Raw genomic sequence first — 144,179 nt, 5'->3', positions numbered from 1 at the left:
TATATGGTCTCAATGGGCATTTGCCGAAGGGCAGCAGGGGTATATGGGTCTTAGGCAAACACCTGAGGGTCCCCTTTTTCTAAGAGTACTAGATTATTCAAAATTGGCTCTAGGGAATCGGAGATATCTGACTTCAATGCAGTGGTCCTGGTCCAAACCTGTTATCCCACCTAGGTATCACAGGAACTGCCTGACTTACAGTATTTCTGAGGGTAAACTTAAATAGCTGGGACTATCCCCTTTCGGTGGACACTGGCAGTTTGTATCTACTATGACCAGAACTAGAGATATCAGTTTTCCAGACATTCCCAGACATGACCAGACATGTCTAGAGATGCCCAGACATGTCCAGACATGCCAAGACATGCCCAGACATGTCCAGACATGTCTAGAGATGCCCAGACATGTCCAGACATGCCAAGACATGCCCAGACATGTCCAGACATGCCCAGAATCACACATAGTCAAACGCAGAGTCAAGCACAGGTAAACCTGGAGTCACATAAAGATATACCCAGGGTCAGACCCAGAGTCATAATTAGAGTCATACCCAGTGTCATACCCAGAGTAATATACAGACACACACACAGAAGCACACACACTTATGCCCAGAATAAATATAGAAATTTTGTCCTTTTAAAATTTTTAAATTTTAGCTAAATTTTAAATGTACAAGCCCTACAGAGTATTTCACATAGCACCATACCATTATAAGGACCTGTGCTTAAACCAGACATTAGAATAAGCTTCTATGAACTCAGGGAAACATTTTATTTAAGTTCCTATAATTTTAAGAAGAAATTCTAATTATTTTGAAATGTTCATTTTCTGCTAACTTTTAAGAGTAGAGAGTCTACAGAATTGCTAATATAAAATAAGAACATTATTAGGTCCATTGCTTAAACCAGGCATCAGAATCCTCTTTATCAACTCAAGTAAATATTTTATTTAAGTTCTTATAATTTTAAGTCTAAATTCTGTATATTTAGAAATTTTCATTTTTACCAGAGTTTAAGAGTAGAGGGTCACCAGAATTGCTAATGTAACATTGTCACATTATTAGGTCCAGTGCTTAAACCAGGCATCAGAATCAGCTTCTATCAACTATGGGGAACATTTTATTAAAGTTCCTATAATTTTAAATCGAAATTTGGAAAATGTTGAAATTTTAATTTACAGCCAAATTTTAAGGGTTCAGGACCTTAAGAATTTTTAATATAACATTATTAGGTCATGTGCTTAAATCAGGCATCAGAACCAGCTTCTATCAACTCAGGGGAACATTTTATTAAAATTCCTATAATTTCAAGAAGAAATTCTTAATATTTAGAAATTTTCATTTTCAGCTACATTTAAAGATTATATTCTCACATCTAGAGTCAAACAAAGTCACATTTAGAGTCATGCCCAGATGTACCCAGAGTCTTGTACAGACATGTTCCTGGTCATAACTAAAGTCATGCCAAGACATGCCCAAATCAGGGCCTTATTTTTGTATGGTCTCAATGGGCATTTGCCTAAGGGCACCAGGGGTATATGGGTCTTAGGCAAACACCTGAGGGTCCCCTTTTTCTAAGAGTACTAGATTATTCAAAATTGGCTCTAGGGAATCGGAGATATCTGACTTCAATGCAGTGGTCCTGGTCCAAACCTGTTATCCCACCTAGGTATCACAGGAACTGCCTGACTTACAGTATTTCTGAGGGTAAACTTAAATAGCTGGGACTCTCCCCTTTCGGTGGACACTGTCAGTTTGTCTCTACTATGACCAGAACTAGAGATATCAGTTTTCCAGTCATTCCCAGACATGACCAGACATGTCTAGAGATGCCCAGACATGTACAGACATGCCAAGATATGCCCAGACATGTCCAGACATGTCTAGAGATGCCCAGACATGTCCAGACATGCCAAGATATGCCCAGACATGTCCAGACATGCCCAGAATCACACATAGTCAAACGCAGAGTCAAGCACAGGTAAACCTGGAGTCACATAAAGATATACCCAGGGTCAGACCCAGAGTCATAATTAGAGTCATACCCAGAGTCATACCCAGAGTAATATACAGACACACACACACAGAAGCACACACACTTATGGCCAGAATAAATATAGAAATTTTGACATTTTTAAAATTTTCATTTTTAGCTAAATTTTAAATGTACAAGGCCTACAGAGTATTTCACATAGCACCATAACAATATAAGGACCTGTGCTTAAACCAGGCATTAGAATAAACTTCTATCAACTCAGGGAAACATTTTATTTAAGTTCCTATAATTTTAAGAAGAAATTCTAAATATTTTGAAATGTTCATTTTCTGCTTAATTTTAAGAGTAGAGAGTCTACAGAATTGCTAATATAAAATAAGAACATTATTAGGTCCAGTGCTTAAACCAGGCATCAGAATCCTCTTTATCAACTCCAGTAAATATTTTATTTAAGTTTTTATAATTTTAAGTCTAAATTCTGTATATTTAGAAATTTTCATTTTTACCAGAGTTTAAGAGTAGAGTGTCACCAGAATTGCTAATGTAACATCATCACATTATTAGGTCCAGTGCTTAAACCAGGCATCAGAATCAGCTTCTATCAACTATGGGGAACATTTTATTAAAGTTCCTATAATTTTAAATCGAAATTTGGAAAATGTTGAAATTTTAATTTACAGCCAAATTTTAAGGGTTCAGGACCTTAAGAATTTTTAATATAACTCTATAACATTATTAGGTCATGTGCTTAAACCAGGCATCAGAACCAGCTTCTATCAACTCAGGGGAACATTTTATTAAAATTCCTATAATTTCAAGAAGAAATTCTTAATATTTAGAAATTTTCATTTTCAGCTACATTTAAAGATTATATTCTCACATCTAGAGTCAAACAAAGTCACATTTAGAGTCATGCCCAGATGTACCCAGAATCTTGTACAGACATGTTCCTGGTCATAACTAAAGTCATGCCAAGACATGCCCAAATCAGGGCCTTATTTTTATATGGTCTCAATGGGCATTTGCCGAAGGGCACCAGGGGTATATGGGTCTTAGGCAAACACCTGAGGGTCCCCTTTTTCTAAGAGTACTAGATTATTCAAAATTGGCTCTAGGGAATCGGAGATATCTGACTTCAATGCAGTGGTCCTGGTCCAAACCTGTTATCCCACCTAGGTATCACAGGAACTGCCTGACTTACAGTATTTCTGAGGGTAAACTTAAATATCTGGGACTCTCCCCTTTCGGTGGACACTGGCAGTTTGTATCTACTATGACCAGAACTAGAGATATCAGTTTTCCAGTCATTCCCAGACATGACCAGACATGTCTAGAGATGCCCAGACATGTCCAGACATGCCAAGACATGCCCAGACATGTCCAGACATGTCTAGAGATGCCCAGACATGTCCAGACATACCAAGACATGTCTAGAGATGCCCAGACATTTCCAGACATGCCCAGAATCACACATAGTCAAACGCAGAGTCAAGCACAGGTAAACCTGGAGTCACATAAAGATATACCCAGGGTCAGACCCAGAGTCATAATTAGAGTCATACCCAGAGTCATACCCAGAGTAATATACAGACACACACACAGAAGCACATACACTTATGCCCAGAATAAATATAGAAATTTTGACATTTTTAAAATTTTCATTTTTAGCTAAATTTTAAATGTACAAGCCCTACAGAGTATTTCACATAGCACCATAACATTATAAGGACCTGTGCTTAAACCAGGCATTAGAATCAGCTTCTATCAACTCAGGGAAACATTTTATTTAAGTTCCTATAATTTTAAGAAGAAATTCTAAATATTTTGAAATGTTCATTTTCTGCTAAATTTTAAGAGTAGAGAGTCTACAGAATAGCTAATATAAAATAAGAACATTATTAGGTCCAGTGCTTATACGAGGCATCAGAATCCTCTTTATCAACTCAAGTAAACATTTTATTTAAGTTCTTATAATTTTAAGTCTAAATTCTGTATATTTAGAAATTTTCATTTTTACCAGAGTTTAAGAGTAGAGGGTCACCAGAATTGCTAATGTAACATCGTCACATTATTAGGTCCAGTGCTTAAACCAGGCATCAGAATCAGCTTCTATCAACTATGGGGAACATTTTATTAAAGTTCCTATAATTTTAAATCGAAATTTGGAAAATGTTGAAATTTTAATTTACAGCCAAATTTTAAGGGTTAAGGACCTTAAGAATTTTTAATATAACTCTATAACATTATTAGGTCATGTGCTTAAACCAGGCATCAGAACCAGCTTCTATCAACTCAGTGTTGGGCGCCGGGGTCCGCTCGTCGGTGCGGCCCGGCGCCTAGCAACCAGGGACGCCGTGCGCGTACAGCCGCCGGCTCCCTGGCAACGCTAGACGCCGGGCGCACGGAGCCGCTCTGACCCTAGCAACGGGGACGCCACGTTCGGGCCGCGTTCCCCGTTGCTGGGTCTGTTCTAATTGTATCATGATGTGCTGATTGTATCATGGTGTGCTGGCCGTGCAGCATGCAAGCTGCACGGCATTAATTGTGATGACCCAGTCTGGCTCCTGATTGGGGAGCTCACACTTATAAGCACCCTTTGGACTTCTCACAGACGCCGGTGATAGCTTCCTGTTTGCCTTTGTCAGTTGCAGAGAGTTTCCAGTCCTGCTCAATCCGGTTGTTCCTGTCCTCAGTGGTCCTGTACTCGGATATTTGTCATCTATTCCTGGAGTCTGACCGAGCACCTTTAACATCCTGTGGTGTTCGTGAGTCGCGGCGCAGCCGTGTGTTGCGGCTTGTCCGCTTACTGTTTATTATTTTGTATATTTGTGTTCTGGAGCTTTTGCGGAGGATTCCGCTCCCACAGATCCACTCTGGTATCCAGCGGTGCTGGATAGGAGTAACGGATCAGTGGATCTTTGGTTGTCCTTTTCCCTGGCGGCTAGTCCGCACATACCTTGGTTTAAGTTAGTTAGCTTGTAACCCCTGGCCTGGTTGCTTAGTCAGAGGGCCCCTTGTTATCACCCTGTCTCGGATTTCCCTTTGTCTCCCATTAAGACCTGAGGGGGCATCGGGGTTGGGCAGACATAATCCGCCCTTCGAACGCGGCTGCCATGGGCTCAAGCAACCATAGTCTCGCAGGGGATTTCTGATAACACGGGCGAGACAACGGAGTTAGGGCGCCAGGGGTTACTAGGCTCTCCTGCTCCCACAACCAGCAAATCTTCCCAGTACTCAGACCTCTGCCATTAGATCTCCTCTGGTCTGGAGTACGGGAATCATAACTTTATCACCGGCCAGACAAAAAAAGAAAATTAAAAGGAGTTAATTTTTTTTCACTTATTCAGTTGGGAGATTTTGTCGGCCTCATGAATCCCACCGGTGTTGGGCCAAATCCTGGCCAACTTCTAGTTAGTCAGATTCAAGAACTTACTCAGATGGTTCAGGATCTGTCCCTCCGGGTGAGGTCACAGGAAGATCTGTTACGGACTTCCCCGAGGGTCATCCCTGAACCAAAAATGCATCTGCCTGACCGTTTTTCTGGGGATAGAAAACAGTTTTTTAATTTTAAAGAGTCTTGTAAACTTTATTTTCGTTTAAGACCAGTCTCCTCAGGTACGGAGGCTCAGCGGGTTGGAATTATTATTTCTCTGCTTCAGGGGGATCCTCAGACCTGGGCTTTTGGTTTAAAGACAGACGATCCGGCCTTATTGTCTGTAGACGCCTTTTTAAAATCTTTAGGGCTATTGTATGACGACCCTGATAGAGAGGCGTCCGCTGAGAGTCAGTGCGTGCTCTCAGACAGGGTAGGAATCCCGCAGAGATTTATTGTACGGAGTTTCGCCGTTGGTCGAACGACTGTGGATGGAATGACCCAGCCTTACGCAGTCAGTTTCGCCTCGGCTTATCTGAATCTATAAAAGACAGTCTCCTTCAGTATCCCGCTCCTGAGACTCTCGATAAACTCATGGAGCTCTCTATTAAGATAGATCGTCGGCTCAGAGAGCGGAGGGCTGAAAAAGGAGCATCTGTCGGATCTACTCCTTGTGTTTTTTCCATTCCTGTGGACATGGAGGAGCCTATGCAGATAGGTCTCTCCAAATTGTCTCCTGAAGAAAGAACCAGGAGGCAAAATTCTGGTCTTTGTTTATACTGTGGAGGTAAGGGACATTTTGCCCGTAGTTGTCCGAACAAGTCGGGAAACTACCCGACCAAGTGAGTTGTGAGGGGGTTCACTTTGGTCTGCAGCTTATCTCCTCAAATAATTCACTGTTAGTTCCTGCTAAAGTTTCCTTTGGCAGCCTCTGTTCCTCGGTCTCTGCTTTTGTGGACAGTGGAGCTGCAGGGAACTTTATGGATTTAACATGGGCCAAGGCCTTAGGTATTCCTCAGTTAACCTTGGGTAGGTGTGTCACCATGCATGGTTTAGATGGGAGTCCCTTGTCCAATGGGGTTATTTCTCTCTGTACACCTCCTGTTTTACTTTCGGTAGGAGCTCTGCATTCTGAAAAGATTAAGTTTTTTCTTACCCATTGTCCAGCAGTTCCTGTGGTTCTGGGTCACCCTTGGCTGGCCTTTCATAATCCCATCATTGATTGGCAGTCGGGGGAGATCTTACAATGGGGTACCATCTGTAATAAAGAATGTATTACGCTTCCTATCCGAGTAGCTGCCGCCGTTCCCGCACCCATTCCTGTGGAATACCAGGATTTTGTTGATGTATTTTCCAAGGGCAATGCGGATATTCTGCCTCCCCATAGGCCTTATGATTGTGCCATTGAGCTAATTCCTGGTGCCACGTTGCCTAAAGGAAGGTTATATGCCTTGTCTGGTCCTGAAACTGTGGCCATGAATGAGTATGTGAAAGAAAGCCTTGGGAAAGGATTTATCAGGCCATCCAAATCCCCTTTAAGTGCAGGTTTCTTCTTCGTAGAGAAGAAGGATGGTTCTCTCAGACCCTGCATTGATTTTAGAGCTTTGAATAAAATCTCAGTAAAGAATACTTACCCTCTGCCGCTGATCTCTGTCCTCTTTGATCAGCTACGTTCGGCTGTGATTTTTTCTAAGATTGACCTGAGAGGAGCATATAACCTCATCAGAATCAAGTCAGGGGATGAGTGGAAAACGGCATTCAGTACTCAGTCAGGCCACTATGAGTATCTGGTCATGCCATTTGGCCTGTCTAACGCTCCGGCAGTCTTCCAGGATCTCATTAACGATGTGCTCCGTGAATTTCTTGGAAGGTTCGTTGTAGTCTACTTAGACGATATTTTGATATATTCTGATTCTGTAGAACAACATGTTACCCAGGTGCGTCAAGTTCTAAAAAAATTACGTGAAAATCACCTGTATGCCAAGCTGGAGAAGTGTGAATTTCATGTTACGGAGGTATCCTTTTTAGGGTACATTATTTCCCCTCGGGGATTCTGTATGGAACCAAAGAAGCTCCAAGCCATCCTTAGTTGGGCGCAACCCACCAACTTAAAAGCAATTCAGCGCTTTTTAGGGTTTGCGAACTACTATAGAAGATTTATTCACTCTTTCTCTGACCTAGTTGCTCCCATTGTGGCACTAACTAAGAAGGGAGCAGATCCTACCAATTGGTCACGTGAAGCTGAGTTATCTTTTCAGGCCTTGAAACAAGCCTTTGTCTCAGCCCCTGTCCTCAGACATCCCAACCCAGAATTGCCTTTCATTGTTGAGGTTGATGCCTCGGAGGTTGGAGTGGGGGCTATCCTATCTCAGAAGGATCCGGATTCCCTTGAATTACATCCTTGTGCCTTTATGTCCAGGAAATTCTCATCTGCAGAATCCAACTACGATGTTGGTAACCGGGAATTGCTGGCTATTAAATGGGCTTTCGAGGAGTGGAGACATTGGCTTGAAGGAGCGACTCATACTATTTCAGTTTTGACTGATCACAAAAATCTTCAATACATTGAATCAGCTAAGCGACTGAATGCCCGGCAGGCTCGTTGGGCTTTATTTTTTACTCGTTTCAAATTCATTATCACCTTCAGGCCAGGTTCCAAGAATACTAAGGCAGATGCCCTGTCACGCAGTTTTCTTCCAGTTCAAGACAACAGTCCTGTTACTCCCATACTGCCGTCTTCAACCATTCGGGCAGGCCTCACACAGGATGTATTTACCCAGTTAAAGCTGCTTCAACATCAAGCTCCTGGAAATACTCCTGCTGGTCGTCTTTTTGTCCCTGAGTTTTTGAGAGCAACTGTTTTGACGGAGTTTCATGACAGCAAAGTTGCCGGGCATCCGGGAATCGCTAAGACTTTGGAATTAGTCTCCCACTCAGTATGGTGGCCTGGTCTTTCCAAAGACATTAAAGAGTTTGTTTTTTCGTGTCAGGTCTGTGCACAGCATAAAGTTCCCCGTTCTTTACCCATCAGTCAACTTATGCCCTTGAATGTTCCTCTTAGGCCATGGTCGCATATCTCCATGGATTTTGTGGTGGACCTCCCTCTGTCAGCCGGATGCCGAGTCATATGGGTGGTAGTGGACCGTTTTAGCAAAATGGCCCATTTCATTGCTCTTCCCCGATTGCCATCTGCCCAGGGATTGGCAGTCTTGTTCCTCCGCCATGTTTTCAGACTCCATGGCTTACCCACTGATATTGTTTCTGATCGGGGTCCACAATTCATTGCACAATTTTGGAAGTCTTTTTGTGCTTCATTAAAGATGAAGTTATCTTTAACATCCGGCTATCATCCCCAATCCAATGGGCAGACTGAGCGAGTTAATCAATCTCTAAAACAATATTTGCGTTTGTACTCGGCCAAACTCCAAAATGACTGGTCGGAGTTTCTTCCATTGGCGGAGTTTGCTTATAATAATGCCTGTCATTCTTCCACCAATGTGTCTCCATTTTTTGCAGTTTTTGGTTTTCACCCCAGAGCTAATTCATTTTTTCAACATTCCTCTGTCTCCTCACTGGCCCTGACCTCTCATCTTAAACTTATTTTGAGAAAAGTGCACCTGGCTCTCAGAAAAGCGGCATTCCGGGAAAAAAGATTTTCTGACAGGCTCCGGCGGCCGTGCACTTTTAAAGTAGGAGATAAGGTGTGGTTGTCGACTCGCAACATTAAACTTCGACAAACCTCAGCCAGATTGGGCCCAAAATTTATTGGACCATTTCACATTATCAAAAAAGTCAATCCAGTTGCTTTCCGGTTACGTTTACCAAAAACTTTACGGATCGGAAATACCTTCCATTGCTCATTGCTGAAACCATGTTTCGTCCAGTAGATTTCCTCGTAAAATATCTCAGGGGAGATCACCTATAAATGTACAGGGTCAGCAGGAGTTCTTGGTGGAGAAGGTTCTCGATTCCAAGTTGTCCCGGGGTCGGCTTTATTTTTTGGTACATTGGAGAGGTTATGGGCCAGAGGAAAGGTCTTGGGTCCTGGATGAGGATCTTCATGCCCCGAGGCTCAAAAGGGCATTTTTTCGAGAATTTCCTCAGAAACCTGGCTTTAGGGGTTCCTTGACCCCTTCTCAAGGGGGGGGTACTGTTAGGCGCCGGGGTCCGCTCGTCGGTGCGGCCCGGCGCCTAGCAACCAAGGACGCCGTGCGCGTACAGCCGCCGGCTCCCTGGCAACGCTAGACGCCGGGCGCACGGAGCCGCTCTGACCCTAGCAACGGGGACGCCACGTTCGGGCCGCGTTCCCCGTTGCTGGGTCTGTTCTAATTGTATCATGATGTGCTGATTGTATCATGGTGTGCTGGCCGTGCAGCATGCAAGCTGCACGGCATTAATTGTGATGACCCAGTCTGGCTCCTGATTGGGGAGCTCACACTTATAAGCACCCTTTGGACTTCTCACAGACGCCGGTGATAGCTTCCTGTTTGCCTTTGTCAGTTGCAGAGAGTTTCCAGTCCTGCTCAATCCGGTTGTTCCTGTCCTCAGTGGTCCTGTACTCGGATATTTGTCATCTATTCCTGGAGTCTGACCGAGCACCTTTAACATCCTGTGGTGTTCGTGAGTCGCGGCGCAGCCGTGTGTTGCGGCTTGTCCGCTTACTGTTTATTATTTTGTATATTTGTGTTCTGGAGCTTTTGCGGAGGATTCCGCTCCCACAGATCCACTCTGGTATCCAGCGGTGCTGGATAGGAGTAACGGATCAGTGGATCTTTGGTTGTCCTTTTCCCTGGCGGCTAGTCCGCACATACCTTGGTTTAAGTTAGTTAGCTTGTAACCCCTGGCCTGGTTGCTTAGTCAGAGGGCCCCTTGTTATCACCCTGTCTCGGATTTCCCTTTGTCTCCCATTAAGACCTGAGGGGGCATCGGGGTTGGGCAGACATAATCCGCCCTTCGAACGCGGCTGCCATGGGCTCAAGCAACCATAGTCTCGCAGGGGATTTCTGATAACACGGGCGAGACAACGGAGTTAGGGTGCCAGGGGTTACTAGGCTCTCCTGCTCCCACAACCAGCAAATCTTCCCAGTACTCAGACCTCTGCCATTAGATCTCCTCTGGTCTGGAGAATGGGAATCATAACACTCAGGGGAACATTTTATTAAAATTCCTATAATTTCAAGAAGAAATTCTTAATATTTAGAAATTTTCATTTTCAGCTACATTTAAAGATTATATTCTCACATCTAGAGTCAAACAAAGTCACATTTAGAGTCATGCCCAGATGTACCCAGAGTCTTGTACAGACATGTTCCTGGTCATAACTAAAGTAATGCCAAGACGTGGCCAAATCAGGGCCTTATTTTTGTATGGTCTCAATGGGCATTTGCCTAAGGGCACCAGGGGTATATGGGTCTTAGGCAAACACCTGAGGGTCCCCTTTTTCTAAGAGTACTAGATTATTCAAAATTGGCTCTAGGGAATCGGAGATATCTGACTTCAATGCAGTGGTCCTGGTCCAAACCTGTTATCCCACCGAGGAATCATAGGAACTGCCTGACTTACAGTATTTCTGAGGGTAAACTTAAATAGCTGGGACTCTCCCCTTTCGGTGGACACTGGCAGTTTGTATCTACTATGACCAGAACTAGAGATATCAGTTTTCGAGTCATTCCCAGACATGACCAGACATGTCTAGAGATGCCCAGACATGTCCAGACATGCCAAGACATGCCCAGACATGTCCAGACATGTCTAGAGATGCCCAGACATGTCCAGACATGCCAAGACATGTCCAGACATGCCCAGAATCACACATAGTCAAACGCAGATTCAAGCACAGGTAAACCTGGAGTCACATAAAGATATACCCAGGGTCAGACCCAGAGTCATAATTAGAGTCATACCCAGAGTCATACCCAGAGTAATATACAGACACACACACAGAAGCACACACACTTATGCCCAGAATAAATATAGAAATTTTGTCCTTTTAAAAATTTTCATTTTTAGCTAAATTTTAAATGTACAAGCCCTACAGAGTATTTCACATAGCACCATAACATTATAAGGACCTGTGCTTAAACCAGGCATTAGAATAAGCTTCTATCAACTCAGGGAAACATTTTATTTAAGTTCCTATAATTTTAAGAAGAAATTCTAAATATTTTGAAATGTTCATTTTCTGCTAAATTTTAAGAGTAGAGAGTCTACAGCATTGCTAATATAAAATAAGAACATTATTAGGTCCAGTGCTTATACGAGGCATCAGAATCCTCTTTATCAACTCAAGTAAACATTTTATTTAAGTTCTTATAATTTTAAGTCTAAATTCTGTATATTTAGAAATTTTCATTTTTACCAGAGTTTAAGAGTAGAGGGTCACCAGAATTGCTAATGTAACATCGTCACATTATTAGGTCCAGTGCTTAAACCAGGCATCAGAATCAGCTTCTATCAACTATGGGGAACATTTTATTAAAGTTCCTATAATTTTAAATCGAAATTTGGAAAATGTTGAAATTTTAATTTACAGCCAAATTTTAAGGGTTAAGGACCTTAAGAATTTTTAATATAACTCTATAACATTATTAGGTCATGTGCTTAAACCAGGCATCAGAACCAGCTTCTATCAACTCAGGGGAACATTTTATTAAAATTCCTATAATTTCAAGAAGAAATTCTTACTATTTAGAAATTTTCATTTTCAGCTACATTTAAAGATTATATTCTCACATCTAGAGTCAAACAAAGTCACATTTAGAGTCATGCCCAGATGTACCCAGAGTCTTGTACAGACATGTTCCTGGTCATAACTAAAGTCATGCCAAGACGTGGCCAAATCAGGGCCTTATTTTTGTATGGTCTCAATGGGCATTTGCCTAAGGGCACCAGGGGTATATGGGTCTTAGGCAAACACCTGAGGGTCCCCTTTTTCTAAGAGTACTAGATTATTCAAAATTGGCTCTAGGGAATCGGAGATATCTGACTTCAATGCAGTGGTCCTGGTCCAAACCTGTTATCCCACCGAGGAATCATAGGAACTGCCTGACTTACAGTATTTCTGAGGGTAAACTTAAATAGCTGGGACTCTCCCCTTTCGGTGGACACTGGCAGTTTGTATCTACTATGACCAGAACTAGAGATATCAGTTTTCCAGTCATTCCCAGACATGACCAGACATGTCTAGAGATGCCCAGACATGTCCAGACATGCCAAGACATGCCCAGACATGTCCAGACATGTCTAGAGATGCCCAGACATGTCCAGACATGCCAAGACATGCCCAGACATGTCCAGACATGCCCAGAATCACACATAGTCAAACGCAGAGTCAAGCACAGGTAAACCTGGAGTCACATAAAGATATACCCAGGGTCAGACCCAGAGTCATAATTAGAGTCATACCCAGTGTCATACCCAGAGTAATATACAGACACACACACACAGAAGCACACACACTTATGCCCAGAATAAATATAGAAATTTTGTCCTTTTAAAAATTTCCATTTTTAGTTAAATTTTAAATGTACAAGCCCTACAGAGTATTTCACATAGCACCATAACATTATAAGGACCTGTGCTTAAACCAGGCATTAGAATAAGCTTCTATCAACTCAGGGAAACATTTTATTTAAGTTCCTATAATTTTAAGAAGAAATTCTAAATATTTTGAAATGTTCATTTTCTGCTAAATTTTAAGAGTAGAGAGTCTACAGAATTGCTAATATAAAATAAGAACATATTAGGTCCAGTGCTTAAACCAGGCATCAGAATCCTCTTTATCAACTCAAGTAAACATTTTATTTAAGTTCTTATAATTTTAAGTCTAAATTCTGTATATTTAGAAATTTTCATTTTTACCAGAGTTTAAGAGTAGAGGGTCACCAGAATTGCTAATGTAACATCGTCACATTATTAGGTCCAGTGCTTAAACCAGGCATCAGAATCAGCTTATATTAACTATGGGGAACACTTTATTAAAGTTCCTATAATTTTAAATCGAAATTTGGAAAATGTTGAAATTTTAATTTACAGCCAAATTTTAAGTGTTCAGGACCTTAAGAATTTTTAATATAACTCTATAACATTATTAGGTCATGAGCTTAAACCAGGCATCAGAACCAACTTCTATCAACTCAGGGGAACATTTTATTAAAATTCCTATAATTTCAAGAAGAAATTATTAATATTTAGAAATTTTCATTTTCAGCTACATTTAAAGATTATATTCTCACATCTAGAGTCAAACAAAGTCACATTTAGAGTCATGCCCAGATGTACCCAGAGTCTTATACAGACATGTTCCTGGTCATAACTAAAGTCATGCCAAGACATGCCCAAATCAGGGCCTTATTTTTGTATGGTCTCAATGGGCATTTGTCTAAGGGCACCAGGGGTATATGGGTCTTAGGCAAACACCTGAGGTTCCCCTTTTTCTAAGAGTACTAGATTATTCAAAATTGGCTCTAGGGAATCGGAGATATCTGACTTCAATGCAGTGGTCCTGGTCCAAACCTGTTATCCTACCTAGGTATCTCAGGAACTGCCTGACTTACAGTATTTCTGAGGGTAAACTTAAATAGCTGGGACTCTCCCCTTTCGGTGGACACTGGCAGTTTGTCTCTACTATGACCAGAACTAGAGATATCAGTTTTCCAGTCATTCCCAGACATGACCAGACATGTCTAGAGATGCCCAGACATGTCCAGACATGCCAAGACATGCCCAGACATGTCCAGACATGTCTAGAGATGCCCAGACATGTCCAGACATGCCAAGACATGTCCAGACATGCCCAGAATCACACATAGTCAAACGCAGATTCAAGCACAGGTAAACCTGGAGTCACATAAAGATATACCCAGGGTCAGACCCAGAGTCATAATTAGAGTCATACCCAGAGTCATACCCAGAGTAATATACAGACACACACACAGAAGCACACACACTTATGCCCAGAATAAATATAGAAATTTTGTCCTTTTAAAAATTTCCATTTTTAGCTAAATTTTAAATGTACAAGCCCTACAGAGTATTTCACATAGCACCATAACATTATAAGGACCTGTGCTTAAACCAGGCATTAGAATAAGCTTCTATCAACTCAGGGAAACATTTTATTTAAGTTCCTATAATTTTAAGAAGAAATTCTAAATATTTTGAAATGTTCATTTTCTGCTAAATTTTAAGAGTAGAGAGTCTACAGCATTGCTAATATAAAATAAGAACATTATTAGGTCCAGTGCTTATACGAGGCATCAGAATCCTCTTTATCAACTCAAGTAAACATTTTATTTAAGTTCTTATAATTTTAAGTCTAAATTCTGTATATTTAGAAATTTTCATTTTTACCAGAGTTTAAGAGTAGAGGGTCACCAGAATTGCTAATGTAACATCGTCACATTATTAGGTCCAGTGCTTAAACCAGGCATCAGAATCAGCTTCTATTAACTATGGGGAACACTTTATTAAAGTTCCTATAATTTTAAATTGAAATTTGGAAAATGTTGAAATTTTAATTTACAGCCAAATTTTAAGTGTTCAGGACCTTAAGAATTTTTAATATAACTCTATAACATTATTAGGTCATGAGCTTAAACCAGGCATCAGAACCAGCTTCTATCAACTCAGGGGAACATTTTATTAAAATTCCTATAATTTTAAGAAGAAATTCTTAATATTTAGAAATTTTCATTTTCAGCTACATTTAAAGATTATATTCTCACATCTAGAGTCAAACAAAGTCACATTTAGAGTCATGCCCAGATGTACCCAGAGTCTTGTACAGACATGTTCCTGGTCATAACTAAAGTCATGCCAAGACATGCCCAAATCAGGGCCTTATTTTTGTATGGTCTCAATGGGCATTTGCCTAAGGGCACTAGGGGTATATGGGTTTTAGGCAAACACCTGAGGTTCCCCTTTTTCTAAGAGTACTAGATTATTCAAAATTGGCTCTAGGGAATCGGAGATATCTGACTTCAATGCAGTGGTCCTGGTCCAAACCTGTTATCCCACCTAGGTATCTTCTCAGGAACTGCCTGACTTACAGTATTTCTGAGGGTAAACTTAAATAGCTGGGACTCTCCCCTTTCGGTGGACACTGGCAGTTTGTCTCTACTATGACCAGAACTAGAGATATCAGTTTTCCAGTCATTCCCAGACATGACCAGACATGTCTAGAGATGCCCAGACATGTCCAGACATGCCAAGACATGCCCAGACATGTCCAGACATGTCTAGAGATGTCCAGACATGTCCAGACATGCCAAGACATGTCCAGACATGCCAAGACATGCCCAGACATGTCCAGACATGCCCAGAATCACACATAGTCAAACGCAGAGTCAAGCACAGGTAAACCTGGAGTCACATAAAGATATACCCAGGGTCAGACCCAGAGTCATAATTAGAGTCATACCCAGAGTCATACCCAGAGTAATATACAGACACACACACACACACACACACACACACACACACACACACACACACACACACACACAGAAGCACACACACTTATGCCCAGAATAAATATAGAAATTTTGACATTTTAAAAATTTTCAATTTTAGCTAAATTTTAACTGTACAAGCCCTACAGAGTATTTCACATAGCACCATAACAGTATAAGGACCTGTGCTTAAACCAGGCATTAGAATAAGCTTCTATCAACTCAGGGAAACATTTTATTTAAGTTCCTATAATTTTAAGAAGAAATTCTAAATATTTTGAAATGTTCATTTTCTGCTAAATTTTAAGAGTAGAGAGTCTACAGAATTGCTAATATAAAATAAGAACATTATTAGGTCCAGTGCTTAAACCAGGCATCAGAATCAGCTTCTATCAAGTATGGGGAACATTTTATTAAAGTTCCTATCATTTTAAATCGAATTTTGGAAAATGTTGAAATTTTAATTTACAGCCAAATTTTAAGGGTTCAGGACCTTAAGAATTTTTAATATAACTCTATAACATTATTAGGTCATGTGCTTAAACCAGGCATCAGAACCAGCTTCTATCAACTCAGGGGAACATTTTATTAAAATTCCTATAATTTCAAGAAGAAATTCTTAATATTTAGAAATTTTCATTTTCAGCTACATTTAAATATTATATTCTCACATCTAGAGTCAAACAAAGTCACATTTAGAGTCATGCCCAGATGTACCCAGAGTCTTGAACAGACATGTTCCTGGTCATAACTAAAGTCATGCCAAGACGTGCCCAAATCAGGGCCTTATTTTTGTATGGTCTCAATGGGCATTTGCCTAAGGGCACCAGGGGTATATGGGTCTTAGGCAAACACCTGAGGGTCCCCTTTTTCTAAGAGTACTAGATTATTCAAAATTGGCTCTAGGGAATCGGAGATATCTGACTTCAATGCAGTGGTCCTGGTCCAAACCTGTTATCCCACCTAGGTATCTCAGGAACTGCCTGACTTACAGTATTTCTGAGGGTAAACTTAAATAGCTGGGACTCTCCCCTTTCGGTGGACACTGGCAGTTTGTATCTACTATGACCAGAACTAGAGATATCAGTTTTCCAGTCATTCCCAGACATGACCAGACATGTCTAGAGATGCCCAGACATGTCCGGACATGCCAAGACATGCCCAGACATGTCCAGACATGTCTAGAGATGCCCAGACATGTCCAGACATGCCAAGACATGTCCAGACATGCCAAGACATGCCCAGACATGTCCAGACATGCCCAGAATCACACATAGTCAAACGCAGAGTCAAGCACAGGTAAACCTGGAGTCACATAAAGATATACCCAGGGTCAGACCCAGAGTCATAATTAGAGTCATACCCAGAGTCATACCCAGAGTAATATACAGACACACACACACACACACACACACACACACACACACACACACACACACACACACACACACACAGAAGCACACACACTTATGCCCAGAATAAATATAGAAATTTTGACATTTTAAAAATTTTCAATTTTAGCTAAATTTTAAATGTACAAGCCCTACAGAGTATTTCACATAGCACCATAACAGTATAAGGACCTGTGCTTAAACCAGGCATTAGAATAAGCTTCTATCAACTCAGGGAAACATTTTATTTAAGTTCCTATAATTTTAAGAAGAAATTCTAAATATTTTGAAATGTTCATTTTCTGCTAAATTTTAAGAGTAGAGAGTCTACAGAATTGCTAATATAAAATAAGAACATTATTAGGTCCAGTGCTTAAACCAGGCATCAGAATCAGCTTCTATCAACTATGGGGAACATTTTATTAAAGTTCCTATCATTTTAAATCGAAATTTGGAAAATGTTGAAATTTTAATTTACAGCCAAATTTTAAGGGTTCAGGACCTTAAGAATTTTTAATATAACTCTATAACATTATTAGGTCATGTGCTTAAACCAGGCATCAGAACCAGCTTCTATCAACTCAGGGGAACATTTTATTAAAATTCCTATAATTTCAAGAAGAAATTCTTAATATTTAGAAATTTTCATTTTCAGCTACATTTAAATATTATATTCTCACATCTAGAGTCAAACAAAGTCACATTTAGAGTCATGCCCAGATGTACCCAGAGTCTTGAACAGACATGTTCCTGGTCATAACTAAAGTCATGCCAAGACGTGCCCAAATCAGGGCCTTATTTTTGTATGGTCTCAATGGGCATTTGCCTAAGGGCACCAGGGGTATATGGGTCTTAGGCAAACACCTGAGGGTCCCCTTTTTCTAAGAGTACTAGATTATTCAAAATTGGCTCTAGGGAATCGGAGATATCTGACTTCAATGCAGTGGTCCTGGTCCAAACCTGTTATCCCACCTAGGTATCTCAGGAACTGCCTGACTTACAGTATTTCTGAGGGTAAACTTAAATAGCTGGGACTCTCCCCTTTCGGTGGACACTGGCAGTTTGTATCTACTATGACCAGAACAGACATGTCCAGACATGTCTAGAGATGCCCAGACATGTCCAGACATGCCAAGACATGCCCAGACATGTCCAGACATGCCCAGAATCACTCATAGTCAAATGCAGATTCAAGCACAGGTAAACCTGTAGTCACATAAAGATATACCCAGGGTCAGACCCAGAGTCATAATTAGAGTCATACCCAGAGTCATACCCAGAGTAATATACAGACACACACACACACACACACACACACACACACACACACACACACACACACACACACACACACACACACACACACACAGAAGCACACACACTTATGCCCAGAATAAATATAGAAATTTTGACATTTTTAAAATTTTCATTTTTAGCTAAATTTTAAATGTACAAGCCCTACAGAGTATTTCACATAGCACCATAACATTATAAGGACCTGTGCTTAAACCAGGCATTAGAATAAGCTTCTATCAACTCAGGGAAACATTTTTTTTAAGTTCCTATAATTTTAAGAAGAAATTCTAAATATTTTGAAATGTTCATTTTCTGCTAACTTTTAAGAGTAGAGAGTCTACAGAATTGCTAATATAAAATAAGAACATTATTAGGTCCAGTGCTTAAACCAGGCATCAGAATCCTCTTTATCAACTCAAGTAAATATTTTATTTAAGTTCTTATAATTTTAAGTCTAAATTCTGTATATTTAGAAATTTTCATTTTTACCAGAGTTTAAGAGTAGAGGGTCACCAGAATTGCTAATGTAACATCGTCACATTATTAGGTCCAGTGCTTAAACCAGGCATCAGAATCAGCTTATATTAACTATGGGGAACACTTTATTAAAGTTCCTATAATTTTAAATCGAAATTTGGAAAATGTTGAAATTTTAATTTACAGCCAAATTTTAAGTGTTCAGGACCTTAAGAATTTTTAATATAACTCTATAACATTATTAGGTCATGAGCTTAAACCAGGCATCAGAACCAACTTCTATCAACTCAGGGGAACATTTTATTAAAATTCCTATAATTTCAAGAAGAAATTCTTAATATTTAGAAATTTTCATTTTCAGCTACATTTAAAGATTATATTCTCACATCTAGAGTCAAACAAAGTCACATTTAGAGTCATGCCCAGATGTACCCAGAGTCTTATACAGACATGTTCCTGGTCATAACTAAAGTCATGCCAAGACATGCCCAAATCAGGGCCTTATTTTTGTATGGTCTCAATGGGCATTTGCCTAAGGGCACCAGGGGTATATGGGTCTTAGGCAAACACCTGAGGTTCCCCTTTTTCTAAGAGTACTAGATTATTCAAAATTGGCTCTAGAGAATCGGAGATATCTGACTTCAATGCAGTGGTCCTGGTCCAAACCTGTTATCCCACCTAGATATCTCAGGAACTGCCTGACTTACAGTATTTCTGAGGGTAAACTTAAATAACTGGGACTCTCCACTTTCGGTGGACTCTGGCAGTTTGTATCTACTATGACCAGAACTAGAGATATCAGTTTTCCAGTCATTCCCAGACATGACCAGACATGTCTAGAGATGCCCAGACATGTCCAGACATGCCAAGACATGCCCAGACATGTCCAGACATGTCTAGAGATGCCCAGACATGTCCAGACATGCCAAGACATGTCCAGACATGCCCAGAATCACACATAGTCAAACGCAGATTCAAGCACAGGTAAACCTGGAGTCACATAAAGATATACCCAGGGTCAGACCCAGAGTCATAATTAGAGTCATACCCAGAGTCATACCCAGAGTAATATACAGACACACACACACACACACACACACACACACACACACACACACACACACACACACACACACACAGAAGCACACACACTTATGCCCAGAATAAATATAGAAATTTTGTCCTTTTAAAAATTTTCATTTTTAGCTAAATTTTAAATGTACAAGCCCTACAGAGTATTTCACATAGCACCATAACATTATAAGGACCTGTGCTTAAACCAGGCATTAGAATAAGCTTCTATCAACTCAGGGAAACATTTTATTTAAGTTCCTATAATTTTAAGAAGAAATTCTAAATATTTTGAAATGTTCATTTTCTGCTAAATTTTAAGAGTAGAGAGTCTACAGCATTGCTAATATAAAATAAGAACATTATTAGGTCCAGTGCTTATACGAGGCATCAGAATCCTCTTTATCAACTCAAGTAAACATTTTATTTAAGTTCTTATAATTTTAAGTCTAAATTCTGTATATTTAGAAATTTTCATTTTTACCAGAGTTTAAGAGTAGAGGGTCACCAGAATTGCTAATGTAACATCGTCACATTATTAGGTCCAGTGCTTAAACCAGGCATCAGAATCAGCTTCTATTAACTATGGGGAACACTTTATTAAAGTTCCTATAATTTTAAATCGAAATTTGGAAAATGTTGAAATTTTAATTTACAGCCAAATTTTAAGTGTTCAGGACCTTAAGAATTTTTAATATAACTCTATAACATTATTAGGTCATGAGCTTAAACCAGGCATCAGAACCAGCTTCTATCAACTCAGGGGAACATTTTATTAAAATTCCTATAATTTTAAGAAGAAATTCTTAATATTTAGAAATTTTCATTTTCAGCTACATTTAAAGAGTATATTCTCACATCTAGAGTCAAACAAAGTCACATTTAGAGTCATGCCCAGATGTACCCAGAGTCTTGTACAGACATGTTCCTGGTCATAACTAAAGTCATGCCAAGACATGCCCAAATCAGGGCCTTATTTTTGTATGGTCTCAATGGGCATTTGCCTAAGGGCACCAGGGGTATATGGGTTTTAGGCAAACACCTGAGGTTCCCCTTTTTCTAAGAGTACTAGATTATTCAAAATTGGCTCTAGGGAATCGGAGATATCTGACTTCAATGCAGTGGTCCTGGTCCAAACCTGTTATCCCACCTAGGTATCTCAGGAACTGCCTGACTTACAGTATTTCTGAGGGTAAACTTAAATAGCTGGGACTCTCCCCTTTCAGTGGACACTGGCAGTTTGTATCTACTATGACCAGAACTAGAGATATCAGTTTTCCAGTCATTCCCAGACATGACCAGACATGTCTAGAGATGCCCAGACATGTCCAGACATGCCAAGACATGCCCAGACATGTCCAGACATGTCTAGAGATGCCCAGACATGTCCAGACATGCCAAGACATGTCCAGACATGCCAAGACATGCCCAGACATGTCCAGACATGCCCAGAATCACACATAGTCAAACGCAGAGTCAAGCACAGGTAAACCTGGAGTCACATAAAGATATACCCAGGGTCAGACCCAGAGTCATAATTAGAGTCATACCCAGAGTCATACCCAGAGTAATATACACACACACACACACACACACACACACACACACACACACACACACACACACACACACACACAGAAGCACACACACTTATGACCAGAATAAATATAGAAATTTTGACATTTTAAAAATTTTCATTTTTAGCTAAATTTTAAATGTACAAGCCCTACAGAGTATTTCACATAGCACCATAACAGTATAAGGACCTGTGCTTAAACCAGGCATTAGAATAAGCTTCTATCAACTCAGGGAAACATTTTATTTAAGTTCCTATAATTTTAAGAAGAAATTCTAAATATTTTGAAATGTTCATTTTCTGCTAAATTTTAAGAGTAGAGAGTCTACAGCATTGCTAATATAAAATAAGAACATTATTAGGTCCAGTGCTTATACGAGGCATCAGAATCCTCTTTATCAACTCAAGTAAACATTTTATTTAAGTTCTTATAATTTTAAGTCTAAATTCTGTATATTTAGATATTTTCATTTTTACCATAGTTTAAGAGTAGAGGGTCACCAGAATTGCTAATGTAACATCGTCACATTATTAGGTCCAGTGCTTAAACCAGGCATCAGAATCAGCTTCTATTAACTATGGGGAACACTTTATTAAAGTTCCTATAATTTTAAATCGAAATTTGGAAAATGTTGAAATTTTAATTTACAGCCAAATTTTAAGTGTTCAGGACCTTAAGAATTTTTAATATAACTCTATAACATTATTAGGTCATGAGCTTAAACCAGGCATCAGAACCAGCTTCTATCAACTCAGGGGAACATTTTATTAAAATTCCTATAATTTTAAGAAGAAATTCTTAATATTTAGAAATTTTCATTTTCAGCTACATTTAAAGATTATATTCTCACATCTAGAGTCAAACAAAGTCACATTTAGAGTCATGCCCAGATGTACCCAGAGTCTTGTACAGACATGTTCCTGGTCATAACTAAAGTCATGCCAAGACATGCCCAAATCAGGGCCTTATTTTTGTATGGTCTCAATGGGCATTTGCCTAAGGGCACCAGGGGTATATGGGTTTTAGGCAAACACCTGAGGTTCCCCTTTTTCTAAGAGTACTAGATTATTCAAAATTGGCTCTAGGGAATCGGAGATATCTGACTTCAATGCAGTGGTCCTGGTCCAAACCTGTTATCCCACCTAGGTATCTCAGGAACTGCCTGACTTACAGTATTTCTGAGGGTAAACTTAAATAGCTGGGACTCTCCCCTTTCAGTGGACACTGGCAGTTTGTATCTACTATGACCAGAACTAGAGATATCAGTTTTCCAGTCATTCCCAGACATGACCAGACATGTCTAGAGATGCCCAGACATGTCCAGACATGCCAAGACATGCCCAGACATGTCCAGACATGTCTAGAGATGCCCAGACATGTCCAGACATGCCAAGACATGTCCAGACATGCCAAGACATGCCCAGACATGTCCAGACATGCCCAGAATCACACATAGTCAAACGCAGAGTCAAGCACAGGTAAACCTGGAGTCACATAAAGATATACCCAGGGTCAGACCCAGAGTCATAGTTAGAGTCATACCCAGAGTCATACCCAGAGTAATATACATACACACACACACACACAGAAGCACACACACTTATGACCAGAATAAATATAGAAATTTTGACATTTTAAAAATTTTCATTTTTAGCTAAATTTTAAATGTACAAGCCCTACAGAGTATTTCACATAGCACCATAACAGTATAAGGACCTGTGCTTAAACCAGGCATTATAATAAGCTTCTATCAACTCAGGGAAACATTTTATTTAAGTTCCTATAATTTTAAGAAGAAATTCTAAATATTTTGAAATGTTCATTTTCTGCTAAATTTTAAGAGTAGAGAGTCTACAGCATTGCTAATATAAAATAAGAACATTATTAGGTCCAGTGCTTATACGAGGCATCAGAATCCTCTTTATCAACTCAAGTAAACATTTTATTTAAGTTCTTATAATTTTAAGTCTAAATTCTGTATATTTAGATATTTTCATTTTTACCAGAGTTTAAGAGTAGAGGGTCACCAGAATTGCTAATGTAACATCGTCACATTATTAGGTCCAGTGCTTAAACCAAGCATCAGAATCAGCTTATATTAACTATGGGGAACACTTTATTAAAGTTCCTATAATTTAAAATCGAAATTTGGAAAATGTTGAAATTTTAATTTACAGCCAAATTTTAAGTGTTCAGGACCTTAAGAATTTTTAATATAACTCTATAACATTATTAGGTCATGAGCTTAAACCAGGCATCAGAACCAACTTCTATCAACTCAGGGGAACATTTTATTAAAATTCCTATAATTTCAAGAAGAAATTCTAAATATTTAGAAATTTTCATTTTCAGCTACATTTAAAGATTATATTCTCACATCTAGAGTCAAACAAAGTCACATTTAGAGTCATGCCCAGATGTACCCAGAGTCTTATACAGACATGTTCCTGGTCATAACTAAAGTCATGCCAAGACATGCCCAAATCAGGGCCTTATTTTTGTATGGTCTCAATGGGCATTTGCCTAAGGGCACCAGGGGTATATGGGTCTTAGGCAAACACCTGAGGTTCCCCTTTTTCTAAGAGTACTAGATTATTCAAAATTGGCTCTAGGGAATCGGAGATATCTGACTTCAATGCAGTGGTCCTGGTCCAAACCTGTTATCCCACCTAGATATCTCAGGAACTGCCTGACTTACAGTATTTCTGAGGGTAAACTTAAATAACTGGGACTCTCCACTTTCGGTGGACACTGGCAGTTTGTATCTACTATGACCAGAACTAGAGATATCAGTTTTCCAGTCATTCCCAGACATGACCAGACATGTCTAGAGATGCCCAGACATGTCCAGACATGCCAAGACATGCCCAGACATGTCCAGACATGTCTAGAGATGCCCAGACATGTCCAGACATGCCAAGACATGCCCAGACATGTCCAGACATGCCCAGAATCACACATAGTCAAACGCAGAGTCAAGCACAGGTAAACCTGGAGTCACATAAAGTTATACCCAGGGTCAGACCCAGAGTCATAAACAGAGTCATACCCAGTGTCATACCCATAGTAATATACAGACACACACACAGAAGCACACACACTTATGCCCAGAATAAATATAGACATTTTGTCCTTTTAAAAATTTTCATTTTTAGCTAAATTTTAAATGTACAAGCCCTACAGAGTATTTCACATAGCACCATAACATTATAAGGACCTGTGCTTAAACCAGGCATTAGAATAAGCTTCTATCAACTCAGGGAAACATTTTATTTAAGTTCCTATAATTTTAAGAAGAAATTCTAAATATTTTGAAATGTTCATTTTCTGCTAAATTTTAAGAGTAGAGAGTCTACAGCATTGCTAATATAAAATAAGAACATTATTAGGTCCAGTGCTTATACGAGGCATCAGAATCCTCTTTATCAACTCAAGTAAACATTTTATTTAAGTTCTTATAATTTTAAGTCTAAATTCTGTATATTTAGAAATTTTCATTTTTACCAGAGTTTAAGAGTAGAGGGTCACCAGAATTGCTAATGTAACATCGTCACATTATTAGGTCCAGTGCTTAAACCAGGCATCAGAATCAGCTTCTATTAACTATGGGGAACACTTTATTAAAGTTCCTATAATTTTAAATCGAAATTTGGAAAATGTTGAAATTTTAATTTACAGCCAAATTTTAAGTGTTCAGGACCTTAAGAATTTTTAATATAACTCTATAACATTATTAGGTCATGAGCTTAAACCAGGCATCAGAACCAGCTTCTATCAACTCAGGGGAACATTTTATTAAAATTCCTATAATTTTAAGAAGAAATTCTTAATATTTAGAAATTTTCATTTTCAGCTACATTTAAAGATTATATTCTCACATCTAGAGTCAAACAAAGTCACATTTAGAGTCATGCCCAGATGTACCCAGAGTCTTGTACAGACATGTTCCTGGTCATAACTAAAGTCATGCCAAGACATGCCCAAATCAGGGCCTTATTTTTGTATGGTCTCAATGGGCATTTGCCTAAGGGCACCAGGGGTATATGGGTTTTAGGCAAACACCTGAGGTTCCCCTTTTTCTAAGAGTACTAGATTATTCAAAATTGGCTCTAGGGAATCGGAGATATCTGACTTCAATGCAGTGGTCCTGGTCCAAACCTGTTATCCCACCTAGGTATCTCAGGAACTGCCTGACTTACAGTATTTCTGAGGGTAAACTTAAATAGCTGGGACTCTCCCCTTTCAGTGGACACTGGCAGTTTGTATCTACTATGACCAGAACTAGAGATATCAGTTTTCCAGTCATTCCCAGACATGACCAGACATGTCTAGAGATGCCCAGACATGTCCAGACATGCCAAGACATGCCCAGACATGTCCAGACATGTCTAGAGATGCCCAGACATGTCCAGACATGCCAAGACATGTCCAGACATGCCAAGACATGCCCAGACATGTCCAGACATGCCCAGAATCACACATAGTCAAACGCAGAGTCAAGCACAGGTAAACCTGGAGTCACATAAAGATATACCCAGGGTCAGACCCAGAGTCATAATTAGAGTCATACCCAGAGTCATACCCAGAGTAATATACAGACACACACACAGAAGCACACACACTTATGCCCAGAATAAATATAGACATTTTGTCCTTTTAAAAATTTTCATTTTTAGCTAAATTTTAAATGTACAAGCCCTACAGAGTATTTCACATAGCACCATAACAGTATAAGGACCTGTGCTTAAACCAGGCATTAGAATAAGCTTCTATCAACTCAGGGAAACATTTTATTTAAGTTCCTATAATTTTAAGAAGAAATTCTAAATATTTTGAAATGTTCATTTTCTGCTAAATTTTAAGAGTAGAGAGTCTACAGCATTGCTAATATAAAATAAGAACATTATTAGGTCCAGTGCTTATACGAGGCATCAGAATCCTCTTTATCAACTCAAGTAAACATTTTATTTAAGTTCTTATAATTTTAAGTCTAAATTCTGTATATTTAGATATTTTCATTTTTACCAGAGTTTAAGAGTAGAGGGTCACCAGAATTGCTAATGTAACATCGTCACATTATTAGGTCCAGTGCTTAAACCAGGCATCAGAATCAGCTTATATTAACTATGGGGAACACTTTATTAAAGTTCCTATAATTTAAAATCGAAATTTGGAAAATGTTGAAATTTTAATTTACAGCCAAATTTTAAGTGTTCAGGACCTTAAGAATTTTTAATATAACTCTATAACATTATTAGGTCATGAGCTTAAACCAGGCATCAGAACCAACTTCTATCAACTCAGGGGAACATTTTATTAAAATTCCTATAATTTCAAGAAGAAATTCTTAATATTTAGAAATTTTCATTTTCAGCTACATTTAAAGATTATATTCTCACATCTAGAGTCAAACAAAGTCACATTTAGAGTCATGCCCAGATGTACCCAGAGTCTTATACAGACATGTTCCTGGTCATAACTAAAGTCATGCCAAGACATGCCCAAATCAGGGCCTTATTTTTGTATGGTCTCAATGGGCATTTGCCTAAGGGCACCAGGGGTATATGGGTCTTAGGCAAACACCTGAGGTTCCCCTTTTTCTAAGAGTACTAGATTATTCAAAATTGGCTCTAGGGAATCGGAGATATCTGACTTCAATGCAGTGGTCCTGGTCCAAACCTGTTATCCCACCTAGATATCTCAGGAACTGCCTGACTTACAGTATTTCTGAGGGTAAACTTAAATAACTGGGACTCTCCACTTTCGGTGGACACTGGCAGTTTGTATCTACTATGACCAGAACTAGAGATATCAGTTTTCCAGTCATTCCCAGACATGACCAGACATGTCTAGAGATGCCCAGACATGTCCAGACATGCCAAGACATGCCCAGACATGTCCAGACATGTCTAGATATGCCCAGACATGTCCAGACATGCCAAGACATGCCCAGACATGTCCAGACATGCCCAGAATCACACATAGTCAAACGCAGAGTCAAGCACAGGTAAACCTGGAGTCACATAAAGATATACCCAGGGTCAGACCCAGAGTCATAAATAGAGTCATACCCAGTGTCATACCCAGAGTAATATACAGACACACACACAGAAGCACACACACTTATGCCCAGAATAAATATAGAAATTTTGACATTTTAAAAATTTTCATTTTTAGCTAAATTTTAAATGTACAAGCCCTACAGAGTATTTCACATAGCACCATAACATTATAAGGACCTGTGCTTAAACCAGGCATTAGAATAAGCTTCTATCAACTCAGGGAAACATTTTATTTAAGTTCCTATAATTTTAAGAAGAAATTCTAAATATTTTGAAATGTTCATTTTCTGCTAAATTTTAAGAGTAGAGAGTCTACAGCATTGCTAATATAAAATAAGAACATTATTAGGTCCAGTGCTTATACGAGGCATCAGAATCCTCTTTATCAACTCAAGTAAACATTTTATTTAAGTTCTTATAATTTTAAGTCTAAATTCTGTATATTTAGAAATTTTCATTTTTACCAGAGTTTAAGAGTAGAGGGTCACCAGAATTGCTAATGTAACATCGTCACATTATTAGGTCCAGTGCTTAAACCAGGCATCAGAATCAGCTTCTATTAACTATGGGGAACACTTTATTAAAGTTCCTATAATTTTAAATCGAAATTTGGAAAATGTTGAAATTTTAATTTACAGCCAAATTTTAAGTGTTCAGGACCTTAAGAATTTTTAATATAACTCTATAACATTATTAGGTCATGAGCTTAAACCAGGCATCAGAACCAGCTTCTATCAACTCAGGGGAACATTTTATTAAAATTCCTATAATTTTAAGAAGAAATTCTTAATATTTAGAAATTTTCATTTTCAGCTACATTTAAAGATTATATTCTCACATCTAGAGTCAAACAAAGTCACATTTAGAGTCATGCCCAGATGTACCCAGAGTCTTGTACAGACATGTTCCTGGTCATAACTAAAGTCATGCCAAGACATGCCCAAATCAGGGCCTTATTGTTGTATGGTCTCAATGGGCATTTGCCTAAGGGCACCAGGGGTATATGGGTTTTAGGCAAACACCTGAGGTTCCCCTTTTTCTAAGAGTACTAGATTATTCAAAATTGGCTCTAGGGAATCGGAGATATCTGACTTCAATGCAGTGGTCCTGGTCCAAACCTGTTATCCCACCTAGGTATCTCAGGAACTGCCTGACTTACAGTATTTCTGAGGGTAAACTTAAATAGCTGGGACTCTCCCCTTTCAGTGGACACTGGCAGTTTGTATCTACTATGACCAGAACTAGAGATATCAGTTTTCCAGTCATTCCCAGACATGACCAGACATGTCTAGAGATGCCCAGACATGTCCAGACATGCCAAGACATGCCCAGACATGTCCAGACATGTCTAGAGATGCCCAGACATGTCCAGACATGCCAAGACATGTCCAGACATGCCAAGACATGCCCAGACATGTCCAGACATGCCCAGAATCACACATAGTCAAACGCAGAGTCAAGCACAGGTAAACCTGGAGTCACATAAAGATATACCCAGGGTCAGACCCAGAGTCATAATTAGAGTCATACCCAGAGTCATACCCAGAGTAATATACATACACACACACACAGAAGCACACACACTTATGACCAGAATAAATATAGAAATTTTGACATTTTAAAAATTTTCATTTTTAGCTAAATTTTAAATGTACAAGCCCTACAGAGTATTTCACATAGCACCATAACAGTATAAGGACCTGTGCTTAAACCAGGCATTAGAATAAGCTTCTATCAACTCAGGGAAACATTTTATTTAAGTTCCTATAATTTTAAGAAGAAATTCTAAATATTTTGAAATGTTCATTTTCTGCTAAATTTTAAGAGTAGAGAGTCTACAGCATTGCTAATATAAAATAAGAACATTATTAGGTCCAGTGCTTATACGAGGCATCAGAATCCTCTTTATCAACTCAAGTAAACATTTTATTTAAGTTCTTATAATTTTAAGTCTAAATTCTGTATATTTAGATATTTTCATTTTTACCAGAGTTTAAGAGTAGAGGGTCACCAGAATTGCTAATGTAACATCGTCACATTATTAGGTCCAGTGCTTAAACCAGGCATCAGAATCAGCTTATATTAACTATGGGGAACACTTTATTAAAGTTCCTATAATTTAAAATCGAAATTTGGAAAATGTTGAAATTTTAATTTACAGCCAAATTTTAAGTGTTCAGGACCTTAAGAATTTTTAATATAACTCTATAACATTATTAGGTCATGAGCTTAAACCAGGCATCAGAACCAACTTCTATCAACTCAGGGGAACATTTTATTAAAATTCCTATAATTTCAAGAAGAAATTCTAAATATTTAGAAATTTTCATTTTCAGCTACATTTAAAGATTATATTCTCACATCTAGAGTCAAACAAAGTCACATTTAGAGTCATGCCCAGATGTACCCAGAGTCTTATACAGACATGTTCCTGGTCATAACTAAAGTCATGCCAAGACATGCCCAAATCAGGGCCTTATTTTTGTATGGTCTCAATGGGCATTTGCCTAAGGGCACCAGGGGTATATGGGTCTTAGGCAAACACCTGAGGTTCCCCTTTTTCTAAGAGTACTAGATTATTCAAAATTGGCTCTAGGGAATCGGAGATATCTGACTTCAATGCAGTGGTCCTGGTCCAAACCTGTTATCCCACCTAGATATCTCAGGAACTGCCTGACTTACAGTATTTCTGAGGGTAAACTTAAATAACTGGGACTCTCCACTTTCGGTGGACACTGGCAGTTTGTATCTACTATGACCAGAACTAGAGATATCAGTTTTCCAGTCATTCCCAGACATGACCAGACATGTCTAGAGATGCCCAGACATGTCCAGACATGCCAAGACATGCCCAGACATGTCCAGACATGTCTAGAGATGCCCAGACATGTCCAGACATGCCAAGACATGCCAAGACATGCCCAGACATGTCCAGACATGCCCAGAATCACACATAGTCAAACGCAGAGTCAAGCACAGGTAAACCTGGAGTCACATAAAGTTATTCCCAGGGTCAGACCCAGAGTCATAAACAGAGTCATACCCAGTGTCATACCCATAGTAATATACAGACACACACACAGAAGCACACACACTTATGCCCAGAATAAATATAGACATTTTGTCCTTTTAAAAATTTTCATTTTTAGCTAAATTTTAAATGTACAAGCCCTACAGAGTATTTCACATAGCACCATAACATTATAAGGACCTGTGCTTAAACCAGGCATTAGAATAAGCTTCTATCAACTCAGGGAAACATTTTATTTAAGTTCCTATAATTTTAAGAAGAAATTCTAAATATTTTGAAATGTTCATTTTCTGCTAAATTTTAAGAGTAGAGAGTCTACAGCATTGCTAATATAAAATAAGAACATTATTAGGTCCAGTGCTTATACGAGGCATCAGAATCCTCTTTATCAACTCAAGTAAACATTTTATTTAAGTTCTTATAATTTTAAGTCTAAATTCTGTATATTTAGAAATTTTCATTTTTACCAGAGTTTAAGAGTAGAGGGTCACCAGAATTGCTAATGTAACATCGTCACATTATTAGGTCCAGTGCTTAAACCAGGCATCAGAATCAGCTTCTATTAACTATGGGGAACACTTTATTAAAGTTCCTATAATTTTAAATCGAAATTTGGAAAATGTTGAAATTTTAATTTACAGCCAAATTTTAAGTGTTCAGGACCTTAAGAATTTTTAATATAACTCTATAACATTATTAGGTCATGAGCTTAAACCAGGCATCAGAACCAGCTTCTATCAACTCAGGGGAACATTTTATTAAAATTCCTATAATTTTAAGAAGACATTCTTAATATTTAGACATTTTCATTTTCAGCTACATTTAAAGATTATATTCTCACATCTAGAGTCAAACAAAGTCACATTTAGAGTCATGCCCAGATGTACCCAGAGTCTTGTACAGACATGTTCCTGGTCATAACTAAAGTCATGCCAAGACATGCCCAAATCAGGGCCTTATTTTTGTATGGTCTCAATGGGCATTTGCCTAAGGGCACCAGGGGTATATGGGTTTTAGGCAAACACCTGAGGTTCCCCTTTTTCTAAGAGTACTAGATTATTCAAAATTGGCTCTAGGGAATCGGAGATATCTGACTTCAATGCAGTGGTCCTGGTCCAAACCTGTTATCCCACCTAGGTATCTCAGGAACTGCCTGACTTACAGTATTTCTGAGGGTAAACTTAAATAGCTGGGACTCTCCCCTTTCAGTGGACACTGGCAGTTTGTATCTACTATGACCAGAACTAGAGATATCAGTTTTCCAGTCATTCCCAGACATGACCAGACATGTCTAGAGATGCCCAGACATGTCCAGACATGCCAAGACATGCCCAGACATGTCCAGACATGTCTAGAGATGCCCAGACATGTCCAGACATGCCAAGACATGTCCAGACATGCCAAGACATGCCCAGACATGTCCAGACATGCCCAGAATCACACATAGTCAAACGCAGAGTCAAGCACAGGTAAACCTGGAGTCACATAAAGATATACCCAGGGTCAGACCCAGAGTCATAATTAGAGTCATACCCAGAGTCATACCCAGAGTAATATACATACACACACACACAGAAGCACACACACTTATGACCAGAATAAATATAGAAATTTTGACATTTTAAAAATTTTCATTTTTAGCTCAATTTTAAATGTACAAGCCCTACAGAGTATTTCACATAGCACCATAACAGTATAAGGACCTGTGCTTAAACCAGGCATTAGAATAAGCTTCTATCAACTCAGGGAAACATTTTATTTAAGTTCCTATAATTTTAAGAAGAAATTCTAAATATTTTGAAATGTTCATTTTCTGCTAAATTTTAAGAGTAGAGAGTCTACAGCATTGCTAATATAAAATAAGAACATTATTAGGTCCAGTGCTTATACGAGGCATCAGAATCCTCTTTATCAACTCAAGTAAACATTTTATTTAAGTTCTTATAATTTTAAGTCTAAATTCTGTATATTTAGATATTTTCATTTTTACCAGAGTTTAAGAGTAGAGGGTCACCAGAATTGCTAATGTAACATCGTCACATTATTAGGTCCAGTGCTTAAACCAGGCATCAGAATCAGCTTATATTAACTATGGGGAACACTTTATTAAAGTTCCTATAATTTAAAATCGAAATTTGGAAAATGTTGAAATTTTAATTTACAGCCAAATTTTAAGTGTTCAGGACCTTAAGAATTTTTAATATAACTCTATAACATTATTAGGTCATGAGCTTAAACCAGGCATCAGAACCAACTTCTATCAACTCAGGGGAACATTTTATTAAAATTCCTATAATTTCAAGAAGAAATTCTTAATATTTAGAAATTTTCATTTTCAGCTACATTTAAAGATTATATTCTCACATCTAGAGTCAAACAAAGTCACATTTAGAGTCATGCCCAGATGTACCCAGAGTCTTATACAGACATGTTCCTGGTCATAACTAAAGTCATGCCAAGACATGCCCAAATCAGGGCCTTATTTTTGTATGGTCTCAATGGGCATTTGCCTAAGGGCACCAGGGGTATATGGGTCTTAGGCAAACACCTGAGGTTCCCCTTTTTCTAAGAGTACTAGATTATTCAAAATTGGCTCTAGGGAATCGGAGATATCTGACTTCAATGCAGTGGTCCTGGTCCAAACCTGTTATCCCACCTAGATATCTCAGGAACTGCCTGACTTACAGTATTTCTGAGGGTAAACTTAAATAACTGGGACTCTCCACTTTCGGTGGACACTGGCAGTTTGTATCTACTATGACCAGAACTAGAGATATCAGTTTTCCAGTCATTCCCAGACATGACCAGACATGTCTAGAGATGCCCAGACATGTCAAGACATGCCAAGACATGCCCAGACATGTCCAGACATGTCTAGATATGCCCAGACATGTCCAGACATGCCAAGACATGCCCAGACATGTCCAGACATGCCCAGAATCACACATAGTCAAACGCAGAGTCAAGCACAGGTAAACCTGGAGTCACATAAAGATATACCCAGGGTCAGACCCAGAGTCATAAATAGAGTCATACCCAGTGTCATACCCAGAGTAATATACAGACACACACACAGAAGCACACACACTTATGCCCAGAATAAATATAGAAATTTTGACATTTTAAAAATTTTCATTTTTAGCTAAATTTTAAATGTACAAGCCCTACAGAGTATTTCACATAGCACCATAACATTATAAGGACCTGTGCTTAAACCAGGCATTAGAATAAGCTTCTATCAACTCAGGGAAACATTTTATTTAAGTTCCTATAATTTTAAGAAGAAATTCTAAATATTTTGAAATGTTCATTTTCTGCTAAATTTTAAGAGTAGAGAGTCTACAGCATTGCTAATATAAAATAAGAACATTATTAGGTCCAGTGCTTATACGAGGCATCAGAATCCTCTTTATCAACTCAAGTAAACATTTTATTTAAGTTCTTATAATTTTAAGTCTAAATTCTGTATATTTAGAAATTTTCATTTTTACCAGAGTTTAAGAGTAGAGGGTCACCAGAATTGCTAATGTAACATCGTCACATTATTAGGTCCAGTGCTTAAACCAGGCATCAGAATCAGCTTCTATTAACTATGGGGAACACTTTATTAAAGTTCCTATAATTTTAAATCGAAATTTGGAAAATGTTGAAATTTTAATTTACAGCCAAATTTTAAGTGTTCAGGACCTTAAGAATTTTTAATATAACTCTATAACATTATTAGGTCATGAGCTTAAACCAGGCATCAGAACCAGCTTCTATCAACTCAGGGGAACATTTTATTAAAATTCCTATAATTTTAAGAAGAAATTCTTAATATTTAGAAATTTTCATTTTCAGCTACATTTAAAGATTATATTCTCACATCTAGAGTCAAACAAAGTCAAATTTAGAGTCATGCCCAGATGTACCCAGAGTCTTGTACAGACATGTTCCTGGTCATAACTAAAGTCATGCCAAGACATGCCCAAATCAGGGCCTTATTTTTGTATGGTCTCAATGGGCATTTGCCTAAGGGCACCAGGGGTATATGGGTTTTAGGCAAACACCTGAGGTTCCCCTTTTTCTAAGAGTACTAGATTATTCAAAATTGGCTCTAGGGAATCGGAGATATCTGACTTCAATGCAGTGGTCCTGGTCCAAACCTGTTATCCCACCTAGGTATCTCAGGAACTGCCTGACTCACAGTATTTCTGAGGGTAAACTTAAATAGCTGGGACTCTCCCCTTTCAGTGGACACTGGCAGTTTGTATCTACTATGACCAGAACTAGAGATATCAGTTTTCCAGTCATTCCCAGACATGACCAGACATGTCTAGAGATGCCCAGACATGTCCAGACATGCCAAGACATGCCCAGACATGTCCAGACATGTCTAGAGATGCCCAGACATGTCCAGACATGCCAAGACATGTCCAGACATGCCAAGACATGCCCAGACATGTCCAGACATGCCCAGAATCACACATAGTCAAACGCAGAGTCAAGCACAGGTAAACCTGGAGTCACATAAAGATATACCCAGGGTCAGACCCAGAGTCATAATTAGAGTCATACCCAGAGTCATACCCAGAGTAATATACATACACACACACACAGAAGCACACACACTTATGACCAGAATAAATATAGAAATTTTGACATTTTAAAAATTTTCATTTTTAGCTAAATTTTAAATGTACAAGCCCTACAGAGTATTTCACATAGCACCATAACAGTATAAGGACCTGTGCTTAAACCAGGCATTAGAATAAGCTTCTATCAACTCAGGGAAACATTTTATTTAAGTTCCTATAATTTTAAGAAGAAATTCTAAATATTTTGAAATGTTCATTTTCTGCTAAATTTTAAGAGTAGAGAGTCTACAGCATTGCTAATATAAAATAAGAACATTATTAGGTCCAGTGCTTATACGAGGCATCAGAATCCTCTTTATCAACTCAAGTAAACATTTTATTTAAGTTCTTATAATTTTAAGTCTAAATTCTGTATATTTAGATATTTTCATTTTTACCAGAGTTTAAGAGTAGAGGGTCACCAGAATTGCTAATGTAACATCGTCACATTATTAGGTCCAGTGCTTAAACCAGGCATCAGAATCAGCTTATATTAACTATGGGGAACACTTTATTAAAGTTCCTATAATTAAAAATCGAAATTTGGAAAATGTTGAAATTTTAATTTACAGCCAAATTTTAAGTGTTCAGGACCTTAAGAATTTTTAATATAACTCTATAACATTATTAGGTCATGAGCTTAAACCAGGCATCAGAACCAACTTCTATCAACTCAGGGGAACATTTTATTAAAATTCCTATAATTTCAAGAAGAAATTCTAAATATTTAGAAATTTTCATTTTCAGCTACATTTAAAGATTATATTCTCACATCTAGAGTCAAACAAAGTCACATTTAGAGTCATGCCCAGATGTACCCAGAGTCTTATACAGACATGTTCCTGGTCATAACTAAAGTCATGCCAAGACATGCCCAAATCAGGGCCTTATTTTTGTATGGTCTCAATGGGCATTTGCCTAAGGGCACCAGGGGTATATGGGTCTTAGGCAAACACCTGAGGTTCCCCTTTTTCTAAGAGTACTAGATTATTCAAAATTGGCTCTAGGGAATCGGAGATATCTGACTTCAATGCAGTGGTCCTGGTCCAAACCTGTTATCCCACCTAGATATCTCAGGAACTGCCTGACTTACAGTATTTCTGAGGGTAAACTTAAATAACTGGGACTCTCCACTTTCGGTGGACACTGGCAGTTTGTATCTACTATGACCAGAACTAGAGATATCAGTTTTCCAGTCATTCCCAGACATGACCAGACATGTCTAGAGATGCCCAGACATGTCCAGACATGCCAAGACATGCCCAGACATGTCCAGACATGTCTAGAGATGCCCAGACATGTCCAGACATGCCAAGACATGCCCAGACATGTCCAGACATGCCCAGAATCACACATAGTCAAACGCAGAGTCAAGCACAGGTAAACCTGGAGTCACATAAAGTTATACCCAGGGTCAGACCCAGAGTCATAAACAGAGTCATACCCAGTGTCATACCCATAGTAATATACAGACACACACACAGAAGCACACACACTTATGCCCAGAATAAATATAGACATTTTGTCCTTTTAAAAATTTTCATTTTTAGCTAAATTTTAAATGTACAAGCCCTACAGAGTATTTCACATAGCACCATAACATTATAAGGACCTGTGCTTAAACCAGGCATTAGAATAAGCTTCTATCAACTCAGGGAAACATTTTATTTAAGTTCCTATAATTTTAAGAAGAAATTCTAAATATTTTGAAATGTTCATTTTCTGCTAAATTTTAAGAGTAGAGAGTCTACAGCATTGCTAATATAAAATAAGAACATTATTAGGTCCAGTGCTTATACGAGGCATCAGAATCCTCTTTATCAACTCAAGTAAACATTTTATTTAAGTTCTTATAATTTTAAGTCTAAATTCTGTATATTTAGAAATTTTCATTTTTACCAGAGTTTAAGAGTAGAGGGTCACCAGAATTGCTAATGTAACATCGTCACATTATTAGGTCCAGTGCTTAAACCAGGCATCAGAATCAGCTTCTATTAACTATGGGGAACACTTTATTAAAGTTCCTATAATTTTAAATCGAAATTTGGAAAATGTTGAAATTTTAATTTACAGCCAAATTTTAAGTGTTCAGGACCTTAAGAATTTTTAATATAACTCTATAACATTATTAGGTCATGAGCTTAAACCAGGCATCAGAACCAGCTTCTATCAACTCAGGGGAACATTTTATTAAAATTCCTATAATTTTAAGAAGAAATTCTTAATATTTAGAAATTTTCATTTTCAGCTACATTTAAAGATTATATTCTCACATCTAGAGTCAAACAAAGTCACATTTAGAGTCATGCCCAGATGTACCCAGAGTCTTGTACAGACATGTTCCTGGTCATAACTAAAGTCATGCCAAGACATGCCCAAATCAGGGCCTTATTTTTGTATGGTCTCAATGGGCATTTGCCTAAGGGCACCAGGGGTATATGGGTTTTAGGCAAACACCTGAGGTTCCCCTTTTTCTAAGAGTACTAGATTATTCAAAATTGGCTCTAGGGAATCGGAGATATCTGACTTCAATGCAGTGGTCCTGGTCCAAACCTGTTATCCCACCTAGGTATCTCAGGAACTGCCTGACTTACAGTATTTCTGAGGGTAAACTTAAATAGCTGGGACTCTCCCCTTTCGGTGGACACTGGCAGTTTGTATCTACTATGACCAGAACTAGAGATATCAGTTTTCCAGTCATTCCCAGACATGACCAGACATGTCTAGAGATGCCCAGACATGTCCAGACATGCCAAGACATGCCCAGACATGTCTAGAGATGCCCAGACATGTCCAGACATGCCAAGACATGTCCAGACATGCCAAGACATGCCCAGACATGTCCAGACATGCCCAGAATCACACATAGTCAAACGCAGAGTCAAGCACAGGTAAACCTGGAGTCACATAAAGATATACCCAGGGTCAGACCCAGAGTCATAATTAGAGTCATACCCAGAGTCATACCCAGAGTAATATACAGACACACACACAGAAGCACACACACTTATGCCCAGAATAAATATAGACATTTTGTCCTTTTAAAAATTTTCATTTTTAGCTAAATTTTAAATGTACAAGCCCTACAGAGTATTTCACATAGCACCATAACATTATAAGGACCTGTGCTTAAACCAGGCATTAGAATAAGCTTCTATCAACTCAGGGAAACATTTTATTTAAGTTCCTATAATTTTAAGAAGAAATTCTAAATATTTTGAAATGTTCATTTTCTGCTAAATTTTAAGAGTAGAGAGTCTACAGAATTGCTTGTATAAAATAAGAACATTATTAGGTCCAGTGCTTAAACCAGGCATCAGAATCCTCTGTATCAACTCAAGTAAATATTTTATTTAAGTTCTTATAATTTTAAGTCTAAATTCTGTATATTTAGAAATTTTCATTTTTACCAGAGTTTAAGAGTAGAGGGTCACCAGAATTGCTAATGTAACATCGTCACATTATTAGGTCCAGTGCTTAAACCAGGCATCAGAATCAGCTTCTATCAACTATGGGGAACATTTTATTAAAGTTCCTATAATTTTAAATCGAAATTTGGAAAATTTTGAAATTTTAATTTACAGCCAAATTTTAAGGGTTCAGGACCTTAAGAATTTTTAATATAACTCTATAACATTATTAGGTCATGTGCTTAAACCAGGCATCAGAACCAGCTTCTATCAACTCAGGGGAACATTTTATTAAAATTCCTATCATTTCAAGAAGAAATTCTTAATATTTAGAAATTTTCATTTTCAGCTACATTTAAAGATGATATTCTCACATCTAGAGTCAAACAAAGTCACATTTAGAGTCATGCCCAGATGTACCCAGAGTCTTGTACAGACATGTTCCTGGTCATAACTAAAGTCATGCCAAGATGTGCCCAAATCAGGGCCTTATTTTTGTATGGTCTCAATGGGCATTTGCCTAAGGGCACCAGGGGTATATGGGACTTAGGCAAACACCTGAGGGTCCCCTTTTTCTAAGAGTACTAGATTATTAAAAATTGGCTCTAGGGAATCGGAGATATCTGACTTCAATGCAGTGGTCCTGGTCCAAACCTGTTATCCCACCTAGGTATCTCAGGAACTGCCTGACTTACAGTATTTCTGAGGGTAAACTTAAATAGCTGGGACTCTCCCCTTTCGGTGGACACTGGCAGTTTGTCTCTACTATGACCAGAACTAGAGATATCAGTTTTCCAGTCATTCCCAGACATGACCAGACATGTCTAGAGATGCCCAGACATGTCCAGACATGCCAAGACATGCCCAGACATGTCCAGACATGTCTAGACATGCCCAGACATGTCCAGACATGCCAAGACATGCCCAGACATGTCCAGACATGCCCAGAATCACACATAGTCAAACGCAGAGTCAAGCACAGGTAAACCTGGAGTCACATAAAGATATACCCAGGGTCAGACCCAGAGTCATAATTAGAGTCATGCCCAGAGTAATATACAGACACACACAGAAGCACACACACTTATGCCCAGAATAAATATAGAAATTTTGACATTTTAAAAATTTTCATTTTTAGCTAAATTTTAAATGTACAAGCTCTACAGAGTATTTCACATAGCACCATAACATTATAAGGACCTGTGCTTAAACCAGGCATTAGAATAAGCTTCTATCAACTCAGGGAAACATTTTATTTAAGTTCCTATAATTTTAAGAAGAAATTCTAAATATTTTGAAATGTTCATTTTCTGCTAAATTTTAAGAGTAGAGAGTCTACAGAATTGCTAATATAAAATAAGAACATTATTAGGTCCAGTGCTTAAACCAGGCATCAGAATCCTCTGTATCAACTCAAGTAAACATTTTATTTAAGTTCTATAATTTTAAGTCTAAATTCTGTATATTTAGAAATTTTCATTTTTACCAGAGTTTAAGATTAGAGGGTCACCAGAATTGCTAATGTAACATCGTCACATTATTAGGTCCAGTGCTTAAACCAGGCATCAGAATCAGCTTCTATGAACTATGGGGAACATTTTATTAAAGTTCCTATAATTTTAAATTGAAATTTGGAAAATGTTGAAATTTTTATTTACAGCCAAATTTTAAGGGTTCAGGAACTTAAGAATTTTTAATATAAATCTATAACATTATTAGGTCATGTGCTTAAACCAGGCATCAGAATCAGCTTCTATCAACTATGGGGAACATTTTATTAAAGTTCCTATAATTTTAAATTGAAATTTGGAAAATGTTGAAATTTTAATTTACAGCCAAATTTTAAGGGTTCAGGACCTTAAGAATTTTTAATATAACTCTATAACATTATTAGGTCATGTGCTTAAACCAGGCATCAGAACCAGCTTCTATCAACTCAGGGGAACATTTTATTAAAATTCCTATCATTTCAAGAAGAAATTCTTAATATTTAGAAATTTTCATTTTCAGCTACATTTAAAGATTATATTCTCACATCTAGAGTCAAACAAAGTCACATTTAGAGTCATGCCCAGATGTACCCAGAGTCTTGTACAGACATGTTCCTGGTCATAACTAAAGTCATGCCAAGATGTGCCCAAATCAGGGCCTTATTTTTGTATGGTCTCAATGGGCATTTGCCTAAGGGCACCACGGGTATATGGGTCTTAGGCAAACACCTGAGGGTCCCCTTTTTCTAAGAGTACTAGATTATTAAAAATTGGCTCTAGGGAATCGGAGATATCTGACTTCAATGCAGTGGTCCTGGTCCAAACCTGTTATCCCACCTAGGTATCTCAGGAACTGCCTGACTTACAGTATTTCTGAGGGTAAACTTAAATAGCTGGGACTCTCCCCTTTCGGTGGACACTGGCAGTTTGTCTCTACTATGACCAGAACTAGAGATATTAGTTTTCCAGTCATTCCCAGACATGACCAGACATGTCTAGACATGCCCAGACATGTCCAGACATGCCAAGACATGCCCAGACTTGTCCAGACATGCCCAGAATCACACATAGTCAAACGCAGAGTCAAGCACAGGTAAACCTGGAGTCACATAAAGATATACCCAGGGTCAGACCCAGAGTCATAATTAGAGTCATACCCAGAGTCATACCCAGAGTAATATACAGACACACACACACAGAAGCACACACACTTATGCCCAGAATAAATATAGAAATTTTGACATTTTTTAAATTTTTATTTTTAGCTAAATTTTAAATGTACAAGCCCTACAGAGTATTTCACATAGCACCATAACATTATAAGGACCTGTGCTTAAACCAGGCATTAGAATAAGCTTCTATCAACTCAGGGAAACATTTTATTTAAGTTCCTATAATTTTAAGAAGAAATTCTAAATATTTTGAAATGTTCATTTTCTGCTAAATTTTAAGAGTAGAGAGTCTACAGAATTGCTTATATAAAATAAGAACATTATTAGGTCCAGTGCTTAAACCAGGCATCAGAATCCTCTTTATCAACTCAAGTAAATATTTTATTTAAGTTCTTATAATTTTAAGTCTAAATTCTGTATATTTAGAAATTTTCATTTTTACCAGAGTTTAAGAGTAGAGGGTCACCAGAATTGCTAATGTAACATCGTCACATTATTAGGTCCAGTGCTTAAACCAGGCACCAGAATCAGCTTCTATCAACTATGGGGAACATTTTATTAAAGTTCCTATAATTTTAAATCGAAATTTGGAAAATGTTGAAATTTTAATTTACAGCCAAATTTTAAGGGTTCAGGACCTTAAGAATTTTTAATATAACTCTATAACATTATTAGGTCATGTGCTTAAACCAGGCATCAGAACTAGCTTCTATCAACTCAGGGGAACATTTTATTAAAATTCCTATCATTTCAAGAAGAAATTCTTAATATTTAGAAATTTTCATTTTCAGCTACATTTAAAGATTATATTCTCACATCTAGAGTCAAACAAAGTCACATTTAGAGTCATGCCCAGATGTACCCAGAGTCTTGTACAGACATGTTCCTGGTCATAACTAAAGTCATGCCAAGATGTGCCCAAATCAGGGCCTTATTTTTGTATGGTCTCAATGGGCATTTGCCTAAGGGCACCAGGGGTATATGGGTCTTAGGCAAACACCAGAGGGTCCCCTTTTTCTAAGAGTACTAGATTATTAAAAATTGGCTCTAGGGAATCGGAGATATCTGACTTCAATGCAGTGGTCCTGGTCCAAACCTTTTATCCCACCTAGGTATCTCAGGAACTGCCTGACTTACAGTATTTCTGAGGGTAAACTTAAATAGCTGGGACTCTCCCCTTTCGGTGGACACTGGCAGTTTGTCTCTACTATGACCAGAACTAGAGATATCTGTTTTCCAGTCATTCCCAGACATGACCAGACATGTCTAGAGATGCCCAGACATGTCCAGACATGCCAAGACATGCCCAGACATGCCAAGACATGCCCAGACATGTCCAGACATGCCCAGAATCACACATAGTCAAAAGCAGAGTCAAGCACAGGTAAACCTGGAGTCACATAAAGATATACCCAGGGTCAGACCCAGAGTCATAATTAGAGTCATACCCAGAGTCATACCCAGAGTAATATACAGACACACACACAGAAGCACACACACTTATGCCCAGAATAAATATAGAAATTTTGACATTTTTAAATTTTTTATTTTTAGCTAAATTTTAAATGTACAAGCCCTACAGAGTATTTCACATAGCACCATAACATTATAAGGACCTGTGCTTAAACCAGGCATTAGAATAAGCTTCTATCAACTCAGGGAAACATTTTATTTAAGTTCCTATAATTTCAAGAAGAAATTCTTAATATTTAGAAATTGTAATATTCAGCTACATTTAAAGATTATATTCTCACATCTAGAGTCAAACAAATTCACATTTAGAGTCATGCCCAGATGTACCCAGAGTCTTGTACAGACATGTTCCTGGTCATAACTAAAGTCATGCCAAGATGTGCCCAAATCAGGGCCTTATTTTTGTATGGTCTCAATGGGCATTTGCCTAAGGGCACCAGGGGTATATGGGTCTTAGGCAAACACCTGAGGGTCCCCTTTTTCTAAGAGTACTAGATTATTAAAAATTGGCTCTAGGGAATCGGAGATATCTGACTTCAATGCAGTGGTCCTGGTCCAAACCTGTTATCCCACCTAGGTATCTCAGGAACTGCCTGACTTACAGTATTTCTGAGGGTAAACTTAAATAGCTGGGACTCTCCCCTTTCGGTGAACACTGGCAGTTTGTCTCTACTATGACCAGAACTAGAGATATCAGTTTTCCAGTCATTCCCAGACATGACCAGACATGTCTAGAGATGCCCAGACATGTCCAGACATGCCAATACATGCCCAGACATGTCCTGACATGTCTAGACATGCCCAGACATGTCCAGACATGCCCAGAATCACACATAGTCAAACGCAGAGTCAAGCACAGGTAAACCTGGAGTCACATAAAGATATACCCAGGGTCAGACCCAGAGTCATAATTAGAGTCATACCCAGAGTAATATACAGACACACACACAGAAGCACACACACTTATGCCCAGAATAAATATAGAAATTTTGACATTTTTAAAATTTTCATTTTTAGCTAAATTTTAAATGTACAAGCCCTACAGAGTATTTCACATAGCACCATAACATTATAAGGACCTGTGCTTAAACCAGGCATTAGAATAAGCTTCTATCAACTCAGGGAAACATTTTATTAAAATTCCTATCATTTCAAGAAGAAATTCTTAATATTTAGAAATTTTCATTTTCAGCTTCATTTAAAGATTATATTCTCACATCTAGAGTCAAACAAAGTCACATTTAGAGTCATGCCCAGATGTACCCAGAGTCTTGTACAGACATGTTCCTGGTCATAACTAAAGTCATGCCAAGATGTGCCCAAATCAGGGCCTTATTTTTGTATGGTCTCAATGGGCATTTGCCTAAGGGCACCAGGGGTATATGGGTCTTAGGCAAACACCTGAGGGTCCCCTTTTTCTAAGAGTACTAGATTATTAAAAATTGGCTCTAGGGAATCGGAGATATCTGACTTCAATGCAGTGGTCCTGGTCCAAACCTTTTATCCCACCTAGGTATCTCAGGAACTGCCTGACTTACAGTATTTCTGAGGGTAAACTTAAATAGCTGGGACTCTCCCCTTTCGGTGGACACTGGCAGTTTGTCTCTACTATGACCAGAACTAGAGATATCTGTTTTCCAGTCATTCCCAGACATGACCAGACATGTCTAGAGATGCCCAGACATGTCCAGACATGCCAATACATGCCCAGACATGTCCAGACATGTCTAGACATGCCCAGACATGTCCAGACATGCCAAGACATGCCCAGACATGTCCAGACATGCCCAGAATCACACATAGTCAAACGCAGAGTCAAGCACAGGTAAACCTGGAGTCACATAAAGATATACCCAGGGTCAGACCCAGAGTCATAATTAGAGTCATACCCAGAGTCATACCCAGAGTAATATACAGACACACACACAGAAGCACACACACTTATGCCCAGAATAAATATAGACATTTTGACATTTTTTAAATTTTTATTTTTAGCTAAATTTTAAATGTACAAGCCCTACAGAGTATTTCACATAGCACCATAACATTATAAGGACCTGTGCTTAAACCAGGCATTAGAATAAGCTTCTATCAACTCAGGGAAACATTTTATTTAAGTTCCTATAATTTTAAGAAGAAATTCTAAATATTTTGAAATGTTCATTTTCTGCTAAATTTTAAGAGTAGAGAGTCTACAGAATTGCTTATATAAAATAAGAACATTATTAGGTCCAGTGCTTAAACCAGGCATCAGAATCCTCTTTATCAACTCAAGTAAATATTTTATTTAAGTTCTTATAATTTTAAGTCTAAATTCTGTATATTTAGAAATTTTCATTTTTACCAGAGTTTAAGAGTAGAGGGTCACCAGAATTGCTAATGTAACATCGTCACATTATTAGGTCCAGTGCTTAAACCAGGCACCAGAATCAGCTTCTATCAACTATGGGGAACATTTTATTAAAGTTCCTATAATTTTAAATCGAAATTTGGAAAATGTTGAAATTTTAATTTACAGACAAATTTTAAGGGTTCAGGACCTTAAGAATTTTTAATATAACTCTATAACATTATTAGGTCATGTGCTTAAACCAGGCATCAGAACTAGCTTCTATCAACTCAGGGGAACATTTTATTAAAATTCCTATCATTTCAAGAAGAAATTCTTAATATTTAGAAATTTTCATTTTCAGCTACATTTAAAGATTATATTCTCACATCTAGAGTCAAACAAAGTCACATTTAGAGTCATGCCCAGATGTACCCAGAGTCTTGTACAGACATGTTCCTGGTCATAACTAAAGTCATGCCAAGATGTGCCCAAATCAGGGCCTTATTTTTGTATGGTCTCAATGGGCATTTGCCTAAGGGCACCAGGGGTATATGGGTCTTAGGCAAACACCTGAGGGTCCCCTTTTTCTAAGAGTACTAGATTATTAAAATTTGGCTCTAGGGAATCGGAGATATCTGACTTCAATGCAGTGGTCCTGGTCCAATCCTTTTATCCCACCTAGGTATCTCAGGAACTGCCTGACTTACAGTATTTCTGAGGGTAAACTTAAATAGCTGGGACTCTCCCCTTTCGGTGGACACTGGCAGTTTGTCTCTACTATGACCAGAACTAGAGATATCTGTTTTCCAGTCATTCCCAGACATGACCAGACATGTCTAGAGATGCCCAGACATGTCCAGACATGCCAAGACATGCCCAGACATGTCCAGACATGTCTAGACATGCCCAGACATGTCCAGACATGCCAAGACTTGCCCAGACATGTCCAGACATGCCCAGAATCACACATAGTCAAACGCAGAGTCAAGCACAGGTAAACCTAGAGTCACATAAAGATATACCCAGGGTCAGACCCAGAGTCATAATTAGAGTCATACCCAGAGTAATATACAGACACACACAGAAGCACACACACTTATGCCCAGAATAAATATAGAAATTTTGACATTTTTAAAATTTTCATTTTTAGCTAAATTTTAAATGTACAAGCCCTACAGAGTATTTCACATAGCACCATAACATTATAAGGACCTGTGCTTAAACCAGGCATTAGAATAAGCTTCTATCAACTCAGGGAAACATTTTATTTAAGTTCCTATAATTTTAAGAAGAAATTCTAAATATTTTGAAATGTTCATTTTCTGCTAAATTTTAAGAGTAGAGTCTACAGAATTGCTTGTATAAAATAAGAACATTATTAGGTCCAGTGCTTAAACCAGGCATCAGAATCCTCTGTATCAACTCAAGTAAATATTTTATTTAAGTTCTTATAATTTTAAGTCTAAATTCTGTATATTTAGAAATTTTCATTTTTACCAGAGTTTAAGAGTAGAGGGTCACCAGAATTGCTAATGTAACATCGTCACATTATTAGGTCCAGTGCTTAAACCAGGCATCAGAATCAGCTTCTATCAACTATGGGGAACATTTTATTAAAGTTCCTATAATTTTAAATCGAAATTTGGAAAATTTTGAAATTTTAATTTACAGCCAAATTTTAAGGGTTCAGGACCTTAAGAATTTTTAATATAACTCTATAACATTATTAGGTCATGTGCTTAAACCAGGCATCAGAACCAGCTTCTATCAACTCAGGGGAACATTTTATTAAAATTCCTATCATTTCAAGAAGAAATTCTTAATATTTAGAAATTTTCATTTTCAGCTACATTTAAAGATTATATTCTCACATCTAGAGTCAAACAAAGTCACATTTAGAGTCATGCCCAGATGTACCCAGAGTCTTGTACAGACATGTTCCTGGTCATAACTAAAGTCATGCCAAGATGTGCCCAAATCAGGGCCTTATTTTTGTATGGTCTCAATGGGCATTTGCCTAAGGGCACCAGGGGTATATGGGTCTTAGGCAAACACCTGAGGGTCCCCTTTTTCTAAGAGTACTAGATTATTAAAAATTGGCTCTAGGGAATCGGAGATATCTGACTTCAATGCAGTGGTCCTGGTCCAAACCTGTTATCCCACCTAGGTATCTCAGGAACTGCCTGACTTACAGTATTTCTGAGGGTAAACTTAAATAGCTGGGACTCTCCCCTTTCGGTGGACACTGGCAGTTTGTCTCTACTATGACCAGAACTAGAGATATCAGTTTTCCAGTCATTCCCAGACATGACCAGACATGTCTAGAGATGCCCAGACATGTCCAGACATGCCAAGACATGCCCAGACATGTCCAGACATGTCTAGACATGCCCAGACATGTCCAGACATGCCAAGACATGCCCAGACATGTCCAGACATGCCCAGAATCACACATAGTCAAACGCAGAGTCAAGCACAGGTAAACCTGGAGTCACATAAAGATATACCCAGGGTCAGACCCAGAGTCATAATTAGAGTCATGCCCAGAGTAATATACAGACACACACAGAAGCACACACACTTATGCCCAGAATAAATATAGAAATTTTGACATTTTAAAAATTTTCATTTTTAGCTAAATTTTAAATGTACAAGCTCTACAGAGTATTTCACATAGCACCATAACATTATAAGGACCTGTGCTTAAACCAGGCATTAGAATAAGCTTCTATCAACTCAGGGAAACATTTTATTTAAGTTCCTATAATTTTAAGAAGAAATTCTAAATATTTTGAAATGTTCATTTTCTGCTAAATTTTAAGAGTAGAGAGTCTACAGAATTGCTAATATAAAATAAGAACATTATTAGGTCCAGTGCTTAAACCAGGCATCAGAATCCTCTGTATCAACTCAAGTAAACATTTTATTTAAGTTCTATAATTTTAAGTCTAAATTCTGTATATTTAGAAATTTTCATTTTTACCAGAGTTTAAGAGTAGAGGGTCACCAGAATTGCTAATGTAACATCGTCACATTATTAGGTCCAGTGCTTAAACCAGGCATCAGAATCAGCTTCTATGAACTATGGGGAACATTTTATTAAAGTTCCTATAATTTTAAATTGAAATTTGGAAAATGTTGAAATTTTTACTTACAGCCAAATTTTAAGGGTTCAGGAACTTAAGAATTTTTAATATAAATCTATAACATTTTTAGGTCATGTGCTTAAACCAGGCATCAGAATCAGCTTCTATCAACTATGGGGAACATTTTATTAAAGTTCCTATAATTTTAAATTGAAATTTGGAAAATGTTGAAATTTTAATTTACAGCCAAATTTTAAGGGTTCAGGACCTTAAGAATTTTTAATATAACTCTATAACATTATTAGGTCATGTGCTTAAACCAGGCATCAGAACCAGCTTCTATCAACTCAGGGGAACATTTTATTAAAATTCCTATCATTTCATGAAGAAATTCTTAATATTTAGAAATTTTCATTTTCAGCTACATTTAAAGATTATATTCTCACATCTAGAGTCAAACAAAGTCACATTTAGAGTCATGCCCAGATGTACCCAGAGTCTTGTACAGACATGTTCCTGGTCATAACTAAAGTCATGCCAAGATGTGCCCAAATCAGGGCCTTATTTTTGTATGGTCTCAATGGGCATTTGCCTAAGGGCACCAGGGGTATATGGGTCTTAGGCAAACACCTGAGGGTCCCCTTTTTCTAAGAGTACTAGATTATAAAAAATTGGCTCTAGGGAATCGGAGATATCTGACTTCAATGCAGTGGTCCTGGTCCAAACCTGTTATCCCACCTAGGTATCTCAGGAACTGCCTGACTTACAGTATTTCTGAGGGTAAACTTAAATAGCTGGGACTCTCCCCTTTCGGTGGACACTGGCAGTTTGTCTCTACTATGACCAGAACTAGAGATATCAGTTTTCCAGTCATTCCCAGACATGACCAGACATGTCTAGAGATGCCCAGACATGTCCAGACATGCCAAGACATGCCCAGACATGTCCAGACATGTCTAGACATGGCCAGACATGTCCAGACATGCCAAGACATGCCCAGACTTGTCCAGACATGCCCAGAATCACACATAGTCAAACGCAGAGTCAAGCACAGGTAAACCTAGAGTCACATAAAGATATACCCAGGGTCAGACCCAGAGTCATAATTAGAGTCATACCCAGAGTAATATACAGACACACACAGAAGCACACACACTTATGCCCAGAATAAATATAGAAATTTTGACATTTTTAAAATTTTCATTTTTAGCTAAATTTTAAATGTACAAGCCCTACAGAGTATTTCACATAGCACCATAACATTATAAGGACCTGTGCTTAAACCAGGCATTAGAATAAGCTTCTATCAACTCAGGGAAACATTTTATTTAAGTTTCTATAATTTTAAGAAGAAATTCTGAATATTTTGAAATGTTCATTTTCTGCTAAATTTTAAGAGTAGAGAGTCTACAGAATTGCTTATATAAAATAAGAACATTATTAGGTCCAGTGCTTAAACCAGGCATCAGAATCCTCTTTATCAAGTAAAGTAAACATTTTAATTAAGTTCTTATAATTTTAAGTCTAAATTCTGTATATTTAGAAATTTTCATTTTTACCAGAGTTTAAGAGTAGAGGGTCACCAGAATTGCTAATGTAACATCGTCACATTATTAGGTCCAGTGCTTAAACCAGGCATCAGAATCAGCTTCTATCAACTATGGGGAACATTTTATTAAAGTTCCTATAATTTTAAATTGAAATTTGAAAAATGTTGAAATTTTAATTTACAGCCAAATTTTAAGGGTTCAGGACCTTAAGAATTTTTAATATAACTCTATAACATTATTAGGTCATGTGCTTAAACCAGGCATCAGAACCAGCTTCTATCAACTCAGGGGAACATTTTATTAAAATTCCTATCATTTCAAGAAGAAATTCTTAATATTTAGAAATTGTAATATTCAGCTACATTTAAAGATTATATTCTCACATCTAGAGTCAAACAAATTCACATTTAGAGTCATGCCCAGATGTACCCAGAGTCTTGTACAGACATGTTCCTGGTCATAACTAAAGTCATGCCAAGATGTGCCCAAATCAGGGCCTTATTTTTGTATGGTCTCAATGGGCATTTGCCTAAGGGCACCAGGGGTATATGGGTCTTAGGCAAACACCTGAGGGTCCCCTTTTTCTAAGAGTACTAGATTATTAAAAATTGGCTCTAGGGAATCGGAGATATCTGACTTCAATGCAGTGGTCCTGGTCCAAACCTGTTATCCCACCTAGGTATCTCAGGAACTGCCTGACTTACAGTATTTCTGAGGGTAAACTTAAATAGCTGGGACTCTCCCCTTTCGGTGAACACTGGCAGTTTGTCTCTACTATGACCAGAACTAGAGATATCAGTTTTCCAGTCATTCCCAGACATGACCAGACATGTCTAGAGATGCCCAGACATGTCCAGACATGCCAATACATGCCCAGACATGTCCTGACATGTCTAGACATGCCCAGACATGTCCAGACATGTCCAGACATGTCCAGACATGTCCAGACATGCCCAGAATCACACATAGTCAAACGCAGAGTCAAGCACAGGTAAACCTGGAGTCACATAAAGATATACCCAGGGTCAGACCCAGAGTCATAATTAGAGTCATACCCAGAGTAATATACAGACACACACACAGAAGCACACACACTTATGCCCAGAATAAATATAGAAATTTTGACATTTTTAAAATTTTCATTTTTAGCTAAATTTTAAATGTACAAGCCCTACAGAGTATTTCACATAGCACCATAACATTATAAGGACCTGTGCTTAAACCAGGCATTAGAATAAGCTTCTATCAACTCAGGGAAACATTTTATTAAAATTCCTATCATTTCAAGAAGAAATTCTTAATATTTAGAAATTTTCATTTTCAGCTACATTTAAAGATTATATTCTCACATCTAGAGTCAAACAAAGTCACATTTAGAGTCATGCCCAGATGTACCCAGAGTCTTGTACAGACATGTTCCTGGTCATAACTAAAGTCATGCCAAGATGTGCCCAAATCAGGGCCTTATTTTTGTATGGTCTCAATGGGCATTTGCCTAAGGGCACCAGGGGTATATGGGTCTTAGGCAAACACCTGAGGGTCCCCTTTTTCTAAGAGTACTAGATTATTAAAAATTGGCTCTAGGGAATCGGAGATATCTGACTTCAATGCAGTGGTCCTGGTCCAAACCTTTTATCCCACCTAGGTATCTCAGGAACTGCCTGACTTACAGTATTTCTGAGGGTAAACTTAAATAGCTGGGACTCTCCCCTTTCGGTGGACACTGGCAGTTTGTCTCTACTATGACCAGAACTAGAGATATCTGTTTTCCAGTCATTCCCAGACATGACCAGACATGTCTAGAGATGCCCAGACATGTCCAGACATGCCAATACATGCCCAGACATGTCCAGACATGTCTAGACATGCCCAGACATGTCCAGACATGCCAAGACATGCCCAGACATGTCCAGACATGCCCAGAATCACACATAGTCAAACGCAGAGTCAAGCACAGGTAAACCTGGAGTCACATAAAGATATACCCAGGGTCAGACCCAGAGTCATAATTAGAGTCATACCCAGAGTCATACCCAGAGTAATATACAGACACACACACACACAGAAGCACACACACTTATGCCCAGAATAAATATAGAAATTTTGACATTTTTTAAATTTTTATTTTTAGCTAAATTTTAAATGTACAAGCCCTACAGAGTATTTCACATAGCACCATAACATTATAAGGACCTGTGCTTAAACCAGGCATTAGAATAAGCTTCTATCAACTCAGGGAAACATTTTATTTAAGTTCCTATAATTTTAAGAAGAAATTCTAAATATTTTGAAATGTTCATTTTCTGCTAAATTTTAAGAGTAGAGAGTCTACAGAATTGCTAATATAAAATAAGAACATTATTAGGTCCAGTGCTTAAACCAGGCATCAGAATCCTCTGTATCAACTCAAGTAAACATTTTATTTAAGTTCTATAATTTTAAGTCTAAATTCTGTATATTTAGAAATTTTCATTTTTACCAGAGTTTAAGAGTAGAGGGTCACCAGAATTGCTAATGTAACATCGTCACATTATTAGGTCCAGTGCTTAAACCAGGCATCAGAATCAGCTTCTATGAACTATGGGGAACATTTTATTAAAGTTCCTATAATTTTAAATTGAAATTTGGAAAATGTTGAAATTTTTACTTACAGCCAAATTTTAAGGGTTCAGGAACTTAAGAATTTTTAATATAAATCTATAACATTTTTAGGTCATGTGCTTAAACCAGGCATCAGAATCAGCTTCTATCAACTATGGGGAACATTTTATTAAAGTTCCTATAATTTTAAATTGAAATTTGGAAAATGTTGAAATTTTAATTTACAGCCAAATTTTAAGGGTTCAGGACCTTAAGAATTTTTAATATAACTCTATAACATTATTAGGTCATGTGCTTAAACCAGGCATCAGAACCAGCTTCTATCAACTCAGGGGAACATTTTATTAAAATTCCTATCATTTCATGAAGAGATTCTTAATATTTAGAAATTTTCATTTTCAGCTACATTTAAAGATTATATTCTCACATCTAGAGTCAAACAAAGTCACATTTAGAGTCATGCCCAGATGTACCCAGAGTCTTGTACAGACATGTTCCTGGTCATAACTAAAGTCATGCCAAGATGTGCCCAAATCAGGGCCTTATTTTTGTATGGTCTCAATGGGCATTTGCCTAAGGGCACCAGGGGTATATGGGTCTTAGGCAAACACCTGAGGGTCCCCTTTTTCTAAGAGTACTAGATTATAAAAAATTGGCTCTAGGGAATCGGAGATATCTGACTTCAATGCAGTGGTCCTGGTCCAAACCTGTTATCCCACCTAGGTATCTCAGGAACTGCCTGACTTACAGTATTTCTGAGGGTAAACTTAAATAGCTGGGACTCTCCCCTTTCGGTGGACACTGGCAGTTTGTCTCTACTATGACCAGAACTAGAGATATCAGTTTTCCAGTCATTCCCAGACATGACCAGACATGTCTAGAGATGCCCAGACATGTCCAGACATGCCAAGACATGCCCAGACATGTCCAGACATGTCTAGACATGGCCAGACATGTCCAGACATGCCAAGACATGCCCAGACTTGTCCAGACATGCCCAGAATCACACATAGTCAAACGCAGAGTCAAGCACAGGTAAACCTAGAGTCACATAAAGATATACCCAGGGTCAGACCCAGAGTCATAATTAGAGTCATACCCAGAGTAATATACAGACACACACAGAAGCACACACACTTATGCCCAGAATAAATATAGAAATTTTGACATTTTTAAAATTTTCATTTTTAGCTAAATTTTAAATGTACAAGCCCTACAGAGTATTTCACATAGCACCATAACATTATAAGGACCTGTGCTTAAACCAGGCATTAGAATAAGCTTCTATCAACTCAGGGAAACATTTTATTTAAGTTTCTATAATTTTAAGAAGAAATTCTGAATATTTTGAAATGTTCATTTTCTGCTAAATTTTAAGAGTAGAGAGTCTACAGAATTGCTTATATAAAATAAGAACATTATTAGGTCCAGTGCTTAAACCAGGCATCAGAATCCTCTTTATCAAGTAAAGTAAACATTTTAATTAAGTTCTTATAATTTTAAGTCTAAATTCTGTATATTTAGAAATTTTCATTTTTACCAGAGTTTAAGAGTAGAGGGTCACCAGAATTGCTAATGTAACATCGTCACATTATTAGGTCCAGTGCTTAAACCAGGCATCAGAATCAGCTTCTATCAACTATGGGGAACATTTTATTAAAGTTCCTATAATTTTAAATTGAAATTTGAAAAATGTTGAAATTTTAATTTACAGCCAAATTTTAAGGGTTCAGGACCTTAAGAATTTTTAATATAACTCTATAACATTATTAGGTCATGTGCTTAAACCAGGCATCAGAACCAGCTTCTATCAACTCAGGGGAACATTTTATTAAAATTCCTATCATTTCAAGAAGAAATTCTTAATATTTAGAAATTGTAATATTCAGCTACATTTAAAGATTATATTCTCACATCTAGAGTCAAACAAATTCACATTTAGAGTCATGCCCAGATGTACCCAGAGTCTTGTACAGACATGTTCCTGGTCATAACTAAAGTCATGCCAAGATGTGCCCAAATCAGGGCCTTATTTTTGTATGGTCTCAATGGGCATTTGCCTAAGGGCACCAGGGGTATATGGGTCTTAGGCAAACACCTGAGGGTCCCCTTTTTCTAAGAGTACTAGATTATTAAAAATTGGCTCTAGGGAATCGGAGATATCTGACTTCAATGCAGTGGTCCTGGTCCAAACCTGTTATCCCACCTAGGTATCTCAGGAACTGCCTGACTTACAGTATTTCTGAGGGTAAACTTAAATAGCTGGGACTCTCCCCTTTCGGTGAACACTGGCAGTTTGTCTCTACTATGACCAGAACTAGAGATATCAGTTTTCCAGTCATTCCCAGACATGACCAGACATGTCTAGAGATGCCCAGACATGTCCAGACATGCCAATACATGCCCAGACATGTCCTGACATGTCTAGACATGCCCAGACATGTCCAGACATGTCCAGACATGCCCAGAATCACACATAGTCAAACGCAGAGTCAAGCACAGGTAAACCTGGAGTCACATAAAGATATACCCAGGGTCAGACCCAGAGTCATAATTAGAGTCATACCCAGAGTAATATACAGACACACACACAGAAGCACACACACTTATGCCCAGAATAAATATAGAAATTTTGACATTTTTAAAATTTTCATTTTTAGCTAAATTTTAAATGTACAAGCCCTACAGAGTATTTCACATAGCACCATAACATTATAAGGACCTGTGCTTAAACCAGGCATTAGAATAAGCTTCTATCAACTCAGGGAAACATTTTATTAAAATTCCTATCATTTCAAGAAGAAATTCTTAATATTTAGAAATTTTCATTTTCAGCTTCATTTAAAGATTATATTCTCACATCTACAGTCAAACAAAGTCACATTTAGAGTCATGCCCAGATGTACCCAGAGTCTTGTACAGACATGTTCCTGGTCATAACTAAAGTCATGCCAAGATGTGCCCAAATCAGGGCCTTATTTTTGTATGGTCTCAATGGGCATTTGCCTAAGGGCACCAGGGGTATATGGGTCTTAGGCAAACACCTGAGGGTCCCCTTTTTCTAAGAGTACTAGATTATTAAAAATTGGCTCTAGGGAATCGGAGATATCTGACTTCAATGCAGTGGTCCTGGTCCAAACCTTTTATCCCACCTAGGTATCTCAGGAACTGCCTGACTTACAGTATTTCTGAGGGTAAACTTAAATAGCTGGGACTCTCCCCTTTCGGTGGACACTGGCAGTTTGTCTCTACTATGACCAGAACTAGAGATATCTGTTTTCCAGTCATTCCCAGACATGACCAGACATGTCTAGAGATGCCCAGACATGTCCAGACATGCCAATACATGCCCAGACATGTCCAGACATGCCAAGACATGCCCAGACATGTCCAGACATGCCCAGAATCACACATAGTCAAACGCAGAGTCAAGCAAGGTAAACCTGGAGTCACATAAAGATATACCCAGGGTCAGACCCAGAGTCATAATTAGAGTCATACCCAGAGTCATACCCAGAGTAATATACAGACACACACACACAGAAGCACACACACTTATGCCCAGAATAAATATAGAAATTTTGACATTTTTTAAATTTTTATTTTTAGCTAAATTTTAAATGTACAAGCCCTACAGAGTATTTCACATAGCACCATAACATTATAAGGACCTGTGCTTAAACCAGGCATTAGAATAAGCTTCTATCAACTCAGGGAAACATTTTATTTAAGTTCCTATAATTTTAAGAAGAAATTCTAAATATTTTGAAATGTTCATTTTCTGCTAAATTTTAAGAGTAGAGAGTCTACAGAATTGCTTATATAAAATAAGAACATTATTAGGTCCAGTGCTTAAACCAGGCATCAGAATCCTCTTTATCAACTCAAGTAAATATTTTATTTAAGTTCTTATAATTTTAAGTCTAAATTCTGTATATTTAGAAATTTTCATTTTTACCAGAGTTTAAGAGTAGAGGGTCACCAGAATTGCTAATGTAACATCGTCACATTATTAGGTCCAGTGCTTAAACCAGGCACCAGAATCAGCTTCTATCAACTATGGGGAACATTTTATTAAAGTTCCTATAATTTTAAATCGAAATTTGGAAAATGTTGAAATTTTAATTTACAGCCAAATTTTAAGGGTTCAGGACCTTAAGAATTTTTAATATAACTCTATAACATTATTAGGTCATGTGCTTAAACCAGGCATCAGAACCAGCTTCTATCAACTCAGGGGAACATTTTATTAAAATTCCTATCATTTCAAGAAGAAATTCTTAATATTTAGAAATTTTCATTTTCAGCTACATTTAAAGATTATATTCTCACATCTAGAGTCAAACAAAGTCACATTTAGAGTCATGCCCAGATGTACCCAGAGTCTTGTACAGACATGTTCCTGGTCATAACTAAAGTCATGCCAAGATGTGCCCAAATCAGGGCCTTATTTTTGTATGGTCTCAATGGGCATTTGCCTAAGGGCACCAGGGGTATATGGGTCTTAGGCAAACACCTGAGGGTCCCCTTTTTCTAAGAGTACTAGATTATTAAAAATTGGCTCTAGGGAATCGGAGATATCTGACTTCAATGCAGTGGTCCTGGTCCAAACCTTTTATCCCACCTAGGTATCTCAGGAACTGCCTGACTTACAGTATTTCTGAGGGTAAACTTAAATAGCTGGGACTCTCCCCTTTCGGTGGACACTGGCAGTTTGTCTCTACTATGACCAGAACTAGAGATATCTGTTTTCCAGTCATTCCCAGACATGACCAGACTTGTCTAGAGATGCCCAGACATGTCCAGACATGCCAAGACATGCCCAGACATGTCCAGACATGTCTAGACATGCCCAGACATGTCCAGACATGCCAAGACATGCCCAGACATGTCCAGACATGCCCAGAATCACACATAGTCAAAAGCAGAGTCAAGCACAGGTAAACCTGGAGTCACATAAAGATATACCCAGGGTCAGACCCAGAGTCATAATTAGAGTCATACCCAGAGTCATACCCAGAGTAATATACAGACACACACACAGAAGCACACACACTTATGCCCAGAATAAATATAGAAATTTTGACATTTTTAAATTTTTTATTTTTAGCTAAATTTTAAATGTACAAGCCCTACAGAGTATTTCACATAGCACCATAACATTATAAGGACCTGTGCTTAAACCAGGCATTAGAATAAGCTTCTATCAACTCAGGGAAACATTTTATTTAAGTTCCTATAATTTTAAGAAGAAATTCTAAATATTTTGAAATGTTCATTTTCTGCTAAATTTTAAGAGTAGAGAGTCTACAGAATTGCTTATATAAAATAAGAACATTATTAGGTCCAGTGCTTAAACCAGGCATCAGAATCCTCTTTATCAACTCAAGTAAATATTTTATTTAAGTTCTTATAATTTTAAGTCTAAATTCTGTATATTTAGAAATTTTCATTTTTACCAGAGTTTAAGAGTAGAGGGTCACCAGAATTGCTAATGTAACATCGTCACATTATTAGGTCCAGTGCTTAAACCAGGCACCAGAATCAGCTTCTATCAACTATGGGGAAGATTTTATTAAAGTTCCTATAATTTTAAATCGAAATTTGGAAAATGTTGAAATTTTAATTTACAGCCAAATTTTAAGGGTTCAGGACCTTAAGAATTTTTAATATAACTCTATAACATTATTAGGTCATGTGCTTAAACCAGGCATCAGAACTAGCTTCTATCAACTCAGGGGAACATTTTATTAAAATTCCTATCATTTCAAGAAGAAATTCTTAATATTTAGAAATTTTCATTTTCAGCTACATTTAAAGATTATATTCTCACATCTAGAGTCAAACAAAGTCACATTTAGAGTCATGCCCAGATGTACCCAGAGTCTTGTACAGACATGTTCCTGGTCATAACTAAAGTCATGCCAAGATGTGCCCAAATCAGGGCCTTATTTTTGTATGGTCTCAATGGGCATTTGCCTAAGGGCACCAGGGGTATATGGGTCTTAGGCAAACACCTGAGGGTCCCCTTTTTCTAAGAGTACTAGATTATTAAAAATTGGCTCTAGGGAATCGGAGATATCTGACTTCAATGCAGTGGTCCTGGTCCAAACCTTTTATTCCACCTAGGTATCTCAGGAACTGCCTGACTTACAGTATTTCTGAGGGTAAACTTAAATAGCTGGGACTCTCCCCTTTCGGTGGACACTGGCAGTTTGTCTCTACTATGACCAGAACTAGAGATATCTGTTTTCCAGTCATTCCCAGACATGACCAGACATGTCTAGAGATGCCCAGACATGTCCAGACATGCCAAGACATGCCCAGACATGTCCAGACATGTCTAGACATGCCCAGACATGTCCAGACATGCCAAGACATGCCCAGACATGTCCAGACATGCCCAGAATCACACATAGTCAAATGCAGAGTCAAGCACAGGTAAACCTGGAGTCACATAAAGATATACCCAGGGTCAGACCCAGAGTCATAATTAGAGTCATACCCAGAGTCATACCCAGAGTAATATACAGACACACACACAGAAGCACACACACTTATGCCCAGAATAAATATAGAAATTTTGACATTTTTAAATTTTTTATTTTTAGCTAAATTTTAAATGTACAAGCCCTACAGAGTATTTCACATAGCACCATAACATTATAAGGACCTGTGCTTAAACCAGGCATTAGAATAAGCTTCTATCAACTCAGGGAAACATTTTATTTAAGTTCCTATAATTTTAAGAAGAAATTCTTAATATTTAGAAATTTTCATTTTCAGCTTCATTTAAAGATTATATTCTCACATCTAGAGTCAAACAAAGTCACATTTAGAGTCATGCCCAGATGTACCCAGAGTCTTGTACAGACATGTTCCTGGTCATAACTAAAGTCATGCCAAGATGTGCCCAAATCAGGGCCTTATTTTTGTATGGTCTCAATGGGCATTTGCCTAAGGGCACCAGGGGTATATGGGTCTTAGGCAAACACCTGAGGGTCCCCTTTTTCTAAGAGTACTAGATTATTAAAAATTGGCTCTAGGGAATCGGAGATATCTGACTTCAATGCAGTGGTCCTGGTCCAAACCTTTTATCCCACCTAGGTATCTCAGGAACTGCCTGACTTACAGTATTTCTGAGGGTAAACTTAAATAGCTGGGACTCTCCCCTTTCGGTGGACACTGGCAGTTTGTCTCTACTATGACCAGAACTAGAGATATCTGTTTTCCAGTCATTCCCAGACATGACCAGACATGTCTAGAGATGCCCAGACATGTCCAGACATGCCAATACATGCCCAGACATGTCCAGACATGTCTAGACATGCCCAGACATGTCCAGACATGCCAAGACATGCCCAGACATGTCCAGACATGCCCAGAATCACACATAGTCAAACGCAGAGTCAAGCACAGGTAAACCTGGAGTCACATAAAGATATACCCAGGGTCAGACCCAGAGTCATAATTAGAGTCATACCCAGAGTCATACCCAGAGTAATATACAGACACACACACAGAAGCACACACACTTATGCCCAGAATAAATATAGAAATTTTGACATTTTTAAAATTTTCATTTTTAGCTAAATTTTAAATGTACAAGCCCTACAGAGTATTTCAAATAGCACCATAACATTATAAGGACCTGTGCTTAAACCAGGCATTAGAATAAGCTTCTATCAACTCAGGGAAACATTTTATTTAAGTTCCTATAATTTTAAGAAGAAATTCTAAATATTTTGAAATGTTCATTTTCTGCTAAATTTTAAGAGTAGAGAGTCTACAGAATTGCTAATATAAAATAAGAACATTATTAGGTCCAGTGCTTAAACCAGGCATCAGAATCCTCTTTATCAACTCAAGTAAACATTTTATTTAAGTTCTTATAATTTTAAGTCTAAATTCTGTATATTTAGAAATTTTCATTTTTATCAGAGTTTAAGAGTAGAGGGTCACCAGAATTGCTAATGTAACATTGTCACATTATTAGGTCCAGTGCTTAAACCAGGCATCAGAATCAGCTTCTATGAACTATGGGGAACATTTTATTAAAGTTCCTATAATTTTAAATTGAAATTTGGAAAATGTTGAAATTTTAATTTACAGCCAAATTTTAAGGGTTCAGGACCTTAAGAATTTTTAATATAACTCTATAACATTATTAGGTCATGTGCTTAAACCAGGCATCAGAACCAGCTTCTATCAACTCAGGGGAACATTTTATTAAAATTCCTATCATTTCAAGAAGAAATTCTTAATATTTAGAATTTTTCATTTTCAGCTACATTTAAAGATTATATTCTCACATCTAGAGTCAAACAAAGTCACATTTAGAGTCATGCCCAGATGTACCCAGAGTCTTGTACAGACATGTTCCTGGTCATAACTAAAGTCATGCCAAGATGTGCCCAAATCAGGGCCTTATTTTTGTATGGTCTCAATGGGCATTTGCCTAAGGGCACCAGGGGTATATGGGTCTTAGGCAAACACCTGAGGGTCCCCTTTTTCTAAGAGTACTAGATTATTAAAAATTGGCTCTAGGGAATCGGAGATATCTGACTTCAATGCAGTGGTCCTGGTCCAAACCTGTTATCCCACCTAGGTATCTCAGGAACTACCTGACTTACAGTATTTCTGAGGGTAAACTTAAATAGCTGGGACTCTCCCCTTTCGGTGGACACTGGCAGTTTGTCTTTACTATGACCAGAACTAGAGATATCAGTTTTCCAGTCATTCCCAGACATGACCAGACATGTCTAGAGATGCCCAGACATGTCCAGACATGCCAAGACATGCCCAGACATGTCCAGACATGCCCAGACATGTCCAGACATGCCAAGACATGCCCAGACATGTCCAGACATGCCCAGAATCACACATAGTCAAACGCAGAGTCAAGCACAGGTAAACCTGGAGTCACATAAAGATATACCCAGGGTCAGACCCAGAGTCATAATTAGAGTCATACCCAGAGTAATATACAGACACACACAGAAGCACACACACTTATGCCCAGAATAAATATAGAAATTTTGACATTTTGTAAATTTTCATTTTTAGCTAAATTTTAAATGTACAAGCCCTACAGAGTATTTCACATAGCACCATAACATTATAAGGACCTGTGCTTAAACCAGGCATTAGAATAAGCTTCTATCAACTCAGGCAAACATTTTATTTAAGTTCCTATAATTTTAAGAAGAAATTCTAAATATTTTGAAATGTTCATTTTCTGCTAAATTTTAAGAGTAGAGAGTCTACAGAATTGCTAATATAAAATAAGAACATTATTAGGTCCAGTGCTTAAACCAGGCATCAGAATCCTCTGTATCAACTCAAGTAAACATTTTATTTAAGTTCTTATAATTTTAAGTCTAAATTCTGTATATTTAGAAATTTTCATTTTTACCAGAGTTTAAGAGTAGAGGGTCACCAGAATTGCTAATGTAACATCGTCACATTATTAGGTCCAGTGCTTAAACCAGGCATCAGAATCAGCTTCTATCAACTATGGGGAACATTTTATTAAAGTTCCTATAATTTTAAATTGAAATTTGGAAAATGTTGAAATTTTAATTTACAGCCAAATTTTAAGGGTTCAGGACCTTAAGAATTTTTAATATAACTCTATAACATTAAAAGGTCATGTGCTTAAACCAGGCATCAGAACCAGCTTCTATCAACTCAGGGGAACATTTTATTAAAATTCCTATCATTTCAAGAAGAAATTCTTAATATTTAGAAATTTTCATTTTCAGTTACATTTAAAGATTATATTATCACATCTAGAGTCAAACTAGGTCACATTTAGAGTCATGCCCAGATGTACCCAGAGTCTTGTACAGACATGTTCCTGGTCATAACTAAAGTCATGCCAAGATGTGCCCAAATCAGGGCCTTATTTTTGTATGGTCTCAATGGGCATTTGCCTAAGGGCACCAGGGGTATATGGGTCTTAGGCAAACACCTGAGGGTCCCCTTTTTCTAAAAGTACTAGATTATTAAAAATTGGCTCTAGGGAATCGGAGATATCTGACTTCAATGCAGTGGTCCTGGTCCAAACCTGTTATCCCACCTAGGTATCTCAGGAACTGCCTGACTTACAGTATTTCTGAGGGTAAACTTAAATAGCTGGGACTCTCCCCTTTCGGTGGACACTGGCAGTTTGTCTCTACTATGACCAGAACTAGAGATATCAGTTTTCCAGTCATTCCCAGACATGACCAGACATGTCTAGAGATGCCCAGACATGTCCAGACATGCCAATACATGCCCAGACATGTCCAGACATGTCTAGACATGCCCAGACATGTCCAGACATGCCCAGACATGTCCAGAATCACACATAGTCAAACGCAGAGTCAAGCACAGGTAAACCTGGAGTCACATAAAGATATACCCAGGGTCAGACCCAGAGTCATAATTAGAGTCATACCCAGAGTCATACCCAGAGTAATATACAGACACACACACACAGAAGCACACACACTTATGCCCAGAATAAATATAGAAATTTTGACATTTTTAAAATTTTTATTTTTAGCTAAATTTTAAATGTACAAGCCCTACAGAGTATTTCACATAGCACCATAACATTATAAGGACCTGTGCTTAAACCAGGCATTAGAATAAGCTTCTATCAACTCAGGGAAACATTTTATTTAAGTTCCTATAATTTTAAGAAGAAATTCTAAATATTTTGAAATGTTCATTTTCTGCTAAATTTTAAGAGTAGAGAGTCTACAGAATTGCTTATATAAAATAAGAACATTATTAGGTCCAGTGCTTAAACCAGGCATCAGAATCCTCTTTATCAACTCAAGTAAATATTTTATTTAAGTTCTTATAATTTTAAGTCTAAATTCTGTATATTTAGAAATTTTCATTTTTACCAGAGTTTAAGAGTAGTGGGTCACCAGAATTGCTAATGTAACATCGTCACATTATTAGGTCCAGTGCTTAAACCAGGCATCAGAATCAGCTTCTATGAACTATGGGGAACATTTTATTAAAGTTCCTATATTTTTAAATCGAAATTTGGAAAATGTTGAAATTTTAATTTACAGCCAAATTTTAAGGGTTCAGGACCTTAAGAATTTTTAATATAACTCTATAACATTATTAGGTCATGTGCTTAAACCAGGCATCAGAACCAGCTTCTATCAACTCAGGGGAACATTTTATTAAAATTCCTATCATTTCAAGAAGAAATTCTTAATATTTAGAAATTTTCATTTTCAGCTACATTTAAAGATTATATTATCACATCTAGAGTCAAACTAAGTCACATTTAGAGTCATGCCCAGATGTACCCAGAGTCTTGTACAGACATGTTCCTGGTCATAACTAAAGTCATGCCAAGATGTGCCCAAATCAGGGCCTTATTTTGTATGGTCTCAATGGGCATTTGCCTAAGGGCACCAGGGGTATATGGGTCTTAGGCAAACACCTGAGGGTCCCCTTTTTCTAAGAGTACTAGATTATTAAAAATTGGCTCTAGGGAATCGGAGATATCTGACTTCAATGCAGTGGTCCTGGTCCAAACCTGTTATCCCACCTAGGTATCTCAGGAACTGCCTGACTTACAGTATTTCTGAGGGTAAACTTAAATAGCTGGGACTCTCCCCTTTCGGTGGACACTGGCAGTTTGTCTCTACTATGACCAGAACTAGAGATATCAGTTTTCCAGTCATTCCCAGACATGACCAGACTTGTCTAGAGATGCCCAGACATGCCCAGACATGTCCAGACATGTCTAGACATGCCCAGACATGTCCAGACATGCCAAGACATGCCCAGACATGTCCAGACATGCCCAGAATCACACATAGTCAAACGCAGAGTCAAGCACAGGTAAACCTGGAGTCACATAAAGATATACCCAGGGTCAGACCCAGAGTCATAATTAGAGTCATACCCAGAGTCATACCCAGAGTAATATACAGACACACACACACAGAAGCACACACACTTATGCCCAGAATAAATATAGAAATTTTGACATTTTAAAATTTTATATTTTTAGCTATATTTTAAATGTACAAGCCCTACAGAGTATTTCACATAGCACCATAACATTATAAGGACCTGTGCTTAAACCAGGCATTAGAATAAGCTTCTATCAACTCAGGGAAACATTTTATTTAAGTTCCTATAATTTTAAGAAGAAATTCTAAATATTTTGAAATGTTCATTTTCTGCTAAATTTTAAGAGTAGAGAGTCTACAGAATTGCTTATATAAAATAAGAACATTATTAGGTCCAGTGCTTAAACCAGACATCAGAATCCTCTTTATCAACTCAAGTAAATATTTTATTTAAGTTCTTATAATTTCAAGTCTAAATTCTGTATATTTAGAAATTTTCATTTTTACCAGAGTTTAAGAGTAGAGGGTCACCAGAATTGCTAATGTAACATCGTCACATTATTAGGTCCAGTGCTTAAACCAGGCATCAGAATCAGCTTCTATCAACTATGGGGAACATTTTATTAAAGTTCCTATAATTTTAAATCGAAATTTGGAAAATGTTGAAATTTTAATTTACAGCCAAATTTTAAGGGTTCAGGACCTTAAGAATTTTTAATATAACTCTATAACATTATTAGGTCATGTGCTTAAACCAGGCATCAGAACCAGCTTCTATCAACTCAGGGGAACATTTTATTAAAATTCCTATCATTTCAAGAAGAAATTCTTAATATTTAGAAATTTTCATTTTCAGCTACATTTAAAGATTATATTCTCACATCTAGAGTCAAACAAAGTCACATTTAGAGTCATGCCCAGATGTACCCAGAGTCTTGTACAGACATGTTCCTGGTCATAACTAAAGTCATGCCAAGATGTGCCCAAATCAGGGCCTTATTTTTGTATGGTCTCAATGGGCATTTGCCTAAGGGCACCAGGGGTATATGGGTCTTAGGCAAACACCTGAGGGTCCCCTTTTTCTAAGAGTACTTGATTATTAAAAATTGGCTCTAGGGAATCGGAGATATCTGACTTCAATGCAGTGGTCCTGGTCCAAACCTGTTATCCCACCTAGGTATCTCAGGAACTGCCTGACTTACAGTATTTCTGAGGGTAAACTTAAATAGCTGGGACTCTCCCCTTTCGGTGGACACTGGCAGTTTGTCTCTACTATGACCAGAACTAGAGATATCAGTTTTCCAGTCATTCCCAGACATGACCAGACATGTCTAGAGATGCCCAGACATGTCCAGACATGCCAATACATGCCCAGACATGTCCAGACATGTCTAGACATGCCCAGACATGTCCAGACATGCCAAGACATGCCCAGACATGTCCAGACATGTCCAGAATCACACATAGTCAAACGCAGAGTCAAGCACAGGTAAACCTGGAGTCACATAAAGATATACCCAGGGTCAGACCCAGAGTCATAATTAGAGTCATACCCAGAGTCATACCCAGAGTAATACACAGACACACACACAGAAGCACACACACTTATGCCCAGAATAAATATAGAAATTTTGACATTTTTAAAATTTTCATTTTTAGCTCAATTTTAAATGTACAAGCCCTACAGAGTATTTCACATAGCACCATAACATTATAAGGACCTGTGCTTAAACCAGGCATTAGAATAAGCTTCTATCAAGTCAGGGAAACATTTTATTTAAGTTCCTATAATTTTAAGAAGAAATTCTAAATATTTTGAAATGTTCATTTTCTACTAAATTTTAAGAGTAGAGAGTCTACAGAATTGCTAATATAAAATAAGAACATTATTAGGTCCAGTGCTTAAACCAGGCATCAGAATCCACTGTATCAACTCAAGTAAACATTTTATTTAAGTTCTTTTAATTTTAAGTCTAAATTCTGTATATTTAGAAATTTTCATTTTTACCAGAGTTTAAGAGTAGAGGGTCACCAGAATTGCTAATGTAACATCGTCACATTATTAGGTCCAGTGCTTAAACCAGGCATCAGAATCAGCTTCTATCAACTATGGGGAACATTTTATTAAAGTTCCTATAATTTTAAATCGAAATTTGGAAAATTTTGAAATTTTAATTTACAGCCAAATTTTAAGGGTTTAGGACCTTAAGAATTTTTAATATAACTCTATAACATTATTAGGTCATGTGCTTAAACCAGGCATCAGAACCAGCTTCTATCAACTCAGGGGAACATTTTATTAAAATTCCTATCATTTCAAGAAGAAATTCTTAATATTTAGAAATTTTCATTTTCAGCTACATTTAAATATTATATTCTCACATCTAGAGTCAAACAAGGTCACATTTAGAGTCATGCCCAGATGTACCCAGAGTCTTGTACAGACATGTTCCTGGTCATAACTAAAGTCATGCCAAGATGTGCCCAAATCAGGGCCTTATTTTTGTATGGTCTCAATGGGCATTTGCCTTAGGGCACCAGGGGTATATGGGTCTTAGGCAAACACCTGAGGGTCCCCTTTTTCTAAGAGTACTAGATTATTAAAAATTGGCTCTAGGGAATCGGAGATATCTGACTTCAATGCAGTGGTCCAGGTCCAAACCTGTTATCCCACCTAGGTATCTCAGGAACTGCCTGACTTACAGTATTTCTGAGGGCAAACTTAAATAGCTGGGACTCTCCCCTTTCGGTGGACACTGGCAGTTTGTCTCTACTATGACCAGAACTAGAGATATCAGTTTTCCAGTCATTCCCAGACATGACCAGACATGTCTAGAGATGCCCAGACATGTCCAGACATGCCAAGACATGCCCAGACATGTCCAGACATGTCTAGAGATGCCCAGACATGTCCAGACATGCCCAGAATCACACATAGTCAAACGCAGAGTCAAGCACAGGTAAACCTGGAGTCACATAAAGATATACCCAGGGTCAGACCAAGAGTCATAATTAGAGTCATACCCAGAGTCATACCCAGAGTAATATACAGACACACACAGAAGCACACACACTTATGCCCAGAATAAATATAGAAATTTTGACATTTTTAAAATTTTCATTTTTAGCTAAATTTTAAATGTACAAGCCCTACAGAGTATTTCACATAGCACCATAACATTATAAGGACCTGTGCTTAAACCAGGCATTAGAATAAGCTTCTATCAACTCAGGGAAACATTTTATTTAAGTTCCTATAATTTTAAGAAGAAATTCTAAATATTTTGAAATGTTCATTTTCTGCTAAATTTTAAGAGTAGAGAGTCTACAGAATTGCTAATATAAAATAAGAACATTATTAGGTCCAGTGCTTAAACCAGGCATCAGAATTCTCTTTATCAACTCAAGTAAACATTTTATTTAAGTTCTTATAATTTTAAGTCTAAATTCTGTATATTTAGAAATTTTCATTTTTACCAGAGTTTAAGAGTAGAGGGTCACCAGAATTGCTAATGTAACATCGTCACATTATTAGGTCCAGTGCTTAAACCAGGCATCAGAATCAGCTTCTATCAACTATGGGGAACATTTTATTAAAGTTCCTATAATTTTAAATTAAAATTTGGAAAATGTTGAAATTTTAATTTACAGCCAAATTTTAATGGTTCAGGACCTTAAGAATTTTTAATATAAATCTATAACATTATTAGGTCATGTGCTTAAACCAGGCATCAGAACCAGCTTCTATCAACTCAGGGGAACATTTTATTAAAATTCCTATCATTTCAAGAAGAAATTCTTAATATTTAGAAATTTTCATTTTCAGCTACATTTAAAGATTATATTCTCACATCTAGAGTCAAACAAAGTCACATTTAGAGTCATGCCAAGATGTACCCAGAGTCTTGTACAGACATGTTCCAGGTCATAACTAAAGTCATGCCAAGATGTGCCCAAATCAGGGCCTTATTTTTGTATGGTCTCAATGGGCATTTGCCTAAGGGCACCAGGGGTATATGGGTCTTAGGCAAACACCTGAGCGTCCCCTTTTTCTAAGAGTACTAGATTATTAAAAATTGGCTCTAGGGAATCGGAGATATCTGACTTCAATGCAGTGGTCCTGGTCCAAACCTGTTATCCCACCTAGGTATCACAGGAACTGCCTGACTTACAGTATTTCTGAGGGTAAACTTAAATAGCTGGGACTCTCCCCTTTCGGTGGACACTGGCAGTTTGTCTCTACTATGACCAGAACTAGAGATATCAGTTTTCCAGTCATTCCCAGACATGACCAGACATGTCTAGAGATGCCCAGACATGTCCAGACATGCCAAGACATGCCCAGACATGTCCAGACATGTCTAGACATGCCCAGACATGTCCAGACATGCCAAGACATGTCCAGACATGCCCAGAATCACACATAGTCAAACGCAGAGTCAAGCACAGGTAAACCTGGAGTCACATAAAGATATACCCAGGGTCAGACCCAGAGTCATAATTAGAGTCATACCCATAGTAATATACAGACACACACAGAAGCACACACACTTATGCCCAGAATAAATATAGAAATTTTGACATTTTTTAAATTTTCATTTTTAGCTAAATTTTAAATGTACAAGCCCTACAGAGTATTTCACATAGCACCATAACATTATAAGGACCTGTGCTTAAACCAGGCATTAGAATAAGCTTCTATCAACTCAGGGAAACATTTTATTTAAGTTCCTATAATTTTAAGAAGAAATTCTAAATATTTTGAAATGTTCATTTTCTGCTAAATTTTAAGAGTAGAGAGTCTACAGAATTGCTAATATAAAATAAGTACATTATTAGGTCCAGTGCTTAAACCAGGCATCAGAATCCTCTGTATCAACTCAAGTAAACATTTTATTTAAGTTCTTATAATTTTAAGTCTAAATTCTGTATATTTAGAAATTTTCATTTTTACCAGAGTTTAAGAGTAGAGGGTCACCAGAATTGCTAATGTAACATCGTCACATTATTAGGTCCAGTGCTTAAACCAGGCATCAGAATCAGCTTCTATCAACTATGGGGAACATTTTATTAAAGTTCCTATAATTTTAAATTGAAATTTGGAAAATGTTGAAATTTTAATTTACAGCCAAATTTTAAGGGTTCAGGACCTTAAGAATTTTTAATATAACTCTATAACATTATTAGGTCATGTGCTTAAACCAGGCATCAGAACCAGCTTCTATCAACTCAGGGGAACATTTTATTAAAATTCCTATCATTTCAAGAAGAAATTCTTAATATTTAGAAATTTTCATTTTCAGCTACATTTAAAGATTATATTCTCACATCTAGAGTCAAACAAAGTCACATTTAGAGTCATGCCCAGATGTACCCAGAGTCTTGTACAGACATGTTCCTGGTCATAACTAAAGTCATGCCAAGATGTGCCCAAATCAGGGCCTTATTTTTGTATGGTCTCAATGGGCATTTGCCTAAGGGCACCAGGGGTATATGGGTCTTAGGCAAACACCTGAGGGTCCCCTTTTTCTAAGAGTACTAGATTATTAAAAATTGGCTCTAGGGAATCGGAGATATCTGACTTCAATGCAGTGGTCCTGGTCCAAACCTGTTATCCCACCTAGGTATCTCAGGAACTGCCTGACTTACAGTATTTCTGAGGGCAAACTTAAATAGCTGGGACTCTCCCCTTTCGGTGGACACTGGCAGTTTGTCTCTACTATGACCAGAACTAGAGATATCAGTTTTCCAGTCATTCCCAGACATGACCAGACATGTCTAGAGATGCCCAGATATGTCCAAACATGCCAATACATGCCCAGACATGTCCAGACATGTCTAGACATGCCCAGACATGTCCAGACATGTCAAGACATCCCCAGACATGTCCAGACATGCCCAGAATCACACATAGTCAAACGCAGAGTCAAGCACAGGTAAACCTGGAGTCACATAAAGATATACCCAGGGTCAGACCCAGAGTCATAATTAGAGTCATACCCAGAGTCATACCCAGAGTAATATACAGACACACACACAGAAGCACACACACTTATGCCCAGAATAAATATAGAAATTTTGACATTTTTAAAATTTTCATTTTTAGCTAAATTTTAAATGTACAAGCCCTACAGAGTATTTCACATAGCACCATAACATTATAAGGACCTGTGCTTAAACCAGGCATTAGAATAAGCTTCTATCAACTCAGGGAAACATTTTATTTAAGTTCCTATAATTTTAAGAAGAAATTCTAAATATTTTGAAATGTTCATTTTCTGCTAAATTTTAAGAGTAGAGAGTCTACAGAATTGCTAATATAAAATAAGAACATTATTAGGTCCAGTGCTTAAACCAGGCATCACAATCCTCTTTATCAACTCAAGTAAACATTTTATTTAAGTTCTTATAATTTTAAGTCTTAATTCTGTATATTTAGAAATTTTCATTTTTATCAGAGTTTAAGAGTAGAGGGTCACCAGAATTGCTAATGTAACATCGTCACATTATTAGGTCCAGTGCTTAAACCAGGCATCAGAATCAGCTTCTAAGAACTATGGGGAACATTTTATTAAAGTTCCTATAATTTTAAATTAAAATTTGGAAAATGTTGAAATTTTAATTTACAGCCAAATTTTAAGGGTTCAGGACCTTAAGAATTTTTAATATAACTCTATAACATTATTAGGTCATGTGCTTAAACCAGGCATCAGAACCAGCTTCTATCAACTCAGGGGAACATTTTATTAAAATTCCTATCATTTCAAGAAGAAATTCTTAATATTTAGAAATTTTCATTTTCAGCTACATTTAAAGATTATATTCTCACATCTAGAGTCAAACAAAGTCACATTTAGAGTCATGCCCAGATGTACCCAGAGTCTTGTACAGACATGTTCCTGGTCATAACTAAAGTCATGCCAAGATGTGCCCAAATCAGGGCCTTATTTTTGTATGGTCTCAATGGGCATTTGCCTAAGGGCACCAGGGTTATATGGGTCTTAGGCAAACACCTGAGGGTCCCCTTTTTCTAAGAGTACTAGATTATTAAAAATTGGCTCTAGGGAATCGGAGATATCTGACTTCAATGCAGTGGTCCTGGTCCAAACCTGTTATCCCACCTAGGTATCTCAGGAACTGCCTGACTTACAGTATTTCTGAGGGTAAACTTAAATAGCTGGGACTCTCCCCTTTCGGTGGACACTGGCAGTTTGTCTCTACTATGACCAGAACTAGAGATATCAGTTTTCCAGTCATTCCCAGACATGACCAGACATGTCTAGAGATGCCCAGACATGTCCAGACATGCCAAGACATGCCCAGACATGTCCAGACATGTCTAGAGATGCCCAGACATTTCCAGACATGCCCAGAATCACACATAGTCAAACGCAGAGTCAAGCACAGGTAAACCTGGAGTCACATAAAGATATACCCAGGGTCAGACCCAGAGTCATAATTAGAGTCATACCCAGAGTCATACCCAGAGTAATATACAGACACACACACAGAAGCACACACACTTATGCCCAGAATAAATATAGAAATTTTGACATTTTTAAAATTTTCATTTTTAGCTAAATTTTAAATGTACAAGCCCTACAGAGTATTTCACATAGCACCATAACATTATAAGGACCTGTGCTTAAACCAGGCATTAGAATAAGCTTCTATCAACTCAGGGAAACATTTTATTTAAGTTCCTATAATTTTAAGAAGAAATTCTAAATATTTTGAAATGTTCATTTTCTGCTAAATTTTAAGAGTAGAGAGTCTACAGAATTGCTAATATAAAATAAGAACATTATTAGGTCCAGTGCTTAAACCAGGCATCAGAATCCTCTTTATCAACTCAAGTAAACATTTTATTTAAGTTCTTATAATTTTAAGTCTAAATTCTGTATATTTAGAAATTTTCATTTTTATCAGAGTTTAAGAGTAGAGGGTCACCAGAATTGCTAATGTAACATCGTCACATTATTAGGTCCAGTGCTTAAACCAGGCATCAGAATCAGCTTCTATGAACTATGGGGAACATTTTATTAAAGTTCCTATAATTTTAAATTAAAATTTGGAAAATGTTGAAATTTTAATTTACAGCCAAATTTTAAGGGTTCAGGACCTTAAGAATTTTTAATATAACTCTATAACATTATTAGGTCATGTGCTTAAACCAGGCATCAGAACCAGCTTCTATCAACTCAGGGGAACATTTTATTAAAATTCCTATCATTTCAAGAATAAATTCTTAATATTTAGAAATTTTCATTTTCAGCTACATTTAAAGATTATATTCTCACATCTAGAGTCAAACAAAGTCACATTTAGAGTCATGCCCAGATGTACCCAGAGTCTTGTACAGACATGTTCCTGGTCATAACTAAAGTCATGCCAAGATGTGCCCAAATCAGGGCCTTATTTTTGTATGGTCTCAATGGGCATTTGCCTAAGGGCACCAGGGGTATATGGGTCTTAGGCAAACACCTGAGGGTCCCCTTTTTCTAAGAGTACTAGATTATTAAAAATTGGCTCTAGGGAATCGGAGATATCTGACTTCAATGCAGTGGTCCTGGTCCAAACCTGTTATCCCACCTAGGTATCTCAGGAACTTCCTGACTTACAGTATTTCTGAGGGTAAACTTAAATAGCTGGGACTCTCCCCTTTCGGTGGACACTGGCAGTTTGTCTCTACTATGACCAGAACTAGAGATATCAGTTTTCCAGTCATTCCCAGACATGACCAGACATGTCTAGAGATGCCCAGAGATGTCCAGACATGCCAATACATGCCCAGACATGTCCAGACATGTCTAGACATGCCCAGACATGTCCAGACATGTCTAGAGATGCCCAGACATGTCCAGACATGCCCAGAATCACACATAGTCAAACGCAGAGTCAAGCACAGGTAAACCTGGAGTCACATAAAGATATACCCAGGGTCAGACCCAGAGTCATAATTAGAGTCATACCCAGAGTCATACCCAGAGTAATATACAGACACACACAGAAGCACACACACTTATGCCCAGAATAAATATAGAAATGTTGACATTTTTTAAATTTTCATTTTTAGCTAAATTTTAAATGTACAAGCCCTACAGAGTATTTCACATAGCACCATAACATTATAAGGACCTGTGCTTAAACCAGGCATTAGAATAAGCTTCTATCAACTCAGGGAAACATTTTATTTAAGTTCCTATAATTTTAAGAAGAAATTCTAAATATTTTGAAATGTTCATTTTCTGCTAAATTTTAAGAGTAGAGAGTCTACAGAATTGCTAATATAAAATAAGAACATTATTAGGTCCAGTGCTTAAACCAGGCATCAGAATCCTCTGTATCAACTCAAGTAAACATTTTATTTAAGTTCTTATAATTTTAAGTCTAAATTCTGTATATTTAGAAATTTTCATTTTTACCAGAGTTTAAGAGTAGAGGGTCACCAGAATTGCTAATGTAACATCGTCACATTATTAGGTCCAGTGCTTAAACCAGGCATCAGAATCAGCTTCTATCAACTATGGGGAACATTTTATTAAAGTTCCTATAATTTTAAATTGAAATTTGGAAAATGTTGAAATTTTAATTTACAGCCAAATTTTAAGGGTTCAGGACCTTAAGAATTTTTAATATAACTCTATAACATTATTAGGTCATGTGCTTAAACCAGGCATCAGAACCAGCTTCTATCAACTCAGGGGAACATTTTATTAAAATTCCTATCATTTCAAGAAGAAATTCTTATTATTTAGAAATTTTCATTTTCAGCTACATTTAAAGATTATATTCTCACATCTAGAGTCAAACAAAGTCACATTTAGAGTCATGCCCAGATGTACCCAGAGTCTTGTACAGACATGTTCCTGGTCATAACTAAAGTCATGCCAAGATGTGCCCAAATCAGGGCCTTATTTTTGTATGGTCTCAATGGGCATTTGCCTAAGGGCACCAGGGGTATATGGGTCTTAGGCAAACACCTGAGGGTCCCCTTTTTCTAAGAGTACTAGATTATTAAAAATTGGCTCTAGGGAATCGGAGATATCTGACTTCAATGCAGTGGTCCTGGTCCAAACCTGTTATCCCACCTAGGTATCTCAGGAACTGCCTGACTTACAGTATTTCTGAGGGCAAACTTAAATAGCTGGGACTCTCCCCTTTCGGTGGACACTGGCAGTTTGTCTCTACTATGACCAGAACTAGAGATATCAGTTTTCCAGTCATTCCCAGACATGACCAGACATGTCTAGAGATGCCCAGACATGTCCAGACATGCCAAGACATGCCCAGACATGTCCAGACATGTCTAGAGATGCCCAGACATGTCAAGACATGCCCAGAATCACACATAGTCAAACGCAGAGTCAAGCACAGGTAAACCTGGAGTCACATAAAGATCTACCCAGGGTCAGACCCAGAGTCATAATTAGAGTCATACCCAGAGTCATACCCAGAGTAATATACAGACACACACAGAAGCACACACACTTATGCCCAGAATAAATATAGAAATTTTGACATTTTTAAAATTTTCATTTTTAGCTAAATTTTAAATGTACAAGCCCTACAGAGTATTTCACATAGCACCATAACATTATAAGGACCTGTGCTTAAACCAGGCATTAGAATAAGCTTCTATCAACTCAGGGAAACATTTTATTTAAGTTCCTATAATTTTAAGAAGAAATTCTAAATATTTTGAAATGTTCATTTTCTGCTAAATTTTAAGAGTAGAGAGTCTACAGAATTGCTAATATAGAATAAGAACATTATTATGTCCAGTGCTTAAACCAGGCATCAGAATCCTCTTTATCAACTCAAGTAAACATTTTATTTAAGTTCTTATAATTTTAAGTCTAAATTCTGTATATTTAGAAATTTTCATTTTTACCAGAGTTTAAGAGTAGAGGGTCACCAGAATTGCTAATGTAACATCGTCACATTATTAGGTACAGTGCTTAAACCAGGCATCAGAATCAGCTTCTATCAACTATGGGGAACATTTTATTAAAGTTCCTATAATTTTAAATTAAAATTTGGAAAATGTTGAAATTTTAATTTACAGCCAAATTTTAAGGGTTCAGGACCTTAAGAATTTTTAATATAACTCTATAACATTATTAGGTCATGTGCTTAAACCAGGCATCAGAACCAGCTTCTATCAACTCAGGGGAACATTTTATTAAAATTCCTATCATTTCAAGAAGAAATTCTTAATATTTAGAAATTTTCATTTTCAGCTACATTTAAAGATTATATTCTCACATCTAGAGTCAAACAAAGTCACATTTAGAGTTATGCCCAGATGTACCCAGAGTCTTGTACAGACATGTTCCTGGTCATAACTAAAGTCATGCCAAGATGTGCCCAAATCAGGGCCTTATTTTTGTATGGTCTCAATGGGCATTTGCCTAAGGGCACCAGGGGTATATGGGTCTTAGGCAAACACCTGAGGGTCCCCTTTTTCTAAGAGTACTAGATTATTAAAAATTGGCTCTAGGGAATCGGAGATATCTGACTTCAATGCAGTGGTCCTGGTCCAAACCTGTTATCCCACCTAGGTATCTCAGGAACTGCCTGACTTACAGTATTTCTGAGGGCAAACTTAAATAGCTGGGACTCTCCCCTTTCGGAGGACACTGGCAGTTTGTCTCTACTGTGACCAGAACTAGAGATATCAGTTTTCCAGTCATTCCCAGACATGACCAGACATGTCTAGAGATGCCCAGACATGTCCAGACATGCCAAGACATGCCCAGACATGTCCAGACATGTCTAGACATGCCCAGACATGTCCAGACATGCCAAGACATGCCCAGACATGTCCAGACATGCCCAGAATCACACATAGTCAAACGCAGAGTCAAGCACAGGTAAACCTGGAGTCACATAAAGATATACCCAGGGTCAGACCCAGAGTCATAATTAGAGTCATACCCTGAGTAATATACAGACACACACAGAAGCACACACACTTATGCCCAGAATAAATATAGAAATTTTGACATTTTTTAAATTTTCATTTTTAGCTAAATTTTAAATGTACAAGCCCTACAGAGTATTTCACATAGCACCATAACATTATAAGGACCTGTGCTTAAACCAGGCATTAGAATAAGCTTCTATCAACTCAGGGAAACATTTTATTTAAGTTCCTATAATTTTAAGAAGAAATTCTAAATATTTTGAAATGTTCATTTTCTGCTAAATTTTAAGAGTAGAGAGTCTACAGAATTGCTAATATAAAATAAGAACATTATTAGGTCCAGTGCTTAAACCAGGCATCAGAATCCTCTGTATCAACTCAAGTAAACATTTTATTTAAGTTCTTATAATTTTAAGTCTAAATTCTGTATATTTAGAAATTTTCATTTTTACCAGAGTTTAAGAGTAGAGGGTCACCAGAATTGCTAATGTAACATCGTCACATTATTAGGTCCAGTGCTTAAACCAGGCATCAGAATCAGCTTCTATCAACTATGGGGAACATTTTATTAAAGTTCCTATAATTTTAAATTGAAATTTGGAAAATGTTGAAATTTTAATTTACAGCCAAATTTTAAGGGTTCAGGACCTTAAGAATTTTTAATATAACTCTATAACATTATTAGGTCATGTGCTTAAACCAGGCATCAGAACCAGCTTCTATCAACTCAGGGGAACATTTTATTAAAATTCCTATCATTTCAAGAAGAAATTCTTAATATTTAGAAAGTTTCATTTTCAGCTACATTTAAAGATTATATTCTCACATCTAGAGTCAAACAAAGTCACATTTAGAGTCATGCCCAGATGTACCCAGAGTCTTGTACAGACATGTTCCTGGTCATAACTAAAGTCATGCCAAGATGTGCCCAAATCAGGGCCTTATTTTTGTATGGTCTCAATGGGCATTTGCCTAAGGGCACCAGGGGTATATGGGTCTTAGGCAAACACCTGAGGGTCCCCTTTTTCTAAGAGTACTAGATTATTAAAAATTGGCTCTAGGGAATCGGAGATATCTGACTTCAATGCAGTGGTCCTGGTCCAAACCTGTTATCCCACCTAGGTATCTCAGGAACTGCCTGACTTACAGTATTTCTGAGGGCAAACTTAAATAGCTGGGACTCTCCCCTTTCGGTGGACACTGGCAGTTTGTCTCTACTATGACCAGAACTAGAGATATCAGTTTTCCAGTCATTCCCAGACATGACCAGACATGTCTAGAGATGCCCAGACATGTCCAGACATGCCAAGACATGCCCAGACATGTCCAGACATGTCTAGAGATGCCCAGACATGTCCAGACATGCCCAGAATCACACATAGTCAAACGCAGAGTCAAGCACAGGTAAACCTGGAGTCACATAAAGATATACCCAGGGTCAGACCCAGAGTCATAATTAGAGTCATACCCAGAGTCATACCCAGAGTAATATACAGACACACACAGAAGCACACACACTTATGCCCAGAATAAATATAGAAATTTTGACATTTTTAAAATTTTCATTTTTAGCTAAATTTTAAATGTACAAGCCCTACAGAGTATTTCACATAGCACCATAACATTATAAGGACCTGTGCTTAAACCAGGCATTAGAATAAGCTTCTATCAACTCAGGGAAACATTTTATTTAAGTTCCTATAATTTTAAGAAGAAATTCTAAATATTTTGAAATGTTCATTTTCTGCTAAATTTTAAGAGTAGAGAGTCTACAGAATTGCTAATATAAAATAAGAACATTATTAGGTCCAGTGCTTAAACCAGGCATCAGAATCCTCTTTATCAACTCAAGTAAACATTTTATTTAAGTTCTTATAATTTTAAGTCTAAATTCTGTATATTTAGAAATTTTCATTTTTACCAGAGTTTAAGAGTAGAGGGTCACCAGAATTGCTAATGTAACATCGTCACATTATTAGGTACAGTGCTTAAACCAGGCATCAGAATCAGCTTCTATCAACTATGGGGAACATTTTATTAAAGTTCCTATAATTTTAAATTAAAATTTGGAAAATGTTGAAATTTTAATTTACAGCCAAATTTTAAGGGTTCAGGACCTTAAGAATTTTTAATATAACTCTATAACATTATTAGGTCATGTGCTTAAACCAGGCATCAGAACCAGCTTCTATCAACTCAGGGGAACATTTTATTAAAATTCCTATCATTTCAAGAAGAAATTCTTAATATTTAGAAATTTTCATTTTCAGCTACATTTAAAGATTATATTCTCACATCTAGAGTCAAACAAAGTCACATTTAGAGTTATGCCCAGATGTACCCAGAGTCTTGTACAGACATGTTCCTGGTCATAACTAAAGTCATGCCAAGATGTGCCCAAATCAGGGCCTTATTTTTGTATGGTCTCAATGGGCATTTGCCTAAGGGCACCAGGGGTATATGGGTCTTAGGCAAACACCTGAGGGTCCCCTTTTTCTAAGAGTACTAGATTATTAAAAATTGGCTCTAGGGAATCGGAGATATCTGACTTCAATGCAGTGGTCCTGGTCCAAACCTGTTATCCCACCTAGGTATCTCAGGAACTGCCTGACTTACAGTATTTCTGAGGGTAAACTTAAATAGCTGGGACTCTCCCCTTTCGGAGGACACTGGCAGTTTGTCTCTACTATGACCAGAACTAGAGATATCAGTTTTCCAGTCATTCCCAGACATGACCAGACATGTCTAGAGATGCCCAGACATGTCCAGACATGCCAAGACATGCCCAGACATGTCCAGACATGTCTAGACATGCCCAGACATGTCCAGACATGCCAAGACATGCCCAGACATGTCCAGACATGCCCAGAATCACACATAGTCAAACGCAGAGTCAAGCACAGGTAAACCTGGAGTCACATAAAGATATACCCAGGGTCAGACCCAGAGTCATAATTAGAGTCATACCCAGAGTAATATACAGACACACACAGAAGCACACACACTTATGCCCAGAATAAATATAGAAATTTTGACATTTTTTAAATTTTCATTTTTAGCTAAATTTTAAATGTACAAGCCCTACAGAGTATTTCACATAGAACCATAACATTATAAGGACCTGTGCTTAAACCAGGCATTAGAATAAGCTTCTATCAACTCAGGGAAACATTTTATTTAAGTTCCTATAATTTTAAGAAGAAATTCTAAATATTTTGAAATGTTCATTTTCTGCTAAATTTTAAGAGTAGAGAGTCTACAGAATTGCTAATATAAAATAAGAACATTATTAGGTCCAGTGCTTAAACCAGGCATCAGAATCCTCTGTATCAACTCAAGTAAACATTTTATTTAAGTTCTTATAATTTTAAGTCTAAATTCTGTATATTTAGAAATTTTCATTTTTACCAGAGTTTAAGAGTAGAGGGTCACCAGAATTGCTAATGTAACATCGTCACATTATTAGGTCCAGTGCTTAAACCAGGCATCAGAATCAGCTTCTATCAACTATGGGGAACATTTTATTAAAGTTCCTATAATTTTAAATTGAAATTTGGAAAATGTTGAAATTTTAATTTACAGCCAAATTTTAAGGGTTCAGGACCTTAAGAATTTTTAATATAACTCTATAACATTATTAGGTCATGTGCTTAAACCAGGCATCAGAACCAGCTTCTATCAACTCAGGGGAACATTTTATTAAAATTCCTATCATTTCAAGAAGAAATTCTTAATATTTAGAAATTTTCATTTTCAGCTACATTTAAAGATTATATTCTCACATCTAGAGTCAAACAAAGTCACATTTAGAGTCATGCCCAGATGTACCCAGAGTCTTGTACAGACATGTTCCTGGTCATAACTAAAGTCATGCCAAGATGTGCCCAAATCAGGGCCTTATTTTTGTATGGTCTCAATGGGCATTTGCCTAAGGGCACCAGGGGTATATGGGTCTTAGGCAAACACCTGAGGGTCCCCTTTTTCTAAGAGTACTAGATTATTAAAAATTGGCTCTAGGGAATCGGAGATATCTGACTTCAATGCAGTGGTCCTGGTCCAAACCTGTTATCCCACCTAGGTATCTCAGGAACTGCCTGACTTACAGTATTTCTGAGGGCAAACTTAAATAGCTGGGACTCTCCCCTTTCGGTGGACACTGGCAGTTTGTCTCTACTATGACCAGAACTAGAGATATCAGTTTTCCAGTCATTCCCAGACATGACCAGACATGTCTAGAGATGCCCAGACATGTCCAGACATGCCAAGACATGCCCAGACATGTCCAGACATGTCTAGAGATGCCCAGACATGTCCAGACATGCCCAGAATCACACATAGTCAAACGCAGAGTCAAGCACAGGTAAACCTGGAGTCACATAAAGATATACCCAGGGTCAGACCCAGAGTCATAATTAGAGTCATACCCAGGGTCATACCCAGAGTAATATACAGACACACACAGAAGCACACACACTTATGCCCAGAATAAATATAGAAATTTTGACATTTTTAAAATTTTCATTTTTAGCTACATTTTAAATGTACAAGCCCTATAGAGTATTTCACATAGCACCATAACATTATAAGGACCTGTGCTTAAACCAGGCATTAGAATAAGCTTCTATCAACTCAGGGAAACATTTTATTTAAGTTCCTATAATTTTAAGAAGAAATTCTAAATATTTTGAAATGTTCATTTTCTGCTAAATTTTAAGAGTAGAGAGTCTACAGAATTGCTAATATAAAATAAGAACATTATTAGGTCCAGTGCTTAAACCAGGCATCACAATCCTCTTTATCAACTCAAGTAAACATTTTATTTAAGTTCTTATAATTTTAAGTCTAAATTCTGTATATTTAGAAATTTTCATTTTTATCAGAGTTTAAGAGTAGAGGGTCACCAGAATTGCTAATGTAACATCGTCACATTATTAGGTCCAGTGCTTAAACCAGGCATCAGAATCAGCTTCTATGAACTATGCGGAACATTTTATTAAAGTTCCTATAATTTTAAATTAAAATTTGGAAAATGTTGAAATTTTAATTTACAGCCAAATTTTAAGGGTTCAGGACCTTAAGAATTTTTAATATAACTCCATAACATTATTAGGTCATGTGCTTAAACCAGGCATCAGAACCAGCTTCTATCAACTCAGGGGAACATTTTATTAAAATTCCTATCATTTCAAGAAGAAATTCTTAATATTTAGAAATTTTCATTTTCAGCTACATTTAAAGATTATATTCTCACATCTAGAGTCAAACAAAGTCACATTTAGAGTCATGCCCAGATGTACCCAGAGTCTTGTACAGACATGTTCCTGGTCATAACTAAAGTCATGCCAAGATGTGCCCAAATCAGGGCCTTATTTTTGTATGGTCTCAATGGGCATTTGCCTAAGGGCACCAGGGGTATATGGGTCTTAGGCAAACACCTGAGGGTCCCCTTTTTCTAAGAGTACTAGATTATTAAAAATTGGCTCTAGGGAATCGGAGATATCTGACTTCAATGCAGTGGTCCTGGTCCAAACCTGTTATCCCACCTAGGTATCTCAGGAACTGCCTGACTTACAGTATTTCTGAGGGTAAACTTAAATAGCTGGGACTCTCCCCTTTCGGTGGACACTGGCAGTTTGTCTCTACTATGACCAGAACTAGAGATATCAGTTTTCCAGTCATTCCCAGACATGACCAGACATGTCTAGAGATGCCCAGACATGTCCAGACATGCCAAGACATGCCCAGACATGTCCAGACATGTCTAGACATGCCCAGACATGTCCAGACATGCCAAGACATGCCCAGACATGTCCAGACATGCCCAGAATCACACATAGTCAAACGCAGAGTCAAGCACAGGTAAACCTGGAGTCACATAAAGATATACCCAGGGTCAGACCCAGAGTCATAATTAGAGTCATACCCAGAGTAATATACAGACACACACAGAAGCACACACACTTATGCCCAGAATAAATATAGAAATTTTGACATTTTTTAAATTTTCATTTTTAGCTAAATTTTAAATGTACAAGCCCTACAGAGTATTTCACATAGCACCATAACATTATAAGGACCTGTGCTTAAACCAGGCATTAGAATAAGCTTCTATCAACTCAGGGAAACATTTTATTTAAGTTCCTATAATTTTAAGAAGAAATTCTAAATATTTTGAAATGTTCATTTTCTGCTAAATTTTAAGAGTAGAGAGTCTACAGAATTGCTAATATAAAATAAGAACATTATTAGGTCCAGTGCTTAAACCAGGCATCAGAATCCTCTGTATCAACTCAAGTAAACATTTTATTTAAGTTCTTATAATTTTAAGTCTAAATTCTGTATATTTAGAAATTTTCATTTTTACCAGAGTTTAAGAGTAGAGGGTCACCAGAATTGCTAATGTAACATCGTCACATTATTAGGTCCAGTGCTTAAACCAGGCATCAGAATCAGCTTCTATCAACTATGGGGAACATTTTATTAAAGTTCCTATAATTTTAAATTGAAATTTGGAAAATGTTGAAATTTTAATTTACAGCCAAATTTTAAGGGTTCAGGACCTTAAGAATTTTTAATATAACTCTATAACATTATTAGGTCATGTGCTTAAACCAGGCATCAGAACCAGCTTCTATCAACTCAGGGGAACATTTTATTAAAATTCCTATCATTTCAAGAAGAAATTCTTAATATTTAGAAATTTTCATTTTCAGCTACATTTAAAGATTATATTCTCACATCTAGAGTCAAACAAAGTCACATTTAGAGTCATGCCCAGATGTACCCAGAGTCTTGTACAGACATGTTCCTGGTCATAACTAAAGTCATGCCAAGATGTGCCCAAATCAGGGCCTTATTTTTGTATGGTCTCAATGGGCATTTGCCTAAGGGCACCAGGGGTATATGGGTCTTAGGCAAACACCTGAGGGTCCCCTTTTTCTAAGAGTACTAGATTATTAAAAATTGGCTCTAGGGAATCGGAGATATCTGACTTCAATGCAGTGGTCCTGGTCCAAACCTGTTATCCCACCTAGGTATCTCAGGAACTGCCTGACTTACAGTATTTCTGAGGGCAAACTTAAATAGCTGGGACTCTCCCCTTTCGGTGGACACTGGCAGTTTGTCTCTACTATGACCAGAACTAGAGATATCAGTTTTCCAGTCATTCCCAGACATGACCAGACATGTCTAGAGATGCCCAGACATGTCCAGACATGCCAAGACATGCCCAGACATGTCCAGACATGTCTAGAGATGCCCAGACATGTCCAGACATGCCCAGAATCACACATAGTCAAACGCAGAGTCAAGCACAGGTAAACCTGGAGTCACATAAAGATATACCCAGGGTCAGACCCAGAGTCATAATTAGAGTCATACCCAGAGTCATACCCAGAGTAATATACAGACACACACAGAAGCACACACACTTATGCCCAGAATAAATATAGAAATTTTGACATTTTTAAAATTTTCATTTTTAGCTACATTTTAAATGTACAAGCCCTATAGAGTATTTCACATAGCACCATAACATTATAAGGACCTGTGCTTAAACCAGGCATTAGAATAAGCTTCTATCAACTCAGGGAAACATTTTATTTAAGTTCCTATAATTTTAAGAAGAAATTCTAAATATTTTGAAATGTTCATTTTCTGCTAAATTTTAAGAGTAGAGAGTCTACAGAATTGCTAATATAAAATAAGAACATTATTAGGTCCAGTGCTTAAACCAGGCATCACAATCCTCTTTATCAACTCAAGTAAACATTTTATTTAAGTTCTTATAATTTTAAGTCTAAATTCTGTATATTTAGAAATTTTCATTTTTATCAGAGTTTAAGAGTAGAGGGTCACCAGAATTGCTAATGTAACATCGTCACATTATTAGGTCCAGTGCTTAAACCAGGCATCAGAATCAGCTTCTATGAACTATGGGGAACATTTTATTAAAGTTCCTATAATTTTAAATTAAAATTTGGAAAATGTTGAAATTTTAATTTACAACCAAATTTTAAGGGTTCAGGACCTTAAGAATTTTTAATATAACTCCATAACATTATTAGGTCATGTGCTTAAACCAGGCATCAGAACCAGCTTCTATCAACTCAGGGGAACATTTTATTAAAATTCCTATCATTTCAAGAAGAAATTCTTAATATTTAGAAATTTTCATTTTCAGCTACATTTAAAGATTATATTCTCACATCTAGAGTCAAACAAAGTCACATTTAGAGTCATGCCCAGATGTACCCAGAGTCTTGTACAGACATGTTCCTGGTCATAACTAAAGTCATGCCAAGATGTGCCCAAATCAGGGCCTTATTTTTGTATGGTCTCAATGGGCATTTGCCTAAGGGCACCAGGGTTATATGGGTCTTAGGCAAACACCTGAGGGTCCCCTTTTTCTAAGAGTACTAGATTATTAAAAATTGGCTCTAGGGAATCGGAGATATCTGACTTCAATGCAGTGGTCCTGGTCCAAACCTGTTATCCCACCTAGGTATCTCAGGAACTGCCTGACTTACAGTATTTCTGAGGGTAAACTTAAATAGCTGGGACTCTCCCCTTTCGGTGGACACTGGCAGTTTGTCTCTACTATGACCAGAACTAGAGATATCAGTTTTCCAGTCATTCCCAGACATGACCAGACATGTCTAGAGATGCCCAGACATGTCCAGACATGCCAAGACATGCCCAGACATGTCCAGACATGTCTAGAGATGCCCAGACATTTCCAGACATGCCCAGAATCACACATAGTCAAACGCAGAGTCAAGCACAGGTAAACCTGGAGTCACATAAAGATATACCCAGGGTCAGACCAAGAGTCATAATTAGAGTCATACCCAGAGTCATACCCAGAGTAATATACAGACACACACACAGAAGCACACACACTTATGCCCAGAATAAATATAGAAATTTTGACATTTTTAAAATTTTCATTTTTAGCTAAATTTTAAATGTACAAGCCCTACAGAGTATTTCACATAGCACCATAACATTATAAGGACCTGTGCTTAAACCAGGCATTAGAATAAGCTTCTATCAACTCAGGGAAACATTTTATTTAAGTTCCTATAATTTTAAGAAGAAATTCTAAATATTTTGAAATGTTCATTTTCTGCTAAATTTTAAGAGTAGAGAGTCTACAGAATTGCTTGTATAAAATAAGAACATTATTAGGTCCAGTGCTTAAACCAGGCATCAGAATCCTCTTTATCAACTCAAGTAAATATTTTATTTAAGTTCTTATAATTTTAAGTCTAAATTCTGTATATTTAGAAATTTTCATTTTTACCAGAGTTTAAGAGTAGAGGGTCACCAGAATTGCTAATGTAACATCGTCACATTATTAGGTCCAGTGCTTAAACCAGGCATCAGAATCAGCTTCTATCCACTATGGGGAAAATTTTATTAAAGTTCCTATAATTTAAAATCGAAATTTGGAAAATTTTGAAATTTTAATTTACAGCCAAATTTTAAGGGTTCAGGACCTTAAGAATTTTTAATATAACTCTATAACATTATTAGGTCATGTGCTTAAACCAGGCATCAGAACCAGCTTCTATCAACTCAGGGGAACATTTTATTAAAATTCCTATCATTTCAAGAAGAAATTCTTAATATTTAGAAAGTTTCATTTTCAGCTACATTTAAAGATTATATTCTCACATCTAGAGTCAAACAAAGTCACATTTAGAGTCATGCCCAGATGTACCCAGAGTCTTGTACAGACATGTTCCTGGTCATAACTAAAGTCATGCCAAGATGTGCCCAAATCAGGGCCTTATTTTTGTATGGTCTCAATGGGCATTTGCCTAAGGGCACCAGGGGTATATGGGTCTTAGGCAAACACCTGAGGGTCCCCTTTTTCTAAGAGTACTAGATTATTAAAAATTGGCTCTAGGGAATCGGAGATATCTGACTTCAATGCAGTGGTCCTGGTCCAAACCTGTTATCCCACCTAGGTATCTCAGGAACTGCCTGACTTACAGTATTTCTGAGGGCAAACTTAAATAGCTGGGACTCTCCCCTTTCGGTGGACACTGGCAGTTTGTCTCTACTATGACCAGAACTAGAGATATCAGTTTTCCAGTCATTCCCAGACATGACCAGACATGTCTAGACATGCCCAGACATGTCCAGACATGCCAAGACATGCCCAGACATGTCCAGACATGCCCAGAATCACACATAGTCAAACGCAGAGTCAAGCACAGGTAAACCTGGAGTCACATAAAGATATACCCAGGGTCAGACCCAGAGTCATAATTAGAGTCATGCCCAGAGTAATATACAGACACACACAGAAGCACACACACTTATGCCCAGAATAAATATAGAAATGTTGACATTTTTAAAATTTTCATTTTTAGCTAAATTTTAAATGTACAAGCCCTACAGAGTATTTCACATAGCACCATAACATTATAAGGACCTGTGCTTAAACCAGGCATTAGAATAAGCTTCTATCAACTCAGGGAAACATTTTATTTAAGTTCCTATAATTTTAAGAAGAAATTCTAAATATTTTGAAATGTTAATTTTCTGCTAAATTTTAAGAGTAGAGAGTCTACAGAATTGCTAATATAAAATAAGAACATTATTAGGTCCAGTGCTTAAACCAGGCATCAGAATCCTCTGTATCAACTCAAGTAAACATTTTATTTAAGTTCTTATAATTTTAAGTCTAAATTCTGTATATTTAGAAATTTTCATTTTTACCAGAGTTTAAGAGTAGAGGGTCACCAGAATTGCTAATGTAACATCGTCACATTATTAGGTCCAGTGCTTAAACCAGGCATCAGAATCAGCTTCTATCAACTATGGGGAACATTTTATTAAAGTTCCTATAATTTTAAATTGAAATTTGGAAAATGTTGAAATTTTTATTTACAGCCAAATTTTAAGGGTTCAGGAACTTAAGAATTTTTAATATAAATATATAACATTATTATGTCATGTGCTTAAACCAGGCATCAGAATCAGCTTCTATCAACTATGGGGAACATTTTATTAAAGTTCCTATAATTTTAAATTGAAATTTGAAAAATGTTGAAATTTTAATTTACAGCCAAATTTTAAGGGTTCAGGACCTTAAGAATTTTTAATATAACTCTATAACATTATTAGGTCATGTGCTTAAACCAGGCATCAGAACCAGCTTCTATCAACTCAGGGGAACATTTTATTAAAATTCCTATCATTTCAAGAAGAAATTCTTAATATTTAGAAATTTTCATTTTCAGCTACATTTAAAGATTATATTCTCACATCTAGAGTCAAACAAAGTCACATTTAGAGTCATGCCCAGATGTACCCAGAGTCTTGTACAGACATGTTCCTGGTCATAACTAAAGTCATGCCAAGATGTGCCCAAATCAGGGCCTTATTTTTGTATGGTCTCAATGGGCATTTGCCTAAGGGCACCAGGGGTATATGGGTCTTAGGCAAACACCTGAGGGTCCCCTTTTTCTAAGAGTACTAGATTATTAAAAATTGGCTCTAGGGAATCGGAGATATCTGACTTCAATGCAGTGGTCCTGGTCCAAACCTGTTATCCCACCTAGGTATCTCAGGAACTGCCTGACTTACAGTATTTCTGAGGGTAAACTTAAATAGCTGGGACTCTCCCCTTTCGGTGGACACTGGCAGTTTGTCTCTACTGTGACCAGAACTAGAGATATCAGTTTTCCAGTCATTCCCAGACATGACCAGACATGCCTAGAGATGCCCAGACATGTCCAGACATGCCAAGACATGCCCAGACATGTCCAGACATGCCCAGACATGTCCAGACATGCCCAGAATCACACATAGTCAAACGCAGAGTCAAGCACAGGTAAACCTAGAGTCACATAAAGATATACCCAGGGTCAGACCCAGAGTCATAATTAGAGTCATACCCAGAGTCATACCCAGAGTAATATACAGACACACACAGAAGCACACACACTTATGCCCAGAATAAATATAGAAATTTTGACATTTTTTAAATTTTCATTTTTAGCTAAATTTTAAATGTACAAGCCCTACAGAGTATTTCACATAGCACCATAACATTATAAGGACCTGTGCTTAAACCAGGCATTAGAATAAGCTTCTATCAACTCAGGGAAACATTTTATTTAAGTTCCTATAATTTTAAGAAGAAATTCTAAATATTTTGAAATGTTCATTTTCTGCTAAATTTTAAGAGTAGAGTCTACAAAATTGCTAATATAAAATAAGAACATTATTAGGTCCAGTGCTTAAACCAGGCATCAGAATCCTCTGTATCAACTCAAGTAAACATTTTATTTAAGTTCTTATAATTTTAAGTCTAAATTCTGTATATTTAGAAATTTTCATTTTTACCAGAGTTTAAGAGTAGAGGGTCACCAGAATTGCTAATGTAACATCGTCACATTATTAGGTCCAGTGCTTAAACCAGGCATCAGAATCAGCTTCTATCAACTATGGGGAACATTTTATTAAAGTTCCTATAATTTTAAATTGAAATTTGGAAAATGTTGAAATTTTAATTTACAGCCAAATTTTAAGGGTTCAGGAACTTAAGAATTTTTAATATAAATCTATAACATTATTAGGTCATGTGCTTAAACCAGGCATCAGAACCAGCTTCTATCAACTCAGGGGAACATTTTATTAAAATTCCTATCATTTCAAGAAGAAATTCTTAATATTTAGAAATTTTCATTTTCAGCTACATTTAAAGATTATATTCTCACATCTAGAGTCAAACAAAGTCACATTTAGAGTCATGCCCAGATGTACCCAGAGTCTTGTACAGACATGTTCCTGGTCATAACTAAAGTCATGCCAAGATGTGCCCAAATCAGGGCCTTATTTTTGTATGGTCTCAATGGGCATTTGCCTAAGGGCACCAGGGGTATATGGGTCTTAGGCAAACACCTGAGGGTCCCCTTTTTCTAAGAGTACTAGATTATTAAAAATTGGCTCTAGGGAATCGGAGATATCTGACTTCAATGCAGTGGTCCTGGTCCAAACCTGTTATCCCACCTAGGTATCTCAGGAACTGCCTGACTTACAGTATTTCTGAGGGTAAACTTAAATAGCTGGGACTCTCCCCTTTCGGTGGACACTGGCAGTTTGTCTCTACTGTGACCAGAACTAGAGATATCAGTTTTCCAGTCATTCCCAGACATGACCAGACATGTCTAGAGATGCCCAGACATGTCCAGACATGCCAAGACATGCCCAGACATGTCCAGACATGTCTAGAGATGCCCAGACATGTCCAGACATGCCCAGAATCACACATAGTCAAACGCAGAGTCAAGCACAGGTAAACCTGGAGTCACATAAAGATATACCCAGGGTCAGACCCAGAGTCATAATTAGAGTCATACCCAGAGTAATATACAGACACACACAGAAGCACACACACTTATGCCCAGAATAAATATAGAAATTTTGACATTTTTAAAATTTTCATTTTTAGATAAATTTTAAATGTACAAGCCCTACAGAGTATTTCACATAGCACCATAACATTATAAGGACCTGTGCTTAAACCAGGCATTAGAATAAGCTTCTATCAACTCAGGGAAACATTTTATTTAAGTTCCTATAATTTTAAGAAGAAATTCTAAATATTTTGAAATGTTCATTTTCTGCTAAATTTTAAGAGTAGAGAGTCTACAGAATTGCTAATATAAAATAAGAACATTATTAGGTCCAGTGCTTAAACCAGGCATCAGAATCCTCTTTATCAACTCAAGTAAACATTTTATTTAAGTTCTTATAATTTTAAGTCTAAATTCTGTATATTTAGAAATTTTCATTTTTACCAGAGTTTAAGAGTAGAGGGTCACCAGAATTGCTAATGTAACATCGTCACATTATTAGGTCCAGTGCTTAAACCAGGCATCAGAATCAGCTTCTATCAACTATGGGGAACATTTTATTAAAGTTCCTATAATTTTAAATTACAATTTGGAAAATGTTGAAATTTTAATTTACTGCCAAATTTTAAGGGTTCAGGACCTTAAGAATTTTTAATATAACTCTATAACATTATTAGGTCATGTGCTTAAACCAGGCATCAGAACCAGCTTCTATCAACTCAGGGGAACATTTTATTAAAATTCCTATCATTTCAAGAAGAAATTCTTAATATTTAGAAATTTTCATTTTCAGCTACATTTAAAGATTATATTCTCACATCTAGAGTCAAACAAAGTCACATTTAGAGTCATGCCCAGATGTACCCAGAGTCTTGTACAGACATGTTCCTGGTCATAACTAAAGTCATGCCAAGATGTGCCCAAATCAGGGCCTTATTTTTGTATGGTCTCAATGGGCATTTGCCTAAGGGCACCAGGGGTATATGGGTCTTAGGCAAACACCTGAGGGTCCCCTTTTTCTAAGAGTACTAGATTATTAAAAATTGGCTCTAGGGAATCGGAGATATCTGACTTCAATGCAGTGGTCCTGGTCCAAACCTGTTATCCCACCTAGGTATCTCAGGAACTGCCTGACTTACAGTATTTCTGAGGGTAAACTTAAATAGCTGGGACTCTCCCCTTTCGGTGGACACTGGCAGTTTGTCTCTACCATGACCAGAACTAGAGATATCAGTTTTCCAGTCATTCCCAGACATGACCAGACATGTCTAGAGATGCCCAGACATGTCCAGACATGTCTAGAGATGCCCAGACATTTCCAGACATGCCAATACATGCCCAGACATGTCCAGACATGTCTAGACATGCCCAGACATGCCAAGACATGCCCAGACATGTCCAGACATGCCCAGAATCACACATAGTCAAATGCAGAGTCAAGCACAGGTAAACCTGGAGTCACATAAAGATATACCCAGGGTCAGACCCAGAGTCATAATTAGAGTCATACCCAGAGTCATACCCAGAGTAATATACAGACACACACACAGAAGCACACACACTTATGCCCAGAATAAATATAGAAATTTTGACATTTTTAAATTTTTTATTTTTAGCTAAATTTTAAATGTACAAGCCCTACAGAGTATTTCACATAGCACCATAACATTATAAGGACCTGTGCTTAAACCAGGCATTAGAATAAGCTTCTATCAACTCAGGGAAACATTTTATTTAAGTTCCTATAATTTTAAGAAGAAATTCTAAATATTTTGAAATGTTCATTTTCTGCTAAATTTTAAGAGTAGAGTCTACAGAATTGCTTGTATAAAATAAGAACATTATTAGGTCCAGTGCTTAAACCAGGCATCAGAATCCTCTTTATCAACTCAAGTAAATATTTTATTTAAGTTCTTATAATTTTAAGTCTAAATTCTGTATATTTAGAAATTTTCATTTTTACCAGAGTTTAAGAGTAGAGGGTCACCAGAATTGCTAATGTAACATTGTGACATTATTAGGTCCAGTGCTTAAACCAGGCATCAGAATCAGCTTCTATCCACTATGGGGAACATTTTATTAAAGTTCCTATAATTTTAAATCGAAATTTGGAAAATTTTGAAATTTTAATTTACAGCCAAATTTTAAGGGTTCAGGACCTTAAGAATTTTTAATATAACTCTATAACATTATTAGGTCATGTGCTTAAACCAGGCATCAGAACCAGCTTCTATCAACTCAGGGGAACATTTTATTAAAATTCCTATCATTTCAAGAAGAAATTCTTAATATTTAGAAAGTTTCATTTTCAGCTACATTTAAAGATTATATTCTCACATCTAGAGTCAAACAAAGTCACATTTAGAGTCATGCCCAGATGTACCCAGAGTCTTGTACAGACATGTTCCTGGTCATAACTAAAGTCATGCCAAGATGTGCCCAAATCAGGGCCTTATTTTTGTATGGTCTCAATGGGCATTTGCCTAAGGGCACCAGGGGTATATGGGTCTTAGGCAAACACCTGAGGGTCCCCTTTTTCTAAGAGTACTAGATTATTAAAAATTGGCTCTAGGGAATCGGAGATATCTGACTTCAATGCAGTGGTCCTGGTCCAAACCTGTTATCCCACCTAGGTATCTCAGGAACTGCCTGACTTACAGTATTTCTGAGGGTAAACTTAAATAGCTGGGTCTCTCCCCTTCCGGTGGACACTGGCAGCTTGTCTCTACTATGACCAGAACTAGAGATATCAGTTTTCCAGTCATTCCCAGACATGACCAGACATGTCTAGACATGCCCAGACATGTCCAGACATGCCAAGACATGCCCAGACATGTCCAGACATGCCCAGAATCACACATAGTCAAACGCAGAGTCAAGCACAGGTAAACCTGGAGTCACATAAAGATATACCCAGGGTCAGACCCAGAGTCATAATTAGAGTCATGCCCAGAGTAATATACAGACACACACAGAAGCACACACACTTATGCCCAGAATAAATATAGAAATTTTGACATTTTTAAAATTTTCATTTTTAGATAAATTTTAAATGTACAAGCCCTACAGAGTATTTCACATAGCACCATAACATTATAAGGACCTGTGCTTAAACCAGGCATTAGAATAAGCTTCTATCAACTCAGGGAAACATTTTATTTAAGTTCCTATAATTTTAAGAAGAAATTCTAAATATTTTGAAATGTTAATTTTCTGCTAAATTTTAAGAGTAGAGAGTCTACAGAATTGCTAATATAAAATAAGAACATTATTAGGTCCAGTGCTTAAACCAGGCATCAGAATCCTCTGTATCAACTCAAGTAAACATTTTATTTAAGTTCTTATAATTTTAAGTCTAAATTCTGTAAATTTAGAAATTTTCATTTTTACCAGAGTTTAAGAGTAGAGGGTCACCAGAATTGCTAATGTAACATCGTCACATTATTAGGTCCAGTGCTTAAACCAGGCATCAGAATCAGCTTCTATCAACTATGGGGAACATTTTATTAAAGTTCCTATAATTTTAAATTGAAATTTGGAAAATGTTGAAATTTTTATTTACAGCCAAATTTTAAGGGTTCAGGAACTTAAGAATTTTTAATATAAATATATAACATTATTATGTCATGTGCTTAAACCAGGCATCAGAATCAGCTTCTATCAACTATGGGGAACATTTTATTAAAGTTCCTATAATTTTAAATTGAAATTTGAAAAATGTTGAAATTTTAATTTACAGCCAAATTTTAAGGGTTCAGGACCTTAAGAATTTTTAATATAACTCTATAACATTATTAGGTCATGTGCTTAAACCAGGCATCAGAACCAGCTTCTATCAACTCAGGGGAACATTTTATTAAAATTCCTATCATTTCAAGAAGAAATTCTTAATATTTAGAAATTTTCATTTTCAGCTACATTTAAAGATTATATTCTCACATCTAGAGTCAAACAAAGTCACATTTAGAGTCATGCCCAGATGTACCCAGAGTCTTGTACAGACATGTTCCTGGTCATAACTAAAGTTATGCCAAGATGTGCCCAAATCAGGGCCTTATTTTTGTATGGTCTCAATGGGCATTTGCCTAAGGGCACCAGGGGTATATGGGTCTTAGGCAAACACCTGAGGGTCCCCTTTTTCTAAGAGTACTAGATTATTAAAAATTGGCTCTAGGGAATCGGAGATATCTGACTTCAATGCAGTGGTCCTGGTCCAAACCTGTTATCCCACCTAGGTATCTCAGGAACTGCCTGACTTACAGTATTTCTAAGGGTAAACTTAAATAGCTGGGACTCTCCCCTTTCGGTGGACACTGGCAGTTTGTCTCTACTGTGACCAGAACTAGAGATATCAGTTTTCCAGTCATTCCCAGACATGACCAGACATGCCTAGAGATGCCCTGACATGTCCAGACATGCCAAGACATGCCCAGACATGTCCAGACATGCCCAGACATGTCCAGACATGCCCAGAATCACACATAGTCAAACGCAGAGTCAAGCACAGGTAAACCTAGAGTCACATAAAGATATACCCAGGGTCAGACCCAGAGTCATAATTAGAGTCATACCCAGAGTCATACCCAGAGTAATATACAGACACACACAGAAGCACACACACTTATGCCCAGAATAAATATAGAAATTTTGACATTTTTTAAATGTTCATTTTTAGCTAAATTTTAAATGTACAAGCCCTACAGAGTATTTCACATAGCACCATAACATTATAAGGACCTGTGCTTAAACCAGGCATTAGAATAAGCTTCTATCAACTCAGGGAAACATTTTATTTAAGTTCCTATAATTTTAAGAAGAAATTCTAAATATTTTGAAATGTTCATTTTCTGCTAAATTTTAAGAGTAGAGTCTACAGAATTGCTAATATAAAATAAGAACATTATTAGGTCCAGTGCTTAAACCAGGCATCAGAATCCTCTGTATCAACTCAAGTAAACATTTTATTTAAGTTCTTATAATTTTAAGTCTAAATTCTGTATATTTAGAAATTTTCATTTTTACCAGAGTTTAAGAGTAGAGGGTCACCAGAATTGCTAATGTAACATCGTCACATTATTAGGTCCAGTGCTTAAACCAGGCATCAGAATCAGCTTCTATCAACTATGGGGAACATTTTATTAAAATTTCTATAATTTTAAATTGAAATTTGGAAAATGTTGAAATTTTAATTTACAGCCAAATTTTAAGGGTTCAGGAACTTAAGAATTTTTAATATAAATCTATAACATTATTAGGTCATGTGCTTAAACCAGGCATCAGAACCAGCTTCTATCAACTCAGGGGAACATTTTATTAAAATTCCTATCATTTCAAGAAGAAATTATTAATATTTAGAAATTTTCATTTTCAGCTACATTTAAAGATTATATTCTCACATCTAGAGTCAAACAAAGTCACATTTAGAGTCATGCCCAGATGTACCCAGAGTCTTGTACAGACATGTTCCTGGTCATAACTAAAGTCATGCCAAGATGTGCCCAAATCAGGGCCTTATTTTTGTATGGTCTCAATGGGCATTTGCCTAAGGGCACCAGGGGTATATGGGTCTTAGGCAAACACCTGAGGGTCCCCTTTTTCTAAGAGTACTAGATTATTAAAAATTGGCTCTAGGGAATCGGAGATATCTGACTTCAATGCAGTGGTCCTGGTCCAAACCTGTTATCCCACCTAGGTATCTCAGGAACTGCCTGACTTACAGTATTTCTGAGGGTAAACTTAAATAGCTGGGACTCTCCCCTTTCGGTGGACACTGGCAGTTTGTCTCTACTGTGACCAGAACTAGAGATATCAGTTTTCCAGTCATTCCCAGACATGACCAGACATGTCTAGAGATGCCCAGACATGTCCAGACATGCCAAGACATGCCCAGACATGTCCAGACATGTCAAGACATGCCCAGACATGTCCAGACATGCCCAGAATCACACATAGTCAAACGCAGAGTCAAGCACAGGTAAACCTGGAGTCACATAAAGATATACCCAGGGTCAGACCCAGAGTCATAATTAGAGTCATACCCAGAGTAATATACAGACACACACAGAAGCACACACACTTATGCCCAGAATAAATATAGAAATTTTGACATTTTTAAAATTTTCATTTTTAGATAAATTTTAAATGTACAAGCCCTACAGAGTATTTCACATAGCACCATAACATTATAAGGACCTGTGCTTAAACCAGGCATTAGAATAAGCTTCTATCAACTCAGGGAAACATTTTATTTAAGTTCCTATAATTTTAAGAAGAAATTCTAAATATTTTGAAATGTTCATTTTCTGCTAAATTTTAAGAGTAGAGAGTCTACAGAATTGCTAATATAAAATAAGAACATTATTAGGTCCAGTGCTTAAACCAGGCATCAGAATCCTCTTTATCAACTCAAGTAAACATTTTATTTAAGTTCTTATAATTTTAAGTCTAAATTCTGTATATTTAGAAATTTTCATTTTTACCAGAGTTTAAGAGTAGAGGGTCACCAGAATTGCTAATGTAACATCGTCACATTATTAGGTCCAGTGCTTAAACCAGGCATCAGAATCAGCTTCTATCAACTATGGGGAACATTTTATTAAAGTTCCTATAATTTTAAATTAAAATTTGGAAAATGTTGAAATTTTAATTTACTGCCAAATTTTAAGGGTTCAGGACCTTAAGAATTTTTAATATAACTCTATAACATTATTAGGTCATGTGCTTAAACCAGGCATCAGAACCAGCTTCTATCAACTCAGGGGAACATTTTATTAAAATTCCTATCATTTCAAGAAGAAATTCTTAATATTTAGAAATTTTCATTTTCAGCTACATTTAAAGATTATATTCTCACATCTAGAGTCAAACAAAGTCACATTTAGAGTCATGCCCAGATGTACCCAGAGTCTTGTACAGACATGTTCCTGGTCATAACTAAAGTCATGCCAAGATGTGCCCAAATCAGGGCCTTATTTTTGTATGGTCTCAATGGGCATTTGCCTAAGGGCACCAGGGGTATATGGGTCTTAGGCAAACACCTGAGGGTCCCCTTTTTCTAAGAGTACTAGATTATTAAAAATTGGCTCTAGGGAATCGGAGATATCTGACTTCAATGCAGTGGTCCTGGTCCAAACCTGTTATCCCACCTAGGTATCTCAGGAACTGCCTGACTTACAGTATTTCTGAGGGTAAACTTAAATAGCTGGGACTCTCCCCTTTCGGTGGACACTGGCAGTTTGTCTCTACCATGACCAGAACTAGAGATATCAGTTTTCCAGTCATTCCCAGACATGACCAGACATGTCTAGAGATGCCCAGACATGTCCAGACATGTCTAGAGATGCCCAGACATTTCCAGACATGCCAATACATGCCCAGACATGTCCAGACATGTCTAGACATGCCCAGACATGCCAAGACATGCCCAGACATGTCCAGACATGCCCAGAATCACACATAGTCAAATGCAGAGTCAAGCACAGGTAAACCTGGAGTCACATAAAGATATACCCAGGGTCAGACCCAGAGTCATAATTAGAGTCATACCCAGAGTCATACCCAGAGTAATATACAGACACACACACAGAAGCACACACACTTATGCCCAGAATAAATATAGAAATTTTGACATTTTTAAATTTTTTATTTTTAGCTAAATTTTAAATGTACAAGCCCTACAGAGTATTTCACATAGCACCATAACATTATAAGGACCTGTGCTTAAACCAGGCATTAGAATAAGCTTCTATCAACTCAGGGAAACATTTTATTTAAGTTCCTATAATTTTAAGAAGAAATTCTAAATATTTTGAAATGTTCATTTTCTGCTAAATTTTAAGAGTAGAGAGTCTACAGAATTGCTTGTATAAAATAAGAACATTATTAGGTCCAGTGCTTAAACCAGGCATCAGAATCCTCTTTATCAACTCAAGTAAATATTTTATTTAAGTTCTTATAATTTTAAGTCTAAATTCTGTATATTTAGAAATTTTCATTTTTACCAGAGTTTAAGAGTAGAGGGTCACCAGAATTGCTAATGTAACATTGTGACATTATTAGGTCCAGTGCTTAAACCAGGCATCAGAATCAGCTTCTATCCACTATGGGGAACATTTTATTAAAGTTCCTATAATTTTAAATCGAAATTTGGAAAATTTTGAAATTTTAATTTACAGCCAAATTTTAAGGGTTCAGGACCTTAAGAATTTTTAATATAACTCTATAACATTATTAGGTCATGTGCTTAAACCAGGCATCAGAACCAGCTTCTATCAACTCAGGGGAACATTTTATTAAAATTCCTATCATTTCAAGAAGAAATTCTTAATATTTAGAAAGTTTCATTTTCAGCTACATTTAAAGATTATATTCTCACATCTAGAGTCAAACAAAGTCACATTTAGAGTCATGCCCAGATGTACCCAGAGTCTTGTACAGACATGTTCCTGGTCATAACTAAAGTCATGCCAAGATGTGCCCAAATCAGGGCCTTATTTTTGTATGGTCTCAATGGGCATTTGCCTAAGGGCACCAGGGGTATATGGGTCTTAGGCAAACACCTGAGGGTCCCCTTTTTCTAAGAGTACTAGATTATTAAAAATTGGCTCTAGGGAATCGGAGATATCTGACTTCAATGCAGTGGTCCTGGTCCAAACCTGTTATCCCACCTAGGTATCTCAGGAACTGCCTGACTTACAGTATTTCTGAGGGTAAACTTAAATAGCTGGGTCTCTCCCCTTCCGGTGGACACTGGCAGCTTGTCTCTACTATGACCAGAACTAGAGATATCAGTTTTCCAGTCATTCCCAGACATGACCAGACATGTCTAGACATGCCCAGACATGTCCAGACATGCCAAGACATGCCCAGACATGTCCAGACATGCCCAGAATCACACATAGTCAAACGCAGAGTCAAGCACAGGTAAACCTGGAGTCACATAAAGATATACCCAGGGTCAGACCCAGAGTCATAATTAGAGTCATGCCCAGAGTAATATACAGACACACACAGAAGCACACACACTTATGCCCAGAATAAATATAGAAATTTTGACATTTTAAAATTTTCATTTTTAGCTAAATTTTAAATGTACAAGCCCTACAGAGTATTTCACATAGCACCATAACATTATAAGGACCTGTGCTTAAACCAGGCATTAGAATAAGCTTCTATCAACTCAGGGAAACATTTTATTTAAGTTCCTATAATTTTAAGAAGAAATTCTAAATATTTTGAAATGTTAATTTTCTGCTAAATTTTAAGAGTAGAGAGTCTACAGAATTGCTAATATAAAATAAGAACATTATTAGGTCCAGTGCTTAAACCAGGCATCAGAATCCTCTGTATCAACTCAAGTAAACATTTTATTTAAGTTCTTATAATTTTAAGTCTAAATTCTGTAAATTTAGAAATTTTCATTTTTACCAGAGTTTAAGAGTAGAGGGTCACCAGAATTGCTAATGTAACATCGTCACATTATTAGGTCCAGTGCTTAAACCAGGCATCAGAATCAGCTTCTATCAACTATGGGGAACATTTTATTAAAGTTCCTATAATTTTAAATTGAAATTTGGAAAATGTTGAAATTTTTATTTACAGCCAAATTTTAAGGGTTCAGGAACTTAAGAATTTTTAATATAAATATATAACATTATTATGTCATGTGCTTAAACCAGGCATCAGAATCAGCTTCTATCAACTATGGGGAACATTTTATTAAAGTTCCTATAATTTTAAATTGAAATTTGAAAAATGTTGAAATTTTAATTTACAGCCAAATTTTAAGGGTTCAGGACCTTAAGAATTTTTAATATAACTCTATAACATTATTAGGTCATGTGCTTAAACCAGGCATCAGAACCAGCTTCTATCAACTCAGGGGAACATTTTATTAAAATTCCTATCATTTCAAGAAGAAATTCTTAATATTTAGAAATTTTCATTTTCAGCTACATTTAAAGATTATATTCTCACATCTAGAGTCAAACAAAGTCACATTTAGAGTCATGCCCAGATGTACCCAGAGTCTTGTACAGACATGTTCCTGGTCATAACTAAAGTTATGCCAAGATGTGCCCAAATCAGGGCCTTATTTTTGTATGGTCTCAATGGGCATTTGCCTAAGGGCACCAGGGGTATATGGGTCTTAGGCAAACACCTGAGGGTCCCCTTTTTCTAAGAGTACTAGATTATTAAAAATTGGCTCTAGGGAATCGGAGATATCTGACTTCAATGCAGTGGTCCTGGTCCAAACCTGTTATCCCACCTAGGTATCTCAGGAACTGCCTGACTTACAGTATTTCTGAGGGTAAACTTAAATAGCTGGGACTCTCCCCTTTCGGTGGACACTGGCAGTTTGTCTCTACTGTGACCAGAACTAGAGATATCAGTTTTCCAGTCATTCCCAGACATGACCAGACATGCCTAGAGATGCCCAGACATGTCCAGACATGCCAAGACATGCCCAGACATGTCCAGACATGCCCAGACATGTCCAGACATGCCCAGAATCACACATAGTCAAACGCAGAGTCAAGCACAGGTAAACCTAGAGTCACATAAAGATATACCCAGGGTCAGACCCAGAGTCATAATTAGAGTCATACCCAGAGTCATACCCAGAGTAATATACAGACACACACAGAAGCACACACACTTATGCCCAGAATAAATATAGAAATTTTGACATTTTTAAATTTTTTATTTTTAGCTAAATTTTAAATGTACAAGCCCTACAGAGTATTTCACATAGCACCATAACATTATAAGGACCTGTGCTTAAACCAGGCATTAGAATAAGCTTCTATCAACTCAGGGAAACATTTTATTTAAGTTCCTATAATTTTAAGAAGAAATTCTAAATATTTTGAAATGTTCATTTTCTGCTAAATTTTAAGAGTAGAGAGTCTACAGAATTGCTTGTATAAAATAAGAACATTATTAGGTCCAGTGCTTAAACCAGGCATCAGAATCCTCTTTATCAACTCAAGTAAATATTTTATTTAAGTTCTTATAATTTTAAGTCTAAATTCTGTATATTTAGAAATTTTCATTTTTACCAGAGTTTAAGAGTAGAGGGTCACCAGAATTGCTAATGTAACATTGTGACATTATTAGGTCCAGTGCTTAAACCAGGCATCAGAATCAGCTTCTATCCACTATGGGGAACATTTTATTAAAGTTCCTATAATTTTAAATCGAAATTTGGAAAATTTTGAAATTTTAATTTACAGCCAAATTTTAAGGGTTCAGGACCTTAAGAATTTTTAATATAACTCTATAACATTATTAGGTCATGTGCTTAAACCAGGCATCAGAACCAGCTTCTATCAACTCAGGGGAACATTTTATTAAAATTCCTATCATTTCAAGAAGAAATTCTTAATATTTAGAAAGTTTCATTTTCAGCTACATTTAAAGATTATATTCTCACATCTAGAGTCAAACAAAGTCACATTTAGAGTCATGCCCAGATGTACCCAGAGTCTTGTACAGACATGTTCCTGGTCATAACTAAAGTCATGCCAAGATGTGCCCAAATCAGGGCCTTATTTTTGTATGGTCTCAATGGGCATTTGCCTAAGGGCACCAGGGGTATATGGGTCTTAGGCAAACACCTGAGGGTCCCCTTTTTCTAAGAGTACTAGATTATTAAAAATTGGCTCTAGGGAATCGGAGATATCTGACTTCAATGCAGTGGTCCTGGTCCAAACCTGTTATCCCACCTAGGTATCTCAGGAACTGCCTGACTTACAGTATTTCTGAGGGTAAACTTAAATAGCTGGGTCTCTCCCCTTCCGGTGGACACTGGCAGCTTGTCTCTACTATGACCAGAACTAGAGATATCAGTTTTCCAGTCATTCCCAGACATGACCAGACATGTCTAGACATGCCCAGACATGTCCAGACATGCCAAGACATGCCCAGACATGTCCAGACATGCCCAGAATCACACATAGTCAAACGCAGAGTCAAGCACAGGTAAACCTGGAGTCACATAAAGATATACCCAGGGTCAGACCCAGAGTCATAATTAGAGTCATACCCAGAGTAATATACAGACACACACAGAAGCACACACACTTATGCCCAGAATAAATATAGAAATGTTGACATTTTTAAAATTTTCATTTTTAGCTAAATTTTAAATGTACAAGCCCTACAGAGTATTTCACATAGCACCATAACATTATAAGGACCTGTGCTTAAACCAGGCATTAGAATAAGCTTCTATCAACTATGGGGAACATTTTATTAAAGTTCCTATAATTTTAAATTGAAATTTGGAAAATGTTGAAATTTTTATTTACAGCCAAATTTTAAGGGTTCAGGAACTTAAGAATTTTTAATATAAATATATAACATTATTATGTCATGTGCTTAAACCAGGCATCAGAATCAGCTTCTATCAACTATGGGGAACATTTTATTAAAGTTCCTATAATTTTAAATTGAAATTTGAAAAATGTTGAAATTTTAATTTACAGCCAAATTTTAAGGGTTCAGGACCTTAAGAATTTTTAATATAACTCTATAACATTATTAGGTCATGTGCTTAAACCAGGCATCAGAACCAGCTTCTATCAACTCAGGGGAACATTTTATTAAAATTCCTATCATTTCAAGAAGAAATTCTTAATATTTAGAAATTTTCATTTTCAGCTACATTTAAAGATTATATTCTCACATCTAGAGTCAAACAAAGTCACATTTAGAGTCATGCCCAGATGTACCCAGAGTCTTGTACAGACATGTTCCTGGTCATAACTAAAGTTATGCCAAGATGTGCCCAAATCAGGGCCTTATTTTTGTATGGTCTCAATGGGCATTTGCCTAAGGGCACCAGGGGTATATGGGTCTTAGGCAAACACCTGAGGGTCCCCTTTTTCTAAGAGTACTAGATTATTAAAAATTGGCTCTAGGGAATCGGAGATATCTGACTTCAATGCAGTGGTCCTGGTCCAAACCTGTTATCCCACCTAGGTATCTCAGGAACTGCCTGACTTACAGTATTTCTGAGGGTAAACTTAAATAGCTGGGACTCTCCCCTTTCGGTGGACACTGGCAGTTTGTCTCTACTGTGACCAGAACTAGAGATATCAGTTTTCCAGTCATTCCCAGACATGACCAGACATGCCTAGAGATGCCCAGACATGTCCAGACATGCCAAGACATGCCCAGACATGTCCAGACATGCCCAGACATGTCCAGACATGCCCAGAATCACACATAGTCAAACGCAGAGTCAAGCACAGGTAAACCTAGAGTCACATAAAGATATACCCAGGGTCAGACCCAGAGTCATAATTAGAGTCATACCCAGAGTCATACCCAGAGTAATATACAGACACACACAGAAGCACACACACTTATGCCCAGAATAAATATAGAAATTTTGACATTTTTTAAATGTTCATTTTTAGCTAAATTTTAAATGTACAAGCCCTACAGAGTATTTCACATAGCACCATAACATTATAAGGACCTGTGCTTAAACCAGGCATTAGAATAAGCTTCTATCAACTCAGGGAAACATTTTATTTAAGTTCCTATAATTTTAAGAAGAAATTCTAAATATTTTGAAATGTTCATTTTCTGCTAAATTTTAAGAGTAGAGTCTACAGAATTGCTAATATAAAATAAGAACATTATTAGGTCCAGTGCTTAAACCAGGCATCAGAATCCTCTGTATCAACTCAAGTAAACATTTTATTTAAGTTCTTATAATTTTAAGTCTAAATTCTGTATATTTAGAAATTTTCATTTTTACCAGAGTTTAAGAGTAGAGGGTCACCAGAATTGCTAATGTAACATCGTCACATTATTAGGTCCAGTGCTTAAACCAGGCATCAGAATCAGCTTCTATCAACTATGGGGAACATTTTATTAAAATTTCTATAATTTTAAATTGAAATTTGGAAAATGTTGAAATTTTAATTTACAGCCAAATTTTAAGGGTTCAGGAACTTAAGAATTTTTAATATAAATCTATAACATTATTAGGTCATGTGCTTAAACCAGGCATCAGAACCAGCTTCTATCAACTCAGGGGAACATTTTATTAAAATTCCTATCATTTCAAGAAGAAATTATTAATATTTAGAAATTTTCATTTTCAGCTACATTTAAAGATTATATTCTCACATCTAGAGTCAAACAAAGTCACATTTAGAGTCATGCCCAGATGTACCCAGAGTCTTGTACAGACATGTTCCTGGTCATAACTAAAGTCATGCCAAGATGTGCCCAAATCAGGGCCTTATTTTTGTATGGTCTCAATGGGCATTTGCCTAAGGGCACCAGGGGTATATGGGTCTTAGGCAAACACCTGAGGGTCCCCTTTTTCTAAGAGTACTAGATTATTAAAAATTGGCTCTAGGGAATCGGAGATATCTGACTTCAATGCAGTGGTCCTGGTCCAAACCTGTTATCCCACCTAGGTATCTCAGGAACTGCCTGACTTACAGTATTTCTGAGGGTAAACTTAAATAGCTGGGACTCTCCCCTTTCGGTGGACACTGGCAGTTTGTCTCTACTGTGACCAGAACTAGAGATATCAGTTTTCCAGTCATTCCCAGACATGACCAGACATGTCTAGAGATGCCCAGACATGTCCAGACATGCCAAGACATGCCCAGACATGTCCAGACATGTCAAGACATGCCCAGACATGTCCAGACATGCCCAGAATCACACATAGTCAAACGCAGAGTCAAGCACAGGTAAACCAGGAGTCACATAAAGATATACCCAGGGTCAGACCCAGAGTCATAATTAGAGTCATACCCAGAGTAATATACAGACACACACAGAAGCACACACACTTATGCCCAGAATAAATATAGAAATTTTGACATTTTTAAAATTTTCATTTTTAGATAAATTTTAAATGTACAAGCCCTACAGAGTATTTCACATAGCACCATAACATTATAAGGACCTGTGCTTAAACCAGGCATTAGAATAAGCTTCTATCAACTCAGGGAAACATTTTATTTAAGTTCCTATAATTTTAAGAAGAAATTCTAAATATTTTGAAATGTTCATTTTCTGCTAAATTTTAAGAGTAGAGAGTCTACAGAATTGCTAATATAAAATAAGAACATTATTAGGTCCAGTGCTTAAACCAGGCATCAGAATCCTCTTTATCAACTCAAGTAAACATTTTATTTAAGTTCTTATAATTTTAAGTCTAAATTCTGTATATTTAGAAATTTTCATTTTTACCAGAGTTTAAGAGTAGAGGGTCACCAGAATTGCTAATGTAACATCGTCACATTATTAGGTCCAGTGCTTAAACCAGGCATCAGAATCAGCTTCTATCAACTATGGGGAACATTTTATTAAAGTTCCTATAATTTTAAATTAAAATTTGGAAAATGTTGAAATTTTAATTTACTGCCAAATTTTAAGGGTTCAGGACCTTAAGAATTTTTAATATAACTCTATAACATTATTAGGTCATGTGCTTAAACCAGGCATCAGAACCAGCTTCTATCAACTCAGGGGAACATTTTATTAAAATTCCTATCATTTCAAGAAGAAATTCTTAATATTTAGAAATTTTCATTTTCAGCTACATTTAAAGATTATATTCTCACATCTAGAGTCAAACAAAGTCACATTTAGAGTCATGCCCAGATGTACCCAGAGTCTTGTACAGACATGTTCCTGGTCATAACTAAAGTCATGCCAAGATGTGCCCAAATCAGGGCCTTATTTTTGTATGGTCTCAATGGGCATTTGCCTAAGGGCACCAGGGGTATATGGGTCTTAGGCAAACACCTGAGGGTCCCCTTTTTCTAAGAGTACTAGATTATTAAAAATTGGCTCTAGGGAATCGGAGATATCTGACTTCAATGCAGTGGTCCTGGTCCAAACCTGTTATCCCACCTAGGTATCTCAGGAACTGCCTGACTTACAGTATTTCTGAGGGTAAACTTAAATAGCTGGGACTCTCCCCTTTCGGTGGACACTGGCAGTTTGTCTCTACCATGACCAGAACTAGAGATATCAGTTTTCCAGTCATTCCCAGACATGACCAGACATGTCTAGAGATGCCCAGACATGTCCAGACATGTCTAGAGATGCCCAGACATTTCCAGACATGCCAATACATGCCCAGACATGTCCAGACATGTCTAGACATGCCCAGACATGCCAAGACATGCCCAGACATGTCCAGACATGCCCAGAATCACACATAGTCAAATGCAGAGTCAAGCACAGGTAAACCTGGAGTCACATAAAGATATACCCAGGGTCAGACCCAGAGTCATAATTAGAGTCATACCCAGAGTCATACCCAGAGTAATATACAGACACACACACACAGAAGCACACACACTTATGCCCAGAATAAATATAGAAATTTTGACATTTTTAAATTTTTTATTTTTAGCTAAATTTTAAATGTACAAGCCCTACAGAGTATTTCACATAGCACCATAACATTATAAGGACCTGTGCTTAAACCAGGCATTAGAATAAGCTTCTATCAACTCAGGGAAACATTTTATTTAAGTTCCTATAATTTTAAGAAGAAATTCTAAATATTTTGAAATGTTCATTTTCTGCTAAATTTTAAGAGTAGAGAGTCTACAGAATTGCTTGTATAAAATAAGAACATTATTAGGTCCAGTGCTTAAACCAGGCATCAGAATCCTCTTTATCAACTCAAGTAAATATTTTATTTAAGTTCTTATAATTTTAAGTCTAAATTCTGTATATTTAGAAATTTTCATTTTTACCAGAGTTTAAGAGTAGAGGGTCACCAGAATTGCTAATGTAACATTGTGACATTATTAGGTCCAGTGCTTAAACCAGGCATCAGAATCAGCTTCTATCCACTATGGGGAACATTTTATTAAAGTTCCTATAATTTTAAATCGAAATTTGGAAAATTTTGAAATTTTAATTTACAGCCAAATTTTAAGGGTTCAGGACCTTAAGAATTTTTAATATAACTCTATAACATTATTAGGTCATGTGCTTAAACCAGGCATCAGAACCAGCTTCTATCAACTCAGGGGAACATTTTATTAAAATTCCTATCATTTCAAGAAGAAATTCTTAATATTTAGAAAGTTTCATTTTCAGCTACATTTAAAGATTATATTCTCACATCTAGAGTCAAACAAAGTCACATTTAGAGTCATGCCCAGATGTACCCAGAGTCTTGTACAGACATGTTCCTGGTCATAACTAAAGTCATGCCAAGATGTGCCCAAATCAGGGCCTTATTTTTGTATGGTCTCAATGGGCATTTGCCTAAGGGCACCAGGGGTATATGGGTCTTAGGCAAACACCTGAGGGTCCCCTTTTTCTAAGAGTACTAGATTATTAAAAATTGGCTCTAGGGAATCGGAGATATCTGACTTCAATGCAGTGGTCCTGGTCCAAACCTGTTATCCCACCTAGGTATCTCAGGAACTGCCTGACTTACAGTATTTCTGAGGGTAAACTTAAATAGCTGGGTCTCTCCCCTTCCGGTGGACACTGGCAGCTTGTCTCTACTATGACCAGAACTAGAGATATCAGTTTTCCAGTCATTCCCAGACATGACCAGACATGTCTAGACATGCCCAGACATGTCCAGACATGCCAAGACATGCCCAGACATGTCCAGACATGCCCAGAATCACACATAGTCAAACGCAGAGTCAAGCACAGGTAAACCTGGAGTCACATAAAGATATACCCAGGGTCAGACCCAGAGTCATAATTAGAGTCATGCCCAGAGTAATATACAGACACACACAGAAGCACACACACTTATGCCCAGAATAAATATAGAAATTTTGACATTTTTAAAATTTTCATTTTTAGCTAAATTTTAAATGTACAAGCCCTACAGAGTATTTCACATAGCACCATAACATTATAAGGACCTGTGCTTAAACCAGGCATTAGAATAAGCTTCTATCAACTCAGGGAAACATTTTATTTAAGTTCCTATAATTTTAAGAAGAAATTCTAAATATTTTGAAATGTTAATTTTCTGCTAAATTTTAAGAGTAGAGAGTCTACAGAATTGCTAATATAAAATAAGAACATTATTAGGTCCAGTGCTTAAACCAGGCATCAGAATCCTCTGTATCAACTCAAGTAAACATTTTATTTAAGTTCTTATAATTTTAAGTCTAAATTCTGTAAATTTAGAAATTTTCATTTTTACCAGAGTTTAAGAGTAGAGGGTCACCAGAATTGCTAATGTAACATCGTCACATTATTAGGTCCAGTGCTTAAACCAGGCATCAGAATCAGCTTCTATCAACTATGGGGAACATTTTATTAAAGTTCCTATAATTTTAAATTGAAATTTGGAAAATGTTGAAATTTTTATTTACAGCCAAATTTTAAGGGTTCAGGAACTTAAGAATTTTTAATATAAATATATAACATTATTATGTCATGTGCTTAAACCAGGCATCAGAATCAGCTTCTATCAACTATGGGGAACATTTTATTAAAGTTCCTATAATTTTAAATTGAAATTTGAAAAATGTTGAAATTTTAATTTACAGCCAAATTTTAAGGGTTCAGGACCTTAAGAATTTTTAATATAACTCTATAACATTATTAGGTCATGTGCTTAAACCAGGCATCAGAACCAGCTTCTATCAACTCAGGGGAACATTTTATTAAAATTCCTATCATTTCAAGAAGAAATTCTTAATATTTAGAAATTTTCATTTTCAGCTACATTTAAAGATTATATTCTCACATCTAGAGTCAAACAAAGTCACATTTAGAGTCATGCCCAGATGTACCCAGAGTCTTGTACAGACATGTTCCTGGTCATAACTAAAGTCATGCCAAGATGTGCCCAAATCAGGGCCTTATTTTTGTATGGTCTCAATGGGCATTTGCCTAGGGGCACCAGGGGTATATGGGTCTTAGGCAAACCCCTGAGGGTCCCCTTTTTCTAAGAGTACTAGATTATTAAAAATTGGCTCTAGGGAATCGGAGATATCTGACTTCAATGCAGTGGTCCTGGTCCAAACCTGTTATCCCACCTAGGTATCTCAGGAACTGCCTGACTTACAGTATTTCTGAGGGTAAACTTAAATAGCTGGGACTCTCCCCTTTCGGTGGACACTGGCAGTTTGTCTCTACTGTGACCAGAACTAGAGATATCAGTTTTCCAGTCATTCCCAGACATGACCAGACATGCCTAGAGATGCCCAGACATGTCCAGACATGCCAAGACATGCCCAGACATGTCCAGACATGCCCAGACATGTCCAGACATGCCCAGAATCACACATAGTCAAACGCAGAGTCAAGCACAGGTAAACCTAGAGTCACATAAAGATATACCCAGGGTCAGACCCAGAGTCATAATTAGAGTCATACCCAGAGTCATACCCAGAGTAATATACAGACACACACAGAAGCACACACACTTATGCCCAGAATAAATATAGAAATTTTGACATTTTTAAAATTTTCATTTTTAGATAAATTTTAAATGTACAAGCCCTACAGAGTATTTCACATAGCACCATAACATTATAAGGACCTGTGCTTAAACCAGGCATTAGAATAAGCTTCTATCAACTCAGGGAAACATTTTATTTAAGTTCCTATAATTTTAAGAAGAAATTCTAAATATTTTGAAATGTTCATTTTCTGCTAAATTTTAAGAGTAGAGTCTACAGAATTGCTAATATAAAATAAGAACATTATTAGGTCCAGTGCTTAAACCAGGCATCAGAATCCTCTGTATCAACTCAAGTAAACATTTTATTTAAGTTCTTATAATTTTAAGTCTAAATTCTGTATATTTAGAAATTTTCATTTTTACCAGAGTTTAAGAGTAGAGGGTCACCAGAATTGCTAATGTAACATCGTCACATTATTAGGTCCAGTGCTTAAACCAGGCATCAGAATCAGCTTCTATCAACTATGGGGAACATTTTATTAAAGTTCCTATAATTTTAAATTGAAATTTGGAAAATGTTGAAATTTTAATTTACAGCCAAATTTTAAGGGTTCAGGAACTTAAGAATTTTTAATATAAATCTATAACATTATTAGGTCATGTGCTTAAACCAGGCATCAGAACCAGCTTCTATCAACTCAGGGGAACATTTTATTAAAATTCCTATCATTTCAAGAAGAAATTATTAATATTTAGAAATTTTCATTTTCAGCTACATTTAAAGATTATATTCTCACATCTAGAGTCAAACAAAGTCACATTTAGAGTCATGCCCAGATGTACCCAGAGTCTTGTACAGACATGTTCCTGGTCATAACTAAAGTCATGCCAAGATGTGCCCAAATCAGGGCCTTATTTTTGTATGGTCTCAATGGGCATTTGCCTAAGGGCACCAGGGGTATATGGGTCTTAGGCAAACACCTGAGGGTCCCCTTTTTCTAAGAGTACTAGATTATTAAAAATTGGCTCTAGGGAATCGGAGATATCTGACTTCAATGCAGTGGTCCTGGTCCAAACCTGTTATCCCACCTAGGTATCTCAGGAACTGCCTGACTTACAGTATTTCTGAGGGTAAACTTAAATAGCTGGGACTCTCCCCTTTCGGTGGACACTGGCAGTTTGTCTCTACTGTGACCAGAACTAGAGATATCAGTTTTCCAGTCATTCCCAGACATGACCAGACATGTCTAGAGATGCCCAGACATGTCCAGACATGCCAAGACATGCCCAGACATGTCCAGACATGTCTAGAGATGCCCAGACATGTCCAGACATGCCCAGAATCACACATAGTCAAACGCAGAGTCAAGCACAGGTAAACCTGGAGTCACATAAAGATATACCCAGGGTCAGACCCAGAGTCATAATTAGAGTCATACCCAGAGTAATATACAGACACACACAGAAGCACACACACTTATGCCCAGAATAAATATAGAAATTTTGACATTTTTAAAATTTTCATTTTTAGATAAATTTTAAATGTACAAGCCCTACAGAGTATTTCACATAGCACCATAACATTATAAGGACCTGTGCTTAAACCAGGCATTAGAATAAGCTTCTATCAACTCAGGGAAACATTTTATTTAAGTTCCTATAATTTTAAGAAGAAATTCTAAATATTTTGAAATGTTCATTTTCTGCTAAATTTTAAGAGTAGAGAGTCTACAGAATTGCTAATATAAAATAAGAACATTATTAGGTCCAGTGCTTAAACCAGGCATCAGAATCCTCTTTATCAACTCAAGTAAACATTTTATTTAAGTTCTTATAATTTTAAGTCTAAATTCTGTATATTTAGAAATTTTCATTTTTACCAGAGTTTAAGAGTAGAGGGTCACCAGAATTGCTAATGTAACATCGTCACATTATTAGGTACAGTGCTTAAACCAGGCATCAGAATCAGCTTCTATCAACTATGGGGAACATTTTATTAAAGTTCCTATAATTTTAAATTAAAATTTGGAAAATGTTGAAATTTTAATTTACTGCCAAATTTTAAGGGTTCAGGACCTTAAGAATTTTTAATATAAATCTATAACATTATTAGGTCATGTGCTTAAACCAGGCATCAGAACCAGCTTCTATCAACTCAGGGGAACATTTTATTAAAATTCCTATCATTTCAAGAAGAAATTCTTAATATTTAGAAATTTTCATTTTCAGCTACATTTAAAGATTATATTCTCACATCTAGAGTCAAACAAAGTCACATTTAGAGTCATGCCCAGATGTACCCAGAGTCTTGTACAGACATGTTCCTGGTCATAACTAAAGTCATGCCAAGATGTGCCCAAATCAGGGCCTTATTTTTGTATGGTCTCAATGGGCATTTGCCTAAGGGCACCAGGGGTATATGGGTCTTAGGCAAACACCTGAGGGTCCCCTTTTTCTAAGAGTACTAGATTATTAAAAATTGGCTCTAGGGAATCGGAGATATCTGACTTCAATGCAGTGGTCCTGGTCCAAACCTGTTATCCCACCTAGGTATCTCAGGAACTGCCTGACTTACAGTATTTCTGAGGGTAAACTTAAATAGCTGGGACTCTCCCCTTTCGGTGGACACTGGCAGTTTGTCTCTACTATGACCAGAACTAGAGATATCAGTTTTCCAGTCATTCCCAGACATGACCAGACATGTCTAGAGATGCCCAGACATGTCCAGACATGCCAAGACATGTCCAGACATGCCAAGACATGCCCAGACATGTCCAGAATCACACATAGTCAAACGCAGAGTCAAGCACAGGTAAACCTGGAGTCACATAAAGATATACCCAGGGTCAGACCCAGAGTCATAATTAGAGTCATACCCAGAGTCATACCCAGAGTAATATACAGACACACACAGAAGCACACACACTTATGCCCAGAATAAATATAGAAATTTTGACATTTTTAAAATTTTCATTTTTAGCTAAATTTTAAATGTACAAGCCCTACAGAGTATTTCACATAGCACCATAACATTATAAGGACCTGTGCTTAAACCAGGCATTAGAATAAGCTTCTATCAACTCAGGGAAACATTTTATTTAAGTTCCTATAATTTTAAGAAGAAATTCTAAATATTTTGAAATGTTCATTTTCTGCTAAATTTTAAGAGTAGAGAGTCTACAGAATTGCTAATATAAAATAAGAACATTATTAGGTCCAGTGCTTAAACCAGGCATCAGAATCCTCTGTATCAACTCAAGTAAACATTTTATTTAAGTTCTTATAATTTTAAGTCTAAATTCTGTATATTTAGAAATTTTCATTTTTACCAGAGTTTAAGAGTAGAGGGTCACCAGAATTGCTAATGTAACATCGTCACATTATTAGGTCCAGTGCTTAAACCAGGCATCAGAATCAGCTTCTATCAACTATGGGGAACATTTTATTAAAGTTCCTATAATTTTAAATTGAAATTTGGAAAATGTTGAAATTTTAATTTACAGCCAAATTTTAAGGGTTCAGGACCTTAAGAATTTTTAATATAAATCTATAACATTATTAGGTCATGTGCTTAAACCAGGCATCAGAACCAGCTTCTATCAACTCAGGGGAACATTTTATTAAAATTCCTATCATTTCAAGAAGAAATTCTTAATATTTAGAAATTTTCATTTTCAGCTACATTTAAAGATTATATTCTCACATCTAGAGTCAAACAAAGTCACATTTAGAGTCATGCCCAGATGTACCCAGAGTCTTGTACAGACATGTTCCTGGTCATAACTAAAGTCATGCCAAGATGTGCCCAAATCAGGGCCTTATTTTTGTATGGTCTCAATGGGCATTTGCCTAAGGGCACCAGGGGTATATGGGTCTTAGGCAAACACCTGAGGGTCCCCTTTTTCTAAGAGTACTAGATTATTAAAAATTGGCTCTAGGGAATCGGAGATATCTGACTTCAATGCAGTGGTCCTGGTCCAAACCTGTTATCCCACCTAGGTATCTCAGGAACTGCCTGACTTACAGTATTTCTGAGGGTAAACTTAAATAGCTGGGACTCTCCCCTTTCGGTGGACACTGGCAGTTTGTCTCTACTATGACCAGAACTAGAGATATCAGTTTTCCAGTCATTCCCAGACATGACCAGACATGTCTAGAGATGCCCAGACATGTCCAAACATGCCAAGACATGCCCAGACATGTCCAGACATGTCCAGACATGCCAAGACATGCCCAGACATGTCCAGAATCACACATAGTCAAACGCAGAGTCAAGCACAGGTAAACCTGGAGTCACATAAAGATATACCCAGGGTCAGACCCAGAGTCATAATTAGAGTCATACCCAGAGTCATACCCAGAGTAATATACAGACACACACAGAAGCACACACACTTATGCCCAGAATAAATATAGACATTTTGACATTTTTAAAATTTTCATTTTTAGATAAATTTTAAATGTACAAGCCCTACAGAGTATTTCACATAGCACCATAACATTATAAGGACCTGTGCTTAAACCAGGCATTAGAATAAGCTTCTATCAACTCAGGGAAACATTTTATTTAAGTTCCTATAATTTTAAGAAGAGATTCTAAATATTTTGAAATGTTCATTTTCTGCTAAATTTTAAGAGTAGAGAGTCTACAGAATTGCTAATATAAAATAAGAACATTATTAGGTCCAGTGCTTAAACCAGGCATCAGAATCCTCTTTATCAACTCAAGTAAACATTTTATTTAAGTTCTTATAATTTTAAGTCTAAATTCTGTATATTTAGAAATTTTCATTTTTACCAGAGTTTAAGAGTAGAGGGTCACCAGAATTGCTAATGTAACATCGTCACATTATTAGGTCCAGTGCTTAAACCAGGCATCAGAATCAGCTTCTATCAACTATGGGGAACATTTTATTAAAGTTCCTATAATTTTAAATTGAAATTTGGAAAATGTTGAAATTTTTATTTACAGCCAAATTTTAAGGGTTCAGGAATTTAAGAATTTTTAATATAAATCTATAACATTATTAGGTCATGTGCTTAAACCAGGCATCAGAATCAGCTTCTATCAACTATGGGGAACATTTTATTAAAGTTCCTATAATTTTAAATTAAAATTTGGAAAATGTTGAAATTTTAATTTACTGCCAAATTTTAAGGGTTCAGGACCTTAAGAATTTTTAATATAACTCTATAACATTATTAGGTCATGTGCTTAAACCAGGCATCAGAACCAGCTTCTATCAACTCAGGGGAACATTTTATTAAAATTCCTATCATTTCAAGAAGAAATTCTTAATATTTAGAAATTTTCATTTTCAGCTACATTTAAAGATTATATTCTCACATCTAGAGTCAAACAAAGTCACATTTAGAGTCATGCCCAGATGTACCCAGAGTCTTGTACAGACATGTTCCTGGTCATAACTAAAGTCATGCCAATATGTGCCCAAATCAGGGCCTTATTTTTGTATGGTCTCAATGGGCATTTGCCTAAGGGCACCAGGGGTATATGGGTCTTAGGCAAACACCTGAGGGTCCCCTTTTTCTAAGAGTACTAGATTATAAAAAATTGGCTCTAGGGAATCGGAGATATCTGACTTCAATGCAGTGGTCCTGGTCCAAACCTGTTATCCCACCTAGGTATCTCAGGAACTGCCTGACTTACAGTATTTCTGAGGGTAAACTTAAATAGCTGGGACTCTCCCCTTTCGGTGGACACTGGCAGTTTGTCTCTACTATGACCAGAACTAGAGATATCAGTTTTCCAGTCATTCCCAGACATGACCAGACATGTCTAGAGATGCCCAGACATGTCCAGACATGCCAAGACATGCCCAGACATGTCCAGACATGTCTAGACATGCCCAGACATGTCCAGACATGCCAAGACATGCCCAGACATGTCCAGACATGCCCAGAATCACACATAGTCAAACGCAGAGTCAAGCACAGGTAAACCTGGAGTCACATAAAGATATACCCAGGGTCAGACCCAGAGTCATAATTAGAGTCATACCCAGAGTAATATACAGACACACACAGAAGCACACACACTTATGCCCAGAATAAATATAGAAATTTTGACATTTTTTAAATTTTCATTTTTAGCTAAATTTTAAATGTACAAGCCCTACAGAGTATTTCACATAGCACCATAACATTATAAGGACCTGTGCTTAAACCAGGCATTAGAATAAGCTTCTATCAACTCAGGGAAACATTTTATTTAAGTTCCTATAATTTTAAGAAGAAATTCTAAATATTTTGAAATGTTCATTTTCTGCTAAATTTTAAGAGTAGAGAGTCTACAGAATTGCTAATATAAAATAAGAACATTATTAGGTCCAGTGCTTAAACCAGGCATCAGAATCCTCTGTATCAACTCAAGTAAACATTTTATTTAAGTTCTTATAATTTTAAGTCTAAATTCTGTATATTTAGAAATTTTCATTTTTACCAGAGTTTAAGAGTAGAGGGTCACCAGAATTGCTAATGTAACATCGTCACCTTATTAGGTCCAGTGCTTAAACCAGGCATCAGAATCAGCTTCTATCAACTATGGGGAACATTTTATTAAAGTTCCTATAATTTTAAATTGAAATTTGGAAAATGTTGAAATTTTAATTTACAGCCAAATTTTAAGGGTTCAGGACCTTAAGAATTTTTTATATAACTCTATAACATTATTAGGTCATGTGCTTAAACCAGGCATCAGAACCAGCTTCTATCAACTCAGGGGAACATTTTATTAAAATTCCTATCATTTCAAGAAGAAATTCTTAATATTTAGAAATTTTCATTTTCAGCTACATTTAAAGATTATATTCTCACATCTAGAGTCAAACAAAGTCACATTTAGAGTCATGCCCAGATGTACCCAGAGTCTTGTACAGACATGTTCCTGGTCATAACTAAAGTCATGCCAAGATGTGCCCAAATCAGGGCCTTATTTTTGTATGGTCTCAATGGGCATTTGCCTAGGGGCACCAGGGGTATATGGGTCTTAGGCAAACCCCTGAGGGTCCCCTTTTTCTAAGAGTACTAGATTATTAAAAATTGGCTCTAGGGAATCGGAGATATCTGACTTCAATGCAGTGGTCCTGGTCCAAACCTGTTATCCCACCTAGGTATCTCAGGAACTGCCTGACTTACAGTATTTCTGAGGGTAAACTTAAATAGCTGGGACTCTCCCCTTTCGGTGGACACTGGCAGTTTGTCTCTACTGTGACCAGAACTAGAGATATCAGTTTTCCAGTCATTCCCAGACATGACCAGACATGTCTAGAGATGCCCAGACATGTCCAGACATGCCAAGACATGCCCAGACATGTCCAGACATGTCTAGAGATGCCCAGACATGTCCAGACATGCCCAGAATCACACATAGTCAAACGCAGAGTCAAGCACAGGTAAACCTGGAGTCACATAAAGATATACCCAGGGTCAGACCCAGAGTCATAATTAGAGTCATACCCAGAGTCATACCCAGAGTAATATACAGACACACACAGAAGCACACACACTTATGCCCAGAATAAATATAGAAATTTTGACATTTTTAAAATTTTCATTTTTAGATAAATTTTAAATGTACATGCCCTACAGAGTATTTCACATAGCACCATAACATTATAAGGACCTGTGCTTAAACCAGGCATTAGAATAAGCTTCTATCAACTCAGGGAAACATTTTATTTAAGTTCCTATAATTTTAAGAAGAAATTCTAAATATTTTGAAATGTTCATTTTCTGCTAAATTTTAAGAGTAGAGAGTCTACAGAATTGCTAATATAAAATAAGAACATTATTAGGTCCAGTGCTTAAACCAGGCATCAGAATCCTCTGTATCAACTCAAGTAAACATTTTATTTAAGTTCTTATAATTTTAAGTCTAAATTCTGTATATTTAGAAATTTTCATTTTTACCAGAGTTTAAGAGTAGAGGGTCACCAGAATTGCTAATGTAACATCGTCACCTTATTAGGTCCAGTGCTTAAACCAGGCATCAGAATCAGCTTCTATCAACTATGGGGAACATTTTATTAAAGTTCCTATAATTTTAAATTGAAATTTGGAAAATGTTGAAATTTTAATTTACAGCCAAATTTTAAGGGTTCAGGACCTTAAGAATTTTTTATATAACTCTATAACATTATTAGGTCATGTGCTTAAACCAGGCATCAGAACCAGCTTCTATCAACTCAGGGGAACATTTTATTAAAATTCCTATCATTTCAAGAAGAAATTCTTAATATTTAGAAATTTTCATTTTCAGCTACATTTAAAGATTATATTCTCACATCTAGAGTCAAACAAAGTCACATTTAGAGTCATGCCCAGATGTACCCAGAGTCTTGTACAGACATGTTCCTGGTCATAACTAAAGTCATGCCAAGATGTGCCCAAATCAGGGCCTTATTTTTGTATGGTCTCAATGGGCATTTGCCTAGGGGCACCAGGGGTATATGGGTCTTAGGCAAACCCCTGAGGGTCCCCTTTTTCTAAGAGTACTAGATTATTAAAAATTGGCTCTAGGGAATCGGAGATATCTGACTTCAATGCAGTGGTCCTGGTCCAAACCTGTTATCCCACCTAGGTATCTCAGGAACTGCCTGACTTACAGTATTTCTGAGGGTAAACTTAAATAGCTGGGACTCTCCCCTTTCGGTGGACACTGGCAGTTTGTCTCTACTGTGACCAGAACTAGAGATATCAGTTTTCCAGTCATTCCCAGACATGACCAGACATGTCTAGAGATGCCCAGACATGTCCAGACATGCCAAGACATGCCCAGACATGTCCAGACATGTCTAGAGATGCCCAGACATGTCCAGACATGCCCAGAATCACACATAGTCAAACGCAGAGTCAAGCACAGGTAAACCTGGAGTCACATAAAGATATACCCAGGGTCAGACCCAGAGTCATAATTAGAGTCATACCCAGAGTCATACCCAGAGTAATATACAGACACACACAGAAGCACACACACTTATGCCCAGAATAAATATAGAAATTTTGACATTTTTAAAATTTTCATTTTTAGATAAATTTTAAATGTACATGCCCTACAGAGTATTTCACATAGCACCATAACATTATAAGGACCTGTGCTTAAACCAGGCATTAGAATAAGCTTCTATCAACTCAGGGAAACATTTTATTTAAGTTCCTATAATTTTAAGAAGAAATTCTAAATATTTTGAAATGTTCATTTTCTGCTAAATTTTAAGAGTAGAGAGTCTACAGAATTGCTAATATAAAATAAGAACATTATTAGGTCCAGTGCTTAAACCAGGCATCAGAATCCTCTTTATCAACTCAAGTAAACATTTTATTTAAGTTCTTATAATTTTAAGTCTAAATTCTGTATATTTAGACATTTTCATTTTTACCAGAGTTTAAGAGTAGAGGGTCACCAGAATTGCTAATGTAACATTGTCACATTATTAGGTCCAGTGCTTAAACCAGGCATCAGAATCAGCTTCTATCAACTATGGGGAACATTTTATTAAAGTTCCTATAATTTTAAATTGAAATTTGGAAAATGTTGAAATTTTTATTTGCAGCCAAATTTTAAGGGTTCAGGAACTTAAGAATTTTTAATATAAATCTATAACATTATTAGGTCATGTGCTTAAACCAGGCATCAGAATCAGCTTCTATCAACTATGGGGAACATTTTATTAAAGTTCCTATAATTTTAAATTAAAATTTGGAAAATGTTGAAATTTTAATTTACTGCCAAATTTTAAGGGTTCAGGACCTTAAGAATTTTTAATATAACTCTATAACATTATTAGGTCATGTGCTTAAACCAGGCATCAGAACCAGCTTCTATCAACTCAGGGGAACATTTTATTAAAATTCCTATCATTTCAAGAAGAAATTCTTAATATTTAGAAATTTTCATTTTCAGCTACATTTAAAGATTATATTCTCACATCTAGAGTCAAACAAAGTCACATTTAGAGTCATGCCCAGATGTATCCAGAGTCTTGTACAGACATGTTCCTGGTCATAACTAAAGTCATGCCAAGATGTGCCCAAATCAGGGCCTTATTTTTGTATGGTCTCAATGGGCATTTGCCTAAGGGCACCAGGGGTTTATGGGTCTTAGGCAAACACCTGAGGGTCCCCTTTTTCTAAGAGTACTAGATTATTAAAAATTGGCTCTAGGGAATCGGAGATATCTGACTTCAATGCAGTGGTCCTGGTCCAAACCTGTTATCCCACCTAGGTATCTCAGGAACTGCCTGACTTACAGTATTTCTGAGGGTAAACTTAAATAGCTGGGACTCTCCCCTTTCGGTGGACACTGGCAGTTTGTCTCTACTATGACCAGAACTAGAGATATCAGTTTTCCAGTCATTCCCAGACATGACCAGACATGTCTAGAGATGCCCAGACATGTCCAGACATGCCAAGACATGCCCAGACATGTCCAGACATGTCTAGACATGCCCAGACATGTCCAGACATGCCAAGACATGCCCAGACATGTCCAGACATGCCCAGAATCACACATAGTCAAACGCAGAGTCAAGCACAGGTAAACCTGGAGTCACATAAAGATATACCCAGGGTCAGACCCAGAGTCATAATTAGAGTCATACCCAGAGTAATATACAGACACACACAGAAGCACACACACTTATGCCCAGAATAAATATAGAAATTTTGACATTTTTTAAATTTTCATTTTTTGCTAAATTTTAAATGTACAAGCCCTACAGAGTATTTCACATAGCACCATAACATTATAAGGACATGTGCTTAAACCAGGCATTAGAATAAGCTTCTATCAACTCAGGGAAACATTTTATTTAAGTTCCTATAATTTTAAGAAGAAATTCTAAATATTTTGAAATGTTCATTTTCTGCTAAATTTTAAGAGTAGAGAGTCTACAGAATTGCTAATATAAAATAAGAACATTATTAGGTCCAGTGCTTAAACCAGGCATCAGAATCCTCTGTATCAACTTAAGTAAACATTTTATTTAAGTTCTTATAATTTTAAGTCTAAATTCTGTATATTTAGAAATTTTCATTTTTACCAGAGTTTAAGAGTAGAGGGTCACCAGAATTGCTAATGTAACATCGTCACATTATTAGGTCATGTGCTTAAACCAGGCATCAGAATCAGCTTCTATCAACTATGGGGAACATTTTATTAAAATTCCTATCATTTCAAGAAGAAATTCTTAATATTTAGAAATTTTCATTTTCAGCTACATTTAAAGATTATATTCTCACATCTAGAGTCAAACAAAGTCACATTTAGAGTCATGCCCAGATGTACCCAGAGTCTTGTACAGACATGTTCCTGGTCATAACTAAAGTCATGCCAAGATGTGCCCAAATCAGGGCCTTATTTTTGTATGGTCTCAATGGGCATTTGCCTAAGGGCACCAGGGGTATATGGGTCTTAGGCAAACCCCTGAGGGTCCCCTTTTTCTAAGAGTACTAGATTATTAAAAATTGGCTCTAGGGAATCGGAGATATCTGACTTCAATGCAGTGGTCCTGGTCCAAACCTGTTATCCCACCTAGTTATCTCATGAACTGCCTGACTTACAGTATTTCTGAGGGTAAACTTAAATAGCTGGGACTCTCCCCTTTCGGTGGACACTGGCAGTTTGTCTCTACTGTGACCAGAACTAGAGATATCAGTTTTCCAGTCATTCCCAGACATGACCAGACATGTCTAGAGTTGCCCAGACATGTCCAGACATGCCAAGACATGCCCAGACATGTCCAGACATGTCTAGAGATGCCCAGACATGTCCAGACATGCCCAGAATCACACATAGTCAAACGCAGAGTCAAGCACAGGTAAACCTGGAGCCACATAAAGATATACCCAGGGTCAGACCCAGAGTCATAATTAGAGTCATACCCAGAGTAATATACAGACACACACAGAAGCACACACACTTATGCCCAGAATAAATATAGAAATTTTGACATTTTTAAAATTTTCATTTTTAGATAAATTTTAAATGTACAAGCCCTACAGAGTATTTCACATAGCACCATAACATTATAAGGACCTGTGCTTAAACCAGGCATTAGAATAAGCTTCTATCAACTCAGGGAAACATTTTATTTAAGTTCCTATAATTTTAAGAAGAAATTCTAAATATTTTGAAATGTTCATTTTCTGCTAAATTTTAAGAGTAGAGAGTCTACAGAATTGCTAATATAAAATAAGAACATTATTAGGTCCAGTGCTTAAACCAGGCATCAGAATCCTCTGTATCAACTCAAGTAAACATTTTATTTAAGTTCTTATAATTTTAAGTCTAAATTCTGTATATTTAGAAATTTTCATTTTTACCAGAGTTTAAGAGTAGAGGGTCACCAGAATTGCTAATGTAACATCGTCACATTATTAGGTCCAGTGCTTAAACCAGGCATCAGAATCAGCTTCTATCAACTATGGGGAACATTTTATTAAAGTTCCTATAATTTTAAATTGAAATTTGGAAAATGTTGAAATTTTAATTTACAGCCAAATTTTAAGGGTTCAGGACCTTAAGAATTTTTAATATAAATCTATAACATTATTAGGTCATGTGCTTAAACCAGGCATCAGAACCAGCTTCTATCAACTCAGGGGAACATTTTATTAAAATTCCTATCATTTCAAGAAGAAATTCTTAATATTTAGAAATTTTCATTTTCAGCTACATTTAAAGATTATATTCTCACATCTAGAGTCAAACAAAGTCACATTTAGAGTCATGCCCAGATGTACCCAGAGTCTTGTACAGACATGTTCCTGGTCATAATTAAAGTCATGCCAAGATGTGCCCAAATCAGGGCCTTATTTTTGTATGGTCTCAATGGGCATTTGCCTAAGGGCACCAGGGGTATATGGGTCTTAGGCAAACACCTGAGGGTCCCCTTTTTCTAAGAGTACTAGATTATTAAAAATTGGCTCTAGGGAATCGGAGATATCTGACTTCAATGCAGTGGTCCTGGTCCAAACCTGTTATCCCACCTAGGTATCTCAGGAACTGCCTGACTTACAGTATTTCTGAGGGTAAACTTAAATAGCTGGGACTCTCCCCTTTCGGTGGACACTGGCAGTTTGTCTCTACTGTGACCAGAACTAGAGATATCAGTTTTCCAGTCATTCCCAGACATGACCAGACATGTCTAGAGATGCCCAGACATGTCCAGACATGCCAAGACATGCCCAGACATGTCCAGACATGTCTAGAGATGCCCAGACATGTCCAGACATGCCCAGAATCACACATAGTCAAACGCAGAGTCAAGCACAGGTAAACCTGGAGTCACATAAAGATATACCCAGGGTCAGACCCAGAGTCATAATTAGAGTCATACCCAGAGTCATACCCAGAGTAATATACAGACACACACAGAAGCACACACACTTATGCCCAGAATAAATATGGAAATTTTGACATTTTTAAAATTTTCATTTTTAGATAAATTTTAAATGTACAAGCCCTACAGAGTATTTCACATAGCACCATAACATTATAAGGACCTGTGCTTAAACCAGGCATTAGAATAAGCTTCTATCAACTCAGGGAAACATTTTATTTAAGTTCCTATAATTTTAAGAAGAAATTCTAAATATTTTGAAATGTTCATTTTCTGCTAAATTTTAAGAGTAGAGAGTCTACAGAATTGCTAATATAAAATAAGAACATTATTAGGTCCAGTGCTTAAACCAGGCATCAGAATCCTCTTTATCAACTCAAGTAAACATTTTATTTAAGTTCTTATAATTTTAAGTCTAAATTCTGTATATTTAGAAATTTTCATTTTTACCAGAGTTTAAGAGTAGAGGGTCACCAGAATTGCTAATGTAACATCGTCACATTATTAGGTCCAGTGCTTAAACCAGGCATCAGAATCAGCTTCTATCAACTATGGGGAACATTTTATTAAAGTTCCTATAATTTTAAATTAAAATTTGGAAAATGTTGAAATTTTAATTTACAGCCAAATTTTAAGGGTTCAGGACCTTAAGAATTTTTTATATAACTCTATAACATTATTAGGTCATGTGCTTAAACCAGGCATCAGAACCAGCTTCTATCAACTCAGGGGAACATTTTATTAAAATTCCTATCATTTCAAGAAGAAATTCTTAATATTTAGAAATTTTCATTTTCAGCTACATTTAAAGATTATATTCTCACATCTAGAGTCAAACAAAGTCACATTTAGAGTCATGCCCAGATGTACCCAGAGTCTTGTACAGACGTGTTCCTGGTCATAACTAAAGTCATGCCAAGATGTGCCCAAATCAGGGCCTTATTTTTGTATGGTCTCAATGGGCATTTGCCTAGGGGCACCAGGGGTATATGGGTCTTAGGCAAACACCTGAGGGTCCCCTTTTTCTAAGAGTACTAGATTATTAAAAATTGGCTCTAGGGAATCGGAGATATCTGACTTCAATGCAGTGGTCCTGGTCCAAACCTGTTATCCCACCTAGGTATCTCAGGAACTGCCTGACTTACAGTATTTCTGAGGGTAAACTTAAATAGCTGGGACTCTCCCCTTTTGGTGGACACTGGCTGTTTGTCTCTACTATGACCAGAACTAGAGATATCAGTTTTCCAGTCATTCCCAGACATGACCAGACATGTCTAGAGATGCCCAGACATGTCCAGACATGCCAAGACATGCCCAGGCATGTCCAGACATGTCTAGAGATGCCCAGACATTTCCAGACATGCCCAGAATCACACATAGTCAAACGCAGAGTCAAGCACAGGTAAACCTGGAGTCACATAAAGATATACCCAGGGTCAGACCCAGAGTCATAATTAGAGTCATACCCAGAGTCATACCCAGAGTAATATACAGACACACACACAGAAGCACACACACTTATGCCCAGAATAAATATAGAAATTTTGACATTTTTAAAATTTTCATTTTTAGCTAAATTTTAAATGTACAAGCCCTACAGAGTATTTCACATAGCACCATAACATTATAAGGACCTGTGCTTAAACCAGGCATTAGAATAAGCTTCTATCAACTCAGGGAAACATTTTATTTAAGTTCCTATAATTTTAAGAAGAAATTCTAAATATTTTGAAATGTTCATTTTCTGCTAAATTTTAAGAGTAGAGAGTCTACAGAATTGCTAATATAAAATAAGAACATTATTAGGTCCAGTGCTTAAACCAGGCATCAGAATCCTCTTTATCAACTCAAGTAAACATTTTATTTAAGTTCTTATAATTTTAAGTCTAAATTCTGTATATTTAGACATTTTCATTTTTACCAGAGTTTAAGAGTAGAGGGTCACCAGAATTGCTAATGTAACATCGTCACATTATTAGGTCCAGTGCTTAAACCAGGCATCAGAATCAGCTTCTATCAACTATGGGGAACATTTTATTAAAGTTCCTATAATTTTAAATTGAAATTTGGAAAATGTTGAAATTTTTATTTGCAGCCAAATTTTAAGGGTTCAGGAACTTAAGAATTTTTAATATAAATCTATAACATTATTAGGTCATGTGCTTAAACCAGGCATCAGAATCCTCTGTATCAACTTAAGTAAACATTTTATTTAAGTTCTTATAATTTTAAGTCTAAATTCTGTATATTTAGAAATTTTCATTTTTACCAGAGTTTAAGAGTAGAGGGTCACCAGAATTGCTAATGTAACATCGTCACATTATTAGGTCATGTGCTTAAACCAGGCATCAGAATCAGCTTCTATCAACTATGGGGAACATTTTATTAAAATTCCTATCATTTCAAGAAGAAATTCTTAATATTTAGAAATTTTCATTTTCAGCTACATTTAAAGATTATATTCTCACATCTAGAGTCAAACAAAGTCACATTTAGAGTCATGCCCAGATGTACCCAGAGTCTTGTACAGACATGTTCCTGGTCATAACTAAAGTCATGCCAAGATGTGCCCAAATCAGGGCCTTATTTTTGTATGGTCTCAATGGGCATTTGCCTAAGGGCACCAGGGGTATATGGGTCTTAGGCAAACCCCTGAGGGTCCCCTTTTTCTAAGAGTACTAGATTATTAAAAATTGGCTCTAGGGAATCGGAGATATCTGACTTCAATGCAGTGGTCCTGGTCCAAACCTGTTATCCCACCTAGTTATCTCATGAACTGCCTGACTTACAGTATTTCTGAGGGTAAACTTAAATAGCTGGGACTCTCCCCTTTCGGTGGACACTGGCAGTTTGTCTCTACTGTGACCAGAACTAGAGATATCAGTTTTCCAGTCATTCCCAGACATGACCAGACATGTCTAGAGTTGCCCAGACATGTCCAGACATGCCAAGACATGCCCAGACATGTCCAGACATGTCTAGAGATGCCCAGACATGTCCAGACATGCCCAGAATCACACATAGTCAAACGCAGAGTCAAGCACAGGTAAACCTGGAGCCACATAAAGACATGCCCAGGGTCAGACCCAGAGTCATAATTAGAGTCATACCCAGATTAATATACAGACACACACAGAAGCACACACACTTATGCCCAGAATAAATATAGAAATTTTGACATTTTTTAAATTTTCATTTTTAGCTAAATTTTAAATGTACAAGCCCTACAGAGTATTTCACATAGCACCATAACATTATAAGGACCTGTGCTTAAACCAGGCATTAGAATAAGCTTCTATCAACTCAGGGAAACATTTTATTTAAGTTCCTATAATTTTAAGAAGAAATTCTAAATATTTTGAAATGTTCATTTTCTGCTAAATTTTAAGAGTAGAGAGTCTACAGAATTGCTAATATAAAATAAGAACATTATTAGGTCCAGTGCTTAAACCAGGCATCAGAATCCTCTTTATCAACTCAAGTAAACATTTTATTTAAGTTCTTATAATTTTAAGTCTAAATTCTGTATATTTAGAAATTTTCATTTTTACCAGAGTTTAAGAGTAGAGGGTCATCAGAATTGCTAATGTAACATCGTCACATTATTAGGTCCAGTGCTTAAACCAGGCATCAGAATCAGCTTCTATCAACTATGGGGAACATTTTATTAAAGTTCCTATAATTTTAAATTAAAATTTGGAAAATGTTGAAATTTTAATTTACAGCCAAATTTTAAGGGTTCAGGACCTTAAGAATTTTTAATATAACTCTATAACATTATTAGGTCATGTGCTTAAACCAGGCATCAGAACCAGCTTCTATCAACTCAGGGGAACATTTTATTAAAATTCCTATCATTTCAAGAAGAAATTCTTAATATTTAGAAATTTTCATTTTCAGCTACATTTAAAGATTATATTCTCACATCTAGAGTCAAACAAAGTCACATTTAGAGTCATGCCCAGATGTACCCAGAGTCTTGTACAGACATGTTCCTGGTCATAACTAAAGTCATGCCAAGATGTGCCCAAATCAGGGCCTTATTTTTGTATGGTCTCAATGGGCATTTGCCTAAGGGCACCAGGGGTATATGGGTCTTAGGCAAACACCTGAGGGTCCCCTTTTTCTAAGAGTACTAGATTATTAAAAATTGGCTCTAGGGAATCGGAGATATCTGACTTCAATGCAGTGGTCCTGGTCCAAACCTGTTATCCCACCTAGGTATCTCAGGAACTGCCTGACTTACAGTATTTCTGAGGGTAAACTTAAATAGCTGGGACTCTCCCCTTTCGGTGGACACTGGCAGTTTGTCTCTACTATGACCAGAACTAGAGATATCAGTTTTCCAGTCATTCCCAGACATGACCAGACATGTCTAGAGATGCCCAGACATGTCCAGACATGCCAAGACATGCCCAGACATGTCCAGACATGTCTAGACATGCCCAGACATGTCCAGACATGCCAAGACATGCCCAGACATGTCCAGACATGCCCAGAATCACACATAGTCAAACGCAGAGTCAAGCACAGGTAAACCTGGAGTCACATAAAGATATACCCAGGGTCAGACCCAGAGTCATAATTAGAGTCATACCCAGAGTAATATACAGACACACACAGAAGCACACACACTTATGCCCAGAATAAATATAGAAATTTTGACATTTTTAAAATTTTAATTTTTAGATACATTTTAAATGTACAAGCCCTACAGAGTATTTCACATAGCACCATAACATTATAAGGACCTGTGCTTAAACCAGGCATTAGAATAAGCTTCTATCAACTCAGGGAAACATTTTATTTAAGTTCCTATAATTTTAAGAAGAAATTCTAAATATTTTGAAATGTTCATTTTCTGCTAAATTTTAAGAGTAGAGAGTCTACAGAATTGCTAATATAAAATAAGAACATTATTAGGTCCAGTGCTTAAACCAGGCATCAGAATCCTCTGTATCAACTCAAGTAAACATTTTATTTAAGTTCTTATAATTTTAAGTCTAAATTCTGTATATTTAGAAATTTTCATTTTTACCAGAGTTTAAGAGTAGAGGGTCACCAGAATTGCTAATGTAACATCGTCACATTATTAGGTCCAGTGCTTAAACCAGGCATCAGAATCAGCTTCTATCAACTATGGGGAACATTTTATTAAAGTTCCTATAATTTTAAATTGAAATTTGGAAAATGTTGAAATTTTAATTTACAGCCAAATTTTAAGGGTTCAGGACCTTAAGAATTTTTAATATAAATCTATAACATTATTAGGTCATGTGCTTAAACCAGGCATCAGAACCAGCTTCTATCAACTCAGGGGAACATTTTATTAAAATTCCTATCATTTCAAGAAGAAATTCTTAATATTTAGAAATTTTCATTTTCAGCTACATTTAAAGATTATATTCTCACATCTAGAGTAAAACAAAGTCACATTTAGAGTCATGCCCAGATGTACCCAGAGTCTTGTACAGACATGTTCCTGGTCATAACTAAAGTCATGCCAAGATGTGCCCAAATCAGGGCCTTATTTTTGTATGGTCTCAATGGGCATTTGCCTAAGGGCACCAGGGGTATATGGGTCTTAGGCAAACACCTGAGGGTCCCCTTTTTCTAAGAGTACTAGATTATTAAAAATTGGCTCTAGGGAATCGGAGATATCTGACTTAAATGCAGTGGTCCTGGTCCAAACCTGTTATCCCACCTAGGTATCTCAGGAACTGCCTGACTTACAGTATTTCTGAGGGTAAACTTAAATAGCTGGGACTCTCCCCTTTCGGTGGACACTGGCAGTTTGTCTCTACTGTGACCAGAATTAGAGATATCAGTTTTCCAGTCATTCCCAGACATGACCAGACATGTCTAGAGATGCCCAGACATGTCCAGACATGCCAAGACATGCCCAGACATGTCCAGACATGTCTAGAGATGCCCAGACATGTCCAGACATGCCCAGAATCACACATAGTCAAATGCAGAGTCAAGCACAGGTAAACCTGGAGTCACATAAAGATATACCCAGGGTCAGACCCAGAGTCATAATTAGAGTCATACCCAGAGTAATATACAGACACACACAGAAGCACACACACTTATTGCCAGAATAAATATAGAAATTTTGACATTTTTAAAATTTTCATTTTTAGATAAATTTTAAATGTACAAGCTTTACAGAGTATTTCACATAGCACCATAACATTATAAGGACCTGTGCTTAAATCAGGCATTAGAATAAGCTTCTATCAACTCAGGGAAACATTTTATTTAAGTTCCTATAATTTTAAGAAGAAATTCTAAATATTTTGAAATGTTCATTTTCTGCTAAATTTTAAGAGTAGAGAGTCTACAGAATTGCTAATATAAAATAAGAACATTATTAGGTCCAGTGCTTAAACCAGGCATCAGAATCCTCTTTATCAACTCAAGTAAACATTTTATTTAAGTTCTTATAATTTTAAGTCTAAATTCTGTATATTTAGACATTTTCATTTTTACCAGAGTTTAAGAGTAGAGGGTCACCAGAATTGCTAATGTAACATCGTCACATTATTAGGTCCAGTGCTTAAACCAGGCATCAGAATCAGCTTCTATCAACTATGGGGAACATTTTATTAAAGTTCCTATAATTTTAAATTGAAATTTGGAAAATGTTGAAATTTTTATTTGCAGCCAAATTTTAAGGGTTCAGGAACTTAAGAATTTTTAATATAAATCTATAACATTATTAGGTCATGTGCTTAAACCAGGCATCAGAATCAGCTTCTATCAACTATGGGGAACATTTTATTAAAGTTCCTATAATTTTAAATTAAAATTTGGAAAATGTTGAAATTTTAATTTACTGCCAAATTTTAAGGGTTCAGGACCTTAAGAATTTTTAATATAACTCTATAACATTATTAGGTCATGTGCTTAAACCAGGCATCAGAACCAGCTTCTATCAACTCAGGGGAACATTTTATTAAAATTCCTATCATTTCAAGAAGAAATTCTTAATATTTAGAAATTTTCATTTTCAGCTACATATAAAGATTATATTCTCACATCTAGAGTCAAACAAAGTCACATTTAGAGTCATGCCCAGATGTACCCAGAGTCTTGTACAGACATGTTCCTGGTCATAACTAAAGTCATGCCAAGATGTGCCCAAATCAGGGCCTTATTTTTGTATGGTCTCAATGGGCATTTGCCTAAGGGCACCAGGGGTATATGGGTCTTAGGCAAACACCTGAGGGTCCCCTTTTTCTAAGAGTACTAGATTATTAAAAATTGGCTCTAGGGAATCGGAGATATCTGACTTCAATGCAGTGGTCCTGGTCCAAACCTGTTATCCCACCTAGGTATCTCAGGAACTGCCTGACTTACAGTATTTCTGAGGGTAAACTTAAATAGCTGGGACTCTCCCCTTTCGGTGGACACTGGCAGTTTGTCTCTACTATGACCAGAACTAGAGATATCAGTTTTCCAGTCATTCCCAGACATGACCAGACATGTCTAGAGATGCCCAGACATGTCCAGACATGCCAAGACATGCCCAGACATGTCCAGACATGTCTAGAGATGCCCAGACATGTCCAGACATGCCCAGAATCACACATAGTCAAACGCAGAGTCAAGCACAGGTAAACCTGGAGTCACATAAAGATATACCCAGGGTCAGACCCAGAGTCATAATTAGAGTCATACCCAGAGTCATACCCAGAGTAATATACAGACACACACAGAAGCACACACACTTATGCCCAGAATAAATATAGAAATTTTGACATTTTTAAAATTTTCATTTTTAGATAAATTTTAAATGTACAAGCCATACAGAGTATTTCACATAGCACCATAACATTATAAGGACCTGTGCTTAAACCAGGCATTAGAATAAGCTTCTATCAACTCAGGGAAACATTTTATTTAAGTTCCTATAATTTTAAGAAGAAATTCTAAATATTTTGAAATGTTCATTTTCTGCTAAATTTTAAGAGTAGAGAGTCTACAGAATTGCTAATATAAAATAAGAACATTATTAGGTCCAGTGCTTAAACCAGGCATCAGAATCCTCTTTATCAACTCAAGTAAACATTTTATTTAAGTTCTTATAATTTTAAGTCTAAATTCTGTATATTTAGACATTTTCATTTTTACCAGAGTTTAAGAGTAGAGGGTCACCAGAATTGCTAATGTAACATCGTCACATTATTAGGTCCAGTGCTTAAACCAGGCATCAGAATCAGCTTCTATCAACTATGGGGAACATTTTATTAAAGTTCCTATAATTTTAAATTGAAATTTGGAAAATGTTGAAATTTTTATTTGCAGCCAAATTTTAAGGGTTCAGGAACTTAAGAAGTTTTAATATAAATCTATAACATTATTAGGTCATGTGCTTAAACCAGGCATCAGAATCAGCTTCTATCAACTATGGGGAACATTTTATTAAAGTTCCTATAATTTTAAATTAAAATTTGGAAAATGTTGAAATTTTAATTTACTGCCAAATTTTAAGGGTTCAGGACCTTAAGAATTTTTAATATAACTCTATAACATTATTAGGTCATGTGCTTAAACCAGGCATCAGAACCAGCTTCTATCAACTCAGGGGAACATTTTATTAAAATTCCTATCATTTCAAGAAGAAATTCTTAATATTTAGAAATTTTCATTTTCAGCTACATATAAAGATTATATTCTCACATCTAGAGTCAAACAAAGTCACATTTAGAGTCATGCCCAGATGTACCCAGAGTCTTGTACAGACATGTTCCTGGTCATAACTAAAGTCATGCCAAGATGTGCCCAAATCAGGGCCTTATTTTTGTATGGTCTCAATGGGCATTTGCCTAAGGGCACCAGGGGTATATGGGTCTTAGGCAAACACCTGAGGGTCCCCTTTTTCTAAGAGTACTAGATTATTAAAAATTGGCTCTAGGGAATCGGAGATATCTGACTTCAATGCAGTGGTCCTGGTCCAAACCTGTTATCCCACCTAGGTATCTCAGGAACTGCCTGACTTACAGTATTTCTGAGGGTAAACTTAAATAGCTGGGACTCTCCCCTTTCGGTGGACACTGGCAGTTTGTCTCTACTATGACCAGAACTAGAGATATCAGTTTTCCAGTCATTCCCAGACATGACCAGACATGTCTAGAGATGCCCAGACATGTCCAGACATGCCAAGACATGCCCAGACATGTCCAGACATGTCTAGAGATGCCCAGACATGTCCAGACATGCCCAGAATCACACATAGTCAAACGCAGAGTCAAGCACAGGTAAACCTGGAGTCACATAAAGATATACCCAGGGTCAGACCCAGAGTCATAATTAGAGTCATACCCAGAGTCATACCCAGAGTAATATACAGACACACACAGAAGCACACACACTTATGCCCAGAATAAATATAGAAATTTTGACATTTTTAAAATTTTCATTTTTAGATAAATTTTAAATGTACAAGCCATACAGAGTATTTCACATAGCACCATAACATTATAAGGACCTGTGCTTAAACCAGGCATTAGAATAAGCTTCTATCAACTCAGGGAAACATTTTATTTAAGTTCCTATAATTTTAAGAAGAAATTCTAAATATTTTGAAATGTTCATTTTCTGCTAAATTTTAAGAGTAGAGAGTCTACAGAATTGCTAATATAAAATAAGAACATTATTAGGTCCAGTGCTTAAACCAGGCATCAGAATCCTCTTTATCAACTCAAGTAAACATTTTATTTAAGTTCTTATAATTTTAAGTCTAAATTCTGTATATTTAGAAATTTTCATTTTTACCAGAGTTTAAGAGTAGAGGGTCACCAGAATTGCTAATGTAACATCGTCACATTATTAGGTCCAGTGCTTAAACCAGGCATCAGAATCAGCTTCTATCAACTATGGGGAACATTTTATTAAAGTTCCTATAATTTTAAATTAAAATTTGGAAAATGTTGAAATTTTAATTTACAGCCAAATTTTAAGGGTTCAGGACCTTAAGAATTTTTTATATAACTCTATAACATTATTAGGTCATGTGCTTAAACCAGGCATCAGAACCAGCTTCTATCAACTCAGGGGAACATTTTATTAAAATTCCTATCATTTCAAGAAGAAATTCTTAATATTTAGAAATTTTCATTTTCAGCTACATTTAAAGATTATATTCTCACATCTAGAGTCAAACAAAGTCACATTTAGAGTCATGCCCAGATGTACCCAGAGTCTTGTACAGACATGTTCCTGGTCATAACTAAAGTCATGCCAAGATGTGCCCAAATCAGGGCCTTATTTTTGTATGGTCTCAATGGGCATTTGCCTAGGGGCACCAGGGGTATATGGGTCTTAGGCAAACACCTGAGGGTCCCCTTTTTCTAAGAGTACTAGATTATTAAAAATTGGCTCTAGGGAATCGGAGATATCTGACTTCAATGCAGTGGTCCTGGTCCAAACCTGTTATCCCACCTAGGTATCTCAGGAACTGCCTGACTTACAGTATTTCTGAGGGTAAACTTAAATAGCTGGGACTCTCCCCTTTTGGTGGACACTGGCTGTTTGTCTCTACTATGACCAGAACTAGAGATATCAGTTTTCCAGTCATTCCCAGACATGACCAGACATGTCTAGAGATGCCCAGACATGTCCAGACATGCCAAGACATGCCCAGACATGTCCAGACATGTCTAGAGATGCCCAGACATTTCCAGACATGCCCAGAATCACACATAGTCAAACGCAGAGTCAAGCACAGGTAAACCTGGAGTCACATAAAGATATACCCAGGGTCAGACCCAGAGTCATAATTAGAGTCATACCCAGAGTCATACCCAGAGTAATATACAGACACACACACACAGAAGCACACACACTTATGCCCAGAATAAATATAGAAATTTTGACATTTTTAAAATTTTCATTTTTAGCTAAATTTTAAATGTACAAGCCCTACAGAGTATTTCACATAGCACCATAACATTATAAGGACCTGTGCTTAAACCAGGCATTAGAATAAGCTTCTATCAACTCAGGGAAACATTTTATTTAAGTTCCTATAATTTTAAGAAGAAATTCTAAATATTTTGAAATGTTCATTTTCTGCTAAATTTTAAGAGTAGAGTCTACAGAATTGCTAATATAAAATAAGAACATTATTAGGTCCAGTGCTTAAACCAGGCATCAGAATCCTCTTTATCAACTCAAGTAAACATTTTATTTAAGTTCTTATAATTTTAAGTCTAAATTCTGTATATTTAGAAATTTTCATTTTTATCAGAGTTTAAGAGTAGAGGGTCACCAGAATTGCTAATGTAACATCGTCACATTATTAGGTCCAGTGCTTAAACCAGGCATCAGAATCAGCTTCTATCAACTATGGGGAACATTTTATTAAAGTTCCTATAATTTTAAATTAAAATTTGGAAAATGTTGAAATTTTAATTTACAGCCAAATTTTAAGGGTTCAGGACCTTAAGAATTTTTAATATAACTCTATAACATTATTAGGTCATGTGCTTAAACCAGGCATCAGAACCAGCTTCTATCAACTCAGGGGAACATTTTATTAAAATTCCTATCATTTCAAGAAGAAATTCTTAATATTTAGAAATTTTCATTTTCAGCTACATTTAAAGATTATATTCTCACATCTGGAGTCAAACAAAGTCACATTTAGAGTCATGCCCAGATGTACCCAGAGTCTTGTACAGACATGTTCCTGGTCATAACTAAAGTCATGCAAAGATGTGCCCAAATCAGGGCCTTATTTTTGTATGGTCTCAATGGGCATTTGCCTAAGGGCACCAGGGGTATATGGGTCTTAGGCAAACACCTGAGGGTCCCCTTTTTCTAAGAGTACTAGATTATTAAAAATTTGCTCTAGGGAATCGGAGATATCTGACTTCAATGCAGTGGTCCTGGTCCAAACCTGTTATCCCACCTAGGTATCTCAGGAACTGCCTGACTTACAGTATTTCTGAGGGTAAACTTAAATAGCTGGGACTCTCCCCTTTCGGTGGACACTGGCTGTTTGTCTCTACTATGACCAGAACTAGAGATATCAGTTTTCCAGTCATTCCCAGACATGACCAGACATGTCTAGAGATGCCCAAACATGTCCAGACATGCCAAGACATGACCAGACATGTCCAGACATGTCTAGAGATGCCCAGACATGTCCAGACATGCCCAGAATCACACATAGTCAAACGCAGAGTCAAGCACAGGTAAACCTGGAGTCACATAAAGATACACCCAGGGTCAGACCCAGAGTCATAATTAGAGTCATACCCAGAGTCATACCCAGAGTAATATACAGACACACACACACACACACACACACACACACACACACACACACACACACAGAAGCACACACACTGATGCCCAGAATAAATATAGAAATTTTGACATTTTTAAAATTTTCATTTTTAGCTAAATTTTAAATGTACAAGCCCTACAGAGTATTTCACATAGCACCATAACAATATAAGGACCTGTGCTTAAACCAGGCATTAGAATAAGCTTCTATCAACTCAGTGAAACATTTTATTTAAGTTCCTATAATTTTAAGAAGAAATTCTAAATATTTTGAAATGTTCATTTTCTGCTAAATTTTAAGAGTAGAGAGTCTACAGAATTGCTTATATAAAATAAGAACATTATTAGGTCCAGTGCTTAAACCAGGCATCAGAATCCTCTTTATCAACTCAAATAAGTATTTTATTTAAGTTCTTATAATTTTAAGTCTAAATTCTGTATATTTAGAAATTTTCATTTTTACCAGAGATTAAGAGTAGAGGGTCACCAGAATTGCTAATGTAACATCGTCACATTATTAGGTCCAGTGCTTAAACCAGGCATCAGAATCAGCTTCTATCAACTATGGGGAACATTTTATTAAAGTTCCTATAATTTTAAATCGAAATTTGGAAAATGTTGAAATTTTAATTTACAGCCAAATTTTAAGGGTTCAGGACCTTAAGAATTTTTAATATAACTCTATAACATTATTAGGTCATGTGCTTAAACCAGGCATCAGAACCAGCTTCTATCAACTCAGGGGAACATTTTATTAAAATTCCTATCATTTCAAGAAGAAATTCTTAATATTTAGAAATTTTCATTTTCAGCTACATTTAAAGATTATATTCTCACATCTAGAGTCAAACAAAGTCACATTTAGAGTCATGCCCAGATGTACCCAGAGTCTTGTACAGACATGTTCCTGGTCATAACTAAAGTCATGCCAAGATGTGCCCAAATCAGGGCCTTATTTTTGTATGGTCTCAATGGGCATTTGCCTAAGGGCACCAGGGGTATATGGGTCTTAGGCAAACACCTGAGGGTCCCCTTTTTCTAAGAGTACTAGATTATTAAAAATTGGCTCTAGGGAATCGGAGATATCTGACTTCAATGCAGTGGTCCTGGTCCAAAACTGTTATCCCACCTAGGTATCTCAGGAACTGCCTGACTTACAGTATTTCTGAGGGTAAACTTAAATAGCTGGGACTCTCCCCTTTCGGTGGACACTGGCAGTTTGTCTCTACTGTGACCAGAACTAGAGATATCAGTTTTCCAGTCATTCCCAGACATGACCAGACATGTCTAGAGATGCCCAGACATGTCCAGACATGCCAAGACATGCCCAGACATGTCCAGATATGTCTAGAGATGCCCAGACATGTCCAGACATGCCCAGAATCACACATAGTCAAACGCAGAGTCAAGCACAGGTAAACCTGGAGTCACATAAAGATATACCCAGGGTCAGACCCAGAGTCATAATTAGAGTCATACCCAGAGTCATACCCAGAGTAATATACAGACACACACAGAAGCACACACACTTATGCCCAGAATAAATATAGAAATTTTGACATTTTAAAAATTTTCATTTTTAGATAAATTTTAAATGTACAAGCCCTACAGAGTATTTCACATAGCACCATAACATTATAAGGACCTGTGCTTAAACCGGGCATTAGAATAAGCTTCTATCAACTCAGGGAAACATTTTATTTAAGTTCCTATAATTTTAAGAAGAAATTCTAAATATTTTGAAATGTTCATTTTCTGCTAAATTTTAAGAGTAGAGAGTCTACAGAATTGATAATATAAAATAAGAACATTATTAGGTCCAGTGCTTAAACCAGGCATCAGAATCCTCTTTATCAACTCAAGTAAACATTTTATTTAAGTTCTTATAATTTTAAGTCTAAATTCTGTATATTTAGAAATTTTCATTTTTACCAGAGTTTAAGAGTAGAGGGTCACCAGAATTGCTAATGTAACATCGTCACATTATTAGGTACAGTGCTTAAACCAGGCATCAGAATCAGCTTCTATCAACTATGGGGAACATTTTATTAAAGTTCCTATAATTTTAAATTAAAATTTGGAAAATGTTGAAATTTTAATTTACAGCCAAATTTTAAGGGTTCAGGACCTTAAGAATTTTTAATATAACTCTATAACATTATTAGGTCATGTGCTTAAACCAGGCATCAGAACCAGCTTCTATCAACTCAGGGGAACATTTTATTAAAATTCCTATCATTTCAAGAAGAAATTCTTAATATTTAGAAATTTTCATTTTCAGCTACATTTAAAGATTATATTCTCACATCTAGAGTCAAACAAAGTCACATTTAGAGTCATGCCCAGATGTACCCAGAGTCTTGTACAGACATGTTCCTGGTCATAACTAAAATCATGCCAAGATGTGCCCAAATCAGGGCCTTATTTTTGTATGGTCTCAATGGGCATTTGCCTAAGGGCACCAGGGGTATATGGGTCTTAGGCAAACACCTGAGGGTCCCCTTTTTCTAAGAGTACTAGATTATTAAAAATTTGCTCTAGGGAATCGGAGATATCTGACTTCAATGCAGTGGTCCTGGTCCAAACCTGTTATCCCACCTAGGTATCTCAGGAACTGCCTGACTTACAGTATTTCTGAGGGTAAACTTAAATAGCTGGGACTCTCCCCTTTCGGTGGACACTGGCTGTTTGTCTCTACTATGACCAGAACTAGAGATATCAGTTTTCCAGTCATTCCCAGACATGACCAGACATGTCTAGAGATGCCCAGACATGTCCAGACATGCCAAGACATGACCAGACATGTCCAGACATGTCTAGAGATGCCCAGACATGTCCAGACATGCCCAGAATCACACATAGTCAAACGCAGAGTCAAGCACAGGTAAACCTGGAGTCACATAAAGATACACCCAGGGTCAGACCCAGAGTCATAATTATAGTCATACCCAGAGTCATACCCAGAGTAATACACAGACACACACACAGAAGCACACACACTTATGCCCAGAATAAATATAGAAATTTTGACATTTTTAATTTTTTTATTTTTAGCTAAATTTTAAATGTACAAGCCCTACAGAGTATTTCACATAGCACCATAACATTATAAGGACCTGTGCTTAAACCAGGCATTAGAATAAGCTTCTATCAACTCAGGGAAACATTTTATTTAAGTTCCTATAATTTTAAGAAGAAATTCTAAATATTTTGAAATGTTCATTTTCTGCTAAATTTTAAGAGTAGAGTCTACAGAATTGCTAATATAAAATAAGAACATTATTAGGTCCAGTGCTTAAACCAGGCATCAGAATCCTCTTTATCAACTCAAGTAAACATTTTATTTAAGTTCTTATAATTTTAAGTCTAAATTCTGTATAATTAGAAATTTTCATTTTTACCAGAGTTTAAGAGTAGAGGGTCACCAGAATTGCTAATGTAACATCGTCACATTATTAGGTCCAGTGCTTAAACCAGGCATCAGAATCAGCTTCTATCAACTATGGGGAACATTTTATTAAAGTTCCTATAATTTTAAATTAAAATTTGGAAAATGTTGAAATTTTAATTTACAGCCAAATTTTAAGGGTTCAGGACCTTAAGAATTTTTAATATAACTCTATAACATTATTAGGTCATGTGCTTAAACCAGGCATCAGAACCAGCTTCTATCAACTCAGGGGAACATTTTATTAAAATTCCTATCATTTCAAGAAGAAATTCTTAATATTTAGAAATTTTCATTTTCAGCTACATTTAAAGATTATATTCTCACATCTAGAGTCAAACAAAGTCACATTTAGAGTCATGCCCAGATGTACCCAGAGTCTTGTACAGACATGTTCCTGGTCATAACTAAAGTCATGCCAAGATGTGCCCAAATCAGGGCCTTATTTTTGTATGGTCTCAATGGGCATTTGCCTAAGGGCACCAGGGGTATATGGGTCTTAGGCAAACACCTGAGGGTCCACTTTTTCTAAGAGTACTAGATTATTAAAAATTTGCTCTAGGGAATCGGAGATATCTGACTTCAATGCAGTGGTCCTGGTCCAAACCTGTTATCCCACCTAGGTATCTCAGGAACTGCCTGACTTACAGTATTTCTGAGGGTAAACTTAAATAGCTGGGACTCTCCCCTTTCGGTGGACACTGGCTGTTTGTCTCTACTATGACCAGAACTAGAGATATCAGTTTTCCAGTCATTCCCAGACATGACCAGACATGTCTAGAGATGCCCAGACATGTCCAGACATGCCAAGACATGACCAGACATGTCTGGACATGTCTAGAGATGCCCAGACATGTCCAGACATGCCCAGAATCACACATAGTCAAACGCAGAGTCAAGCACAGGTAAACCTGGAGTCACATAAAGATACACCCAGGGTCAGACCCAGAGTCATAATTAGAGTCATACCCAGAGTCATACCCAGAGTAATATACAGACACACACACACACACACACACACACACACACACAGAAGCACACACACTGATGCCCAGAATAAATATAGAAATTTTGACATTTTTAAAATTTTCATTTTTAGCTAAATTTTAAATGTACAAGCCCTACAGAGTATTTCACATAGCACCATAACAATATAAGGACCTGTGCTTAAACCAGGCATTAGAATAAGCTTCTATCAACTCAGGGAAACATTTTATTTAAGTTCCTATAATTTTAAGAAGAAATTCTAAATATTTTGAAATGTTCATTTTCTGCTAAATTTTAAGAGTAGAGAGTCTACAGAATTGCTTATATAAAATAAGAACATTATTAGGTCCAGTGCTTAAACCAGGCATCAGAATCCTCTTTATCAACTCAAGTAAATATTTTATTTAAGTTCTTATAATTTTAAGTCTAAATTCTGTATATTTAGAAATTTTCATTTTTACCAGAGTTTAAGAGTAGAGGGTCACCAGAATTGCTAATGTAACATCGTCACATTATTAGGTCCAGTGCTTAAACCAGGCATCAGAATCAGCTTCTATCAACTATGGGGAACATTTTATTAAAGTTCCTATAATTTTAAATTAAAATTTGAAAAATGTTGAAATTTTAATTTACAGCCAAATTTTAAGGGTTCAGGACCTTAAGAATTTTTAATATAACTCTATAACATTATTAGGTCATGTGCTTAAACCAGGCATCAGAACCAGCTTCTATCAACTCAGGGGAACATTTTATTAAAATTCCTATCATTTCAAGAAGAAATTCTTAATATTTAGAAATTTTCATTTTCAGCTACATTTAAAGATTATATTCTCACATCTGGAGTCAAACAAAGTCACATTTAGAGTCATGCCCAGATGTACCCAGAGTCTTGTACAGACATGTTCCTGGTCATAACTAAAGTCATGCAAAGATGTGCCCAAATCAGGGCCTTATTTTTGTATGGTCTCAATGGGCATTTGCCTAAGGGCACCAGGGGTATATGGGTCTTAGGCAAACACCTGAGGGTCCCCTTTTTCTAAGAGTACTAGATTATTAAAAATTTGCTCTAGGGAATCGGAGATATCTGACTTCAATGCAGTGGTCCTGGTCCAAACCTGTTATCCCACCTAGGTATCTCAGGAACTGCCTGACTTACAGTATTTCTGAGGGTAAACTTAAATAGCTGGGACTCTCCCCTTTCGGTGGACACTGGCAGTTTGTCTCTACTATGACCAGAACTAGAGATATCAGTTTTCCAGTCATTCCCAGACATGACCAGACATGTCTAGAGATGCCCAGACATGTCCAGACATGCCAAGACATGACCAGACATGTCCAGACATGCCCAGAATCACACATAGTCAAATGCAGAGTCAAGCACAGGTAAACCTGGAGTCACATAAAGATATACCCAGGGTCAGACCCAGAGTCATAATTATAGTCATACCCAGAGTCATACCCAGAGTAATATACAGACACACACACAGAAGCACACACACTTATGCCCAGAATAAATATAGAAATTTTGACATTTTTAAATTTTTTATTTTTAGCTAAATTTTAAATGTACAAGCCCTACAGAGTATTTCACATAGCACCATAACATTATAAGGACCTGTGCTTAAACCAGGCATTAGAATAAGCTTCTATCAACTCAGGGAAACATTTTATTTAAGTTCCTATAATTTTAAGAAGAAATTCTAAATATTTTGAAATGTTCATTTTCTGCTAAATTTTAAGAGTAGAGAGTCTACAGAATTGCTTATATAAAATAAGAACATTATTAGGTCCAGTGCTTAAACCAGGCATCAGAATCCTCTTTATCAACTCAAGTAAGTATTTTATTTAAGTTCTTATAATTTTAAGTCTAAATTCTGTATATTTAGAAATTTTCATTTTTACCAGAGATTAAGAGTAGAGGGTCACCAGAATTGCTAATGTAACATCGTCACATTATTAGGTCCAGTGCTTAAACCAGGCATCAGAATCAGCTTCTATCAACTATGGGGAACATTTTATTAAAGTTCCTATAATTTTAAATCGAAATTTGGAAAATGTTGAAATTTTAATTTACAGCCAAATTTTAAGGGTTCAGGACCTTAAGAATTTTTAATATAACTCTATAACATTATTAGGTCATGTGCTTAAACCAGGCATCAGAACCAGCTTCTATCAACTCAGGGGAACATTTTATTAAAATTCCTATCATTTCAAGAAGAAATTCTTAATATTTAGAAATTTTCATTTTCAGCTACATTTAAAGATTATATTCTCACATCTAGAGTCAAACAAAGTCACATTTAGAGTCATGCCCAGATGTACCCAGAGTCTTGTACAGACATGTTCCTGGTCATAACTAAAGTCATGCCAAGATGTGCCCAAATCAGGGCCTTATTTTTGTATGGTCTCAATGGGCATTTGCCTAAGGGCACCAGGGGTATATGGGTCTTAGGCAAACACCTGAGGGTCCCCTTTTTCTAAGAGTACTAGATTATTAAAAATTGGCTCTAGGGAATCGGAGATATCTGACTTCAATGCAGTGGTCCTGGTCCAAAACTGTTATCCCACCTAGGTATCTCAGGAACTGCCTGACTTACAGTATTTCTGAGGGTAAACTTAAATAGCTGGGACTCTCCCCTTTCGGTGGACACTGGCAGTTTGTCTCTACTGTGACCAGAACTAGAGATATCAGTTTTCCAGTCATTCCCAGACATGACCAGACATGTCTAGAGATGCCGAGACATGTCCAGACATGCCAAGACATGCCCAGACATGTCCAGATATGTCTAGAGATGCCCAGACATGTCCAGAATCACACATAGTCAAACGCAGAGTCAAGCACAGGTAAACCTGGAGTCACATAAAGATATACCCAGGGTCAGACCCAGAGTCATAATTAGAGTCATACCCAGAGTCATACCCAGAGTAATATACAGACACACACAGAAGCACACACACTTATGCCCAGAATAAATATAGAAATTTTGACATTTTTAAAATTTTCATTTTTAGATACATTTTAAATGTACAAGCCCTACAGAGTATTTCACATAGCACCATAACATTATAAGGACCTGTGCTTAAACCGGGCATTAGAATAAGCTTCTATCAACTCAGGGAAACATTTTATTTAAGTTCCTATAATTTTAAGAAGAAATTCTAAATATTTTGAAATGTTCATTTTCTGCTAAATTTTAAGAGTAGAGAGTCTACAGAATTGCTAATATAAAATAAGAACATTATTAGGTCCAGTGCTTAAACCAGGCATCAGAATCCTCTGTATCAACTCAAGTAAACATTTTATTTAAGTTCTTATAATTTTAAGTCTAAATTCTGTATATTTAGAAATTTTCATTTTTACCAGAGTTTAAGAGTAGAGGGTCACCAGAATTGCTAATGTAACATCGTCACATTATTAGGTCCATTGCTTAAACCAGGCATCAGAATCAGCTTCTATCAACTATGGGGAACATTTTATTAAAGTTCCTATAATTTTAAATTAAAATTTGGAAAATGTTGAAATTTTTATTTACAGCCAAATTTTAAGGGTTCAGGACCTTAAGAATTTTTAATATAAATCTATAACATTATTAGGTCATGTGCTTAAACCAGGCATCAGAACCAGCTTCTATCAACTCAGGGGAACATTTGATTAAAATTCCTATCATTTCAAGAAGAAATTCTTAATATTTAGAAATTTTCATTTTCAGCTACATTTAAAGATTATATTCTCACATCTAGAGTCAAACAAAGTCACATTTAGAGTCATGCCCAGATGTACCCAGAGTCTTGTACAGACATGTTCCTGGTCATAACTAAAGTCATGCCAAGATGTGCCCAAATCAGGGCCTTATTTTTGTATGGTCTCAATGGGCATTTGCCTAAGGGCACCAGGGGTATATGGGTCTTAGGCAAACACCTGAGGGTCCCCTTTTTCTAAGAGTACTAGCTTATTAAAAATTTGCTCTAGGGAATCGGAGATATCTGACTTCAATGCAGTGGTCCTGGTCCAAACCTGTTATCCCACCTAGGTATCTCAGGAACTGCCTGACTTACAGTATTTCTGAGGGTAAACTTAAATAGCTGGGACTCTCCCCTTTCGGTGGACACTGGCTGTTTGTCTCTACTATGACCAGAACTAGAGATATCAGTTTTCCAGTCATTCCCAGACATGACCAGACATGTCTAGAGATGCCCAGACATGTCCAGACATGCCAATACATGCCCAGACATGTCCAGACATGTCTAGACATGCCCAGACATGTCCAGACATGCCAAGACATGCCCAGACATGTCCAGACATGCCCAGAATCACACATAGTCAAACGCAGAGTCAAGCACAGGTAAACCTGGAGTCACATAAAGATATACCCAGGGTCAGACCCAGAGTCATTATTAGAGTCATACCCAGAGTCATACCCAGAGTAATATACAGACACACACAGAAGCACACACACTTATGCCCAGAATAAATATAGAAATTTTGACATTTTTAAAATTTTCATTTTTAGCTAAATTTTAAATGTACAAGCCCTACAGAGTATTTCACATAGCACCATAACATTATAAGGACCTGTGCTTAAACCAGGCATTAGAATAAGCTTCTATCAACTCAGGGAAACATTTTATTTAAGCTCCTATAATTTTAAGAAGAAATTCTAAATATTTTGAAATGTTCATTTTCTGCTAAATTTTAAGAGTAGAGAGTCTACAGAATTGCTAATATAAAATAAGAACATTATTAGGTCCAGTGCTTAAACCAGGCATCAGAATCCTCTGTATCAACTCAAGTAAACATTTTATTTAAGTTCTTAAAATTTTAAGTCTAAATTCTGTATATTTAGAAATTTTCATTTTTACCAGAGTTTAAGAGTAGAGGGTCACCAGAATTGCTAATGTAACATCGTCACATTATTAGGTCCAGTGCTTAAACCAGGCATCAGAATCAGCTTCTATCAACTATGGGGAACATTTTATTAAAGTTCCTATAATTTTAAATTAAAATTTGGAAAATGTTGAAATTTTAATTTACAGCCAAATTTTAAGGGTTCAGGACCCTAAGAAT

Source organism: Pseudophryne corroboree, chromosome 3, assembly GCF_028390025.1.
Source record: "Pseudophryne corroboree isolate aPseCor3 chromosome 3, aPseCor3.hap2, whole genome shotgun sequence".
In the NCBI taxonomy this organism is placed as follows: domain Eukaryota; kingdom Metazoa; phylum Chordata; class Amphibia; order Anura; family Myobatrachidae; genus Pseudophryne; species Pseudophryne corroboree.
Note: the sequence above shows the minus strand (reverse complement) of the source record.